The sequence below is a fragment of the Thunnus thynnus genome, chromosome 11 (assembly GCF_963924715.1).
Source record: "Thunnus thynnus chromosome 11, fThuThy2.1, whole genome shotgun sequence".
Lineage (NCBI taxonomy): Eukaryota > Metazoa > Chordata > Actinopteri > Scombriformes > Scombridae > Thunnus > Thunnus thynnus.
Window position 1 is genome coordinate 28344499 of NC_089527.1, and position 125369 is coordinate 28469867.

At 37.9% G+C, this 125369-nt stretch overlaps 3 protein-coding genes across 4 annotated transcripts; all 3 read left to right on the forward strand.

The window, feature by feature from the left end:
• Positions 1-16327: 16327 nt before the first annotated feature.
• LOC137193089 (C-type lectin domain family 4 member E-like) lies at positions 16328-25573 on the forward strand. The gene is made up of 6 exons (XM_067604280.1): positions 16328-16462; positions 16542-16643; positions 17568-17735; positions 22128-22270; positions 23943-24046; positions 24659-25573. Exons 1-6 carry the CDS (start codon positions 16411-16413, stop codon positions 24819-24821), a joined length of 732 nt encoding a protein of 243 aa, XP_067460381.1. The 5' UTR covers positions 16328-16410; the 3' UTR covers positions 24822-25573.
• Positions 25574-44305: 18732 nt separating this feature from the next.
• LOC137193091 (CD209 antigen-like protein C) lies at positions 44306-94466 on the forward strand. Of its 2 annotated transcripts, none has more exons than XM_067604282.1 (6): positions 44306-44490; positions 44576-44677; positions 48646-48792; positions 53658-53800; positions 58475-58584; positions 93565-94466. In XM_067604282.1, the coding sequence occupies exons 1-6, from the start codon at positions 44439-44441 to the stop codon at positions 93710-93712; spliced, it is 702 nt and encodes a 233-aa protein (XP_067460383.1). In that variant the 5' UTR covers positions 44306-44438; the 3' UTR covers positions 93713-94466. The 2 variants fall into 2 exon arrangements, with proteins under 2 accessions (XP_067460383.1, XP_067460382.1); XM_067604281.1 differs by lacking the exon at positions 93565-94466 and adding an exon at positions 59195-60110 and having other exon boundaries at positions 44313-44490.
• An 18388-nt stretch (positions 94467-112854) lies between these two features.
• LOC137192059 (CD209 antigen-like protein E) lies at positions 112855-119219 on the forward strand. The gene is made up of 6 exons (XM_067602597.1): positions 112855-112924; positions 113042-113143; positions 113834-114079; positions 115958-116100; positions 117663-117766; positions 118358-119219. The coding sequence occupies exons 1-6, from the start codon at positions 112855-112857 to the stop codon at positions 118518-118520; spliced, it is 828 nt and encodes a 275-aa protein (XP_067458698.1). The 3' UTR covers positions 118521-119219.
• The last annotated feature ends 6150 nt before the right edge of the window (positions 119220-125369 follow it).

Here is a 125369-nt window from a genome sequence, read left to right on the forward strand (position 1 = left end):
AGTGTGTTCCAGGCGTTACCCCTGAATTCCACCAGGCATGTGTGCGCCGCGTTCCGGCTCCGATGCAGAGAAGCATTTCAGAAGCGGCTCTCCGCTCTGCTGCACTGAAGATAGGTGTCTCATCTATACTTTACGGAGGCCGCGTCAAGCAGCACAGAGCAGATCGAGCTGGGCAGGAAGTCAGACACAGAAACAGCATTCAGCATCCGGTCAGTTTTCAAAATAAAACACCCCGTGCAGACTCCTGGTCGTATATCAACAATAAACGCAATTAAAACAGATGAATAAAGAAACCATTTAACTACATAGCCTACTTAACCATAGCAGAAGCACAAAAATCAAGGAAAATGACCAAATCAACGAAAGCTGAGCAAGTTAACAAAATTGGGCAGTTTAGTTGCCCTGCTACTGCAGTAATTACGGTAGCCTTAAGGGACTTTATCAGCTTTGACTAAGCTGCTGTAATTACTGTAGTAGGAGTGCAACTGACTTTTAACAGTGGAAGGCTTCCCCACAGCGAAGACGCTCCGCTTCTGACACGCTCCCGGTGGAATAGGGCGCTGTGCAGAGAATGGAGCAAAACCGTGTCGGAGCTGGAACGTGGCGCACATGCACCCGGTGGAATCCTGGGGTTACAGTAATGTTAATGTAACGTTAGCTTGATAGTTTGGAGAACTTGACTGCTTATGCATTCCCACCGTGTGTAGTTTGTCTACAATTACTGTAATTAACACCACACCAGTTAAAGTTGTGCTTCATGCTCTGTCAGATTTTTAAAAGGAAGTTTTTTATATTTGTGTGAGTGAGTGAAGGAATCAGGAGAGAGGAGACAGAATTGAGGAAGCAGGATGTAAAGTTAAAGGTGTTGAAAGAAAAATGAGGAGAAAATAAAGAACTGATTCAAGAAGGAAGAAGGTGCAACTGTTTCAAGATGTAAAGTAGTAGAAAAAGGAGAGAGAAAGAAAGAGAAACAAAAAAGCAGCCCAGGCGTCAGGTGATGGAGAGACTTGAACACATTCAAAGCAGGAGGCAGAAAAAACTAGTAAGGTCTAGATCAGGGGTCTCAAACTCAAATTACCTGGGGGTCGCTGGAGGCAGAGTCTGGGTGAGGCTGGGCCGCATCACGTATTCCACAAAAAAGGCGATGACTACCGGGTTGTTCATTACCCGCCGTGCTTTTGTTGTTGTAAACGTCGTCATAGAAACAAGTGAAACAAATGGCATCACAAAGAAATATCCTAATGTTTATTGTGCAAGGCATTTACTATGGAGTAAAATGTTTTGAGGAATATATCTCTTTCTGCAAATGATTCAGTACATTCCATTCACTCAAAAGATTTTTTCGAATAATTTGTCCGTGAATGTCACATCATTGCAGAGCAAACGTGGAGAACATGAAGCCGGGACAGTGGGACACCATTATCCCATGGTTTGCACCTCTATGGCTGCAAACCATGGGATGCAGCCATGGAGGTGTTATTCATTGGCTTTTATTTTCTGAAATATGCACAGACATTATTATCTGCCAGACTTATAAAGACGCAGATACACCTGGTTCTGTTTTTTTAATGTCACACACTGTGGAATCACATGAACGAGCCTCATTTGCTGTCACAGTGAGCCAAAAATGGATGTAAAGGTCTTTAAACCTCCGTTTGTACGTCAACAGTTGTGTCCATTCTGCTCATCAGACCTCAGTGAGAATTATGCACAGGCTCTCCAACAGCTAATCATTACACACGGCTGCTGTGGATATTTGAAACGACTTTATCCCTAATTCATCACATTTTTCTGCAAACCGTCACCACTGTAAAGTGTCAGTCATCATTATTAAACATCAGAAGAATGATAAATGATTTATTGATAGAGCTCGTGTTAAAACGGACTTTACAAAGTGCTTCAAAACAAAATGAAGTGATTGTTAACAGAGAGATGATGCTGAAATAAACAGAATGATGCTTTAATAAGGTTTAATAATTCACCTTTGAATTTTACTGAAAGCTGTGTAGCAAAATAAAGACATAATCTAGCGTGAGGTTATTCACATTCTCAGCGCACATTCTTCCTGTATAAATAGCATAGTTGTTGTGAAACAGCCATATACCCCTGTGATTGGCAGGTTCGTTCAGCTCCAGCTTGTGCAATAAAGGGACCTTCCACACACAACACAGTAAAGTGCCATTCATATAAAACTCGCTGGCCGCACTAACATTAAATTTTCATATCAAGGTGGGGGCCACAAAATATCAGCCCGAGATTGAGATCCATGATCTAGATGAATGACTGTTCTGGTAAATATTTTTAAAAACACAATCTGTTATCCAAACTAAAGGACATCCTAACAAACAAAAGTCAAAGTACAAGATTAAACCCTGCTATAAAAGGACTCACAGATCTTTAATACAGGTAACGTTACTAACACCACACAACAGCTCTATTAACATGATGTTTTCCTAAGCTGTTAAAAGGTTGTTGACCTCAGTAACTGTTGTAAACACAGCACTAAAACTAACAGATAGTTTCAGTTATTAGTCAACAAAATGCTGATTCATTGTTCATCAGACTGATTCATCTATCAGTCAAACTGTTGTCTTGATTTGGCTTTAGGTTTGAGCAAATTAATTCCCCATAAGTCAGTTTTGTTATTTTGTTATATTTCAAAAACTGATCTGTATTCAGGACCATATACACCGTGTGAGAATCCAGATTTGTTTTTAAGATCAAGACTGATCGGTCCATCTATCCATCCATAAAGCCTCCATTTATTTATGTGTTGTAAATAAATATTGTTAATATTTAAAAATTAGGTAAATAAATATTGTTGATGTTTATTTACCTAATTTTTGTGCACTTGTTTCATTTCAAGGAGGGAAGTAATGGCTTCAATAAAATTCATAAATTGAATTATTCATATGTTGACACTGTTTGCTGTCAACTGTTTGTTCATCTGAATTCTGCGTTCTGCATTTGCAAACAAAGTGAAAAAAGTAAATTGACAGGTGACTTTTGTGCCTGGACAAGTGAAAGGTAAATTTACTTGTCCGATGGACAAGTGCCTCAGGAGGTTAATGTCAAGCCCTGCCTCATGAAATGACTAAAAAGCAGAGGCTTCAGAATTTCTTCATGTGAAATTTTCAGAATTCTCAATTTTCATGAAAAAGGTAATGCAGTCAAGGCTGACTCACCTTGGTATTTTCATGGCCAGAGGGAGTAGAAAGAACCCATTATCATAAACTATCATGTACATTATAGGTAGGTTGGTTTCAGAGGCTGGTGACAGTTGTGGCTAATCACATTCACATTCACCCTTTTTGTCCAATTTAAAAGCAGGGCTCTCCCTGACATGATGCAGTGTTTTCTAGGAGATAACCTCAACTCATACTCTTACCCAGGAAGATTTTCATCGGACTGTCTAATGTTTCTACAAAAAGCCGCGTATGCCATCATTTGAAATATACTATATCTGCATAAAAGTCTACACATAAGGGCTTTACGTTGAATTTCTGGATATTGAAAATAAGATGGTCAACATGATGCACCATTTGACTTAAAATCACAATCACCCACACACTATCCACACTTGCAGTTACAAATCCTACTGTAACGCATATAAATAAAACTAAAATTAAAAACATCATTACTATACTGTAGATTGTATTATCTTGTTTTCTTTTCTTTGATTATTATTATTTTTTACATTTAGTTCTTTTTATTTAGATGCAGCTGTTTTCACATGCAAAAAGAAATACTGGGAACAATAAAATTGCCTTTTCAATTCTACTTTCCATTAATTGGCAATTATCATAATGATCTTTTGCAATCCACAAAATGCGGATTTTATTTTTTCGGTTATATCATTATAAATTTTAACCATCAGTGCTATGTGAACAATTATCATTTTATTTCACTTCATCATGCTGGTCAAAGCAGCCCCATGTCTATTTGCCCAGATTTTGCCCAACTCATTTAAATGAAGAGTATAAAGAATAAACCAAGGATCACTATAATTAGTCTCTGATGCTATTTCACTTGTGCTCGCGTCATCCGCCTGCTGCTCTGACTCCAGGGCGGCTGCTGTGTCTTCTTTCCTTTCCTCTCCAGCACAGCTAGCCTCTCCCACTCCACTTATCTTCAAGCTGGGTCTCTCCTCCTCCCTGACACAGCTACTTCCATCTCCAGACTCAGCTGCTTCTGTCAGGACATGTTGTGTTAGATTTTAAACAAGCTAATAATTGGATGTTAAAGTCAAAGCTAGGTGGTAGCTTCAATAACTTCGTTGTCTGCCTTAACCAAACTACCTATAAGCCTAATCATACTAAATCAGACATGGCGAGTCCAGCCACATCTGAATCCTAAAGTTGAAGAGACCTCTTTGAGAACCTGGACTCAGTGTTGGGGTATATGACTGAAGAGTTGGTGCCTGGCTTTGCAACTCAGATGAAAGAGAAGCTGCACGACTACAGGAAGGGGACAAAACCCTTTGACAGCAACTTGAACAGGCTTTAGCCAGAGCAGAAGCGCTGCAGGCTCAATGTTGAGGGTGCTAGTGAGCCTCCAGAAGAAGAAGGGAAAGCTGAGTTGAAGGGAAAGAGCGAAAGGCTAGAACAATCCCTCCAAGAATGTAATCATGAGCTCGCCACAACAATAGATCGACTTGACAGGCCTGATAACCTCCTTAAGTGGGCAGTAGAGGAAATAAAAGAACTGAAAGCTAAGGTCGGAGTCTATGCCAAATTTAGAGAAGCTGACCAAAAGTACATACGAGACATACAATAGCAACTACAGATAGCCAGGGACAGAGCTAAGGTGTCCCATCAGCAACCTGAAACCAAAGAGGAAGAATTGGTAGATGTTAAAGGAGAACTACAACATTCTTTTGAATCAGGTCAAAGCCAACAAGAGCCTTTAAATGAAGCTTTCCATGAGGAAAGGAAAGAGGTAAGACCCCCTAGGGGCGTTCAAGGAGGCTTGTCCTCACCACTGCTCAGTGGTGCATGAAGCCACCTGTGTGGCCCATAGAGCAAGCGCACTAGTGACTTAGGCCGGCCGGGCCGGCTACTTCTGGTTTAGCCCTCTGGCTAACTTGAATGGGGATAAAATAATTCAATCGTGTAGCTCTTCTAGACTTTCAAAATGTGATTGGACCGAACGGATCAAATTATGAGAGTGAAACCAGTCATTTCACAGGGGTTGTGACGCTCAAAAAATGTATCCACTGATTTACAAACGTCTCTCTCACAATGTTAGTCGATGGAAAAAATCTTTTTGGGCCAGTGTGCATCATGTGATGTTGCAGTTACCCGGTTTGGCCACTATGTCAAATTTACTTCAAAGCCCAGCACTCTTCCTGTATCCAGATCTCTTTATACATCCATGGGAGCTACCAGCTTGAGTTTGCCCTGTGTGTTTCCTCCTGTGTTCTCAGCCTGCTTTTCCCTCCACTCTTCCCTCCTCACCTGCCTGAATCATCTTCATTAGTCCTGCCCTTTTCCCAGAATTTTCCCAGCCTATCAGCTTCTTTTACGTTCTTCTGTTTCATCTCCTCAGTCCCCTCACTCGAGTTTCTCTGCCCATCTGCCCACCTGCACCTCATCTCCTCATTATTTCAGTTAGTATTTCAGTCCTGTGTTTCAGTTCAGTCTTGTTGGATCCTTTGTTCTGTTAAGTTCTGCTCTGTTCAGTCTGGTTTTGTTCTGCTGTATTAAAGAGACTTCTTTCAGTGTATTCTGGCTGTTTTGTCCTGCATTTGGGTCCACCTGCTCCGTTACTCCTGACAGCTATTTGCGTTAAAATGATACTGGAAGCTGTAATTACTAAAAATGTACATTTTAAAAGTTTTAAAATGGTATTTGAGATAAGTGACTGAATAAACATAAATTTGACCTGTCTTTTGATTTATTTCAGACCACAGTGTGCGCAGTTCAGCTGAAGATATCATAAACAACCTGACTGAGCATCTCCAGGACAGTAATAACAACCTTTCTCCCATGTCTGAAGAGAGAGACCTGCTGTTTGCCAACCTCACTGAAATAACTAAAGAGATGGAAAAGCTTCAGAGTTTGTCTGTACACAGTGAGTGACATCTGTGGCTATACAGTACTGCCCAGCACTGTTCCTGTATCCAGATCTCTTTATACATCCATGGGAGCTACCAGCTTGAGTTTGCCCTGTGTGTTTCCTCCTGTATTCTCAGCCTGCTTTTCCCTCCACTCTTCCCTCCTCACCTGCCTGCATCATCTTCATTAGTCCTGTCCTTTTCCCAGTGTTTTCCCAGCCTATCAGCTTCTTTTCCGTTCTTCTGTTTCATCTCCTCATTCCCCTCACCCATCTGCCCATCTGCACCTCATCTCCTCGTTATTTCAGTTAGTATTTCAGTCCTGTGTTTCAGTTCAGTCTTGTTGGATCCTTTGTTCTGTAAAGTTCTGCTCTGTTCAGTCTGGTTTTGTTTTGTTCCATTTTGCTGTGCCTGCACACCTGTATCCTTCTTAAAGAGACTTCTTTCAGTTCGGTCTGGCTGTTTTGTCCTGCATTTGGGTCCACCTGCTCCACTACTCCTGACAGCTATTTGCTTTAAAATGATACTGGAAGCTGTAATTACTGAAAATGTTCATTTTAAAAGTTTTAAAATGGTATTTGAGATAAGTGACTACATATACATAAATGTGACATGTCTTTTGATTTCAGACTCCGTTATCATAAACAACCTGATTGAGCGTCTCCAGGACAGTAATAACAAGCTTTCTTCCGTGTCTGAAGAGAGAGACCTGCTGCTTGCCAACCTCACTGAAATAACTAAAGAGATGGAAAAGCTTCAGAGTTTGTCTGTACAGAGTGAGTGACATCTGTGGCTATACAGTACTGCACACACATTGTAGAAGAGCACCTACAGAGAACACTATGCTGAAAATAGAAGATGATGTGGGAATCTGTCTAATCTTTTAATTATACAAATGATCTTCAATCAACAATCAATGTTGTAACTTGTTGATTGTAACTGTAAAAAACTTTGTGGATTCGTTCTTGTATTTACTCATCTTCAAACATTTTAAAATTTTTGTCATCAGGAAATTCCAAACACCGTCAACATTTAGCATGTTAGCATTCTAACCAATAATATCATGCTAACATGCTAAATGTGACTTTTGTAACACGCTACAGTAAGTTTAGCATGTTACAATGCAAAATGTGGTAACACTTGCTATGACGCCTATGATTATAATACATTATAAACATACTTGTAATGCAGTGTGATCTGCTTATAGCATTGTATAATTATAGTTCTAAGCACTCATAAATATTCATAATGCTTTATAAGAATAATCATAACACATTATGATGTATTCTATAATGACTTATAAGGCCAAGTATCATAATACTTCATAATTGCTGATCACTCACTGACCTTTTTTTTCATAGTGATCACAGTGTATTATAATTCTCATAGTTGTAATGCATTATAAAATGATTATAATGTCTCAATAATCACTGTTATGATGCATTAAAATGTGATTGTAAGTTACTCTAAGTGGTTATTGTTTGCTTGTTAAGTCAAGTAAAGAAAATATCATTAAATCTATGCAAAAACACTCAGGACCCTATTTTAACGATCTAAGCGCACGGTCTGAAGGTTTTAATTGCTGAAAGTATGGAAACCTGATCACTGTAATCTCAAAAATGTTAAAGATTATTTGTTAAATATTGTCCAAAAATTAAAACATTAATTTTAATCATATAAAAAATCATCATACACAGTTGTCAGGACTTGATCAGCTCTCCGAGGTGCTGATCCTGCTGCTGGCAGCAGCTAAGAGCTGTGCACCATTCTTTCCTTCTTTAGATTAATCATTGTTTTCACTTAATTTATTTCCCCATGTGTTCCTCATGTCCTCATGTATTGATGGGCAGGAAATCCATGTCTGATTCGTTGTTGAAATCCGTTTGCTGGGTCTGACACACACCGTCAACCTGACAGGTTTGTTTAAATACCTCTGTGTATTGCCACGATATGGTCAAATAATTAGACAATTTCGTCCGTCATTACTGCAATTAATTAATTCTGATAAATATTAGGACTAAACATTATGACATGTATTTTTTAAAATATGTTAATGTACACAACAATATTCTTTCACAATATAATCCTTTCTGTGATCTTTGCATGTTTGTGTGCTGCTGTGTGTCTGTGTGTGTATGCGCGTTGTTCACCTGCCTATGTAGGCATATTACTGTCTTGATAATGCGCCTTAAAAATAACAGTGAAATACTGTACCATCAACCTCAGACCAGGTTTTTGTTGCTCAATAACGAAATCGATTTCCGCTGCCTCAATATAGCAATGCACCAACAATGCGCCCGACCACACCTCATTTTAAGACCAACACGCCCATGGGCACTGAGATGGGCACAAGTGGTAGTGCTATTTAAACTACGTGGGTGCTTAAACTAGCAAAGACTTTGTACCGGGTGTAAGATAGGGCCCAAAATGTTGTAAAATTAATTTGTTCAAAGAGTCATAACACACAATGAAGTGAGTACTCCCATTTGACAACGAACAACTGAATGATGGACATTTACAATTCACTAATGTAAGTGAGAAATACTGCCTACACTCATAATTTGAAAATTAGCTATATTGGCTCAAAAAAACAAGTAACTTTAACTTTAACTAAAATATATTACATAGAATAATATTGCTGTATTGTTTGTTTATATTTCATAAGTATTATATTTAGACTTGGTCCTCAAAATGAGTTGAAGTGAATGAGGAGCCTGACACCTGGGAGGAATGGTGGTGTTGACGGCGGATGACGGGGACAGTAGTGGACACTAGCTTATTAGTAGATGACTTTGGACAGAGGTAAGACTGCTGATTTTTGACAAGTTCTACTAAAGTGAAGTGTTAACACCAGTGCTATTTTTTTTAAGGAGTCACTTTTGTTGATCAAACGTTTACATAAAAGTAAAGTATACAGCTACAGGTAAAGTATCATTGTTTCAGGTATTGTCTATCATTTGAGTCAATTTAGTGAGTTCTTTGGGGAAACATTACATTAGTCAAATGTAAATGTCCATCATTCAGTTGTTCATCATCAAAAAGTTGTGTCACATTGGAGTACTCAATTTCTGTTATGACACTTTAAACAAATAAATGAATTTTACAATGTTTTGTGTTCTTGCATAGATTTAATATTTTTCACTCAAAGCAAACAATGACCACTTATAATGACTTATAACCAGCGTGTAATGTATTATATCTGCCCATACCTCGAGAATTTCATTACTTCACTTAAAACACCCAATGACCACCTAGAGTAACTTATAATCACATTTTAATGCATTATAACAATGATTATATTTTTTTACAACTATGAGAATTATAAAACACTATGACCCTTGCAAAAAATGTCAGCGTGTGACCAGCAATGAAGTATTATGATACTTGGCCTTATAAGTCATTATAAAATGCTTTATAATGTGTTATGATTATTGTTATAAAGCATTATGAATATTTGAGTGCTTATAACATAATTATACAGCTATAAGCAGATTATAATGCATTATAAATATGTTTATAATACATTATAAACATGGGTGTCAAAGAAGTGTTACTCAAATAGTTATGTGTATCACATGTAATTAACTTTGTTCAACCCTGAAAATTGCCACTAAAATGATCTTGAAACAAATGTTTCCACATCACTCTGAGGTAATTCGTCACTTGACCAGGATTAGCTTCCGAACTACTTGTGATGTCATAAATCATGCTGGTAAACTCAGATTTAAGGTGAGCACAGAGAGACTTTCCCCTTCAGATGATGAATGTGAAAACAAACTGCACATACATCATTCAGAACAGTAAAGCACAGACAGTACAGTTAGTACAGTAGACGTCTAGAAAAGTTTTACTTTTTAACCAAATATACAAAAGATCTGACTTCAAAGTGAACATAAAGTGGCTTGTATATCATTAGTTATATCATAAGTTCAAGCACCTTATTTGATCCGAGTCATCAGGACATAAGTAGTGAAGTATCCCACTTCAGTATCTCGGAGTTAACTACTTATTTAACTATTTGTGTTTTAAGACAGCATCCCCAAATGTTAAGGTGGCTTTCAGGTTGTCATATTTTTGGTCTGTAGCCAAAAATCACATAACAAATGATGCTGATTGAAAACTAGTTTTTATGGAAGATCAATATGCTGTGTATCAATATGTTGTGTACAATAAGAAAACTATGATTATAGTGGGAAGGTTAACATTTTTTCTTACATTTAATAGATATAATCTAAGGAAATAGCTAAGATATTTTTATTTTATTAAAAACAAAGAATTACTGATTTACAATATACTTTTATTGAAGAAGGATGCTTTCTCTTCCACTGGTCCAACGTTACTCAGAAGTACTTCAGACAATCTCTGGTTGTCTTATTCAAAACAAAGCACTCACAAGTCCAGTTTTAGAGACCTGCACCTGACTTGACCTGTTAATGTAACATGAAACCTGACCTATAATCAACAGACTACACACTCAGTTAACAACACTTTATTTGTTACTTTCACATGACCAAAAAACAAGTCAGGTTAGCCTTAACTAGGATAAACAGATGTTTGCTTAATAACACAAAGATCACTGGTTTAACTGTAGGCTGATTTAAAGTTTTATAAAAGGATTAAAGGATTGATGATTTTTTGAGCTACCTGGTGCAAGACTCTGACTCAAATGTAATGGTAGTGGTGGTATTACATGAATTTTTGTTTATTCAAATTTTACTTTCATCTGGTGGTGTGAAAGCTGAGCTTTGTGAGATCCTTGTATGGTGATTTAAAGCATGTTGTGATTGGAGACACAAAGCTTTTGCCACTCGCTTTGGAAGAACTGCTGAGAATGGTTTCAAAGCATTTTATACATTCAAAAGGAAGGCATCTGCTGGCCAAACCTTGGTATTGAGCTCATGATCAAACTGTGAATCAAACTAGCTGTCAAAGAAAGTGAGCGCAGTTATTTTTGAGATTTTTATGAACCCATATGTGTTTATTTCTGTGGTGTCATCCAGTATTAGTATCCCACCTCAAAATCTGACATGGAGACACAGAAAGAATGAGCTAAAATCAACAGTTTGTTCCATTATCTTCAAATAAAAACTGATGTCATCAAAATAATTTGAAAGATGCAATAATCACAAAAATTGTATTCATACCACAGAACTGCAGCTAAAAATCAGCACCAGAAATGCTCCATAGTTGGTAGAATATCAACAAGTCAACTCTAGTCACATGTTATGTTGTTTTAACCCTCATACTCTGGAAACAGACAGACTTGATTCTTGTCTAATTTCTAATGTTGTGTGTTACAGAGAAAACTTGTCCTGCAGGATGGAGGATGTTCAGACGTTCCTGTTATCTCCTCTCCAGTGAGTCTGGTCCCTGGTCAAGAGGCAGACAGGACTGCCGAGAGAAAGGAGCAGATCTGGTGGTTATAGACAGCACTGAAGAACAGGTACAGACTGTTTGTTTCTATGCTTGTAAAGAAACTATGCCTAATTGCAATCTTCCTGTACCTTTAAAAAAGCTAAAATACTTATTTATTTATTTTTATGGATCATTGGTGTTCAACACCTTGACAACAATAATTCAAATGATTTGAATGAACTTGTGCTGCTCTGTAGCATGTTTTGCTGGTACTCTTAAGTTTGCACATTTGCCTTAAAATCAAAGTATTTCATTGCATCTTTAGCAAGCTAGCTAACATTCTTTTAACCTTTCACTATGTTTTAATCAAACTCCAGAAGCAGTCACTTATACACTGCAAGTATTTAATCAGTACAAATCTGTGTATCAGTTTAAGAAAAAACATGATGATGTCTGGCAACAGGACTTCTGTATACAGTAATTTATGCACAATTTAATGACATTTCTTATTCCCTGATTCTTGAGAAAGATGAAGTTTATAAATAAAAATAGTTATTAATAAGTATTCAAATAGTGCTAACACTAGCAGTCACTACGTAAATGTGCTTGTAAATGAGGACAAATACAGGTCAGTCTGGGGGAATCAGTTCCCACCAGGGGTGCAACAGATCACAAAACTCACAGTTCAGATCGTATCATGGTTTTGAGTCACGGATCGGATCATTTTTCGGGAAAGGAGAAAAAAGAAAAAGGAGACAAATATAACTTTGCTTTCCATTTATTCTGTAAAAGACTTAAAGCAAGGAACTTTTGCCAGTGGTCTTCTGTGAAAATATTCAAAATCTCCAATGTTTAAATAAAACCTTAAAATATATCAAATATTCAGTACGAAATTGTTAAATTAAAATGCAATATGAGGCATGATACCTTTTTCTTTTAAACATGGTAGTGAATGAAAAAATAGCCTGTGTCCACATCATCAAAACTTGATGATAACTTACAAACATGAGCACACGTCTTGTTTTGCAGTTTAGCTTGTTGAATGAGCCACCAAACAAACATTCACCAGGGAAAAGTGCACCGTTAATGTCAGTCAGCAGCTAGATCACTAATTAGCTGCTCAGCTGCAGCACATTAAACATCATGTTAACATAGCTGCAGATGTCACTACGGACCCACTAGATGCTGGTTTGGTTGTTGCTCTTCAAAATCCTGTTAGTGACACGCTGTCTGTCCATGACTTGTAGCTACATCAGTTTGTTTACTTTGTCTCCAATGAGACATTACATTTTGCAGTTTATCCGCGGTTCACATTCATGCTGAACTGTGGGAGGCGATTCATACAGATCACAGATCAACTACGTTCCGTTACACCACTAGCTTCTACTAAGCTTTGTGCTGTCAATATTTTTTTTGTTTTGTTTTTTTTTCTTTAGTTTATCTATTTGTACAAATAACAAGACACAACAACCCATAATGCATTAAAGGATTAAAGAAGGACTGTGCAAGTGAGATTCTGAAAAAACAAAAGGGCACCTCAAAAAAGTTTTTTTAAATAAATCTAAAATTTAAGTTTATCAAACAAGAAAAAAATATGATGATAATGATTATATTATTATTATATTTCAATAATAATAATGTAATCCTATGTAAACTGCATATTGTTGTTCAAAAAACAATATAAATAATATGGCTTTTTTCCCTTTTTTGAAAACAGACATTCTTGTCTACCTTCACTGAGGTAGAAACTTGGATTGGTTTGACTGACAGAGACGAAGAGGGAACCTGGAAATGGATTGATGGAACACCACTGACTTTAAGGTTTGGCTTCAGTTGGTTGTTTATTGACAACATACACAAACACTGCTGTATATTAGAGGTTGGTGATATGTATTAAATCTTCTATCACAGACAATGTGAGGTGACTGGCAGTTCCAGGTTGGTCTGAAGCTTTTCTGGTTAAATCATCAGTGCAAAATGATAATTATGAGAAAAAATCAAACCAAACTACCGTTTAATGGTGCATCTGAGACGGAGTTTCTGGTCCACAGTCAAGTTTTACACTTCACCAACTGTACAGTACTGTAACTGATGACCAGAACACTATGGGGGTGTTTATTTATACAGGAGGCTCCTTTGTTGCTATTTGATGACTGCAAATTTATATTTAGGAAAAATACTACAGTGAACCTGCAGCCCTGTTCAATTTGCTACTTTATAGCTCAAAACTATACTAAGGCACATCATGCAAGATAGAATAAATTCCATTCTGTGATGTTTGTGAAGAAATATTATTTACAACCCTACTTTTTGCCAGGAAGAATAAGTACAATGAATAGAATGAGACACATTCAGTTTTCTTATGTTCCAGTGAAGGACTGTGTTCATGTCAGAGATTAAGTGTCACGATTCTCTTGTTCACTGACCTGTAGGTACTGGAGGTCAAATCAGCCTGATAATGGAAATGGAGATCCGCAGTGGGGTGAAGAGGACTGTGTACATATCAGGGCTGAGGGGAAAACTGGAGACAACTGGAATGATCTGTCATGTGATACTTCTCTGCAGTGGATCTGTGAGAAAAATGCTGGTGTATAATATGTAAAAATGCTTTTTCAAAGCAAACTATGATTTTGCAAAAGGCAAATTAGTTTGTATGTGTGTGAATTTGAAACTTTTCTCTGCTGTGCTGATGACCTTTTGCTTCTGCTCTGCCTTTTTAAAGAGATTTCTATAAATTAGATGTTTACAGCTTTTGCCAGAAGAGCTTCATTAACCAATTTCCAATGTTTCAAACAACTAAAAGAAGCAAACAGATAAAACAAATCAAACCTCTGCAAAATGCAAGATTCATAAAAACCTTTATTTTGATTAATGTCTTAGCTAAAGATTTCATGATAGTTGAAAGTTGCAAAAAACCTGACTGAGACCATTTCTTATGACATCCCTCATATCATAATTAAACAATGTAATATAGATTTTGTGTAATTATGTCTTACTATATCATCAAATGACACTTTTCTGAAAATAATTTTTAAATGAAGTCTATTCAGCAGCTGACAGATCTCTTTAGCAGAGGCCATCAGTGTTTGTGAATTTTACTTGATAATTAGTGGTTTCACTCAGGAAACACTTGCTGTTGTGAGAAAATTATCAAATTATTTTAGAAGAATTGTAAACCAAAACTATTCAACAGATGAGTCAATATAAAGTCAGTCAATTACAACATATAAGCACTGTACTGGAGTCAGACGTTTGTCATGATGTCCTTTGTAATGCTGGTAGCTGATACTGGTTGTGGCTTTTTGTGTAATTATGAAAACAATTAAAATCTTTTTAATTAATTTGTTTTCAGTGTCTTTATTTTTATTCTATCATCATTAATTGTGCAGAAAAACTCTGTTCTACTGGGATGTGAGAGGTCAGCTACAGATGGGGATTTCATTCATTCAAAACTGAACTTGGTTAAAAGATGATCTGTCTTTTCACCACACTCTCATGCTGTATTCAACAGGCACTAAGTGAAGAAAACAACTCTAACAATGAAACAGAACATCCTGTATCTCAATCTAGACAATCTACTGGATGAGATCTGAGACTGTCTTCACCAGAAAAATAAAAGCACTGGTTGTTTGTACAAGTGACTTGAGGAAGAGTTCAGGTGGACAGGTGGGTCAGCAAACCATGTGGCTTTGACATGAGAGATGGCTGTTCTTTTGTTTACTTAACTAAAACTACTTGGTTGGAGTTGAGGAAGGATTGTCTTCATGGTTCAAAGGAACCAACGTTGACTGTTAGACAGAACCGTTGTACACCTACCATCCATCACAACCTCCACCTCCAAGCATTAAGGTTCCCCAGAACTGTCTTTTGTGTCTATAGACCAGATGCATGGGGACTTAATTGTAGAATGTAATATTGAGCTTTATGACACAAAGTAGATCATATTGTATATTATGTATCCTGCTGGACTTCAGTCTAAAGCAATATGACATCTTTAATGTGTATTGTGTATATAATTAGACTTTTGTGTTGTGGTTCCTACACCTGCTGTATACACCAATACATATGATCTGTGTTGTGGGCTTGAAACAAAAGATGGTGCAGGTGTGATGTCACTATCACTAATCCTAACTATCTCACTCCTTATGCCTTGGCATAGGCACCCCATTAGATGGCCATCTATCATTAGACTGCTGTAATTCCTTATAAATTGGTCTTAGTCAGTCTTCCATATCCCGCATGCCACTTATTTAAAATGCTGCTGCTCCTCCGTCACTCCTGTGTTGGCCTTTCTTCACTAGTTTCCTGTTCAGCATAGAATTAATGACAACATCTCACTGTTTCTCCTTATATTTCTGACTTTTAAACCTTCCAACTGCTCTGGGTCTTTGAAGTCTTCTGATTTAAACCCATAAGTGCCGCCATAAACACTGTTACACTGTGATATTAGTATGTTATATGGGCTGCTAGGTGATACTGCTACATCAGTGTTGCTTGTTCTTACACAGCTGATTTTTTACATTGGTGACAGTGGTGTCATGGACACAAATACCACAAGGCTTTGCCTTAACTTATCTACTTCCTCAAAAAATCCCCTGTTGCCACTGTTCTGTGGAACAAATGTATTAGAGAGCAGTTTACAGACATGTAAAACATAAACATTCTGTGTAAGAATGACAAAAAAACAACAGCCATTATTGGTATTATGAAAAACAATATGAATATTTTCTCTACGCGCAAGAAATGAAAATCTCCTTCCAATGAGCTTACTACCAAACAGCATCCATATGTTGATTTCTGTTTAAAAAGTAAAACAAGACAAGAGACTCATAGAGTTTTTGACAGTTCCTGTTTCAAGTTATTACCACAGATTGTATCTATTTTTAGTATATTTGTGTGAGAAACTGAACCCAACAAGAGTTTCATCATATGCTATACATGCGTTGTAGCTTGTGCTTCAGAGCTGACCCTTTAGAAAATAGTTGGCATCCTTAAGAGCGATGGAGGCAATTTATGCAAATGTTGACTCAATAACTTCAACAAAACAGACAGGTAAAAATGTTGCACAAAGATCTAAATTATCATCTGTTCTTTTGTTGTATCATTGACTATTCACTGTTTCTCTGTTCAGGTCTGGGGAGCTCACAGAGGAGATTTCATGGAGCTCTTCTTGTCTTTCTGGGGCTGCTGAGTGTTTTCCTGCTGGCTGGACTCATCGGCCTCGGTGTCCACTGTGAGTCTGTTTCACATTCAGAAGTTTAAGTCAGACTGAATTTAGGAGGAACATTCTACAGCAAGATGTCTATTTTTCTTTTCCATTTATGTTGTACTGCTCTGCTTATTCTCAGCCAAACTCTGCAGGTAGAGGTCTGGATGAACATGAGCATCACCTCAACTTTCTCCTTGGTGCCATATTTTAAACCATGTTTGAATGCTGGTGTAGGTCATATGTGTCATGTCTTTGATCTCTGGACACCTGCATGGACTTGTTTCAATGATGTTTCATAAAACTACATTAATAACAGGGAAAATATTCTCCCATGTATCTGTATGTAAACGCCATTTTGCAGGTGAAAAAAAAAAAACCTTTAAGGTTACTATGTGGGACAATACTTCAAATCTAAAAACATTCAGTTTGCTTGTAAAATTGTACTGGCACGGATACATGTCACGCTTTATTTTTATTTTTTTACTAGGGCTAAATGTTGGTGAACCTGTTGTGAGAAAACATCAGGGTGGCATAGTATTTACAACATGTGCTGTATGTGCTGGGCTGCTCAGTGTCAAACACCAGGACTGCTTTTATGTCGTAGTCAAGGCTGGATGAAATCTGGAAAAAACTTGCTTAGATGCTTAGAATAACTTCTTGAGATCTGGATCCTTTGCTCTGTAAAGTTCTGCTCTGTTCAGACTGGTTTTGTTTTGTTCCATTTTGCTGTGCCTGCACACCTTTATTACAGAGACTTTCTTCTGTTCATTCTGGCTGTTTTGTCCTACATTTGGGTTCACCTGCTCCACTACTCCTGACAGCTATTTGCTTTAAAATGATACTGGAAGCTGTAATTACTAAAAATGTACATTTTAAAAGTTTTAAAATGGTATTTGAGATAAGTGACTGAATAAACATAAATTTGACCTGTCTTTTGATTTATTTCAGACCACAGTGTGCGCAGTTCAGCTGAAGATGTCATAGACAACCTGACTGAGCGTCTCCAGGACAGTAATAACAACCTTTCTTCCGTGTCTGAAGAGAGAGACCTGCTGCTTGCCAACCTCACTGAAATAGCTAAAGAGATGGAAAAGCTTCAGAGTTTGTCAGTACAGAGTGAGTGACATCTGTGGCTATACAGTACTGCACACACATTGTAGAAGAGCACCTACAGAGAACACTATGCTGAAAATTGACTGAAAGATTGATTGATTTATTTATTGACTGGGACAGTGTGCAATTTGAAACATTAAAGATGCACTGCACCAGAGTTAGCTTGAAGCTAATTTGCATCTGTAGTCCCCGACAAAAAACATACAACAGCACAACAATAAACAGTAGAAAGCAAAAAAAAAAAAAAACCCCACACAGAACACACCATACAAAATACAAAGCTACACACAACAGCACATCACATACACCCACAATGTCAATTAGAAATTAATAATATAAACTTGTCAAATTAAAAGCAAGACTACCTGCGCTAATGAGAAGACCATAGATGGAGTTCAGAGTCAGTGGTCACACAGCTGATTGGTCTTTAGTATATTTTTTAATTTGGCCTTGAATGTATTGATTGAACTACAGTTCTTCATATCATCAGGTAGGGCATTCCACTGAGTTGTGGCTTTCACAGAGAAAGCTGACTGCCCAAATGCAGTGTGATGAAATGGTATGGTACAATCTTGTGTAGAGGATATTCTGGAGGATCTAATAGAATTTACTGAGCAAGTGGACACAAAGTCACATAGTAGAGGAGGGGCCAAACAATTTAAAATTTTTATAAACTAGGCACAAATTTGAGAATAATCTAAAATTCTCAAAGCCCAGTAAATTGTATTTCTCCAGTACCCTACAGTGATGGAAATGCATTGGCTTTTTGTCCAGAGTTTTTAGAGTTTGTTTGTATAAGGACTGAAGAGGTCTTATGGCTGTTTCTCCAGCCTGCCCCCAACATGTGATGCAGTAAGACATATGGGAAACGATCATAGCATGCATAAATATCTTGGCTGCGTTTAAAATTTGCTAAATTGTACTTTATGGTTTAAACCATAACATGTTTCTTAAAGTTTAAATTTGGATCCAGTGTCACACCAAGATATTTAAAATCAGTAACTATGTAAATTTTTTCACCTTTGATGAAAATATCAGTGTTAGGAAGTTGTACCATAGTCTTAGAGAAAAACATGCCCTTTGTCTTGTTTACATTTAGACTCAGACATGATTGATCAAGCAAATATGTGATCCTTTCCAATGCAATTGTTAGCTTAGCAGCAGCTAACTCAGCTGTTTTTGCATGTGTGTACACAACTGTGTCATCTGCATACATTTGTAGTTCTGCATCATGACACTGTTGAGGGAGATCATTAATATACAGGCTAAATAATAGAGGACCTAACACTGACTCTTGTGGTACACCCATTGTGCACTTCATGTTACTGGACAGTGAGTCACCAACTTAAACACATTGTCTCCTGTTAGATAAATATGAAGACACCCATGCCAGTGCTCTAGATGAGAAGTTAAATTTAGAGAGTTTTGATATTAAAACATCATGATTGACAGTGTTGAATGCTTTACGCACATCTAAAAATACAGCACCAACTACTCCCCCTTTGTCAAGTCTTGATTTAATTTGCTCTATTAAGTGCAAGGTAGCATTTTCGGTGGAATGATTTGCTCTAAAGCCAAATTGCATACCATGTAGACCAAAATTGCTTCTCTTAGCTCTTGGATAACTTTGTTCCTTAAACCTTTATAAATCAGCATGTCAGTGTCTCTTGTAGTTTTAATTGCCTGTCCTTAATTGCCTGAAATCTGTCCTCTTAATTATACAAATTATCTTCAATCAAGAAGTTTGTTGTAACTTTATGTGGAAACGTTCTTGTATTTACTCATCTTCAAACATTTTAAAATATTTTTTGTCATCAGGAAATTCCAAACACAATCAACATTTAACATGTTAGCATTCTAACCAATAATAGCATGCTAACATGCTAAATGTGACATTAGTAACACGCTACAGTAAGTTTAGCATGTTACAATGCAAAATGTGCCAAAATCACTTTACTTAAAGCAAGCAACCACCTATAGTGACTCATAACCAGCTTGTAATGTATTATATCTACCTATTCCTCAGGAATTTCATTACTCCACTTAAAGCACCCAGTGACCACTTAGAGTAGTTTACAATCACATTATAATGCATTACAAGATGATTATAATGTATTCCAACTATGAGAATTATAAAACACTGTGACCCTTGCAAAAAAATGTCAGCGTGTGACCAGCAATGAAGTATTATGATACTTAACCTTATAGATTATAATAAATTGCTTTATGTTATGATTATTAATATAAAGCTTTATGACATTTATGAGTGCTTACACCTATAATTATACACTGCTATAAGCAGAGTATAATGCATTTTAAGTATGTTTATGATGCATTATAGACATTGGTGTCAAAGAAGTGTTACCCAAATAGTTATGTATATCACATATAATCAACTTTGTTCAACCCTGAAAATTGCCACTAAAATTGCCTTAAACTCAGATTTAAGGTGAGAAGCACAAACATCCAAATGATGCAACAATAAGCACAACATATTTTTGTTTGGAGGCAGATTTTAATGTTAATACATAAACTAGTTACATTTACAGTGACTTTTAGAAAAGTTTCACTTTTCAACCAAATATCAAAACAAAAGATCTTAGCCTGGACACTTTTAACCTTCACACATATTCAACCAATATTGTATTTAATGCTGATGTTTTGCACAAAGTACCACGTAAAATAAAAATCTATATCACTCCTTTGAGTATTTTCTGCACTTTGATCAAATGATGGTGTTTTTTTCTCTGACACTCAACCCACATTTACCTTTATTTTACCCAGCTACATTTAGCTATTTAAAAAAAAAAAAACAATCTATGAAGTTTTCGATCATGCTCCATGGTAGGTGTATATGCAGTGAAAAATAATCTGTACTAGTGTGCTGCACTTCCGGCCAACCCAAATGAGGGTTCAAGCTGACTTAAAAGTGAATTCGCATAAACTGGCTTGTATATCATTAGTTATATCATACGTTCAAGCACCTTATTTGATCCATGTCATCAGGACATAGTTCAATTAAACAACAACAACTAAACAGTTAATGTTAAGCAATGTTGTGTAACTTTCAAAGTGCTTAGTAAGTATCCTACTTCAGTATCACGGAATTAACTTCTTACTTAACTATTTGTGTTTTAAGACAGCATCCCCAAATGTTAAGGCACCTTTCAGGTTGTCATATTTTTGGTCTGTAGCCAAAAATCATAACAAATGATCCTGATTGAAAACTAGTTTTTATGGAAGATCAATATGTTGTGTATCAATATGTTGTGTACAATAATAAAACTATGATTGTAGTGGGAAGGTTAACATTTTTTCTTGCGTTTAATATATGTGAAGAAATAGCTAAGATATTTTTATTTTATTAAAAACAAAGAATTACTGATCTAGTGTATACTTTTATTGAAGAAGGATGCTTTCTCTTCCACTGGTCCAACGTTACTTCAGACAATCTCTGGTTGTCTTATTCAAAACAAAGCACTCACAAGTCCAGTTTTAGAGACCTGCACCTGACTTGACCTGTTAATGTAACATGAAACCTGATCTATAATCAACAGACTACACACTCAGTTAACAACACTTTATTTGTTACTTTCACATGACCAAAAAACAAGTCAGGTTAGCCTTAACTAGGATAAACAGATGTTTGCTTAATAGCACAAAGATCCCTGGTTTAACTGTAGGCTGATTTAAAGTTTTATAAAAGGATTAAAGGATTGATGATTTTTTGAGCTACCTGGTGCAAGACTCTGACTCAAATGTAATGTTAGTGGTGGTATTACATGAATTTTTGTTGATTCAAATTTTACTTTCATCTGGTGGTGTGAAAGCTGAGCTTTGTGAGATCCCTGTATGATGATTTAAAACATGTTGTGATTGGAGACACAAAGCTTTTGCCACTCGCTTTGGAAGAACTGCTGAGAATGGTTTCAAAGCATTTTATACATTCAAAGGGAGGCATCTGCTGGCCAAACCTTGGTATTGAGCTCATGATCCAACAGTGAGTCAAACTAGCTGTCAGAGAAAGTGAGCGGGAGATTTTGAGATTTGAGATTTTGATAAACCTTTATGTGTTTATTTCTGTGGTGTCATCCAGTATTAGTATCCCGTCTCAAAATCTGACATGGAGACACAGAAAGAATGTGCTGAAATCAACAGTTTGATCCATTATCTTCAAATAAAAACTGATGTCATCAAAATAATTTGAAAGATGCAATAATCACAAAAATTGTATTCATACATTCAACTGCAGCTAAAAATCCGCACCAGAAATGCTCCATAGTTGGTAGAATATCAATAAGTCAACTCTAGTCACATGTTATGTTGTTTTAACCCTCATACTTTGGAAACAGACAGACTTGATTCTTGTCTAATTTCTAATGTTGTGTGTTACAGAGAAAACTTGTCCTGCAGGATGGAGGATGTTCAGATGTTCCTGTTATTTCCTCTCCAGTGAGTCTGGTTCCTGGTCAAGAGGTAGACAGGACTGCAGAGAGAAAGGAGCAGATCTGGTGGTTATAGACAGCACTGAAGAACAGGTACAGAGTGTTTGTTTGTATGCTTGCAAAGAAGCTATGCCTAATTGCAATCTTCCTGTACCTTGAAAAAAGCTAAAATACTTACTTATTAATTAAGTAATTAATTGATTTATATGGATCATTGGTGTTCAACACCTTGACAACAATAATTCAAATGATTTGAATGAACTTGTGCTGCTCTGTAGCATGTTTTGCTGGTATTCTTAAGTTTGCACATTTGCCTTAAAATCAAAGTATTTCATTGCATCTTTAGCAAGCTAGCTAACATTCTTTTAACCTTTCACTATGTTTTAATCAAACTCCAGAAGCAATCACTCATACACTGCAAGTATTTAATCAGTACAAATCTGTGTATCAGTTTAAGAAAAAACATGATGATGTCTGGCAACAGGACTTCTGTATACAGTAATTTATGCACAATTTAATGACATTTCTTATTCCCTGATTCTTGAGAAAGATGAAGTTTATAAATAAAAATAGTTATTAATAAGAATTCAAATAGTGCTAACACTAGCAGTCACTACATAAATGTGCTTGTAAATGAGGACAAATACAGGTCAGTCTGGGGGAATCAGTTCCCACCAGGGGTGCAACAGATCACAAAACTCACAGTTCAGATCGTATCATGGTTTTGAGTCACGGATCGGATCATTTTTCGGGAAAGGAGAAAAAAGAAAAAGGAGACAAATATAACTTTGCTTTCCATTTATTCTGTAAAAGACTTAAAGCAAGGAACTTTTGCCAGTGGTCTTCTGTGAAAATATTCAAAATCTCCAATATTTAAATAAAACCTTAAAATATATCAAATATTCAGTACGAAATTGTTAAATTAAAATGCAATATGAGGCATGATACCTTTTTCTTTTAATCATGGTAGTGAATGAAAAAATAGCCTGTGTCCACATCATCAAAACTTGATGATAACTTACAAACATGAGCACACGTCTTGTTTTGCAGTTTAGCTTGTTGAATGAGCCACCAAACAAACATTCACCAGGGAAAAGTGCACCGCTAATGTCAGTCAGCAGCTAGATCACTAATTAGCTGCTCAGCTGCAGCACATTAAACATCATGTTAACATAGCTGCAGATGTCACTAAGGACCCACTAGATGCTGGTTTGGTTGTTGTTCTTCAAAATCCTGTTAGTGGCACGCTGTCTGTCCATGACTTGTAGCTACATCAGTTTGTTGACTTTGTCTCCAATGAGACATTACATTTTGCAGTTTATCCGCGGTTCACATTCATGCTGAACTGTGGGAGGCGATTCATACAGATCACAGATCAACTACGTTCCATTACACCACTAGCTTCTACTAAGCTTTGTGCTGTCAATATTTTTTTTGTTTTGTTTTGTTTTCATTTAGTTTATCTATTTGTACAAATAACAAGACACAACAACCCATAATGCATTAAAGGATTAAAGAAGGACTGTACAAGTGAGATTTTGAAAAAAACAAAAGGGCACCTCAAAAAAGTTTTTTTAAATGAATCTAAAATTTAAGTTTATCAAACAAGAAAAAAATATGATAATGATTATATTATTATATTTCAATAATAATAATGTTAAATGGATTCTTATCAAATATGTTCAGAGTAATCCTATGTAAACTGCATATTGTTGTTCAAACAACAATATAAATAATATGACTTTTTTCCCTTTTTTGAAAACAGACATTCTTGTCTACCTTCACTGAGGTAGAAACTTGGATTGGTTTGACTGACAGAGACGAAGAGGGAACCTGGAAATGGATTGATGGAACACCACTGACTTTAAGGTTTGGCTTCAGTTGGTTGTTTATTGACAACATACACAATCACTGCTGTATATTAGAGGTTGGTGATATGTATTAAATCTTCTATCACAGACAATGTGAGGTGACTGGCAGTTCCAGGTTGGTCTGAAGCTTTTCTGGTTAAATCATCAGTGCAAAATGATAATCATGAGAAAAAAATCAAACCAAACTACCATTTCATGGTGTATCTGAGACGGAGTTTCTGGTCCACAGTCAAGTTTTACACTTCACCAACTGTACAGTACTGTAACTGATGACCAGAACACTATGGGGGTGTTTATTTATACAGGAGGCTCCTTTGTTGCTATTTGATGACTGCAAATTTATATTTAGGAAAAATACTACAGTGAACCTGCAGCCCTGTTCAATTTGCTACTTTATAGCTCAAAACTATACTAAGGCACATCATGCAAGATAGAATAAATTCCATTCTGTGATGTTTGTGAAGAAATATTATTTACAACCCTACTTCTTGCCAGGAAGAATAAGTACAATGAATAGTATGAGACACATTCAGTTTTCTTATGTTCCAGTGAAGGACTGTGTTCATGTCAGAGATTAAGTGTCACGATTCTCTTGTTCACTGACATGTAGTTACTGGGCAACAAATCAGCCTGATAATGGAAATGGAGTTCCGAAGGTCGGTGAAGAGGACTGTGTACATATCAGGTCTGGCAAGGAAACTGAATACAACTGGAATGATCTGTCGTGTGATGCTTCTCTGCGGTGGATCTGTGAGAAAAATGCTGGTGTATAATATGTAAAAATGCTTTTTCAAAGCAAACTATGATTTTGCAAAAGGCAAATCAGTTTGTATGTGTGTGAATTTAAAACTTTTCTCTGCTGTGCTGATGACCTTTTGCTTCTGCTCTGCCTTTTTAAAGAGATTTCTATAAATTAGATGTTTACAGCTTTTGCCAGAAGAGCTTCATTAACCAATTTCCAATGTTTCAAACAACTAAAAGAAGCAGACAGATAAAACAAATCAAACCTCTGCAAAATGCAACAGATTCATAAAAACCTTTATTTTGATTAATGTCTTAGCTAAAGATTTCATGATAGTTGAAAGTTGCAAAAAGCCTGATTGAGACCATTTATTATGACATCCCTCATATCATAATTAAACAATGTAATATGGATTTTGTGTAATTATGTCTTATTATATCATCAAATGACGCTTTCCTGAAAATTTTTAAATGAAGTGTGTTCAGCAGCTGATAGATCTCTTTAGCAGAGGTCATCAGTGTTTGTGAATTTTTCTTGATAATTAGTGGTTTCACTCAGGAAACACTTGCTGTTGTGAGAAAATTATCAAATTATTTTAGATGAATTGTAAATTAAAACTATTCAACAGTTGAGTCAATATAAAGTCAGTCAATTACAACATATAAGCACTGTACTGGAGTCAGATGTTTGTCATGATGTCCTTTGTAATGCTGGTAGCTGATACTGGTTGTGGCTTTTTATGTAATTATGAAAACAATTAAAATCTTTTTAAAAATTGAATTGAAAAGAAGTTAATGATATGATTTAAAGGTAGATTTGAGGATTGCTGTGGCTCTATAATGAAACCCTTGAGTTGAATCACCCACAACAATTAAAATCTTTTTAAACAATTAATTTTTTTCAGTGTTTGTTTCTTTTATCATTAATTGTGCAGAAAAACCCTGTTCTACTGGGATGTGAGAGGTCAGCTACAGATGGGGATTTCATTCATTCAAAACTGAACTTGGTTAAAAGATGATCTGTCTTTTCACCACACTCTCATGCTGTATTCAACAGGCACTAAGTGAAGAAAACAACTCTAACAATAAAACAGAACGTCCTGTATCTCAATCTAGACAATCTACTGGATGAGATCTGAGACTGTCTTCACCAGAAAAATAAAAGCACTGGTTGTTTGTACAAGTGACTTGAGGAAGAGTTCAGGTGGACAGGTGGGTCAGCAAACCATGTGGCTTTGACATGAGGGACAGCTGTTCTTTTGTTTACTTAACTAAAACTACTTGGTTGGAGTTGAGGAAGGATTGTCTTCATGGTTCAAAGGAACCAACGTTGACTGTTAGACAGGACCGTTTGTACACCTACCATCCATCACAACCTCCACCTCCAAGCATTAAGGTTCCCCAGAACTGTCTTTTGTGTCTATAGACCAGCTGCATGTGGACTTAATTGTCGAATGTAATATTGGGCTTTATGACACAATGTAGATCATATTGTATATTATGTATCCTGCTGGACTTCAGTCTAAAGCAATATGACATCTTTAATGTGTATTGTGTATATAATTAGACTTTTGTGTTGTGGTTCCTACACCTGCTGTAGGAACCAATACATATGATCTGTGTTGTTGGCTTGAAACAAAAGATGGTGCAGGTGTGATGTCATCAGGGTAGAGTAAATATGTTTCATTCAGTATTTTTCAGAATTTTGGACCCTATTTTCAAGTGTAATTCCATAGGTCTATATTCAGTTTTCCTTTCAATTTTCTCAAAAAAAAACCCAAAAACTAACAGTCCCTGTTCTAAAAGTAGGGATCAATTTATTAAAATAAATCTCAGGTGAGCTCTGATATCACAGTGAAATATCTAGCCATGACTTCAGGACTTGAATGGAAAATAATACAAGAAGTTTATGATATGATTTAAAGGTAGGTTTGAGGATTGCTGTGACTCTATAATGAAAGCCTTGAGTTGGATCACCCAAATCAACAAACTGAAAGGAGCTCCAGAATCTCAGGTGCTTTGAAAACCTTACAGCAGATAGTTGGTTTAAACAGTATACAGGTTATTATATATTCATTTTTTATAGTTGTTAAATCTATCATATGTCAGTTTTAAATATGAATTTTTGTCCCAGATTTAATTTTTAAAAAGTAAAATCCATTTCAAATCAGAAAATGTCATGATATAAGTTAAATCATATTCAAAGTAAACTTTGTGCAGTCAGGCTCTTTATGTGGTTGCACACGTGTGCATATGAAAGAGAAAAGAGATAGAGAGCAAGTGCACATACACAACTGTTTATTTTTTTCGTCTGACAAAATAAAGCCTGTCAAGTTAAAACCATATCTACACACTTGGGGGAAAGAGTCCTCGCTGGAGAAGTATGAGGGTAAAGTCACTCTAGGAGGATCTGCAGCAGTGGCTCCGTTGTGTGTGTCTGTGTGCAGGCCTGGTCAACTGCCTTATTTTTTTTCCTACCCGCATTCTGACCTGCCCCTACTCTGCCTCTGATTGGCTCTGATGCTGATATTCTTACCCTAACCATCTCACTCCTTATGCCTTGGCATAGGCACCCCATTAGATGGCCATCTATCATTAGACTGCTGTAATTCCTTATAAGTTGGTCTTAGTCAGTCTTCCATATCCCGCATGCCACTTATTTAAAATGCTGCTGCTCCTCCGTCACTCCTGTGTTGGCCTTTCTTCACTAGTTTCCTGTTCAGCATAGAATTAATGACAACATCTCACTGTTTCTCCTTATATTTCTGACTTTTAAACCTTCCAACTGCTCTGGGTCTTTGAAGTCTTCTGATTTAAACCCATAAGTGCCACCATAAACACTGTTTTTTCCATTACACTGTGATATTAGTATGTTATATGGGCTGCTAGGTGATACTGCTACATCAGTGTTGCTTGTTCTTACACAGCTGATTTTTTACATTGATGACAGTGGTGTCATGGACACAAGTACCACAAGGCTTTGCTTTAACTTATCTACTTCCTCAATGATACCCCTGTTGCCACTGTTCTGTGGAACAAATGTATTAGAGAGCAGTTTACAGACATGTAAAATATGAACATTCTGTGTAAGAATGACAAAAAACATAAGCAGCCATTATTGGTATTATGAAAAACAATATGAATATTTTCTCTACGAGCGACAAATGAAAATCTCCTTCCAATGAGCTTACTACCAAACAGCATCCATATGTTTATTTCTGTTTAAAAAGTAAAACAAGACAAGAGACTTATGAAGTAAAATTTTACTCAAAACAATTTTTGTCTCCTGTAATTCTTGTGACTCAACAATCAGCAAATCTAGAGCTTATGCTTATGCAAATGTTGATTCAAGAACTTCAACAAAACAGACAGGTAAAAATGTTGCACAAAGATCTCAATTATCATCTGTTCTTTTTACTGTATCATTGACTGTATTGACTGTTTCTCTGTTCAGGTCTGGGGAGCTCACAGGGGAGATTTCATGGAGCCCTTCTTGTCTTTCTGGGGCTGCTGAGTGTTTTCCTGCTGGCTGGACTCATCGGCCTCAGTGTCCACTGTGAGTCTGTTTCACATTCAGAAGTTTAAGTCAGACTGAATTTAGGAGGAACATTCTACAGCAAGATGCCTATTTTTCTTTTTCATTTATGTTGTACTGCTCTGCTTATTCTCAGCCAAACTCTGCAGGTAGAGGTCTGGATGAACACGAGCATCACCTCAACTTTCTCCTTGGTGCCATATTTTAAACCATGTTTGAATGCTGGTGTAGGTCATATGTGTCATGTCTTTGATCTCTGGACACCTGCATGGACTTGTTTCAATGATGTTTCATAAAACTACATTAATAACAGGGAAAATATTCTCCCATGTATCTGTATGTAAACGCCATTTTGCAGGTGAAAAAAAATACCTTTAAGGTTACTATGTGGGACAATACTTCAAATCTAAAAACATTAAGTTTGCCTGTAAAATAGTAACGGTACGGATACGTGTCACACTTCTTTGGTTTTTTTTACTAAGGTTAAATGCCCCCCTCTTTCTTTCTCTCTCAACCCAACTGGTCAAAGCAGATGGCCGCCCACAAAGAACCGAGTTCTGCTTGAGATTTCTACCCATTAAAGGGGAGTTTTTCCTTGCCGCTGACACCAAATGCTTAATCACGGGGGTTGTTGGGTCTCTGTAAATTAAAGAGTACAGTCTAGACCTGCTCTATGTGAAAAGTGCCCTGAGATGACTTTTGTTGTGATTTGGCGCCATATAAATAAAAATTGATTGATTGATAAAATTGAAATGTTATTGAACCTGTTGTGAGAAAACATCAGGGTGGCATAATATTTACAACATGCGCTGTATGTGCTGGGCTGCTCAGTGTCAAACACCAGGACTGCTTTTATGTCGCAGTCAAAGCTGGATGAAAATCTGAAAAAAAACTTGCTTTGAATAACTTCTAGAGATCTGGGAACGCGGTGATATTTTTTCTACTACAGTGGTTTGTTGTGGACAGAAATCCTTAGCTATTGTCATGGTTCTGTCCCAGTCTGGCTCTATGTCCTTACACCAGTCCACCAGGTGCCCTCAGACTTTTTCCCTGTTTGTTGAACTGGACTGAGTGGCAGTAAGCCCTGGAAGTTGATATTGAAGTTTGCTTTCACTAGTTGTTCTCTTAAGGAAATGTGACTGAGGACTGTTGCTTGCTACACACTGACCCTCGTAGATACTATGTGCAAAAGTGAACTGAAAGTCAGAGCAACAGTTGCCTTTTTGTTGTTACATGCAGGCCACTCCACTTGACAAACTTATTATTTCATGTTTATGTCAACAGCAATGTATGTTTGAGTTGTTTAAAGACTCTAAGGTTATCAGTCTTATGTTGAGGTGTGTTTGCCGTTTCTGCTCAGTGTGACTTGTGTATTTAACTTATATTCATGTGTATGCTGGGTTTTTGGTTTTCAGTTTGCCCTGTGTTTTTCCTCCTGTATTCTCAGCCTGCTTTTCCTTCCACTCTTCCCTCCTCACCTGCCTGAACCATCTTCTTTAGCCCTGCTCTTTTCCCAGTGTTTTCCCAGCCTATCAGCCTCTTTTCCGTTCTTCTGTCTCATCTCCTCATTCCCCTCATCTGCTCACCTGCATCTCATCTCCTCATTATTTCAGTTAGTATTTCAGTCCTGTGTTTCAATTCAGTCTTGTTGGATCCTTTGTTCTGTAAAGTTCTGCTCTGTTTAGTCCGGTTTCTTTTTGCTCCATTTTGCTGTGCCTGCTCACCTTTTACTACAGAGACTTTCTTCAGTTCATTCTCGTTGTTTTGTCCTGCATTTGAGTCCACCTGCTCCGCTACTCCTGACAGCTATTTGCTTTAAAATGATACTGGAAGCTGTAATTAATGAATGTACATTTTAAGTGACTAAATAAACATAAATGTGACATGTCTTTTGATTTATTTCAGACTACTATGTGTGCAGTTAAGCTGAAGATATCTCCATTATCACAGACAACCTGACTGAGCGTCTCCAGGACAGTAGTAACAACCTTTCTTCCATGTCTGAAAAGAGAGACCTGCTGCTTGCCAACCTCACTGAAATAACTATAGAGATGGAAAAGCTTCAGAGTTTGTCTGTACAGAGTGAGTGACATCTGTGGCTATACAGTACTGCACACACATTGTAGAAGAGCACTATGCTGAAAATAGAAGATGATGTGGCAATCTGTCCTATTAATTATATAAATTATCTTCAATCAACAAGTTTGTTGTAACTTGTTGATTGTAACTGTAAAAAAACTTTGTGGATTCGTTCTTGTATTTACTCAACTTCAAACATTTTAAAATATTTTTTGTCATCAGGAAATTCCAAACACCGTCAACATTTAGCATGTTAGCATTCTAACCAATAATATCATGCTAATATGCTAAATGTGACTTTTGTAACACGCTACAGTAAGTTTAGCATGTTACAATGCAAAATGTGCCAAAATCACTTTACTTAGAGCAAACAACCACTTCTAGTGACTCATAACCAGCTTGTAATGTATTATCTCTACCTATTCCTCAAGAATTTCATTACTCCACTTAAAGCACCCAATGACCGGTTAGAGTAGCTTATAATCACATTATAATGCATTACAAAAATGATGACTATTTATGAGTACTTATAACTATAATTATACAGTGCTATAAGCAGATTATAATGCATTATGAATATGTTTATAATGCATTACAGACATTGGTGTCAAAGAAGTGTTACCCAAAAGGTTATGTGTATCACACGTAATCAACTTTGTTCAACCCTGAAAATTGCCACTAAAATGATCTTGAAACAAAAGTTTCCACATCACTCTCAGGTAACTGCACACTTGACCAGGATTGGCTTCTAAACTACTTGTGATGTCACAGATCATGCTGGCAGGTTTCTCACCTTTAACTCAGATTTAAGGTGAGAAGCACAAACATCCAAATGAAGCAACAATAAGCAAAACACATTTTTGATTGGAGAGGGATTTTAATGTTAATAAATAAACTAGTTACATTTACAGTAGACTTTTAGAAAAGTTTTACTTCTCAACCAAATATACAAAAGATCTTAGCCTGGACACTTTTAACATTCACACACATGCAGCTGATATCATATTTAATGCTGATGTTTTGCACAAAGTACCACATAAAATAATCATTAATATCACTCCTTCAAGCTGATGTAAAAGTGAATGCACATAAACGCTGATGTTTGTCCAAGTGCTCATTTTTCTGATAAGTTTGTTTTTAATTATTTATTTGACTATATAAAAAGGGGTTGTGACAGCCACACTCAAACCTCTGTCAGGCAGTGGAACAGCTGAGTGGGTGTGTCCCACGGGCTGTCATCTCGCCTCCCAACCATAGACGGTAAAAAAACATGGATGTAGTCATCATGACGTCACCGATTGGTTTGTGGACTGCCGGTTTGAAACCTTGTGTTTAGCGATTTGACACTGAGTGGTCACTTGTGGTATTGCAGCAAAAAAAAATCCCCTGCAGCCTAAAACGTATTTTCCCCATAGACCACCATTGTAAAAGAGGCAACTGTAAAACTGTTAGCAGGACACTTTGAACTGCAAACAAGGTCAATTATGTATCTTTCTATTATGAATTTTTGATCCATGGAGGTTTTTCATTTGTAAAAATTTTCTTGAGCCAAGGAAAGCCATATAAAAATCGGTGACATCGTCACAATGTAAAGTCTATATTCAGTGGGCTGCACAACATGGAAGGGTGCCATTTTTGGTCCGGTAGCTCTTATAATACATCCATGCTTGCTCCTGACTCTACTACACAGACTCGAGCTCCAAATTACTTCACACAAGCAAGATGGCAGCTCCCTGAAATGAGATATTTTGGCTTCACTTTTGCATAGAAGTAGGAAGCGGAGACACATCATAATGCAGCTTCTTTGCACTATTTTTGCTTAAGACTATTTTTATACTGCCCTCCTTGTTCTGATGGGTGTCATGTGAAATAATAAGTAACTACTAATTTGTGGTAGTACTGGCAGTACTTGTAGACTGTGAGGAATCATTAGATGAAGCATTAGTCTGGGTTTGATGACACAATTTTATCCTGCTCTTGGTTAAGGCTGTTTGGATTCATCCTCCATTGTATAAATTATGCACATTAGGGGTTCATGCACTGAAAACAGTTTTTGAAACCAGATATTGACAAAGAGAAGGACATAAGCTGTGTCTACTCTTTAATGTCTCTTGTTTAACATGTTTTACAGAGAAAACTTGTCCAGCAGGATGACGTATGTTCAGTTTTACTTGTTATCTCATCTCCACTAAATCTGGTTCTTGGGAAAAAGGCAGAAAAGACTGCAGAGCCAGAGGAGCAGATCTGGTGGTCATAGACAGTTATGAAGAACAGGTACTCTGCGTGTGTATGTGTGTGTGTGTTTGTGTATGTGTGTGCTGATAATGTTGACTGTCTACCCTGTACTGTACATAAGACATGTATGTCCTGGAAGAGGGTTCCCTCCTTTGCTGCTCTTTATTTAGTTTTCTCATGTGTTTTTTTGTCATCCATCAGTGTTTAGCCTCCTAACCCTCCCTATTGCTTTATGCACAAATTCCAAAAGAAAAAGGTTTTTCAAGTTTTTTTTTTAAATGAATCCTTATCATAATTGTTCATATTAATCCCTGTAAATTACCTTTATAATATGGTTGAAACTAAATATAAATACAGTGGCTTTCTTTCCTTCACATTGAACAGGAATTCCTCACTAATATTACAAAGCAAGAAAGTTGGATTGGTTTGAGTGACAGAGAAAAAGAGGGAACCTGGAAATGGACAGAAGGAACTCCACTGACTCAGGCGTAAGGCAGAAATTTTATTCACACCTACTCCAAGGTTGTTTTTGTTTGTTTGCTTATTTTGTTTGTTTTATTGGTTTGTTTGTTTGTATTATTATTACTTTAGTATAAAAGGTGTTACTACATCATTATTTTTATATTATCTGTCACTATGATAATTATTATTCATTATTATCTATATTATTTCATATTTATTATCAATGATGCAACAACAATCATGATGCTTGTCATTGTCATTTTCACTTATCATTCTCATTGTTATAGAAATAGTTATCATGAATGCTGTTACACATGCCATTATTGACATCAGGAGAAGGATGATGTATATTAATATTATTATATAGACAGCTATTATTAATATTAGTACACATGTTTATAGAATGATGATTATGATGTTGATTACTGTGGATAATTTATGTAATAATGGTCTATCAATTTTTGCATAGATTATTATCAGGATGAAAAGATGATGATACTACTATTATTATGATTATTATTGTCATGATTATTATACATATTAATGGGATGATGATGACAACAATATTATTTATCTATGCTTTTTATAGAATTTGATGGTTATTATTATTATTATTATTATTATTATTATTATTATTATTATTATTATTATTGGCATTCATATTAATTTTGATATCATTTTAAGAATTAAGAAACATGTAGTATTTGGTAACAGGCCGGATTTCAGTTCAGTTACTGAACTCTGTTCATTTCTACCGTTTTACAAGTGTGAGAATACACAGACACCTTCAGGTTCAGACCATACACAGACATACAATTAACAATTACACTGAACCTCCTCACTCAACAACCTACTCTATTCACCTACTTCTTCTCTTTTCTTTCTATTCTCACTCTCTTGCGTTAAATTATTTTTTATTTATCATTATTATTTGTTATTTTATTTTTATTAACTTGTTTGCATACTCATTTATCTATCTTTTGTTATGTTTTATTCTGTTATGTTTGAGCCAACCATATCAGAGGACCTGATCCCCACTAAGCCCTTCTCCAAGTAGAAAGTTGCTCCTCAGACCCAGTTAAACAGACCCCTCCTGTAGATGTGGGGCTGTTCTAAAGGGTATCTGACCTACAACAGGCCAGCCACCTCTTACAGGAGTGGTGGCAGCCTAAAGACAAAGAAAGCAGGGAGGAGGAGAAGCGGAAAAGAGCTAAAAAATTAAGAATAAAAAAAGAATAAAACAAGCAAATAAACAAAATTGAAAAGAAAAGAGACAAAGGAAGGGAAAATAAATAAATACATCAAAAATTATGTCCTGACCTGACCTGCCCCAGATCCACCAGATGGTGCCTGCCCTCTAAGATTGTGGCTGTGTTATTTTTTTTATTTTTCTCTCTCTTCATTGGGGTTAATACAGTCTCCTCCTTTTTCTTCTCTCTCCCCTTTTTATCTTTCACACAGAAAAACCACCCACTCACACAAACACACACCTACCTACACCTACCTAAGTCTAGTTCTCCCACTTGTCTTCTGCTGTCATATGTGTCTTCATGTTGGTCACTTGTATTGCACTATGAACAAAAAAAAATCTAAGCAGACACAAATAAGCTGATTTTGAGCAGAAAAAAACAGTTTTACACACAATATGTGTACTGTTTGAGCATCATATGCCAATATAAACCTATGTGTACAGTGTATAAAAATTAGTTCCACGGTAAAACCGCGTTTGTTTTGTTATGTATTTTGGCTAGTTGGGAAGTGGAAAATACAACAAACAGAAAACATATTAATTAACCTTTTAAAGTTGTTATGGCAAACTTGGCCAGCGGTTGCCTATTTACACTCTCAGCATACATTGAGCAGTAGAATTCATTTGGAGTTGTGTTTCTGACAAATGTTACTGTCAGACTCGGGGAAGCAGGAGTGGACCCAAACGCAGAAGCCGGAATGCAGATATGATGAAAAACTCCTTTAATTGTGGATGGTCATGGACAGGCAAACAGAGCTGAACAGAACTTGCAGAAGAAAACACAAAACGATCCAACAAAGACTGAACAGAAAACCAGAACTTAAAAAAACTGAACTAACAAGGAGATGAGGTGCAGGTGGGGAGATGGGTGGAGAACTCGAGAGGGGAATGAACATACAGGGAGCTGATTGGCTGAGGACACACAGGGAGCGGGGCAGGGCTGACGAGGCTAACACAGGGCAGGTGTGGGGAAGACAGCAGGGCAGGGCTAACGAGTCCAAATGCAGGGCAGGTGTGGAGGAGTACATGAACACACAAGGGAAACAGAACAAAAACCCAGAAAACAAACTCAATGCCATCTACACTAACCCAGCCAAAACCAACCACAAACACTAACCCAAGCACACAACCCAACAAACTAATGATGCAGTCCTCTAAAACCCACCACCCAAATCATACAAGGAAACCCTTATGAACCGAGGGACTAAATAGACGTGCAAAACCAGGAGACCCCACAGAACACAACATAAGACCAAAAAAACACCCAAAGTCCAGGCAAGATGTGACAGTTACTCCCAAAAAAAAAAAATCAAAGTGTTTGACTTGTTTCCTGCTGTGTTATTGTCCACAGGACAACATTGGGTGTCAGCATGGAAGGTTACAAAGTTTTACAAACCTATATTGTCTCAAAATAATCACAGTGTGTTGGCACATAACCAAAAACTACAGAAGCTGTGTTTATGACTGTGTTGAGATTGACAGTCATGATTCTCATTCTCATTAACTTAGGTACTGGGCGACAAACCAGCCTGATAGTGGAGGTGAAGATATGCAGTGGGGAGAAGAAGACTGTGTGACAGTCATACCTCGGTTGCCAACTACATACAGCTGGAACGATCTTTCATGTGATGCTCCTAGGCAGTGGATCTGTGAGAAAATCCTTAGCATTTAGCGCAAAATGAGTTTTGAAATAAATCATATGTTATAAATATACTTTTACAATTTAAACTACTAGTGCAGTTCCCGTTCAAAACGTGCCTATTGGGAACGGGCTGATTGCTTATTGTTTCTCGAGAACCACATATATATATATATATATATATATATATATATATATATATATATATATATATATATATGTATCAAGTGACAAATGTATCAATAAAAATGATAAGGAACTAATAAATTAAATGGTTTAAATCCATACAGAAACTCCAGTGAAACTAAACTGAGGCTGAACCGTAGAAGCAGCTTAATTCTGCTGCCAATCAAACATGTCTGTGCTCCTATTGGCTAGTTTTGCTGCCTCTGCTTCTGTTTTTTTCTCCTGTGTGCGCTTGTTCTTCTCTCTCAGGCAGTTTAACTGAGTAGGTCACGTGCCTTTGTCCCCTTCAGCAAGAGCTCAGAAGCCCCGCCCTGCTGTGATATGAAGGTGTTTATATCAAATAGCCCCTGCTGCACTCATACATGGAGCTGAGCAGCTCACTTTTCATTTGTTTATTCCAAGTTTATTAATATTAAACATGTCGTGTGTCCAAATTGCACCATGTAATCATTGTTTGCTTTGTATTGCTCTTTATGCACAGTAAACCTATTCACAGTGAACTCTGCCAGCTTCAAATGTATTTTTTGAGTCTTTCTCTTATAAGTTTTTAGTTAAATGCTAAGTTGTGGGTGACCTGAAGATTTAAGCCCAACTGAAGATTTCCCACGACATAACCATATAATGTAACATTAAAAAGGAAGTGGTTCATTTGAAACATCAGCAGCGATCTCTCCCTCAGTGTGTATAAAGTTTTGGCTTTTGGCCTCGCGGTTGACAAGCTGTGTATGTATGCATGTGTGTGTGTGTTTGTGCAGATAGTGGTCTGACCAAAGTTCCTGTTGTTTCTGTGGCTGAAGATGACAAGTCGATATAAGGAGTCTAGATGAGGTGCTGACGAGTCATGTCTCCACAAATTAGACTGTTGTTTGTCATATCAATGTCTGTCTCCATTACAATGTCCTGATGTCAACTCCATTTTTGCAAATATTAACAGGCTATGTTTGCATGATTTATTTGTTTCATTGGGTATTATACAGTAGTTTATTGCACTGCATATAGCTTTCTAAAAGGTTAATGTGTTGTTGTAATAATTATAATTGTTCTTACTGTATTAAGCTTTTTTATCTTGATTGACCGTGTTGTTGTAGTTTGTAGTTTTACTAGTTGTACTTTCTGTTTCCTCCCTTAGCTTGTTTTTAAAAGGCTTTCTCATATCATACACCCATGTTGGGCCTTGGCTACAAGTTTGGCTATCAGCAATAATTAATGATTATCAAAGATAATTATTGATTATTAAAATTAATAGAAATTATTAATAAGAATGAATAATAACAGGGCACCACCCTGGAGTCAGGGAAAAAGAAGCCAATTCAGTCTCAAAATTTACTAAGCTATCAATTTTTAACTCTGATCAATAATTAACTTGATAACTATAACCAAAATTACCATAATAATAGCTAGTTAAAGTAGAAGGATTTTGGAGTTCTTTGGCAAAAGGTTGGCAAAACTCATTCTTGTGCAAAATTAAACAGACAGCATGTATATCCAAAAGCATTTATTTAACAAAAAGGTAAAAGAGAAAAACACACAATATTAATCTAGTTTAATTTACCTATATACAAGTGTATGTGTGTGTGTGTGTGTCTATGTGTGTGTGTGTGTGTGTGGGGGGGGGGGGGGGGGGGGGGGGGGGGGGGCAATGGCAAGATGGCTAAAGTCACTTGGTGACTGAGCACATGGCATGGAGACAACATGACCGACAGAGACAACTGCAGAGATAAAAGGCCAGACCATGTGGTGTCTTGAACCACATGTGCTGTCTAAAGCAAAGTGCAAAGCTAGGTTTTAAACCTCTTAACTGTGGTTCTCTGTTTAAGGCCAATTGGTGTAGGCTAAAGGTGCCAGGTTAGGAAGTGGTTAGTTGCATGCGAGGCCTAGTTACTGGATGTAACGTGTGTTAAGCATGCTAACATTAACTTAGCAGTGTGGCTTTGCAATAACCTGACCATCACAACAAGGACATCACAACAATAGTTCAATGAATAACCTTAGCCAAATAAATACATGTACAGTAAATTGATTGAGTTAAACATTCTTACTTAGCCATGCTATGCTTCACTATATGTTGCTAGGTTATGCCCAGTTGTTACCAAGTCCATGGAGAAAGAGACCTGGGTCCATGGGGTTTCCCACTTAGGTGAGGACAACCACAGACTGTTTCTTTAGGACTCCTGTTGTTTCTTAGAGTCTTGAAACATGTGGTCGGCCAGTGAGACCCAACACCCACCATATAATAACAGCTACATGAGTCTCACGTTTTACCTGTAAGACTCGTGTTTTAATGCTGTTATTTATTGTTTGTGATGTGAAAACATCAGAGAAATAAAAAGTTTGTGTCCTGGTATTAGCACTGTCTCTGCTGCTGGCTGCTGACAGTGCTGTCAGCTGGAGTGTCAATCAGACTGGATGGTGCGTGTCTGTTTAAACAGGAGTTTAGCTGACTTCACTGCATTTAACATCGGAGCTGAGAGCATCAGAGCTCAGAGCAGGAAACACAGTCACTCTGCGTCACGCTACTGCTGTCCTCTGATTCCATCATCAGCCAATGAAGAACCTCCGATACTCAGTCGGCCGACCAGTGGTGTAACTTCATCACTCACTCACTCACTCACTCAACCGTGGTTATAGGGCTGGTCTGTGGCTGGTCCAGCCAAACGCTGTGACAAAGAGACAGTGTCATCTTCTACAGTACATGTACAGCAGCCAGTGCTACACAGCTATCCTTTTAGAAAATACCGTAGTTGCTTTTCAACAATGGAAGAAATCTATGTTGATACCAAACATTCAACAATTCAGACAGGTAAGAATATTCAGTCAGTGAGACTTTTCTCTGTTCAGGTCCGAAGACTTCAGAGAGGAGATTTCATGGAGCTGTTCTTGTCTTGGGGCTTCTTGGGGCTGCTGAGTGTTTTCCTGCTGGCTGGACTCATCGGCCTCGACGTCCAATGTGAGTCTGGTTAACATTCAGAAGTTTAAGTCAGACTGAACTCATGATTATAGGAGCATAATTCTACTCTGAAAGATGATGTCCTGACTTTGTTCTGGTTTGTGTTGGTCTTAATTACTGTTTAAATTTGTTAAAGTGTCATAAAAATACAACATTGCTGTTTGTTTGGACAGCAGCATATGGAGATGCATATGTAGAAGGAGGCAATTACTCCTTAGGTGTGCTGCTTACTGGGAGAAGCACAGTTTTTTGATTGCCATTTAGAGGCTAATCTTTAAGCCTTTTTAAGTTTTCATGCAAGTTATTGGTGTAAGTGTGTGTATAGCAAAGGCTGTATTGGTACATGGTGGTAAATAAATACATGAAAACTAGTTTTTACGGAAGATCAATATGTTGCATACAATAAGAAAATTATGATTGTAGTGGGAAGGTTAACATTTTTTCTTACATTTAATATATGTTATCATTAAGGAAATAGCTAAGATATTTTTATTTTATTTAAAACAAGGAATTAGTGATTTACAGTATACTTTTATTGAAGAAGGATGCTTTCTCTTCCACTGGTCCAACGTTACTCAGAAGTACTTCAGACAATCTCTGGTTGTCTTATTCAAAATAAAGCACTCACAAGTCCAATGTAATGTAAGTGGTGGTATTGTGTGAATTTTTGTAGATTAAAACTTTACTTTCATCTGGTGGTGTGAAAGCTGAGCTTTGTGAGATCCTAAGGCTTTGTAGTATGGTTTAAAGCATGTTGTGACTGGAGACACAAAGTAACTGTGCTGAGAATGGTTTCAAAGCATTTTATACATTCAAAGGGAGGCATCTGCTGGCCAAAACCTTGGTATTGATCTCATGATCAAACAATGAGCCAATCTAGCTGTCAAAGAAAGTGAGTGGCATATTTGAGATTTTGATAAACCCATATGTCTTTATTTCTGTGGTGTCATCCAGTAATAATATCCTGCCTCAAAATCTGACATGAGGACACAGAAAGAATGAGCTGAAATCAACACATAAAGTTTGTTCCATTATCTTCAAATAAAAACTGATGCCATCAAAATAATTTGAAAGATGCGATAATCACAAAAATTGTATTCATACCACAGAACTGCAGCTAAAAATCAGCACCAGAAATGCTCCATAGTTGGCAGAATATCAACAAGTCAACTCTAGTCACATGTTATGTAATTCACAGTAGGAGTCATGCACTAAAATATGGTGAACCAATTCTTTGGTTTTATTTTTTATAATCATCTTTATTTAATTTCATGCTTTCCACCATGAGGCTTTGCTTACAATCTATTACCAACATAGATATACAATAAGACCTTGATGTGGAACATAATATAGGCCTATCCTATCCTAGGATGGTGCCTCGTCCTAACACCTTCAACGTAAGACGCCCATACACACATACACACACACACACACACACACACACACACACACACACACACACAAATACATGCATAACCCTTATTCTATGTCCTGTGTTCTCTACTGGAGTCCCCCCTCCCCCTCCCAGTCATGCCATAAATTCTTTTTAATCTCATAGGGCTTCATCTGTGTACTTCCAAATTTCATTGAATTGCTTCAAAGCACAAAATTGGTTCTGTGCTTTCTGTGCTAATTCTGTTCTTAATATGCATCTTTTTAACCCTCATACTTTGGAAACAGACAGACTTGATTCTTGTCTAATTTCTAATGTTGTGTGTTACAGAGAAAACATCCTCCCTTGAGTTTTAGTGCCTAAAACTTTTACACAGTACTGTAACTGATGACCAGAACACTATGGGGGTGTTTATTTATACAGGAGGCTCCTTTGTTGCTATTTGATGACTGCAAATTTACATTTAGGAAAAATACTACAGTGAACCTGCAGCCCTGTTCAATTCGCTGCTCTATAGCTCAAAACTATACTAAGGCACATCATGCAAGATATAAGAAATTCCATAAATGTGATGTTTGTGAAGAAATATTATTTGTGTGAAGGACTGTGTTCATGTCAGAGATTAAGTATCACGATTCTCGTGTTCACTGACCTGTAGGTACTGGGAGACAAATCAGCCTGATAATAAAGGTGGAGATCCAAAGTGGGGTGAAGAGGACTGTGCACATATGAGGTCTGGCAAGAAAACTAATCTAAACTGGAATGATCGGTCATGTGATGCTTCTCTGCGGTGGATCTGTGAGAAAAATGCTGGTGTATAATATGTAAAAATGCTTTTTCAAAGCAAACTATGATTTTGCAAAAGGCAAATCAGTTTGTATGTGTGTGAATTTAAAACTTTTCTCTGCTGTGCTGATGACCTTTTGCTTCTGTTCTGCCTTTTTAAAGAGATTTCTATAAATTAGATGTTTACAGCTTTTGCCAGAAGAGCTTCATTAACCAATTTCCAATGTTTCAAACAACTAAAAAAAACCTTTATTTTGATTAATGTCTTAGCTAAAGATTTCATGATAGTTGAAAGTTGCAAAAAACCTGATTGAGACCATTTCTTATGACATTCCTCATATCATAATTAAACAATGTAATATGGATTTTGTGTAATTATGTCTTACTATATCATCAAATGACACTTTCCTGAAAATAATTTTTAAATGAAGTCTGTTCAGCAGCTGACAGATCTCTTTAGCAGAGGCCATCAGTGTTTGTGAATTTTACTTGATAATTAGTAGTTTCACTCAGGAAACACTTGCTGTTGTGAGAAAATTATCAAATTATTTTAGATGAAATGTAAACCAAAACTATTCAACAGATGAGTCAATATAAAGTCAGTCAATTACAACATATAAGCACTGTACTGGAGTCAGACGTTTGTCATGATGTCCTTTGTAATGCTGGTAGCTGATACTGGTTGTGGCTTTTTATGTAATTATGAAAATAATTAAAATCTTTTTAAAAATTGAATTGAAAAGAAGTTAATGATATGATTTAAAGGTAGATTTGAGGATTGCTGTGACTCTATAATGATACCCTTGAATTGGATCACCCAAATCAACAAACTGAATCTCAGGTGCTTTGAAAACCTTACAGCAGATAGTTGGTTTAAACAGTATACAGGTTATTATATATTCATTTTTAATAGTTGTTAAATCTAACATATGTCAATTTTAAATATTAATTTTTGTCCCAGATTAATTTTTAAAAATAAGTTAAATCATATTCAAAGTAAGGAGTCAGGCTCTTTATGTGGTTGCACACGTGTGCATATGAAAGAGAAAAGAGATAGAGAGCAAGTGCACACACACAACTGTTTATTTTGTCCGTCCAACAAAATAAAACCTACCAAATATAAAACCATATCTACACACTTGGGGGAAAGAGTCCTCGCTGGAGAAGTATGAGGGTAAAGTCACTCTAGGAGGATCTGCAGCAGTGGCTCCGTTGTGTGGGTCTGTGTGCAGGCCTGGTCAACTGCCTTATTTTTTTACCTACCCGCATTCTGACCCGTCCCTACTGTGCCTCTGATTGGCTCTGATGCTGATATTCTTCCCCTAATCCTAACTATCTCACTCCTTATGCCTTGGCATAGGCACCCCATTAGATGGCCATCTAATGGGGGGCGCCAACATAATGAGCCAATTTCACTAAGCGCCAGATCGTAGCCTCTGCTCTGTCAGTACTACACTTCCAGCCGTTCGTTCATACCTAAGCTTATTTGCTAGTTACCTGTTGCTTGTACTCAGTCTGAACTTTATTCCCTTTTCCCTGCAGGTCTGTCTGCTCTGCCCTCTGGCCCCTGTCTCCTGGACCTCCCCTGTCTCCTGGACCTCGCCTCATCTTGTCTGCTCCATTCTCCCAACCTGGACCCACAAAGCTCCATACTCCACCTTCGAGATCCGCGCCTGGCTCTGCTGTGAACCATTCCCTGGGTCTCACCTGGCTAACTTAACCCTGCCATTCTGAAAATAAAACATTGTTTCACTCCAACCGTGTCTCTGGCCTGTCTGTGTTCACACTATGGTTCACCTGCTTAGCAACCATGTGACAGATTATATTTATGTATTTCTTATTTTACCCGTCCGTCAGTGCATTTCTCTCAGTTTCACCAGCCTTCTTGACACTACTGCAACCTCTACAACCTGCTGGCAGGTGAGTGCACAACCAGGATCACTTTATAGCTTATAGACATTTATGTTCATTTATGTTCATGCTGCTGTTATTATTTGAAAGTATGAAACTATTTCAAATTATTATACCTAATGTTGTGTATTGCTGTGATGCTGCTTTACTTTATTAAAATATAACTTTCATGTTTTCTGCATTTAAATGAGGGATAAGGAATATTCAGTGTGAATATGGAGTGATCTAATTTCCATCCATCTGCGTTTGTGAATGAATGTTTTGATTGTAGGGAATGGTCTCACCTCGGCCCCAGGCTTCATGGAGATAACCAGTGAATGGGCTTTCCTGGGCTACAGACTCTCCACCTGTAACACCTAACAAGCTCGGATGCTGCCATTACTTCTAGAAATCTAGAGAAAGTTAGCAGCATCTTTGTTTCTTGTCATTTAGACTGCTGTAATTCCTTATAAGTTGGTCTTAGTCAGTCTTCCATATCCTGAGTGCAATTTATTTAAAATGCTGCTGCTCCTCTGTCACTCCTGTGTTGGCCTTTCTTCACTAGTTTCCTGTTGACAACATCTCACTGTTTCTCCTTATATTTCTGACTTTTAAACCTTCCAACTGCTCTGGGTCTTTGAAGTCTTCTGATTTAAACCCATAAGTGCCGCCATAAACACTGTTTTTTCCATTACACTGTGATATTAGTATGTTGTATGGGCTGCTAGGTGATACTGCTACATCAGTGTTGCTTGTTCTTACACAGCTGATTTTTTACATTGGTGACAGTGGTGTCATGGACACAAGTACCACAAGGCGTTGCCTTAACTCATCTACTTCCTCAATAATACCCCTGTTGCCACTGTTATGTGGAACAAATGTATTAGAGAGCAGTTTACAGACATGTAAAACATAAACATTCTGTGTAAGAATGACAAAAAACAACAGCCATTATTTGTATTATGAAAAACAATATGAATATTTTCTCTCCGCGCAAGAAATGAAAATCTCCTTCCAATGAGCTTACTACCGAACAACATCCATATGTTGATTTCTGTCTAAAAAGTAAAACAAGAGACTCATTAAGTTTTTGTTCCTGTTTCGAGTAATGATCACACATTGTATCTATTTTTAGCATATTTGTGTGAGAAACTGAACCCAACAAGAGTTTCATCATATGCTATACATGCGTTGTAGCTTGTGCTTCAGAGCTGACCCTTTAGAAAATAGTTGGCATCCTTAAGAGCGATGGAGGAAATTTATGCAAATGTTGACTCAATAACTTCAACAAAACAGACAGGTAAAAATGTTGCACAAAGATCTCAATTATCATCTGTTCTTTTTACTGTTGTATCATTGACTGTATTGACTGTTTCTCTGTTCAGGTCCGAGGAGCTCACAGAGGAGATTTCATGGAGCTCTTCTTGTCTTTCTGGGGCTGCTGAGTGTTTTCCTGCTGGCTGGATTCATCGGCCTCGGTGTCCACTGTGAGTCTGGTTAACATTCAGAAGTTTAAGTCAGACTGAACTCATGATTATAGGAGCATTATTCTACTCTGAAAGATGATGTCCTGACTTTGTTCTGGTTTGATTGGTCTTAATTACTGTTTAAATTTGTTAAAGTGTCATAAAAATACAACATTGACTACAATATTTACAATTTACAATTTTTAAATAGATGAGATAAAAAGATTTTCCTGAGGAATGTGACTTTTTTTCAAATATTTTAACAACAATTCACATCTTAGAGAGAAGGAACAATTCTTTTCTCTCCAAGATGTGAATTGAGTGATTGTACAATTTGTATTTTGTCATTGTTTCATCATTGTACATATTGCCATAAATGTTTGTTGGCAAACTAATGAATGAATGAATGCTCCATAGTACTGTGGTAATAATAGAAAATGACCTACTGTGTGTCCGAGTTGCACCAGAGATAGAGAGAGAGATATTTAATAGACTGATTTAAAATCATGAGCGTCAGCTGTCGTCATGGGGCAAAATTAGGAAACAATTTGACTTGTGTTGATATTGTGTAATATTACATGATGTGAATTTATAAGGTATTTGCTGTTTCACAGACATGTCATGACATTTCAAAGACATGCCTCATTCAGGGTTGACAGGCTTGTCTGGGACAAGTGGGTTGAGTGGAAGAGAAATTTAGTTGCTCCACTGGACAAGTTAAAGTCATTTAAAAAACGTGTCTCCACGTTATGTGCAGTGTTTCCACTACCATTGCCTTATCCCCCGCACCTCCCGAAAGAAGCAAATATAAACAAATGTAACGTATACTAGCAGCTAAATGCACGTAAATGCCGTTTAGCCACCTCTCAAATTCAGAAATAGCGTTTACGCAAACTTTAATGACTTTACAACTGTTAGCTCAGACTGGCTTCCTACCGCAGCTTGTTACTGTTAACATTGACCAACAAAGCACCATGAGCTCCTGCTACGCAGGTGTTCAAAACAAACGAACCCTCCGCGTTGAAGCTAGCAGGCAGACTGGAGCCGCTTTCATGAGACAGACGAATGAATCAGAGTTCAGAAGATCATATATGACATTAACATGTGCGGCATCAAATAATAATAGTTAAAGTTGTGCTTCATGCTCTGTCAGATTTTTGAAAGGAAGTTTTTTATATTTCCAGAGTGAGTGAAGGAATCAGGAGAGAGGAGAAAGAAGTGAGGAAGCAGGATGTAAAGGTAAAGGTGTTGAAAGAAAAACAAGGAGAAAGTAAAGAATTGATTCAAGAAGGAAGAAGGTGCAACTGTTTCAAGATGTAAAGAAAAAGTTTAAGGAGGAAAGAGAAACACATAAAAGCAGCCCAGGCGTCAGGTGATGGAGAGACATGAACACATTCAAAGCAGGAGGCAGAAAAAACTAGTAAGGTCTAGATGAATGACTGTTCTGGTAAATATTTTTAAAAACACAATCTGTTATCCAAAGTAAAGGACATCCTAACAAACAAAAGTCAAAGTACAAGATTAAACCCTGCTATGAAAGGACTCACAGATCTTTAATACAGGTAACGTTACTAACACCACACAACAGCTCTATTAACATGATGTTTTCCTAAGCTGTTAAAAGGTTGTTGACCTCAGTAACTGTTGTAAACACAGCACTAAAACTAACAGATAGTTTCAGTTATTAGTCAACAAAATGCTGATTCATTGTTCATCAGACTGATTCATCTATCAGTCAAACTGTTGTCTTTAGGTTTGAGCAAATGAATTCCCCATAAGTCAGTTTTGTTATTTTGTTATATTTCAAAAACTGATCTGTATTCAGGACCATATACACCGTGTGAGAATCCAGATTTGTTTTTAAGATCAAGACTGATCGGTCCATCTATCCATCCATAAAGCTAGCTAGCTAGCTGTATATTGTTGATATTTATTTACCTAATTTTTGTGCACTTGTTTCATTTCAAGGAGGGAAGTAATGGCTTCAGTAAAATTCATAAATTGAATTATTCATATGTTGACACTGTTTGCTGTCAACTGTTTGTTCATCTGAATTCTGCGTTCTGCATTTGCAAACAAAATGAAAAAAGTAAATTGACAGATGACTTTTGTGCCTGGACAAGTGAAAGGTAAATTTACTTGTCCGATGGACAAGTGCCTCAGGAGGTTAATGTCAAGCCCTGCCTCATTGAAATGACTAAAAAGCAGAGGCTTCAGAATTTGTCAAGACAGAGTGGGTCAAGGCAGGCAGGACTCAATTTTCATGAAAAAGATAATGCAGTCAAGGCTGACTCACCTTGGTATTTTCATGGCCAGAGGGAGTAGAAAGAACCCATTATCATAAACTATCATGTACATTATAGGTAGGTTGGTTTCAGAGGTTGGTGACAGTCGTGGCTAATCACATTCACATTCACCCTTTTTGTCCAATTTAAAAGCAGGACTCTCCCTGACATGATGCAGTGTTTTCTAGGAGATAACCTCAACTCATACTCTTACCCAGGATGATTTTCATCAGACTGTCTAATGTTTCTACAAAAAGCAGCGTATGCCATCATTTGAAATATACTATATCTGCATAAAAGTCTACACATAAGGGCTTTAAGTTGAATTTCTGTATATTGAAAATAAGATGGTCAACATGATGCACCGTTTGACTTAAAATCACAATCACCCACACACTATCCACATTTGCAGTTACAAATCCTACTGTAACGCATATAAATAAAACTAAAATTAAAAACATCTTTACTATACTGTAGATTGTATTATCTTGTTTATTATTATTATTATTATTATTATTTACATTTAGTTCTTTTTATTTAGATGCAGCTGTTTTCACATGCAAAAAGAAATACTGGGAATAATAAAATTGCCTTTTCAATTCTACTTTCCATTAATTGGCAATTAGATGTTAAACCACTATGTCAAGGAAAATTATGAAGATAAAAGATAACAAGCTTTTATGTGACTCACAAATACTATATAAAGTTTTCACAAATATGTACTTTTAAAAATTAGGCTAGCAGATTATTTATTATTTATTTTATTCAGAAATATGCATACTGTACTTTTTTGAATATATATATAATTGGCTATATATTATATATGTATATATATATATATATATACCGGGTCGGCTACTTCTGGTTTAACCCTCTGGCTAACTTGAATGGGGATAAAATAATTCAATCGTGCAGCTCTTCTAGACTTTCAAAATGTGATTGGACCGAACGGATCAAATTATGATAATGAAACCAGTCATTTCACAGGGGTTGTGACGCTCAAAAAATGTATCCACTGATTTACAAACGTCTCTCTCACAATGTTAGTCAATGGAAAAAATCTTTTTGGGCCAGTATGCATCATGTGATGTTGCAATTACCCGGTTTGGCCACTATGTCAAATTTACTTCAAAGCCCAGCACTCTTCTTGTATCCAGTTCTCTTTATACATCCATGGGAGCTACCAGCTTGAGTTTGCCCTGTGTGTTTCCTCCTGTATTCTCAGCCTGCTTTTCCCTCCACTCTTCCCTCCTCACCTGCCTGCATCATCTTCATTAGTCCTGCCCTTTTCCCAGAATTTTCCCAGCCTATCAGCTTCTTTTACGTTCTTCTGTTTCATCTCCTCAGTCCCCTCACTCGAGTTTCTCTGCCCATCTGCCCACCTGCACCTCATCTCCTCATTATTTCAGTTAGTATTTCAGTCCTGTGTTTCAGTTCAGTCTTGTTGGATCCTTTGTTCTGTAAAATTCTGCTCTGTTCAGTCTGGTTTTGTTCTGCTGTATTAAAGAGACTTCTTTCAGTTCGGTCTGGCTGTTTTGTCCTGCATTTGGGTCCACCTGCTCCGCCACTCCTGACAGCTATTTGCTTTAAAATGATACTGGAAGCTGTAATTACTGAAAATGTACATTTTAAAACTTTTAAAATGGTATTTGAGATATGTGACTAAATATACATAAATGTGACATGTCTTTTGGTTTATTTCAGATTCTGTTGTCATAAACAACCTGACTGAGCGTCTCCAGGACAGTAATAACAACCTTTCTTCCATGTCTGAAGAGAGAGACCTGCTGCTTGCCAACCTCACTGAAATAACTAAAGAGATGGAAAAGCTTCAGAGTTTGTCTGTACACAGTGAGTGACATCTGTGGCTATACAGTACTGCACACACATTGTAGAAGAACACTATGCTGAAAATAGAAGATGATATGGGAATCTGTCCTATTAATTATACAAATGATCTTCAATCAACAAGTTAGTTGTAACTTGTTGATTGTAACTGTAAAATAACTTTGTGGATTTGTTCTTGTATTTACTCATCTTCAAACATTTTAAAATATTTTTGTCATCAGGAAATTCCAAACACCGTCAACATTTAGCATGTTAGCATTCTAACCAATAATAACATGCTAACATGCTAAATGTGACTTTTGTAACACGCTACAGTAAGTTTAGCATGTTACAATGCAAAATGTGGTAACACTTGATATGGCGCCCATGATTATAATACATTATAAACATACTTGTAATGCAGTGTAATCTGGTTATAGCACTGTATAATTATTGTTCAAAGCACTCATAAATATTCATAATGCTTTATAAGAATAATCATAACACATTATGATGTATTCTATAATGACTTATAAGGCCAAGTATCATAATACTTCATAATTGCTGATCACTCACTGACCTTTTTTTTCATGGTGATCATAGTGTATTATAATTCTCATAGTTGTAATGCATTATAAAATGATTATAATGTCTCAGTAATCACTGTTATAACGCATTAAAATGTGATTGTGAGTTACTCTAAGAGGTCATTGTTTGCTTTAAGTCAAGTGAAAAAAATATCATTAAATCTATGCAAGAACACTCAGGACCCTATTTTAACGATCTAAGCGCACGGTCTGAAGCGCATGGTACAAGTGTATTTAGGGTCTGTCCAAATTCACTTTGGCTAGTTTAACAGCAGAAGAATGGCCGCAACGCCAGGCATATGGAGATAGATTTGTTTCATGATGATTTGTGTGAACAGATCGCCAATCTGTGTGTAAATGTGTAATCTGTAAATATAAACACCTTCCAGAAATGCAAAAAAGATTTGTAAACTCACAAATGTTTTGCAAATATAAAACGGATTTGCAAATACACAAACAAATTCAACAAATAAAAAAATCTGTGAATACATTAAATTAATTTGTAAATTCATGAAAAGCCTTAGTGAATATCTTCCTAACATTTACAACTTTTCAACAGGCATTTGTGAGCTCAGTTTTTATTTGTGAATCGAAAAAAAATTTGTGGATCTCAGTTTTACATGTGTGGATTTGCTTTTTACACACACAGAGTTTTGAAACAAATTTTCCGCTGGTCTGAATGAAAATCCACACGTATCACTCAGCCATTTTCGGATAGCGCGTGATCGCCTGCTGACGACGTCATTTCCGCATTTCAAAGTAAGAGCACGCAGTCTTTCTATGAGCTTTTTTTTTTTTTTTTTAATAATCAGCGATAAGTAACGTGCATTCATTGTGTGAAAGCGCACAATCCATTACGATCACACCTGCTCCTGGACCCTGCCTCCCTACAAGGTTTTAATTGCTGAAAGTATGGAAACCTGATCACTATAATCTCAAATGTTAAAGATTATTTGTTAAATATTGTCCAAAAATCAAATCATTAATTTTAATCATGTAAAAAATCATCATACACAGTTGTCAGGACTTGATCAGCTCTCCCAGGTGCTGATCCTGCTGCTGGCAGCAGCTAAGAGCTGTGCACCATTCTTTCCTTCTTAAGATTAATTGTTGTTTTCACTTAATTTATTTCCCCATGTGTTCCTCATGTCCTCATGTATTGATGAGCAGGAAATCCATGTCTGATCCGTTGTTGAAATCCGTTTGCTGGGTCTTGACACACACCGTCAACCTGACAGGTTTGTTTAAATACCTCCGTGTATTGCCACGATATGGTCAAATAATTAGACAATTTCGTCCATCATTACTGCAATTAATTAATTCTGATAAATATTAGCACTAAACATTATGACATGCATTTTTTTTAAATATGTTAATGTACACAATAATATTCTTTCACATTGTAATCCTTTAATCTTTGCATGTTTGGGCGCTGCTGTGTGTCTGTGTGTGTATGCGCGTTGTTCACCTGCCTATGTAGGCATATTACTGTCTTGATAATGCGCCTTAAAAATAACGGTGAAATACTGCACCATTGGCCTCAGACCAGGTTTTGTTGCTCAATAACGAAATCGATTTCTGCTGCTTCAAGATAGCAATGCACCAACAATGCGCCCGACCACACCTCATTTTAAGACCAACACGCCCATGGGCGCTGAGATGGGCACAAGTGGTAGTGCTATTTAAACTACGTGGGTGCTTAAACTAGCAAAGGCACTTGCGTCGTGCTTGGTGCCACTTTTCACCACTTTGCACCAGGTTTAGATAGGGCCCAAAATGTTGTAAATTTAATTTGTTCAACGAGTCATAACACACAATGAAGTCAGTACTCCCATTTGACAACGAACAACTGAATGATGGACATTTACAATTCACTAATGTAAGTGAGAAATACTGCTTACACTCATAATTTGAAAATGAGCTATATTGGCTCAAAAAAACAAGTAACTTTGACTCAGAAAAATATATCACATAGAATAATATTGCTGTATTGTTTGTTTATATTTCATAAGTATTATATTTAGACTTGGTCCTCAAAATGAGTTGAAGTGAATGAGGAGCCTGACACCTGGGAGGAATGGTGGTGTTGACAGCAGATGACAGGGACAGTAGTGGACAAATAAATTAATTTTACAATGTTTTGTGTTCTTGCATAGATTTAATGGTATTTTTCACTTAAAGCAAACAATGACCACTTATAGTGACTTATAACCAGCTTGTAATGTATTATATCTACCTATTCCTCAGGAATTTCATAACTTCACTTAAAACACCCAATGACCACTTAGAGTAACTTATAATCACATTTTAATGCATTATAAAATGATTATAATGTATTACAACTATGAGAATTATAAAACACTATGACCCTTGCAAAAAATGTCAGCGTGTGACCAGCAATGAAGTATTATGATACTTGGCGTTATAAGTCATTATAAAATGCTTTATAATGTGTTATGATTATTGTTATAAAGCATTATGAATATTTGAGTGCTTATAACATAATTATACAGCTATAAGCAGATTATAATGCATTATAAATATGTTTATAATGCATTATAAACATGGGTGTCAAAGAGGTGTTACTCAAATAGTTATGTGTATCACATGTAATTAACTTTGTTCAAGCCTGAAAATTGCCACTAAAATGATCCTGAAACAAATGTTTCCACATCACTCTGAGGTAATTCATCACTTGACCAGGATTAGCTTCCAAACTACTTGTGATGTCATAAATCATGCTGGTAAACTCAGATTTAAGGTGAGAAGTTGAGCACAGAGAGACTTTCCCTTCAGATGATGAATGTGAAAACAAACTGCACATACATCATTCAGCACAGTAAAGCAAAGACAGTACAGTTAGTACAGTAGACGTCTAGAAAAGTTTTACTTTTTAACCAAATATACAAAAGATCTGACTTCAAAGTGAACATAAAGTGGCTTGTATATCATTAGTTATATCATAAATTCAAGCACCTTATTTGATCCGAGTCATCAGGACATAAGTAGTGAAGTATCCTACTTCAGTATCTCGGAGTTAACTACTTACTTAACTATTTGTGTTTTAAGACAGCATCCCCAAATGTTAAGGTGCCTTACAGGTTGTCATATTTTTGGTCTGTAGCCAAAAATCACATACAAATGATGCTGACTGAAAACTAGTTTTTATGGAAGATCAATATGTTGTGTACAATAATAAAACTATGATTGTAGTGGGTAGTTTAATATATTTAAAGAAATAGATAAGATATTTTTATTTTATTTAAAACAAAGAATTACTGATCTAGTGTATACTTTTATTGAAGAAGGATGCTTCCTCTTCCACTGGTCCAACGTTACTCAGAAGTACTTCAGACAATCTCTGATTGTCTTATTCAAAACAAAGCACTCACAAGTCCAGTTTTAGAGACCTGCACCTGACTTGACCTGTTGATGTAACATGAAACCTGACCTATAATCAACAGACTACACACTCAGTTAACAACACTTTATTTGTTACTTTCACATGACCAAAAAACAAGTCAGGTTAGCCTTAACTAGGATAAACAGATGTTTGCTTAATAGCACAAAGATCCCTGGTTTAACTGTAGGCTGATTTAAAGTTTTATAAAAGGATTAAAGGATTGACGATTTTTTGAGCTACCTGGTGCAAGACTCTGACTCAAATGTAAAGTTAGTGGTGGTATTACATGAATTTTTGTTGATTCAAATTTTACTTTCATCTGGTGGTGTGAAAGCTGAGCTTTGTGAGATCCTTGTATGATGATTTAAAGCATGTTGTGATTGGAGACACAAAGCTGTTGCCACTCGCTTTGGAAAAACTGCTGAGAATGGTTTCAAAGCATTTTATACATTCAAAGGGAGGCATCTGCTGGCCAAACCTTGGTATTGAGCTCATGATCAAACAGTGAGTCAAACTAGCTGTCAAAGAAAGTGAGCGGGAGATTTTGAGATTTGAGATTTTGATAAACCTTTATGTGTTTATTTCTGTGGTGTCATCCAATATTAGTATCCCACCTCAAAATCTGACATGGAGACACAGAATGAATGAGCTGAAATCAACAGTTTGTTCCATTATCTTCAAATAAAAACTGATGTCATCAAAATAATTTGAAAGATGCAATAATCACAAAAATTGTGTTCATACATTCAACTGCAGCTAAAAATCAGCACCAGAAATGCTCCATAGTTGGTAGAATATCAACAAGTCAACTCTAGTCACATGTTATGTTGTTTTAACCCTCATACTTTGGAAACAGACAGACTTGATTCTTGTCTAATTTCTAATGTTGTGTGTTACAGAGTATACTTGTCCTGCAGGATGGAGGATGTTCAGACGTTCCTGTTATCTCCTCTCCAGTGAGTCTGGTTCCTGGTCAAGAGGTAGACAGGACTGCAGAGAGAAAGGAGCAGATCTGGTGGTTATAGACAGCACTGAAGAACAGGTACAGACTGTTTGTTTGTATGCTTTCAAAGAAACTGCCTAATTACAATCTTCCTGTGCCTTGAAAAATGCTAAAATACTTATTTATTTATTTTTATGGATCATTGGTGTTCAACACCTTGACAATAATAATTCAAATGATTTGAATGAACTTGTGCTGCTCTTTAGCATGTTTTGCTGGTATTCAATTCAATTCAGTTTTTATTTATATAGCGCCAAATCACAACAAAAGTCATCTCAGGGCACTTTTCACATAGAGCAGGTCAAGACCGTACTCTTTAATTTACAGAGACCCAACAATTCCCCCATGAGCAAGCACTTGGCAACAGCGGTAAGGAAAAACTCCCCTTTAACGGGTAGAAACCTCCAGCAGAACCTGGCTCTTGATGGGCGGCCATCTGCTTTGAGCGGTTGGGTTGCGAGAGAGAAAGAAAGAGGGAAAAGGGGGGGGGGGGGGGGGGGGGGCAGAATAACAACAATCACTACAACAACGACAACAGCATCAGCAGCAGCAACAGCCAGGGAAGGATGCCAACAGGACTGTGAAGGACCGCGAAGGCTCGGCCCAGAACCCAGGGTTAAAGTTAGTGACATGCATTGATGTTACATGAATGCATACAGATGGAGAGGAGGAGGAGGAGAGAGGAGCTCAGTGCATCATGGGAAGTCCCCCAGCAGTCTAGGCCTATAGCAGCATAACTAAGGGCTGGGGGGGGGGGGGGGGGGGGTTAATGGAATTAATGTACACTAATTAGACAACAACAGCAGAAAAATGCAATTTGTAAGTCATATAAAATAATATTTGCTGTTATTGTGACAGCCACCTCCTGATGTGACAGTGCTTCTTTTCATGCTCGACTTGGACACAGGAGATGTAGGGTTTTTATTGGGACGGAGGAGGGCTGATGTGGATCTTCTTTCCAGGCAGGGGATGAATCATTACAGTTAAATCCATTGCATGTCCATGCCTTTTACTGCTTTGATCAAAGGAGATGCATAAACTCTGGATTCAGCTAAGTCTGAACAAGTGTCTCCTAATCCAGCCATGACAAGGAATTCTACTCATTTTATCAAACTGCAGACATAACAAATGAAGAATTAATTTCTTAAACATTATGTATCACTGGGAGAAAATTACATTTCCCAAATAAAATAATTTACAAAATTTAAAAAAAAAAATGAAAAGGAACCCTGTTTCACTACTAAGAGATATTATTTAGTTAGTTCATTTCAGTCAGAACTGTCCACAAAAAACCCTCTTCTGCTAAACCCTCAACAAACCAAAGGTTATGCACATCATTTAAAACTGTGTGACCATCATAAAACAGTAATGAAAGCAGGTGTGTGGAAGGATGTCTTCTTTAGGGCCAAGCACAATAACTTCAGTTTTATCTGAGTTTAATAGTAGAAAATTGCAGGTCATCCAGGTCTTTATGTCCTTAAGGCATGCTTGGAGTTTGTTTAACTGATTGGTTTCATCAGGCTTCATTGATAAATATAATTGGGTATCATTTGCATAATAATGAAAATTTATGGAGTGTTTCCTAATAATATTACCTAAAGGAAGCATATACAAGGTGAATAGAATTGGTCCAAGTACAGAACCTTGTGGAACTCCGTGTCTAACTTTTGCCACGGAGGATTCATCATTAACATGTACAAACTGAAATCGGTCTGATAAATAAGACTTAAACCAGCTTAATGCAGTTCCTTTAATGCCAATTAAATGTTCCAGTCTCTGCAAAAGGATTTGATGGTCAATTGTGTCGAATGTGGCACTAAGATTTAACAGGACAAGTATAGAGACAAATCCTTTTTTCGATGCAGTTAGGAGATCATTTGTGACTTTCACCAGTGCTGTGTCTGTGCTATGATGCGCTCTAAATCCTGACTGAAAATCCTAAAATAAACTATTGTTATGTAGAAAGTCACATAACTGATTAGAGACTGCTTTCTCAAGGATCTTAGAGAGAAATGGAAGGTTAGATATAGGTCTATAATTGGCTAAAATGCCTGGATCAAGAGTAGGCTTCTTAAGAAGAGGTTTAATTACAGCTACTTTAAAGGACTGTGGTACATAGCCTGTTACTAAAGACAGATTGATCATATCTAGTAAAGAAGTGCTAACTAAGGGTAAGGCTTCCTTAAGCAACCTAGTTGGGATGGGGTCTAAGAGACAGATTGATGATTTAGCTGAACAAATCATTGAAGTTAGTTCAGAAAAGTCGACTGGAGAAAAACAGTCCAAATACATGTCAGGATTTACAGCTGTTTCTAAGGTGCCTGTGTTTGGGGAGAAAACCGTGCCTGTTGAGGGCAGGAGGTGGTTAATTTTGTCTCTAATAGAATTTTATCATTAAAGAAGCTCATAAAGTCATTACTACTAAGAGCTATAGGAATACATGGATACATAGAGTTATGACTCTTTGTCAGCCTGGCCAAAGTGCTGAAAAGGAACCTAGGGCTGTCTCCTCTATTAATGATGAGTGATAGGCAGCTCTGGCATTACAGAGGGCCTTCCTATATGTTTTAAGACTATCTTGCCAGACTAAGCGAGATTCTTCCACTTTGGTGGAACGCCAAATCCTTTCCAATTTTCGTGATGTTTGCTTTAATTTGCGGGTTTGGGAGTTATACCGTGGAGCTAACCTCTTATGTTTTATTATCTTCCTTTTTAAGGAGGCAATGGAGTCGAGTGTTATTCGTAATGAGCCTGCAGCACTATCAACAAGGTTATCAATTTGGGAGGGACTAAAGTTAACATAAGACTCCTCTGTAGAATTGAGACATGGCATTGAAAACAGTGCTGATGGAACTGCTTCCTTAAATTTTTCTACAACACTATCAGAGAGACATCTAGTGAGGACATTTTTGTCTAATGGTATGTAGTCCAGTAATAGGAATTCAAAAGTTATTAAAACATGATCTGATAAAATAGAATTTTGTGGAAAAATTAGTAAATGTTCAATTTCAATCCCATAAGAACAAGGTCTAGGTTGTGGTTAAGACAGTCAGTGAGATTATTTACACACTGAGAGAAGCCAATTGAGTCTAATAATGAGATAAATGCAGTACTGAGACTATCATTATCGACGTCCACATGAATATTAAAATCACCTACTATAATTACTTTATCTGTACTAAGGACTAAGTTTGATAAAAACTCTGAGAATTCAGATAGGAATTCAGAGTACGGGCCAGGAGGACGGTACACTATAAAAAAATAGAACTGGCTGTAAAGTTTTCCAGGTTGGGTGAGAGAGACTGAGAACAAGGCTTTTGAATGAGTTATAATTAAATTTAGGTCTAGGGTTGATGATTAGGCTTGAGTTGAAAATGGCTGCAACTCCACCTCCTCGGCCAGTGTCTCGAGGAATGTGAGTATTAATATGACTAGGGGGAGTGAATTAATTTAGGCTGACATGTTCTTCATGACAAAGCCAGGTTTCAGTAAGACTAAATAAATCAATATGATGATCTGAGATTAAATCGTTTACTAAAACAGCTTTAGATGACAGAGATCTAATGTTCAAGAGTCCACATTTAATTATCTTATTTTGTTGTACTATTGCAGTAGTGGTTTTAATTTTTACTAGATTTTTATGAATGACTCTTCTTTTGTTTACTTTGGATTTAATTGATTTAAGTGGTCGGGGGACAGACACAGTCTCCATGTGGTTTTGGGTGGGTAACTGCTCTAATGGAAGCACAGAGAAGCATCTAGGACTGCAGCTCTGCTTCCTGGTCTCAGCTCTGGGTTGTCATGGTTTTGGTCTACTAATAAACTCAGCCATAGTTCTAGATATGAGAGCAGCTCCATCCAAAGTGAGATGTATGCCGTCTCTCCTAATCAGACCAGGTCTTCCCCAAAAAGTCTGCCAATTATCTATCAAGCCCTTATTCTTAAATTTGCACATTTGCCTCCAAATCAAAGTATTTCATTTCATCTTTAGCAAGCTAGCTAACATTCTTTTAACCTTTCACGGTGTTTTAATCAAACTCCAGAAGCAGTCACTCATACACTGCAAGTATTTAATCAGTACAGATCTGTGTATCAGTTTAAGAAAAAACATGATGATGTCTGGCAACAGGAATTCTGTATACAGTAATTTATGCACAATTTAATGACATTTCTTATTCCCTGATTTCTTTCTTGAGAAAGATAAAGTTTATAAATAAAAAGAGTTATTAATAGGTATTCAAATAGTGCTAACACTAGCAGTCACTACATAAATGTGCTTGTAAATGAGGACAAATACAGGTCAGTTGCCACTAAGCTTTGCGGCTTCTTAAAGACCACAACAGTTGTGGCAGTATCAATACTTTTTTGTTTTATTTTTTTTCTTTAGTTTATTTATTTGTATAAATAACAAGACACAAAAACCCATAATACATTAAAGGAGTAAAGAAGGACTGTGCAGATGAGATTCTAAAAAAAAACAAAACAAAAGGGCACATCAAAAAAGTTTTTAAAAAAAATCTAAAATTTAAATTTATCAAAGAAGAAAAAAGTATGATTTTATTATTAGTGTATTTCAATAACAATAATAATAATAATAATAATAATAATAATAGCTAAATTCATTATTATCAAATATGTTCAGAGTAATCCTATGTAAACTGCATATTGTTGTTATAAATAATATGACTTTTTTCCCTTCTTTATTTAAAACAGACATTCTTGTCTACCTTCACTGAGGTAGAAACTTGGAGTTGGATTGGTTTGACTGACAAAGACAAAGAGGGAACCTGGAAATGGATTGATGGAACACCACTGACTTTAAGGTTTGGCTTCAGTTCGTTGTTTATTGACAACATACACAAACACTGCTGTATATTAGAGGTTGGTGATATGTATTAAATCTTTTATCACAGACAATGTGAGGTGACTGGCAGTTCCAGGTTGGTCTGAAGCTTTTCTGGTTAAATCATCAGTGCAAAATGATAATGATGAGAAAAAAATCAAACCAAACTACCATTTCATGGTGCATCTGAGAAGGTTTCTGGTCCACAGTCAAGTTTTACACTTCACCAACTGTACAGTACTGTGACTGATGACCAGAACACTATGGGGGTGTTTATTTATACAGGAGGCTCCTTTGTTGCTATTTGATGACTGCAAATTTATATTTAGGAAAAATACTACAGTGAACCTGCAGCCCCATTCAATTTGCTACTCTATAGCTCAAAACTATACTAAGGCACATCATGCAAGATAGAGGAAATTCCATTCTGTGATGTTTGTGAAGAAATATTGTTTACAACCCTACTTCTTGCCAGGAAGAATAAGTACAATGAATAGAATGAGACACATTCAGTTTTCTTATGTTCCAGTGAAGGACTGTGTTCATGTCCGAGATTAAGTATCACGATTCTCTTGTTCACTGACCTGTAGGTACTGGGCGATAGATCAGCCTGATAATGGAGGTGGAGATCCGCAGTGGGGTGAAGAGGACTGTGCACATATGAGGTCTGGCAAGAAAACTGGAGACAACTGGAATGATCGGTCATGTGGTGCTTCTCTGCGTTGGATCTGTGAGAAAAATGCTGGTGTATAATATGTAAAAATGCTTTTTCAAAGCAAACTATGATTTTGCAAAAGTCAAATCAGTTTGTATGTGTGTGAATTTAAAACTTTTCTCTGCTGTGCTGATGACCTTTTGCTTCTGTTCTGCCTTTTTAAAGAGATTTCTATAAATTAGATGTTTACAGCTTTTGCCAGAAGAGCTTCATTAACCAATTTTCAATGTTTCAAACAACTAAAAGAAGCAGACAGATAAAACAAAACCAAACCTCTGCAAAATGCAACAGATTCATAAAAACCTTTATTTTGGTTAATGTCTTAGCTAAAGATTTCATGATAGTTGAAAGTTGCAAAAAACCTGATTGAGACCATTTCTTATGACATCCCTCATATCATAATTAAACAATGTAATATAGATTTTGTGTAATTATGTCTTACTATATCATCAAATGACACTTTCCTGAAAATAATTTTTAAATGAAGTCTGTTCAGCAGCTGACAGATCTCTTTAGCAGAGGCCATCAGTGTTTGTGAATTTTACTTGATAATTAGTGGTTTCACTCAGGAAACACTTGCTGTTGTGAGAGAATTATCAAATTATTTTAGATGAAATGTAAACCAAAACTATTCAACAGATGAGTCAATATAAAGTCAGTCAATTACAACATATAAGCACTGTACTGGAGTCAGACATTTGTCATGATGTCCTTTGTAATGCTGGTAGCTGATACTGGTTGTGGCTTTTTATGCAATTATGAAAACAATTAAAATCTTTTTAAAAATTGAATATTTTTCAGTGTCTTTATGTTTCTTTTATCATCATTAATTGTGCAGAAAAACCCTGTTCTACTGTGATGTGAGAGGTCAGATACAGATGGGGATTTCATTCATTCAAAACTGAACTTGGTTAAAAGATGATCTGTCTTTTCACCACACTCTCATGCTGTATTCAACAGGCACTAAGTGAAGAAAACAACTCTAACAATGAAACAGAACATCCTGTATCTCAATCTAGACAATCTACTGGATGAGATCTGAGACTGTCTTCACCAGAAAAATAAAAGCAAAAAGGTTGTTTGTACAAGTGACTTGAGGTCTTTATACCTCCGTTTGTACGTCAACAGTTGTGTCCGTTCCGCTCATCAGACCTCAGTGAGAATTACGCACAGGCTCTCCAACAGCTGATCATTACGCACGGCTGCTGTGGATATTTGAAACGACTTTACCCCTAATTCATCACATTTTTCTGCAAACCGTCACCACTGTAAAGTGTCAGTCATCATTATTAAACATCAGAAGAATGATAAATGATTTATTGATAGAGCTCCTGTTGAAACGGACTTTACAAAGTGCTTCAAAACAAAATGAAGTGATCGTTAACAGAGAGATGATGCTGAAATAAACAGAATGATGCTTTAATAAGGTTTAATAATTCACCTTTGAATTTCACTGAGAGCTGTTCTCAGCGCACATTCTTCCTGTATAAATAGCATAGTTGTTGTGAAACAGCCATATACTCCTGTGATTGGCAGGTTCGTTCAGCTCCAGCTTGTGCAATAAAGGGACCTTCCACACACCACACAGTAAAGTGCCATTCATATAAAACTCGCGGGCCGCACTAACATTAAACTTTCATATCAAGGTGGGGGCCACAAAATATCCCGAGATTGAGACCCATGCGTTAGTAACACGCTACAGTAAGTTTAGCATGTTACAATGCAAAATGTGCCAAAATCACTTTACTTAGAGCAAACAACCACCTATAGTGACTTATAACCAGCTTGTAATGTATTATATCTACCTATTCCTCAGGAATTTCATTACTCCACTTAAAGCACTCAGTGACCAGTTAGAGTAGCTTATACTCACATTATAATGCATTACAAGATGATTATAATGTATTCCAACTATGAGAATTTAAAACACTATGACCCTTGCACAAAAAATGTCAGCATGTGACCAGTTATGAAGTATTATGATACTTATTATACTTACTTACTTATTTTTTATGTGTTATGATTATTGTTATAAAGCATTATGAATATTTATGAGTACTTATAACTATAATTATACAGTGCTATAAGCAGATTATAATGCATTATGAATATGTTTATAATGCATTATAGACATTGGTGTCAAAGAAGTGTTACCCAAAAGGTTATGTGTGTCACACGTAATCAACTTTGTTCAACCCTGAAAATTGCCACTAAAATGATCTTGAAACAAAAGTTTCCACATCACTCTCGGGTAACTGCACACTTGACCAGGATTGGCTTCTAAACTACTTGTGATGTCACAGATCATGCTGGCAGGTTTCTCACCTTTAACTCAGATTTAAGGTGAGAAGCACAAACATCCAAATGAAACAATAAGCAGAACACATTTTTGATTGGAGAGGGATTTTAATGTTAATAAATAAACTAGTTACATTTACAGTAGACTTTTAGAAAAGTTTTACTTCTCAACCAAATATACAAAAGATCTTAGCCTGGACACTTTTAACATTCACACACATGCAGCTGATATCATATTTAATGCTGATGTTTTGCACAAAGTACCACGTAAAATAATAATTTAATAATATCATAATAATAATCATAATAATAATTTAATAATATCACTCCTTCAAGCTGATGTAAAAGTGAATGCACATAAACGCTGATGTTTGTCCAAGTGCTCATTTTTCTGATAAGTTTGTTTTTAATTAGTTATTTGACTATATAAAAAGGGGTTGTGACAGCCACACTCAAACCTCTGTCAGGCAGTGGAACAGCTGAGTGGGCGTGTCCCACGGGCTGTCATCTCGCCTCCCAACCATAGACGGTAAAAAAATATGGATGTAGTCATCATGACGTCACCGATTGGTTTGTGGACTGCCGTTTTGAAACCTTGTGTTTAGCGATTTGACACTGAGTGGTCACTCGTGGTATTGCAGCAAAAAAAAATCCCCTGCAGCCTAAAAAGTATTTTCCCCATAGACCACCATTGTAAAAGAGGCAACTGTAAAACTGTTAGCAGGACACTTTGAACTGCAAACAAGGTCAATTATGTATCTTTCTATTATGAATTTTTGATCCATGGAGGTTTTTCATTTGTAAAAATTTACTTGAGCCAAGGAAAGCCATATAAAAATCGGTGACATCGTCACAATGTAAAGTCTATATTCAGTGGGCTGCACAACATGGAAGGGTGCCATTTTTGGTGCGGTAGCTCTTATAATACATCCATGCTTGCTCCTGACTCTACTACACAGACTCGAGCTCCAAATGACTTCACACAAGCAAGATGGCAGCTCCCTGAAATGAGATATTTTGGCTTCACTTTTGCATAGAAGTAGGAAGTGGAGACACATCATAATGCAGCTTCTTTGCACTATTTTTGCTTAAGACTATTTTTATACTGCCCTCCTTGTTCTGATGGGTGTCATGTGAAATAATAAGTAACTACTAATTTGTGGTAGTACTGGACTTGTATCTGTGAGGAATCATTAGATGAAGCATTAGTCTGGGTTTGATGACACAATTTTATCCTGCTCTTGGTTAAGGCTGTTTGGATTCATCCCCCATTGTATAAATTATGCACATTAGGGGTTCATGCACTGAAAACAGTTTTTGAAACCAGATATTGACAAGTAGAAGGACATAAGCTATGTCTACTCTTTAATGTCTCTTGTTTAACATGTTTTACAGAGAAAACTTGTCCCGCAGTATGACGTATGTTCAGTTTTACTTGTTATCTCATCTCCACTAAATCTGGTTCTTGGAAAAAGGCAGAAAAGACTGCAGAGCCAGAGGAGCAGATCTGGTGGTCATAGACAGTTATGAAGAACAGGTATTCTGCGTGTGTGTGTGTGTGTGTATGTGTGTGTGTGTGTGTGTGTGTGTGTGTGTGTGTGTGTTTGTGTGTGTGTGTGTGTGTGTGTGTGTGTGTTTGTGTGTGTGTATGTGTGTGTGTGTGTGCTGATAATGTTACTACATAAGATATGTATGTCCTGGAAGAGGGTTCCCTCCTTTGCTGCTCTTTATTTAGGTTTCTCATGTGTTTTTTTCTCATCCATCAGTGTTTAGCCTCCTAACCCTCCCAATTGCTTTATGCACAAATTCCAAAAGAAAAAGCTTGGGGGACTGGACTGGTTTGGGACAGCTTGGAGTCAGAGGACCTGATCCCCACTAAGCCCTTCTCCAAGTACAAAGTTGCTCCTCAGACCCAGTTAAACAGACCCCTCCTGTAGATGTGGGGCTGTTCTAAAGGGGATCTGACCTACAACAGGCCAGCCACCTCTTACAGGAGTGGTGGCATCCTAAAGACAAAGAAAGCAGGGAAGAGGAGAAGCGGAAAAGAGCTAAAAAAAAATTAAGAATAAAAAAAGAATAAAACAAGCAAATAAACAAAATTGAAAAGAAAGGAGACAAAGGAAGGGAAAATAAATAAAAATACATAAATACATCAAATATTCTGACCTGACCTGCTCCAGATCCACCAGATGGTGCCTGCCCTCTAAGATTGTAGCTGTGTTATTTTTTTTATTTTTCTCTTTCGGTCTTCCTTTGGTTAATACTGTCTCCTCCTTTTTGTTCTCTTCCCCCTTTTTATCTTTCACACAGAAAACCCATCCACTCACACAAACACACATACACACACACCTACCTACACACATGCATACTACAATAAGATAATCTAAGCCAAACATTATGCTTTGTTTTGTTTATTTGTTTGTTATATTGTTGTTGTTGTTGTTAATGTTTTGGGTTTTTTTTCTTTTGTTTTGGTTTGTTTAAGTTAGTTGGTAAGTAAGTTCTCCCTCTTGTCTTCTGCTGTCATATGTGTCTTCATGTTGGTCACTTGTGTTGCACTATAAACAAAAAAAAAATCTAAGCAGACACAAATAAGCTGATTTTGAGCAGAAAAAAAGCAGTTTTATACACAATATGTGTATGGATGGAAAAATCACCCAAACATCATAAGCCGATATAAACGTATGTGCACAGTGTACAAAAATGAGTTCCACATTCATTGTTTGTTTTGTTATGTATTTTGGCTACTTGGGAAGTAGAAAATACAATAAACAGAACACAACATATTAATTGACCTTTTAAAGTTGTTATGGCGAACTTGGCCAATGGTTGCCTATTTACACTCTCAGCATACATTGAACAGTAGAATTCATTTGGAGTTGTGTTTCTGACAAATGTTACTCCCAAAAAAAAATCAAAGTGTTTGACTTTTTTCCTGCTATGTTATTGTCCACAGGACAACACTGGGTGTCAGCATGGAAGGTTACAAGGTTTTACAAACCTATATTGTCTCAAAATAATCACAGTGTGTTGGCACATAACCAAAAACTACAGAAGCTGTGTTTATGACTGTGTTAAGATTGACAGTCATGATTCTCATTCTCGTTAACTACTGGGCGATGAAGCAGCCTGATAAAGGAGATTGAGATCCGAAATGGGGAGAAAAAGACTGTGCGACAATCAGAGCTTTGGTGACAACTACAGACAACTGGAACGATCTTTCGTGTGATGCTTCGATGCAGTCGATCTGTGAGGAAATCCTTAGCATTGACATAGAATGAGTTTTGAAATAAAAATTTTGTATAAAAATACTTTTAAAATATAAACTACTAGTGCAGTGCCCGTTCAAAACATGCCAGTTGGGAATGAGCCCATTGTTCATTATTTCTCTAGAAACACATGTATATGTATCAAGTGACAAATGTATCAATTAAAATGATAAGGAATTAATACCTTAAATGGTTTAAATCCAGACAGAAACTTCAGTGAGACTAAACTGAGGCTGAACTGTAGAGGCAGCTTAATTCTGCTGCCAATGAAACGTGTCTGTGCTCCTATTGGCTAGTTTCGCTGCCTCTGCTTCTGTTTTTTTCTTGTGTGTGTGCTTGTTCTTCTCTCTCAGGCAGTTTGACTGAGCAGGGCACATGCCTTTGTCCCCCTCAGCAAACTTTACTCAAAGTTTATTAATATTAAATATGTCACATGTCCAAATTGCACCAAATTCAACACTGCATGTCCTTGGATCCCCAGCAATACACCCGCCAAGTGTGAATTCGATTGAACAGTTCTCGAGATATGTGAAAGACATACATACAGACAGACAGACAGACAGATTCCTTGCTTTTTAGTCAGATGAACTGTAGTGCCCATTCAAAACGTATCTGAGACATCCAGCACTAAGTCTTAAATGTACATGCCAAGTTTCATGCACAGTACACAGTTCAATAGTAGATCTTAAGTCTCAACTTTTTCAAGTTATTATCACTACAGATGTAATCCCACCTCCGACCACAATGTGGGTTGCAATGGCAGAATAGCACTGTCTGTATTTCCACTCCTTGACTCCACGTGCAGAAGAAGAAGCAGAAGCAATGTTGTTTATGAGGTATATTTATATATTTCTAGAGAACCACTCATCCAAACAACCTCAGCAATACACCTGCCAAGTGTGAAGTTGATTGGATGAATGGTTGTCGAGACACACATAGATACAGACAAAGATTCCTTCCTTTATAGTTAGATAATTGTGCAAATGGCTTTTATTAATCAGTGTTCTTGTATCTTATTTATTTATTGGGACCATGTACAGTGTCAAACATAAATGTTTTTATTTGATGTACTGTACCAGAGGTTTTCATCTACAGTCCCTTCGGCAGGTCACAATTAAAACATATAACAGAACAATAACAAACAGGTGGATATTAACTTCCTTTTTACTGGGAAAAATAACTGCAGGAACAATTTTAGCAGGTGTGTGTCTGAGTGTTTGTGTGTGTTGTCATGGGCTGAAAACAACTGTTCATAAACAGAAAACTAAGCTGACTTCTCCAAACTATATTAAAGTTACCAAATGCACTACTGAATTTAAAAATCTCAACTGAAGCTGGTTCCTCCAAAACTAACTATACATATAAGTAAAAAAGGGAACAAAGAAGAGAGAAAAATCTGTAAATGAAAGATAGAACGTGCAGGGAGTTCAACTTGTGGTTTGATCTAAACCTCAAATTCAGCACTTGCTGGGGCAGCAAGTGCAGAAAACAGCAACCACATTACAACAAAATATCCTGGAACAGTACTCCCACATCTCAAGCCGTGGAAGAAATCTTTACTGAAGTGACTGTATGAAATAGATTCTTCCTCCATACCTTTATCTCACAGTATTTCTTCTGATTATCAGCACACAAAACTCAAAAATGTGAAAATACACTCACCTAGAACCACTAAGACATACTTTAATGGGTAAATGAATATGCTGGAAAAGAAAGTATCAAACATATCTGTATAATATTCTTGTAATATCATTTTTGAAATATAGAATAGAATAAAATATAACCATATAATGTAACATTTAAAAGGAAGTGGTTCATTTAAAACATCAGCAGCGATCTCTCCCTCAGTGTGTAGAAAGTTTAGGCTTTTGGCCTCGCGGTTGACAGACGTGTGTCGGTGCATGTGTGTGTGTGTTTGTGCAGATAGTGATCTGAACAAAGTTCCTGTTGTGTCTGTGGCTGAAGATGACAAGTTGATATAAGGAGTCAAGATGAGGTGCTGACGAGTCATGTCACCACAAATTAGACTGTTGTTTGTCATATCAATGTCTGTCTCCATTACAATGTCCTGATGTCAACTCCATTTTTGTAAATATTAACAGGCTATGTTTGCATGATTTATTTGTTTCATTGGGTATTATACAGTAGTTTATTGCACTGCATATAGCTTTCTAATGTTCATGTATTGTTGCAATAATTATAATTGTTCTTACTGTATAAAACTTTATCTTGACTGACTGTGTTGTTGTATTTTGTAGATTAGCTTGTTTTTAAAAGACTTCCTCATATAATACACCCACCATATAATAACAGTTACGAGTCTCACGTTTTACCTGCAAGACTCGTGTTTTAATGCTGTTTCATTGTTTCATTGTTCATTGTTTGTGATGTGAAAATATTACTTCCATCATCGGCCAATGAGGAAATTCCAACACTCAGTCGGCCAAACAATGGTGTAACTTCATCACTCACTCACTCACAGACAACCGTGGTTATATAGGGCTGGTCTGTGGCTGGTCCAGTCAAAAACTGTGACGGAAAGACAGTGTCATCTTCTACAGTACATGTACAGCAGCCAGTGCTACACAGCTGTCCTTTTCAACAATGGAAGAAATCTACGCCAATGCTGAAGATATGAAATATATTGATACCAAACATTCAACAATTCAGACAGGTAAGAATATTCAGTCAGACAGAGAGGCTGACAGACTGAGCTGTGAATAGTATGTTTTAATTGTATGATTGATTGGATTCACTGGTCTTTTCTCTGTTCAGGTCCGAAGACTTCAGAGAGGAGATTTCATGGAGCTGTTCTTGTCTTTCTGGGGCTGCTGAGTGTTTTCCTTCTGGCTGGACTCATCGGCCTCGGCGTCTACTGTGAGTCTGGTTAACATTCAGAAGTTTAAGTCAGACTGAACTCATGATTATAGGAGCTGATTATTCTACTCTGAAAGATGATGTCCTGACTTTGTTCTGGTTTGCGTTGGTCTTAATTACTGTTTAAATTTGTTAAAGTGTCATAAAAATACAACATTGACTACAATATACACATTTTTAAATAGATGAGATAAAAAGATTTTCCTGAGGAATGTGACTTTTTTCAAATATTTTAACAACAATTCACATCTTAGAGAGAAGGAACAATTCTTTTCTCTCCAAGATGTGAATTGAGCGATTGTACAATTTGTATTTTGTCATTGTTTTATCATTGTACATATTGCCATAAATGTTTGTTGGCAAACTAATGAATGACTGAATGCTCCATAGTACTGTGGTAATAATAGAAAATGACCAACTGTGTGTCAGAGTTGCACCAGAGATAGAGAGAGAGATATTTAATAGACTGATTTAAAATCATGAGCATCAGCTGTCGTCATGGGGCAAAATTAGGAAACAATTTGACTTGTGTTGATATTGTGTAATATTACATGATATGAATTTATAAGGTATTTGCTGTTTCGACAGGCTTGTCCAGGACAAGTGGGTTGAGTGGAAGAGAAATTTAGTTGCTCCACTGGACAAGTTAAAGTCATTTAAAAAGAAGCGTGTCTTCACGTTATGTGCAGTGTTTTCACTACCATTGCCTTATCCCCCGCACCTCCCGAAAGAAACAAATAAAAACAAATGTAACGTATACTAGCAGCTAAATGCACGTAAATGCCGTTTAGCCACCTCTCAAATTCAGAAAAAGCGTTTACGCAAACTTTAATGACTTAACAACTGTTAGCTCAGACTGGCTTCCTACTGCAGTTTGTTACTGTTAACATTGACCAACAAAGCACCATGAGCTCCTGCTACGCAGGTGTTCAAAACAAACAAACCCTCCGCGTTGAAGCTAGCAGGCAGACTGGAGCCGCTTTCATGAGACAGACGAATGAATCAGAGTTCAGAAGATCATATATGACATTAACATGTGCGGCATCAAATAATAATGTCAGACAAAAGACAACAAAGAAGTTAGAAAAGCTCTTCAATGAAACAGAAGTTTTTTAAATTGACATTGCTGACGCATTCCCACCGTGTGTAGTTTGTCCACAATTGCCGTAATTAACACCACACCAGTTAAAGTTGTGCTTCATGCTCTGTCAGATTTTTGAAAGGAAGTTTTTTTATATTTCCAGAGTTAGTGAAGGAATCAGGAGAGAGGAGAAAGAAGTGAGGAAGCAGGATGTAAAGTTAAAGGTGTTGAAAGAAAAACAAGGAGAAAGTAAAGAACTGATTCAAGAAGGAAGAAGGTGCAACTGTTTCAAGATGTAAAGAAAAAGTTTAAGGAGGAAAGAGAAACACATAAAAGCAGTCCAGGCGTCAGGTGATGGAGAGACATGAACACATTCAAAGCAGGAGGCAGAAAAAACTAGTAAGGTCTAGATGAATGACTGTTCTGGTAAATATTTTTAAAAACACAATCTGTTATCCAAACTAAAGGACATCCTAACAAACAAAAGTCAAAGTACAAGATTAAACCCTGCTATAAAAGGACTCACAGATCTTTAATACAGGTAACGTTACTAACACCACACAACAGCTCTATTAACATGATGTTTTCCTAAGCCATTAAAAGGTTGTTGACCTCAGTAACTGTTGTAAACACAGCACTAAAACTAACAGATAGTTTCAGTTATTAGTCAACAAAATGCTGATTCATTGTTCATCAGACTGATTCATCTATCAGTCAAACTGTTGTCTTTAGGTTTGAGCAAATTAATTCTTCATAAGTCAGTTTTGTTATTTTGTTATATTTCAAAAACTGATCTGTATTCAGGACCATATACACCGTGTGAGAATCCAGATTTGTTTTTAAGATCAAGACTGATCGGTCCATCTATCCATCCATAAAGCCTCCATTTATTTATGTGTTGTAAATAAATATTGTTAATATTTAAAAATTAGGTAAATAAATATTGTTGATATTTATTTACCTAATTTTTGTGCACTTGTTTCATTTCAAGGAGGGAAGTAATGGCTTCAATAAAATTCATAAATTGAATTATTCATATGTTGACACTGTTTGCTGTCAACTGTTTGTTCATCTGAATTCTGCGTTCTGCATTTGCAAACAAAATGAAAAAAGTAAATTGACAGGTGACTTTTGTGCAACTGAAAGGTAAATTTACTTGTCCGATGGACAAGTGCCTCAAGAGGTTAATGTCAAGCCCTGCCTCATTGAAATGACTAAAAAGCAGAGGCTTCAGAATTTGTCAAGACAGAGTGGGTCAAGGCAGGCAGGACTCAATTTTCATGAAAAAGGTAATGCAGTCAAGGCTGACTCACCTTGGTATTTTCATGGCCAGAGGGAGTAGAAAGAACCCATTATCATAAACTATCATGTACATTATAGGTAGGTTGGTTTCAGAGGTTGGTGACAGTCGTGGCTAATCACATTCACATTCACCCTTTTTGTCCAATTTAAAAGCAGGACTCTCCCTGACATGATGCAGTGTTTTCTAGGAGATAACCTCAACTCATACTCTTACCCAGGAAGATTTTCATCAGACTGTCTAATGTTTCTACAAAAAGCCGCGTATGCCATCATTTGAAATATACTATATCTGCATAAAAGTCTACACATAAGGGCTTTAAGTTGAATTTCTGGATATTGAAAATAAGATGGTCAACATTATGCACCGTTTGGCTTAAAATCACAATCATAGACGCACTATCCACATTTGCAGTTACAAATCCTACTGTAACTCATATAAATAAAACTAAAATTAAAAACATCATTACTATACTGCAGATTGTATTATCTTGTTTTTATTATTATTATTATTATTATTTACATTTAGTTCTTTTTATTTAGATGCAGCTGTTTTCACATGCAAAAAGAAATACTGGTAACAATAAAATTGCCTTTTCAATTCTACTTTCCATTAATTGGCAATTATCATAATGATCTTTTACTATCCACAAAATGCGGATTTTATTTTTTCGGTCATATCATTATAAATTTTAACCATCAGTGCTATGTGAACAATTATCATTCTATTTCACTTCATCATGCTGGTCAAAGCAGCCCCATGTCTATTTGTCCAGATTTTGCCCAACTCATTTAAATGAAGAGTATAAAGAATAAACCAAGGATCACTATAATTAGTCTCTGATGCTATTTCACTTGTGCTCACATCATCCGCCTGCTGCTCTGACTCCAGGGCGGCTGCTGTGTCTTCTTCCCTTTCCTCTCCAGCACAGCTAGCCTCTCCCACTCCACTTATCTTCAGGCTGGGTCTCTCCTCCTCCCTGACACAGCTACTTCCATCTCCAGACTCAGCTGCTTCTGTCAGGACATGTTGTGTTAGATTTTAAACAAGCTAATAATTGTATGTTAAAGTTAAAGCTAGGTGGTAGCTATTAGTGGCTGCGTTTGCCACATGTTTAAGCTAAGCTTTCTGTTAATACCCTTCATCCCTAATGCAGGTGGGGCTGGACTTGTTGCAGGTGCATTTTCCACTTCAATATCTTTTTTCAAATACCTCACCATAAAGTCCCTTTGCACCTCTGATCATTTTCTCTTTTTTGTTTATCTCCTTTTCTGAGCTAGATGTTAAACTTTTGACCTTACAATAGCGTGACACACCAAAACATTTTTTGCATTGTAGGGAGGGAAAGTAACATTGTTTTCAACCACTATGTAAAGGAAAATTATGAAGATAAAAGATAACAAGCTTTTATGTGACACAAATACTATATAAAGTTTTCACAAATATGTACTTTTAAAAATTAGGCCAGCAGATTATTTATTATTTATTTTATTCAGAAAAATGCATACTGTACTTTTATGAATATATATATATATAATTGGCTATATTATATATATATATATATATATATATATATGTGTGTGTGTGTGTGTGTGTGTGTGTGTGTGTGTGTGTGTGTGTGTGTGTGTGTATATGTACACACACACACACACACACACACATATATATATATATATATATATATATATATATATATATATATATATATATATATATATTATAGGCGATCGCCAGAAGAAATCGCACAGTCTATGTCTGCCTTACCCAAACTACCTATAAGCCTAATCATACTAAATCAGACATGGCGAGTCCAGCCACGTCTGAATCCTAAAGTTGAAGAGACTTCTTTGAGAACCTGGAATCAGTGTTGGGGTATATGACTGAAGAGTTGGTGCCTGGCTTTGCAACTCAGCTGAAAGAGAAGCTGCACGACTACAGGAAGGGGACAAAACCAGCAACTTGAACAGGCTTTAGCCAGAGCAGAAGCGCCGCAGGCTCAATGTAATGCACCAGATGAGGCTGCTAGTGAGCTTCCAGAAGAAGGAGGGAAAGCTGAGTTGAAGGGAAAGAGCGAAAGGCTAGAACAATCCCTCCAAGAATGTAATCATGAGCTTGCCACAACAATAGATCGACTTGACAGGCCTGATAACCTCCTTAAGTGGGCAGTAGAGGAAATAAAAGAACTGAAAGCTAAGGTCGGAGTCTATGCCAAATTTAGAGAAGCTGACCAAAAGTACATATGAGACATACGATAGCAACTACAGATAGCCAGGGACGGAGCTAAGGTGTCCCATCAGCAACCTGAAACCAAAGAGGAAGAATTGGTAGATGTTAAAGGAGAACTACAACATTCTTTTGAATCAGGTCAAAACCAACAAGAGCCTTTTAATGAAGCTTTCCATGAGGAAAGGAAAGAGGTAAGATCCCCTAGGGGCGTTCAAGGAGGCTTGTCCTCACCACTGCTCAGTGGTGCATGAAGCCACCTGTGTGGCCCATAGAGCAAGCGCACTAGTGACTTACGCCGGCCGGGCCGGCTACTTCTGGTTTAGCCCTCTGGCTAACTTGAATGGGGATAAAATAATTCAATCGTGTAGCTCTTCTAGACTTTTGAAATGCGATTGGACCGAACGGATCAAATTATGATAATGAAACCAGTCATTTCACAGGGGTTGTGACGCTCAAAAAATGTATCCACTGATTTACAAACGTCTCTCTCACAATGTTAGTCGATGGAAAAAATCTTTTTGGGCCAGTGTGCATCATGTGATGTTGCAGTTACCCGGTTTGGCCACTATGTCAAATTTACTTCAAAGCCCAGCACTCTTCCTGTATCCAGTTTGCCCAGTGTTTTCCCTCCTGTATTCTCAGCCTGCTTTTCCCTCCACTCTTCCCTTCTCACCTGCCTGAATCATCTTCATTAGTCCTGCCTTTTTCCCAGAATTTTCCCAGCCTATCAGCTTCTTTTCCGTTCTTCTGTTTCATCTCCTCATTCCCCTCACTCGAGTTTCTCTGCCCATCTGCCCACCTGCACCTCATCTCCTCATTATTTCAGTTAGTATTTCAGTCCTGTGTTTCAGTTCAGTCTTGTTGGATCCTTTGTTCTGTAAAGTTCTGCTCTGTTCAGTCTGGTTTTGTTTTGTTCCATTTTGCTGTGCCTGCACACCTGTATCCTTCTTAAAGAGACTTCTTTCAGTTCGGTCTGGCTGTTTTGTCCTGCATTTGGGTCCACCTGCTCCGCTACTCCTGACAGCTATTTGCTTTAAAATGATACTGGAAGCTGTAATTACTGAAAATGTACATTTTAAAAGTTTTAAAATGGTATTTGAGATAAGTGACTAAATATACATAAATGTGACATGTCTTTTGATTTATTTCAGACTCCGTTGTCATAAACAACCTGACTGAGGTTCTCCAGGACAGTAATAACAACCTTTCTTCCATGTCTGAAGAGAGAGACCTGCTGCTTGCCAACCTCACTGAAATAACTAAAGAGATGGAAAAGCTTCAGAGTTTGTCTGTACACAGTGAGTGACATCTGTGGCTATACAGTATTGCCCAGCACTGTTCCTGTATCCAGATCTCTTTATACATCCATGGGAGCTACCAGCTTGAGTTTGCCCTGTGTGTTTCCTCCTGTATTCTCAGCCTGCTTTTCCTTCCACTCTTCCCTTCTCACCTGCCTGCATCATCCTCATTAGCCCTGTCTTTTTCCCAGTGTTTTCCCAGCTTATCAGCTTCTTTTCCGTTCTTCTGTTTCATCTCTTAATTCCCCTCACCCATCTGCCCAGCTGCACCTCATCTCCTCATTAGTTCAGTTAGTATTTCAGTTCTGTGTTTCAGTTCAGTCTTGTTGGATCCTTTGTTCTGTTAAGTTCTGCTCTGTTCAGTCTGGTTTTGTTCTGCTGTATTAAAGAGACTTCTTTCAGTGTATTCTGGTTGTTTTGTCCTGTGTTTGGGTCCACCTTGTAACGGGTATAGGATGGACCCAATAGCAGCACAAATGACACTGGTATAAACTTAGCAGTCTTTATTTCACACGATGTCAAGGCAATATAAGCACGGTCGGAGAAACACAGTTCTAAGGAGTATGACTCCACCGGAAATTGAACCCCGATCGTCCACTCCCACAGCAGACAAAGACCAGGGAACAGGCAGGCAGAACTCAGAGTCAGGGACAGAAGGCTGGTGGGTTTACCGGGGCAGAGACGAGGAGCGATGGTCGAAGACAAGCTGATCAGAAACCAGGAAGGCAGTCCAGCGAAGAAAGCAAGATGACTTAGTATAGTAGTGTAGACAATCTGACAAGGAGGGAGTGGGCCGAGGCAGCTTATATACTGGCTAAATTGCAGATGATGAGCAGGTGGGAGCGCCAGGTGAAGGTGGTTGAACTAATGAGGGGTGTGGCAGAGCAGAGAGTGAGACTGAATGATTGGATAATTCCCACAGCAACAGGTGAGGGGGGAGAGCAGACTCTGACAGAACCCTCCCCTCAAGGGATGGCTCCCGACATCCCTAAAAAGGCACTATAAACAGGGCAGGAGAAGGGCCTACAACTCCTGGGAGTCGGACCAGTCCATTTCCTCAGCCGGGTGGGTGGAGGGGGTCTGGTGGAGGGATTCTCCATCATCTGTAGCTTCCCCCAAAGAACGGTCCCCCAGAGGCCGGTCTGGTGGAGGCAAAGTGCGGGCTCCCCGACGGGCAGGCATCTTAGCTGGCTGGTCAGGATGACACCGATGAAAATCAGCAATGAGGTTGGGGTCGACGATGAAACGAGCAGGAACCCAGGATCTCTCTTCTGGGCCATACCCCTCCCAGTCCACCAAGTACTGAAGGCCTCTCCCCCGCCGGCGGGAGCGCATCAGGCGATGCACCGTGTAGACCGGACCCCCGTCAACAATGCGTGGAGGAGGTGGTGGCGGTGCTGCAGGGGCCAAGGGACTGTCATGGACCGGCTTCACCTTGGAGACATGGAAGGTAGGATGGACGCGCATAGAGCACGGGAGCTTCAACCGTACTGCAACGGGGTTGATGACTTTCTGTATAGTGAAGGGTCCAATGTGTTTAGGTGCCATCTTCCTGGATTCCACATGGAGGGGCAGGTCTCGGGTGGAGAGCCACACTCGCTGACCCGCTTGGTAAGTAGGTGCAGGGGTGCGGCGGCGGTTGGCGGCGGCAGTGTAGTGGTCCACAGACCCAAGGAGGATGGAACGGGCCCGGAGCCAGGTTCTGCGGCAGCGGCGGATGAAGGCTTGGACGGATGGGCAGGAAACCTCCTTCTCCTGGGTGGGGAACAACGGTGGTTGATAGCCGTATGCACATTGGAAAGGAGAGAGGCGGGTAGCAGAGCAGATGAGGGAGTTGTGGGCATATTCTACCCACAACAGCTGTGAGGACCAGGAGGAGGGGTTCTGGGAGGCCATGCACCGCAGGGCCGTTTCCAACTCCTGGTTCATGCGCTCCGTTTGCCCATTGATCTGAGGGTGGAAGCCGCAGGACAGACTGGCGGTGGCACCCAGGAGACTGCAGAACTCTCTCCAAAAAACAGGCGAATTGAGGCCCACGGTCTGACACCACATCGACAGGGAGGCCATGAAGATGGAATATGTGGAGCAGGACCAACTGAGCAGTTCTCTTGGCTGAAGGGAGCTTGGGCAGAGGCACGAAGTGGGCCATTTTACTGAAGCGGTCCACAATGGTCAGGATGACAGTATGGCCTTCAGAAGAGGGAAGGCCTGTCACAAAGTCCATGGAGATGTGGGACCACGGGCGGTGGGGAACAGGAAGAGGCTGCAGAAGTCCTGCTGGGGCCCGGCGGGAGGTCTTGTGTTGATTACAGACTGGGCAGGCTTTGACGAAGTCCTGGGTGTCCTCTTTCAAGCTGGGCCACCAGAGGCGCTGGAGGAGGGCATGCTGTGTCTGTCGAGCACCAGGGTGGCAGGAGAGCTTGGAGGAGTGGGCCCACTGCAGCACCTCTGACCTCAAGGCTGGAGGGACGAACAAGCAGTTTGGCGGGCAGGAGCTGGGACCAGGCTGTCCCTCAGCCGCTGCTCTCACCCTCTCCTCGATGTCCCAGGTCACCGCGGTGATAAGACAGGACCCAGGGAGGATGGGCTCTGGCCTCTTTCCAGATTCCTCCACTCTCTGGAATTGCCGAGACAGGGCGTCGGGCTTGGCATTACGAGACCCAGGGCGGTAGGAGAGGGTAAAGTTGAACCGGGCAAAGAACAGGCACCAATGGGCTTGGCGGGAATTCAGTCTTTTAGCCGATCGGATGTACTCCAAGTTCTTGTGGTCAGTCTAGACCAGAAAAGGCTCTTTGGTACCCTCCAACCAATGCCGCCACTCTTCAAGAGCCATCTTCACCGCCAGCAGCTCCCTGTTGCCAATATCATAATTCCTCTCGGCGGGCGACAAACGCCGAGAGAAGGCGGCACATGGGTGGAGCTTCTGGTCAGTGGCAGAGCGCTGGGACAGGACAGCCCCTATCCCCACATCAGAGGCATCCACCTCCACAATGAACTGGCGATCAGGGTCGGGCATCTGAAGGATGGGTGCTGAGGTGAACCGTGTCTTGAGAGTTTGGAAGGCTTTGTCAGTGGAAGGTGACCACTGAAAAGGCACCTTGGAGGAGGTCAGGGTGGTAAGAGGAGCTGCCACGGAGCTGTAATTGCGGATGAAGCGGCGGTAGAAATTGGCAAAACCCAGGAAGCACTGAAGCTGTTTGCGGGACTCAGGAACAGGCCAGGAGGTGACGGCAGAGACTTTAGCTGGGTCCATCTGTACACTGTCTTTTGCAACTATGTACCCCAGGAAGGACACTGAGGAGGCATGGAACTCACACTTCTCAGCTTTAACAAACAGGGAGTTCTCAAGGAGGCACTGGAGGACGGCTTGGACATGGTGAATGTGTTCATCTCTGGACTGGGAGAAGATGAGAATGTCATCCAGGTAGACAAAGACGAACCGGTTGAGCATGTCTCGAAGAACGTCATTTACCAGGGCCTGGAAGACGGCGGGGGCATTGGTGAGGCCGAATGGCATGACGAGGTACTCGTAGTGCCCTGTCGGGGTGTTGAAGGCCGTCTTCCACTCGTCTCCCTCTCTGATGCGGACAAGGTGATAGGCGTTGCGCAGGTCGAGCTTGGTGAAAATGGTGGCCCCCTGGAGCAGTTCAAAGGCGGAGGAGATGAGTGGCAGCGGGTACCTGTTCTTGATAGTAATGTCATTTAGCCCTCGGTAGTCAATGCAGGGTCTCAGGGTCTTGTCCTTCTTCTCCACGAAGAAAAAACCCGCCCCGGCAGGAGAGGAAGAAGGACGGATGAGACCCGCAGCCAGAGAGTCATTGATATAAGTCTCCATGGCTTTTCTCTCAGGCTCAGACAAGGAGTACAGGCGCCCCTTGGGGGGTGAAGTCCAAGGCAAGAGGTCAATAGCGCAGTCATAGGGACGGTGCGGAGGCAGAGATGTGGCTTTGGCTTTACTGAAGACTAGGCAGAAGTCGTGGTACTCCGGCGGCACCCTGGAGAGATCGGGCGAGGAGCTGGGGCTGGGGGAGTGAAGTGGCAAGGAGGCTTGCTGCAGGCACCTGAGATGACAGGAGGGGCTCCACCCTTGAATGGCCCCCGTGACCCAGTCGATGTGAGGGTTGTGAAGACGGAGCCAAGGATACCCCAGGATGAGAGGCAGACGGAGTGAGCTCAGGATGTGAAACTGGATTGTTTCGTGGTGGTTGCCAGAGAGCAGCAGATGGACAGGGGAGGTTTGATGTGTGACGTTGCCCAAGATGTGTCCATCTAGGGCTCTAGCGGGAACCGGTTGTGGCAAAGGAACCCGCCCGAGCCCCAACTGAAGGGCCAGCTCCTCGTCAATAATGCAGGCATCAGCCCCAGAGTCAATGAAGGTAGCCATGGTGTGGGGACCGTCCGGAAGGAGGAGCCGGGCCTGGAGCAGAGCTCTTTGGGGACGGGGAGACACTAGGGAAGTTGGGCTCACCAGGATCTCCCCCATTACTGATGAGCCCTGGCTTTTCTTTGCTGGACATCTGGAGATGAAGTGCCCTGCTGCTCCACAGTAAAGGCAGAGATTGGCCTTACGGCGATGCTCCTTCTCCTCTGGGGTGAGGGAGGTGCGTCCCAGCTGCATAGGCTCAGGATCCCCTGTCTGCAGAGCTGAAGAGGAGGCAGAGTTGGCTGCGACGGCACCCCCATGGGAGCGGGACAGCAGAGGGTGATGGCCTTCCCCTTGACGCTTCTCTCGTCGCCGGGCCTGGATGCGGAGGTCGATGCGGGTGGCCAACTCAACCACCCCATCCAACGTGGTGGGCAGGTCATGGGAAACCAGTTCATCCTTGATGTAGTCGGCCAACCCGTTGAGGAATGCGTCGCAGAGGGCCGAGTTGTTCCACTTGCTTCGGCTGGCTCTGGTGCGAAAGTCTATGGAATAGTCTGCCACTGTTCTCTCGCCCTGTTTCAGTCCAATCAGACCTCCGATTGCCTCAGGACCACAGGTATCCAAGCCAAACACTTTGCGAAGCTCTGTGGCAAACAGGTCAAAGGAAGCACAGGCTGGTGACCGTCTCTCCCACTGTCCCCCATAACCGAGCTCTGCCCGTCAGATGGTTGATGACGAATGCAACCTTCGCTCCCTCAGTGGCGAAGGTGCGGGGCTGCAGAGCAAACAGGAGAGAGCAGTTGGTGAGGAAAGGGCCACAGGTCTCTCGGTCACCCTCGTAGCGCTCCGGGATTCCCACCCGGGGCTCAGGGGCATCCATGGGTGGCAAAGGGGCTGGAGCAAGTGCAGGAGCGGTAGCAGGCGGAGCAGGAGGAGAAGCAGCCCCAGAGGCTTGAGGGGCTTGGGTTAGCAGGGCTGTTAACTGCTGCAGCTGTCCAGCTAACATTGTTAGCGCCTGCTCGTGGGCTGCTGCTGCCTGTTTGGTTTCAGCCACAGCTGTTGTCATCATGGCCTCATGCTGTTGAAGGACACCTTCAATCCTTTCAAGGCAACTCAGCGGTGAGGGTTCGTGCGCTGGATCCATAATTGGTCAGATTGTACTGTAACGGGTATAGGATGGACCCAATAGCAGCACAAATGACACTGGTATAAACTTAGCAGTCTTTATTTCACACGATGTCAAGGCAATATAAGCACGGTCGGAGAAACACAGTTCTAAGGAGTATGACTCCACCGGAAATTGAACCCCGATCTTCCACTCCCACAGCAGACAAAGACCAGGGAACAGGCAGGCAGAACTCAGAGTCAGGGACAGAAGGCTGGTGGGTTTACCGGGGCAGAGACGAGGAGCGATGGTCGAAGACAAGCTGATCAGAAACCAGGAAGGCAGTCCAGTGAAGAAAGCAAGATGACTTAGTATAGTAGTGTAGACAATCTGACAAGGAGGGAGTGGGCCGACGCAGCTTATATACTGGCTAAATTGCAGATGATGAGCAGGTGGGAGCGCCAGGTGAAGGTGGTTGAACTAATGAGGGGTGTGGCAGAGCAGAGAGTGAGACTGAATGATTGGATAATTCCCACAGCAACAGGTGAGGGGGGAGAGCAGACTCTGACACACCTGCTCCGCTACTCCTGACAGCTATTTGCTTTAAAATGATACTGGAAGCTGTAATTACTGAAAATGTACATTTTAAAAGTTTTAAAATGGTATTTGAGATAAGTGACTAAATATACATAAATGTGACATGTCTTTTGATTTATTTTAGACTCCGTTGTCATAAACAACCTGACTGAGGTTCTCCAGGACAGTAATAACAACCTTTCTTCCGTGTCTGAAGAGAGAGACCTGCTGCTTGCCAACCTCACTGAAATAACTAAAGAGATGGAAAAGCTTCAGAGTTTGTCTGTACACAGTGAGTGACATCTGTGGCTATACAGTACTGCCCAGCACTGTTCCTGTATCCAGATCTCTTTATACATCCATGGGAGCTACCAGCTTGAGTTTGCCCTGTGTGTTTCCTCCTGTATTCTCAGCCTGCTTTTCCTTCCACTCTTCCCTTCTCACCTGCCTGCATCATCCTCATTAGCCCTGTCCTTTTCCCAGTGTTTTCCCAGCTTATCAGCTTCTTTTCCGTTCTTCTGTTTCATCTCTTAATTCCCCTCACCCATCTGCCCAGCTGCACCTCATCTCCTCATTAGTTCAGTTAGTATTTCAGTTCTGTGTTTCAGTTCAGTCTTGTTGGATCCTTTGTTCTGTTAAGTTCTGCTCTGTTCAGTCTGGTTTTGTTCTGCTGTATTAAAGAGACTTCTTTCAGGGTATTCTGGTTGTTTTGTCCTGCATTTGGGTCCACCTGCTCCGCTACTCCTGACAGCTATTTGCTTTAAAATGATACTGGAAGCTGTAATTACTGAAAATGTACATTTTAAAAGTTTTAAAATGGTATTTGAGATAAGTGACTGAATAAACAGAAATGTGACATGTCTTTTGATTTATTTCAGACTCCGTTGTCATAAACAACCTGACTGAGGTTCTCCAGGACAGTAATAACAACCTTTCTTCCGTGTCTGAAGAGAGAGACATGCTGCTTGCCAACCTCACTGAAATAACTAAAGAGATGGAAAAGCTTCAGAGTTTGTCTGTACACAGTGAGTGACATCTGTGGCTATACAGTACTGCCCAGCACTGTTCCTGTATCCAGATCTCTTTATACATCCATGGGAGCTACCAGCTTGAGTTTGCCCTGTGTGTTTCCTCCTGTATTCTCAGCCTGCTTTTCCTTCCACTCTTCCACTCTCCTCATTAGTTCAGTTAGTATTTCAGTTCTGTGTTTCAGTTCAGTCTTGTTGGATCCTTTGTTCTGTTAAGTTCTGCTCTGTTCAGTCTGGTTTTGTTCTGCTGTATTAAAGAGACTTCTTTCAGTGTATTCTGGTTGTTTTGTCCTGTGTTTGGGTCCACCTTGTAACGGGTATAGGATGGACCCAATAGCAGCACAAATGACACTGGTATAAACTTAGCAGTCTTTATTTCACACGATGTCAAGGCAATATAAGAACGGTCGGAGAAACACAGTTCTAAGGAGTATGACTCCACCGGAAATTGAACCCCGATCTTCCACTCCCACAGCAGACAAAGACCAGGGAACAGGCAGGCAGAACTCAGAGTCAGGGACAGAAGGCTGGTGGGTTTACCGGGGCAGAGACGAGGAGCGATGGTCGAAGACAAGCTGATCAGAAACCAGGAAGGCAGTCCAGTGAAGAAAGCAAGATGACTTAGTATAGTAGTGTAGACAATCTGACAAGGAGGGAGTGGGCCGACGCAGCTTATATACTGGCTAAATTGCAGATGATGAGCAGGTGGGAGCGCCAGGTGAAGGTGGTTGAACTAATGAGGGGTGTGGCAGAGCAGAGAGTGAGACTGAATGATTGGATAATTCCCACAGCAACAGGTGAGGGGGGAGAGCAGACTCTGACACACCTGCTCCGCTACTCCTGACAGCTATTTGCTTTAAAATGATACTGGAAGCTGTAATTACTGAAAATGTACATTTTAAAAGTTTTAAAATGGTATTTGAGATAAGTGACTAAATATACATAAATGTGACATGTCTTTTGATTTATTTTAGACTCCGTTGTCATAAACAACCTGACTGAGGTTCTCCAGGACAGTAATAACAACCTTTCTTCCGTGTCTGAAGAGAGAGACCTGCTGCTTGCCAACCTCACTGAAATAACTAAAGAGATGGAAAAGCTTCAGAGTTTGTCTGTACACAGTGAGTGACATCTGTGGCTATACAGTACTGCCCAGCACTGTTCCTGTATCCAGATCTCTTTATACATCCATGGGAGCTACCAGCTTGAGTTTGCCCTGTGTGTTTCCTCCTGTATTCTCAGCCTGCTTTTCCTTCCACTCTTCCCTTCTCACCTGCCTGCATCATCCTCATTAGCCCTGTCCTTTTCCCAGTGTTTTCCCAGCTTATCAGCTTCTTTTCCGTTCTTCTGTTTCATCTCTTAATTCCCCTCACCCATCTGCCCAGCTGCACCTCATCTCCTCATTAGTTCAGTTAGTATTTCAGTTCTGTGTTTCAGTTCAGTCTTGTTGGATCCTTTGTTCTGTTAAGTTCTGCTCTGTTCAGTCTGGTTTTGTTCTGCTGTATTAAAGAGACTTCTTTCAGGGTATTCTGGTTGTTTTGTCCTGCATTTGGGTCCACCTGCTCCGCTACTCCTGACAGCTATTTGCTTTAAAATGATACTGGAAGCTGTAATTACTGAAAATGTACATTTTAAAAGTTTTAAAATGGTATTTGAGATAAGTGACTGAATAAACAGAAATGTGACATGTCTTTTGATTTATTTTAGACTCCGTTGTCATAAACAACCTGACTGAGGTTCTCCAGGACAGTAATAACAACCTTTCTTCCGTGTCTGAAGAGAGAGACCTGCTGCTTGCCAACCTCACTGAAATAACTAAAGAGATGGAAAAGCTTCAGAGTTTGTCTGTACACAGTGAGTGACATCTGTGGCTATACAGTACTGCCCAGCACTGTTCCTGTATCCAGATCTCTTTATACATCCATGGGAGCTACCAGCTTGAGTTTGCCCTGTGTGTTTCCTCCTGTATTCTCAGCCTGCTTTTCCTTCCACTCTTCCACTCTCCTCATTAGTTCAGTTAGTATTTCAGTTCTGTGTTTCAGTTCAGTCTTGTTGGATCCTTTGTTCTGTTAAGTTCTGCTCTGTTCAGTCTGGTTTTGTTCTGCTGTATTAAAGAGACTTCTTTCAGTGTATTCTGGTTGTTTTGTCCTGTGTTTGGGTCCACCTTGTAACGGGTATAGGATGGACCCAATAGCAGCACAAATGACACTGGTATAAACTTAGCAGTCTTTATTTCACACGATGTCAAGGCAATATAAGAACGGTCGGAGAAACACAGTTCTAAGGAGTATGACTCCACCGGAAATTGAACCCCGATCTTCCACTCCCACAGCAGACAAAGACCAGGGAACAGGCAGGCAGAACTCAGAGTCAGGGACAGAAGGCTGGTGGGTTTACCGGGGCAGAGACGAGGAGCGATGGTCGAAGACAAGCTGATCAGAAACCAGGAAGGCAGTCCAGTGAAGAAAGCAAGATGACTTAGTATAGTAGTGTAGACAATCTGACAAGGAGGGAGTGGGCCGACGCAGCTTATATACTGGCTAAATTGCAGATGATGAGCAGGTGGGAGCGCCAGGTGAAGGTGGTTGAACTAATGAGGGGTGTGGCAGAGCAGAGAGTGAGACTGAATGATTGGATAATTCCCACAGCAACAGGTGAGGGGGGAGAGCAGACTCTGACACACCTGCTCCGCTACTCCTGACAGCTATTTGCTTTAAAATGATACTGGAAGCTGTAATTACTGAAAATGTACATTTTAAAAGTTTTAAAATGGTATTTGAGATAAGTGACTAAATATACATAAATGTGACATGTCTTTTGATTTATTTTAGACTCCGTTGTCATAAACAACCTGACTGAGGTTCTCCAGGACAGTAATAACAACCTTTCTTCCGTGTCTGAAGAGAGAGACCTGCTGCTTGCCAACCTCACTGAAATAACTAAAGAGATGGAAAAGCTTCAGAGTTTGTCTGTACACAGTGAGTGACATCTGTGGCTATACAGTACTGCCCAGCACTGTTCCTGTATCCAGATCTCTTTATACATCCATGGGAGCTACCAGCTTGAGTTTGCCCTGTGTGTTTCCTCCTGTATTCTCAGCCTGCTTTTCCTTCCACTCTTCCACTCTCCTCATTAGTTCAGTTAGTATTTCAGTTCTGTGTTTCAGTTCAGTCTTGTTGGATCCTTTGTTCTGTTAAGTTCTGCTCTGTTCAGTCTGGTTTTGTTCTGCTGTATTAAAGAGACTTCTTTCAGTGTATTCTGGTTGTTTTGTCCTGTGTTTGGGTCCACCTTGTAACGGGTATAGGATGGACCCAATAGCAGCACAAATGACACTGGTATAAACTTAGCAGTCTTTATTTCACACGATGTCAAGGCAATATAAGAACGGTCGGAGAAACACAGTTCTAAGGAGTATGACTCCACCGGAAATTGAACCCCGATCTTCCACTCCCACAGCAGACAAAGACCAGGGAACAGGCAGGCAGAACTCAGAGTCAGGGACAGAAGGCTGGTGGGTTTACCGGGGCAGAGACGAGGAGCGATGGTCGAAGACAAGCTGATCAGAAACCAGGAAGGCAGTCCAGTGAAGAAAGCAAGATGACTTAGTATAGTAGTGTAGACAATCTGACAAGGAGGGAGTGGGCCGACGCAGCTTATATACTGGCTAAATTGCAGATGATGAGCAGGTGGGAGCGCCAGGTGAAGGTGGTTGAACTAATGAGGGGTGTGGCAGAGCAGAGAGTGAGACTGAATGATTGGATAATTCCCACAGCAACAGGTGAGGGGGGAGAGCAGACTCTGACACACCTGCTCCGCTACTCCTGACAGCTATTTGCTTTAAAATGATACTGGAAGCTGTAATTACTGAAAATGTACATTTTAAAAGTTTTAAAATGGTATTTGAGATAAGTGACTAAATATACATAAATGTGACATGTCTTTTGATTTATTTTAGACTCCGTTGTCATAAACAACCTGACTGAGCGTCTCCAGGACAGTAATAACAACCTTTCTTCCGTGTCTGAAGAGAGAGACCTGCTGCTTGCCAACCTCACTGAAATAACTAAAGAGATGGACAAGCTTCAGAGTTTGTCTGTACACAGTGAGTGACATCTGTGGCTATACAGTACTGCCCAGCACTGTTCCTGTATCCAGATCTCTTTATACATCCATGGGAGCTACCAGCTTGAGTTTGCCCTGTGTGTTTCCTCCTGTATTCTCAGCCTGCTTTTCCTTCCACTCTTCCCTTCTCACCTGCCTGCATCATCCTCATTAGCCCTGTCCTTTTCCCAGTGTTTTCCCAGCTTATCAGCTTCTTTTCCGTTCTTCTGTTTCATCTCTTAATTCCCCTCACCCATCTGCCCAGCTGCACCTCATCTCCTCATTAGTTCAGTTAGTATTTCAGTTCTGTGTTTCAGTTCAGTCTTGTTGGATCCTTTGTTCTGTTAAGTTCTGCTCTGTTCAGTCTGGTTTTGTTCTGCTGTATTAAAGAGACTTCTTTCAGGGTATTCTGGTTGTTTTGTCCTGCATTTGGGTCCACCTGCTCCGCTACTCCTGACAGCTATTTGCTTTAAAATGATACTGGAAGCTGTAATTACTGAAAATGTACATTTTAAAAGTTTTAAAATGGTATTTGAGATAAGTGACTGAATAAACAGAAATGTGACATGTCTTTTGATTTATTTCAGACTCCGTTGTCATAAACAACCTGACTGAGGTTCTCCAGGACAGTAATAACAACCTTTCTTCCGTGTCTGAAGAGAGAGACATGCTGCTTGCCAACCTCACTGAAATAACTAAAGAGATGGAAAAGCTTCAGAGTTTGTCTGTACACAGTGAGTGACATCTGTGGCTATACAGTACTGCCCAGCACTGTTCCTGTATCCAGATCTCTTTATACATCCATGGGAGCTACCAGCTTGAGTTTGCCCTGTGTGTTTCCTCCTGTATTCTCAGCCTGCTTTTCCTTCCACTCTTCCACTCTCCTCATTAGTTCAGTTAGTATTTCAGTTCTGTGTTTCAGTTCAGTCTTGTTGGATCCTTTGTTCTGTTAAGTTCTGCTCTGTTCAGTCTGGTTTTGTTCTGCTGTATTAAAGAGACTTCTTTCAGTGTATTCTGGTTGTTTTGTCCTGTGTTTGGGTCCACCTTGTAACGGGTATAGGATGGACCCAATAGCAGCACAAATGACACTGGTATAAACTTAGCAGTCTTTATTTCACACGATGTCAAGGCAATATAAGAACGGTCGGAGAAACACAGTTCTAAGGAGTATGACTCCACCGGAAATTGAACCCCGATCTTCCACTCCCACAGCAGACAAAGACCAGGGAACAGGCAGGCAGAACTCAGAGTCAGGGACAGAAGGCTGGTGGGTTTACCGGGGCAGAGACGAGGAGCGATGGTCGAAGACAAGCTGATCAGAAACCAGGAAGGCAGTCCAGTGAAGAAAGCAAGATGACTTAGTATAGTAGTGTAGACAATCTGACAAGGAGGGAGTGGGCCGACGCAGCTTATATACTGGCTAAATTGCAGATGATGAGCAGGTGGGAGCGCCAGGTGAAGGTGGTTGAACTAATGAGGGGTGTGGCAGAGCAGAGAGTGAGACTGAATGATTGGATAATTCCCACAGCAACAGGTGAGGGGGGAGAGCAGACTCTGACACACCTGCTCCGCTACTCCTGACAGCTATTTGCTTTAAAATGATACTGGAAGCTGTAATTACTGAAAATGTACATTTTAAAAGTTTTAAAATGGTATTTGAGATAAGTGACTAAATATACATAAATGTGACATGTCTTTTGATTTATTTTAGACTCCGTTGTCATAAACAACCTGACTGAGGTTCTCCAGGACAGTAATAACAACCTTTCTTCCGTGTCTGAAGAGAGAGACCTGCTGCTTGCCAACCTCACTGAAATAACTAAAGAGATGGAAAAGCTTCAGAGTTTGTCTGTACACAGTGAGTGACATCTGTGGCTATACAGTACTGCCCAGCACTGTTCCTGTATCCAGATCTCTTTATACATCCATGGGAGCTACCAGCTTGAGTTTGCCCTGTGTGTTTCCTCCTGTATTCTCAGCCTGCTTTTCCTTCCACTCTTCCACTCTCCTCATTAGTTCAGTTAGTATTTCAGTTCTGTGTTTCAGTTCAGTCTTGTTGGATCCTTTGTTCTGTTAAGTTCTGCTCTGTTCAGTCTGGTTTTGTTCTGCTGTATTAAAGAGACTTCTTTCAGTGTATTCTGGTTGTTTTGTCCTGTGTTTGGGTCCACCTTGTAACGGGTATAGGATGGACCCAATAGCAGCACAAATGACACTGGTATAAACTTAGCAGTCTTTATTTCACACGATGTCAAGGCAATATAAGCACGGTCGGAGAAACACAGTTCTAAGGAGTATGACTCCACCGGAAATTGAACCCCGATCTTCCACTCCCACAGCAGACAAAGACCAGGGAACAGGCAGGCAGAACTCAGAGTCAGGGACAGAAGGCTGGTGGGTTTACCGGGGCAGAGACGAGGAGCGATGGTCGAAGACAAGCTGATCAGAAACCAGGAAGGCAGTCCAGTGAAGAAAGCAAGATGACTTAGTATAGTAGTGTAGACAATCTGACAAGGAGGGAGTGGGCCGACGCAGCTTATATACTGGCTAAATTGCAGATGATGAGCAGGTGGGAGCGCCAGGTGAAGGTGGTTGAACTAATGAGGGGTGTGGCAGAGCAGAGAGTGAGACTGAATGATTGGATAATTCCCACAGCAACAGGTGAGGGGGGAGAGCAGACTCTGACACACCTGCTCCGCTACTCCTGACAGCTATTTGCTTTAAAATGATACTGGAAGCTGTAATTACTGAAAATGTACATTTTAAAAGTTTTAAAATGGTATTTGAGATAAGTGACTAAATATACATAAATGTGACATGTCTTTTGATTTATTTTAGACTCCGTTGTCATAAACAACCTGACTGAGCGTCTCCAGGACAGTAATAACAACCTTTCTTCCGTGTCTGAAGAGAGAGACCTGCTGCTTGCCAACCTCACTGAAATAACTAAAGAGATGGACAAGCTTCAGAGTTTGTCTGTACACAGTGAGTGACATCTGTGGCTATACAGTACTGCACACACATTGTAGAAGAGCACCTACAGAGAACACTATGCTGAAAATAGAAGATGATGGGAATCTGTCCTATTAATTATACAAATGATCTTCAATCAACAAGTTTGTTGTAACTTGTTGATTGTAACTGTAAAATAACTTTGTGGATTCGTTCTTGTATTTACTCATCTTCAAACATTTTAAAATTTTTGTCATCAGGAAATTCCAAACACCGTCAACATTTAGCATGTTAGCGTTCTAACCAATAATATCATGCTAACATGCTAAATGTGACTTTTGTAACACGCTACAGTAAGTTTAGCATGTTACAATGCAAAATGTGGTAACACTTGATATGACGCCCATGATTATAATACATTATAAACATACTTGTAATGCAGTGTAATCTGCTTATAGCATTGTATAATTATAGTTCTAAGCACTCATAAATATTCATAATGCTCTATAACAATAATCATAACACATTATGATGTATTCTATAATGACTTATAAGGCCAAGTATCATAATACTTCATAATTGCTGATCACTCACTGACCTTTTTTTTTCATAGTGATCATAGTGTATTATAATTCTCATAGTTGTAATGCATTATAAAATGATTATAATGTCTCAATAATCACTGTTAAAAAAAAAATCAAATAATTAATTTTAATCATGTAAAAAATAATCATACACAGTTGTCAGGACTTGATCAGCTCTCCGAGGTGCTGATCCTGCTGCTGGCAGGCTTCTTTAGATTAATCTAAAGAAGCCTGCCTACACTCATAATTTGAAAATTAGGTATATTGGCTCAAAAAAAAACAAGTAACTTTGACTCAGAAAAATCTATTACATAGAATAATATTGCTGTTTTGTTTATATTTCATAAGTATTATATTTAGACTTGGTCCTCAAAATGAGTTGAAGTGAATGAGGAGCCTGACACCTGGGAGGAATGGTGGTGTTGACAGCAGATGACAGGGACAGTAGTGGACAAATAAATTAATTTTACAATGTTTTGTGTTCTTGCATAGATTTAATGGTATTTTTCACTTAAAGCAAACAATGACCACTTATAATGACTTATAACCAGCGTGTAATGTATTATATCTGCCCATACCTCGAGAATTTCATTACTTCACTTAAAACACCCAATGACCACTTAGAGTAACTTATAATCACATTTTAATGCATTATAACAGTGATTTTAATGTATTACAACTATGAGAATTATAAAACACTATGACCCTTGCAAAAAATGTCAGCGTGTGACCAGCAATGAAGTATTATGATACTTGGCCTTATAAGTCATTATAAAATGCTTTATTATGTGTTATGATTATTGTTATAAAGCATTATGAATATTTGAGTGCTTATAACATAATTGTACAGCTATAAGCAGATTATAATGCATTATAAATATGTTTATAATACATTATAAACATGGGTGTCAAAGAAGTGTTACTCAAATAGTTATGTGTATCACATGTAATTAACTTTGTTCAAGCCTGAAAATTGCCACTAAAATGATCCTGAAACAAATGTTTCCACATCACTCTGAGGTAATTCATCACTTGACCAGGATTAGCTTCCAAACTACTTGTGATGTCACAAATCATGCTGGTAAACTCAGATTTAAGGTGAGAAGTTGAGCACAGAGAGACTTTCCCTTCAGATGATGAATGTGAAAACAAACTGCACATACATCATTCAGCACAGTAAAGCAAAGACAGTACAGTTAGTACAGTAGACGTCTAGAAAAGTTTTACTTTTTAACCAAATATACAAAAGATCTGACTTCAAAGTGAACATAAAGTGGCTTGTATATCATTAGTTATATCATAAATTCAAGCACCTTATTTGATCCGAGTCATCAGGACATAAGTAGTGAAGTATCCTACTTCAGTATCTCGGAGTTAACTACTTACTTAACTATTTGTGTTTTAAGACAGCATCCCCAAATGTTAAGGTGCCTTACAGGTTGTCATATTTTTGGTCTGTAGCCAAAAATCACATACAAATGATGCTGACTGAAAACTAGTTTTTATGGAAGATCAATATGTTGTGTACAATAACAAAACTATGATTGTAGTGGGAAGGTTAACATTTTTTCTTACATTTAATAGATGTTATAATCTAAGGAAATATTTAAGATATTTTTATTTAATTAAAAACAAAAAATTACTGATCTAGTGTATACTTTTATTGAAGAAGGATGTTTTCTCTTCCACTGGTCCAACGTTACTCAGAAGTACTTCAGACAATCTCTGATTGTCTTATTCAAAACAAAGCACTCACAAGTCCAGTTTTAGAGACCTGCACCTGACTTGACCTGTTAATGTAACATGAAACCTGACCTATAATCAACAGACTACACACTCAGTTAACAACACTTTATTTGTTACTTTCACATGACCAAAAAACAAGTCAGGTTAGTCTTAACTAGGATAAACAGATGTTTGCTTAATAGCACAAAGTTCATTGGTTTAACTGTAGGCTGATTTAAAGTTTTATAAAAGGATTAAAGCACTGATGATTTTTTGAGCTACCTGGTGCAAGACTCTGACTCAAATGTAATGTTAGTGGTGGTATTACATGAATTTTTGTTGATTCAAATTTTACTTTCATCTGGTGGTGTGAAAGCTGAGCTTTGTGAGATCCTTGTATGATGATTTAAAGCAGGTTGTGATTGGAGACACAAAGCTTTTGCCACTCGCTTTGGAAGAACTGCTGAGAATGGTTTCAAAGCATTTTATACATTCAAAGGGAGGCATCTGCTGGCCAAACCTTGGTATTGAGCTCATGATCCAACAGTGAGTCAAACTAGCTGTCAGAGAAAGTGAGCGGGAGATTTTGAGATTTGAGATTTTGATAAACCTTTATGTGTTTATTTCTGTGGTGTCATCCAGTATTAGTATCCCATCTCAAAATCTGACATGGAGACACAGAAAGAATGAGCTGAAATCAACAGTTTGTTCTATTATCTTCAAATAAAAACTGATGTCATCAAAATAATTTGAAAAATGCAATAATCACAAAAATTGTATGCATACCACAAAACTGCAGCTAAAAATCAGCACCAGAAATGCTCCATAGTTGGTAGAATATCAACAAGTCAACTCTAGTCACATGTTATGTTGTTTTAACCCTCATACTTTGGAAACAGACAGACTTGATTCTTGTCTAATTTCTAATGTTGTGTGTTACAGAGAAAACTTGTCCTGCAGGATGGAGGATGTTCAGATGTTCCTGTTATTTCCTCTCCAATGAGTCTGGTTCCTGGTCAAGAGGTAGACAGGACTGCAGAGAGAAAGGAGCAGATCTGGTGGTTATAGACAGCACTGAAGAACAGGTACAGACTGTTTGTTTGTATGCTTGCAAAGAAACTGTACCTAATTGCAATCTTCCTGTACCTTGAAAAAAGCTAAAATACTTATTTATTTATTTTTATGGATCATTGGTGTTCAACACCTTGACAACAATAATTCAAATGATTTGAATGAACTTGTGCTGCTCTGTAGCATGTTTTGCTGGTATTCTTAAGTTTGCACATTTGCCTTAAAATCAAAGTATTTCATTTCATCTTTAGCAAGCTAGCTAACATTCTTTTAACCTTTCACTATGTTTTAATCAAACTCCAGAAGCAGTCACTCATACACTGCAAGTATTTAATGAGTACAGATCTGTGTATCAGTTTAAGAAAAAACATGATGATGTCTGGCAACAGGAATTCTGTATACAGTAATTTATGCACATATGACATTTCTTATTCCCTGATTCTTGAGAAAGATGAAGTTTATAAATAAAAATAGTTATTAATAAGTATTCAAATAGTGCTAACGTTAGCAGTCACTACATAAATGTGCTTGTAAATGAGGACAAATACAGGTCAGTCTGGGGGAATCAGTTCCCACCAGGGGTGCAACAGATCACAAAACTCACAGTTCAGATCGTATCATGGTTTTGAGTCACGGATCGGATCATTTTTCGGAAAAAGAAGAAAAAAAGAAAAAGGAGACAAATATAACTTTGCTTTCCATTTATTCTGTAAAAGACTTAAAGCAAGGAACTTTTGCCAGTGGTCTTCTGTGAAAATATTCAAAATCTCCAATGTTTAAATAAAACCTTAAAATATATCAAATATTCAGTACGAAATTGTTAAATTAAAATGCAATATGAGGCATGATACCTTTTTCTTTTAAACATGGTAGTGAATGAAAAAATAGCCTGTGTCCACATCATCAAAACTTGATGATAACTTACAAACATGAGCACACGTCTTGTTTTGCAGTTTAGCTTGTTGAATGAGCCGCCAAACAAACATTCACCAGGGAAAAGTGCACCGCTAATGTCAGTCAGCAGCTAGATCACTAATTAGCTGCTCAGCTGCAGCACATTAAACATCATGTTAACATAGCTGCAGATGTCACTAAGGACCCACTAGATGCTGGTTTGGTTGTTGTTCTTCAAAATCCTGTTAGTGGCACGCTGTCTGTCCATGACTTGTAGCTACATCAGTTTGTTGACTTTGTCTCCAATGAGACATTACATTTTGCAGTTTATCCGCGGTTCACATTCATGCTGAACTGTGGGAGGCGATTCATACAGATCACAGATCAACTACGTTCTGTTACACCACTAGCTTCTACTAAGCTTTGTGCTGTCAATATTTTTTTTGTTTTGTTTTGTTTTTTTTTCTTTAGTTTATCTATTTGTACAAATAACAAGACATAACAACCCATAATGCATTAAAGGATCAAAGAAGGACTGTACAAGTGAGATTCTGAAAAAACAAAAGGGCACCTCAAAAAAGTTTTTTTAAATAAATCTAAAATGTAAGTTTATCAAACAAGAAAAAATTATGATAATGATTATATTATTATTATATTTCAATAATAATAATAGTTAAATGGATTCTTATCAAATATGTTCAGAGTAATCCTATGTAAACTGCATATTGTTGTTCAAACAACAATATAAATAATAAGGCTTTTTTCCCTTTTTTGAAAACAGACATTCTTGTCAAACCTCACTGAGGTAGAAACTTGGATTGGTTTGACTGACAGAGACGAAGAGGGAACCTGGAAATGGATTGATGAAACACCACTGACTTTAAGGTTTGGCTTCAGTTGGTTGTTTATTGACAACATACACAATCACTGCTGTATATTAGAGGTTGGTGATATGTATTAAATCTTCTATCACAGACAATGTGAGGTGACTGGCAGTTCCAGGTTGGTCTGAAGCTTTTCTGGTTAAATCATCAGTGCAAAATGATAATCATGAGAAAAAAATCAAACCAAACTACCATTTCATGGTGCATCTGAGACGGAGTTTCTGGTCCACAGTCAAGTTTTACACTTCACCAACTGTACAGTACTGTAACTGATGACCAGAACACTATGGGGGTGTTTATTTATACAGGAGGCTCCTTTGTTGCTATTTGATGACTGCAAATTTATATTTAGGAAAAATACTACAGTGAACCTGCAGCCCCGTTCAATTTGCTACTGTATAGCTCAAAACTATACTAAGGCACATCATGCAAGATAGAATAAATTCCATTCTGTGATGTTTGTGAAGAAATATTATTTACAACCCTACTTCTTGCCAGGAAGAATAAGTACAATGAATAGAATGAGACACATTCAGTTTTCTTATGTTCCAGTGAAGGACTGTGTTCATGTCAGAGATTAAGTGTCACGATTCTCTTGTTCACTGACCTGTAGTTACTGGGAGAGAAATCAGCCTGATAATGGAAATGGAGATCCGCAGTGGGGTGAAGAGGACTGTGTACATATCAGGTCTGGCAACTGGAATGATCTGTCATGTGATGCTTCTCTGCCGTGGATCTGTGAGAAAAATGCTGGTGTATAATATGTAAAAATGCTTTTTCAAAGCAAACTATGATTTTGCAAAAGGCAAATCAGTTTGTATGTGTGTGAATTTAAAACTTTTCTCTGCTGTGCTGATGACCTTTTGCTTCTGTTCTGCCTTTTTAAAGAGATTTCTATAAATTAGATGTTTACAGCTTTTGCCAGAAGAGCTTCATTAACCAATTTCCAATGTTTCAAACTAAAAGAAGCAGACAGATAAAAGAAAACCAAACCTCTGCAAAATGCAACAGATTCATAAAAACCTTTATTTTGATTAATGTCTTAGCTAAAGATTTCATGATAGTTGAAAGTTGCAAAAAACCTGATTGAGACCATTTCTTATGACATCCCTCATATCATAATTAAACAATGTAATATAGATTTTGTGTAATTATGTCTTATATCATCTAATGACACTTCCCTGAAAGTAATTTTTAAATGAAGTGTGTTCAGCAGCTGACAGATCTCTTTAGCAGAGGCCATCAGTGTTTGTGAATTTTACTTGATAATTAGTGGTTTCACTCAGGAAACACTTGCTGTTGTGAGAAAATTATCAAATTATTTTAGATGAAATGTAAAGCAAAACTATTCAACAGATGAGTCAATATAAAGTCAGTCAATTACAACATATGAGCACTGTACTGGAGTCAGACGTTTGTCATGATGTCCTTTGTAATGCTGGTAGCTGATACTGGTTGTGGCTTTTTATGTAATTATGAAAACAATTAAAATCTTTTTAAATAATTAATTTGTTTTCAGTGTCTTTATGTTTCTTTTATCATCATTAATTGTGCAGAAAATCTCTGTTCTACTGGGATGTGAGAGGTCAGCTACAGATGGGATTTCATTCATTCAAAACTGAACTTGGTTAAATGATGATCTGTCTTTTCACCACACTCTCATGCTGTATTCAACAGGCACTAAGTGAAGAAAACAACTCTAACAATGAAACAGAACATCCTGTATCTCAATCTAGACAATCTACTGGATGAGATCTGAGACTGTCTTCACCAGAAAAATAAAAGCACTGCTTGTTTGTACAAGTGACTTGAGGAAGAGTTCAGGTGGACGGGTGGGTCAGCAAACCATGTGGCTTTGACATGAGAGACAGCTGTTCTTTTGTTTACTTAACTAAAACTACTTGCTTGGAGTTGAGGAAGGATTGTCTTCATGGTTCAAAGGAACCAACGTTGACTGTTAGACAGGACCGTTTGTACACCTACCATCCATCACAACCTCCACCTCCAAGCATTAAGGTTCCCCAGAACTGTCTTTTGTGTCTATAGACCAGCTACATGTGGACTTAATTGTCGAATATAATATTGGGCTTTATGACAAAATGTAGATCATATTGTATATTATGTATCCTGCTGGACTTCAGTCTAAACCAATATGACATCTTTAATGTGTATTGTCTATATAATTAGACTTTTGTGTTGTGGTTCCTACACCTGCTGTATACACCAATACATATGATCTGTGTTGCGGGCTTGAAACAAAAGATGGTGCAGGTGTGATGTCATCGGGGTAGAGTAAATATGTTTCATTCAGTATTTTTCAGAATTTTGGACCCTATTTTCAAGTGTAATTCCATAGGTCTATATTCAGTTTTCCTTTCAATTTTCTCAAAAAAATAAAATAGCTTACTAACCTGTTCTAAAAATAGGGATCACTTTATTAAAATAAATCTCAGGTGAGCTCTGATGTCACGGTGAAATATCTAGCCATGACTTCAGGACTTGAATGGAAAATAATACAAGAAGAGGTTTATGATGTGCTAGGGAAGGCCCTGCCCATGCAAGAAAAAGCACACCACCAAGTTTCTAGCAGCCAGCTGTCTTTCCGTTACTTATCTCAATCAGGCTTTGAACTCATTAGCTACGTCCCCGGGGTCGTCTTTTTTCCCTCAACTCTGGGCGTGCTCCACCCCCCGGCCAACTCTTGTAGTCTGCTCCGTTATGGTCAGGATGCCTGGAAGCTTGGCGTCTTCAACATGCTGTCCCAGTGAGCATTTTACTGTTGAAACAACATTTAAAGAATGGCTATGGTCACAGGTGAAAAGACGTTCAAAACAGGTTCTAATTGAAAGATTTTCACCAACTATTTGAAGATGTTAATTGACAGTTCATATTTAGACTATATTTCACCGGGATCTGCAATACTGGCTTTCAACTGAGAAATTTGGAAGTGGTTTCTTAGCTAGGCACCACAATGACAATAGGCTATTATTTGCACATTGTAGAGGATGAAAATTTCACACTGCAAATCACAGTGAAATAGTCTAGCAAAGGGCGGTTCCCACATAGGGTCTCAAACCCCAGTCCCCCCAAACACTGACAAGGGCTCTGACCACTCAGCCAAAGCTCAGCTCTACCAGACACACAGACCTGCAGCTCTTAATACACCTGTGACACAGACAGTTTTTTTCTTCCCAAAAACAAATAATTTTTAAAATATTTGTACAAAATAACTATTCGTAAAAACCCACTATATAACCCATTAAACCCACTAGTGCTTTTCCGAATACTGTTTTCAGATTCAGCTCCAGCCCCTACCATATAGTTCCATATTTATGACATTTTATGTAAAACATAAAATGGGTTGAATTTATGTCTTTGTGTAGACCACATTTCTCCTACCAATGCAATATGACTTTGGAGAAATACCTTCACACTAATCAGTATCGTCTCTCTTTCAAGCTAACATTACAACTGAACAGATTATCAAAATGATTTAACTGTGCTCATATACACTGTTAAAATGTTCTCATATAGTATTGTGAAATCCTTTAACATAAACTAGTGAAAAGCTTTCACACATAATAGTAAAATGTGCTCATATACACAGCGGAAAATTTTCCTCTCGCATACACATATGAAACAAAATTCATCCACATACTATACTGAAAACCTCACAAACATACGAGTGAAATACTTTTACTCACACAACTGAAAAACTCTCATAAAAACTAGTGAAACCTTCTACATAGACTACTGAAACACTTTCACACATACTACTAAAATGTGCTCATATACTAACTGGAATGCTCACGTATAATATTATGAAATATAACAGTTCAGTGGTGAATACGAGTATTATAGTTAAAAAGGAAGGCCTTCCTGTCATCTGAAGGAAACAGAAAGACTCCACACTAGGATGTGCATGTGCTCTTGCTGAATTTTGAGTACTTCAATCACAATGTATGTCCGTCTGATCCTTTTTGTTTTTCAAGTCCAAACTTTATAGGCTTTATAGACTGCTCCAGGATCATACATGAACTCTATCTGCATTTCTTGCTGTGTCCAGAGATGATTATCATGTCAGTAACCTACTAGAATCATTGTATAGATGTTCTGGCAACTTGCTGCATGAACATGAGGCCAGACATTGATCCACTGATGTGACCAACAATTAGATACCCCCAACAACCTTTACTGGCCATCCAGGTCAGCCACGATACACCATAACTGCCAAACAGATTTCTCTCTGTGTGTCCATTGGTATGACATGGCAGAGAATTGCATCATGCTTTGGAATCAGTCAAAGAACCCTATACAGACATAGACAAACTCTGGGAGTTGAACCATTAAGATTTGCAGTATTATCAAATCAAGACCTGGACAGCGTTGTGACTAATATACTACAGAACGCTCCAAATGCAAGTGAAGCATACGTACTTGGACGCCTGAGATCATGTGGCTTAAGGGTTCAGCATTGGTGGGTCAGCTAGAGCTTGCGTCAAATGGATCCCATTGGGTGGTCATTTAGACATCATCATGCTATACACTGAAGGGTCTATAGTGTTCAGGCCCCCAACGAATTATGGTAAGTTGACTTATAACTGTTTTGTATTATCTATGAGGGAAACCAGTGGTGGAAAATAACTTGAGTAATAAATAAATTAATTTACTAAAGTACTGAACTTAAGTCCAATTTTGAGTTACTTGTACTTTACTTGAGTATTTCCATTTAATGCTTCTTTATACTTCCACTCCACTTCATTTCAGAGGGAAATATTGTACTTTCTACTCCACTACATTTATTTGACAGCTTTAGTCACTTTTCAGATGAAGATTTGTCACAATGGATAATATAACAAGCTTTTTTAAAATCCAACACACTGTTAAGAGATGAAACCAGTGGTTTCCAACCTTTTTGACTTTTGACGTCTTACAAAAAGCAGTGTGTAGTCAGGGTCACATTTCAGATGTCTATGAGTTGGTAACAGTTCCACCAAATAGTGATTTTTCCCTCTAAACTTCTCACATGCTTTCATTTCAATAAATGTTTATATGATCCAATATTTCATCGAAAATCCAAGATTAGAGAAAAAGTCTGAAAACAGATGTGTGTATCAGAACTTTGTTTTTTCTTCTCTCCTCTCCCATTAATCATCTCACGACCCCTCAGATTTATCTGGTGACCCTTTGGAGGGGCCCGACCCCTAGGTTGGGAACCACTGGACTAAACTAGCTAACTGTATGTAAAGTAGTTGAAACTAGCTCCACCTCCAGCAGCTGCAACAGTAACATGCTGCTTACACATTGATGCTTCAATACTAATGATGTCATATATAATAATATATCAGTCACTCAGTCAGTCAGTCTTTAACTACATCAAGCTCATAATACTTTTACTAAAGTTGGATTTTTCATGCAGGATTTTTACTTTTATTTTTACCTTGCTGTATTGGTACTTTCACTTAAGTAAAGGACCTGAATACTTCTTCCACCACCGAGGTAAACAACACTTTGATATAGTTGGTAAGCTTTAAGTATATATTTTCTTTAATGTAGTGTATATCTCCCAACAGGCATTTGATGTCAACCACAAGCTGGTTCGGTGGCGGATGGTTTTTCATGGCTGTGTTGACTATTATATACTTATGGTGCTTATTTAACAACAGAGCCTCAAGTGTCTTTTAATTGTTTTTAGGAGGAGTAAAGAACTTTGGTTTGCCCTTAAGGGTCAAATGTGATCACAGTATGGAAAATATACAGGTTGCTCATTTTATGTTGGAATGAAGGGGATTGAACAGTCATTGAGTTATCACACAACCAAAGGACTGAGAGATTATGGGCAGAACTCAATAGAGTTGTATGAAGACACTTTATAAACATTTTTAACTTCATGGAGAAACAGGATATACTGGATTCATTGAATGTACTACATCTGCTTTGTCTGCATAATGTTTATTTACCAAGAATAGAAAGGGCAGTTACAGAATTCATAATCCAGTGGAACAACCACAGCCAAAATTATCATTCCCTCTTATATTACAAATCATATCGCAATTGCAGTAACAAATAGTAAATAGTGCAGTAATAAATAATTTGATATATCTAATAAATCAAGTATGGCAAGTTTCACAAGAGCAAAATACTAACCGTCACCCCTTATCGACCCTCCTCTGGCTGTGAACCATCCCCACGCTGCCTAACGTTATATATTTCCTCTTGTTTGCCTGCAAAGATTTGAAAGAGCACCGAATTATAAAACTACTGCTACTTTTTTTGCCGTTGCTTTCATATCTTGGCGGATAAAGAGAGGAAATATATAACGTTTAGCAGCAGGAAGGGTTGGTTCACAGTCCCTGACAAAGGGGAAATAATGGGTAACGGTCTGTTAATACATAAGATTGGAAATGATTGCCGTTCTATAAATATATCAAGCTAAGCTATAGAGTAAGTAAGGCCTGGCCCTGAATATCAAAATATTCAGATAATCATTTTTCTGATTGGTATTTGGACATGCAAGTATTCAGATAGAGTTAAGTGTAACCTGATATAATAATAATGTAGGACAGAAATATAAAAGATCATTTCAAACTCCCGACTATTTATAATTACCTTCTCCTCGTGCGTGATGTTCATGTGCTGAAGAACTGCTGCGCTTGATAACATGGTACACATTCTCTCCTGACTGGAGCTGCAGCTGGCAGTGGCACGCTGCTACACTGGCGGGATGGGAAGAGCGATGCTACGTGACTGTCCAGCGTGTCCACACCTGGAGTTGCAACAGTCGGTTGCTGCCTGATTGTTAAGTAACGCCCTGCCTCTTGCAGGCTGTTGAGCAGACATCAGTGTGACTAACAAACAACAAACATGCGCTCTCTTTTCTCAATCACCTTCCAGTTCAACTGAAATGCCTTCTGTTTTAACTGAAATCCTCTTATACAACAGACTGAAATGGCATCATACAATTTTTTCTTCAATAGTGAATGTGAAAGCTTTTCAATGGTTTATATAAAAGGATTTCACAATACCTTATGAGAGCATTTCAACTGCGTATATGAGCCCACTGTACTAGTATGTGTGGAAGCTTTTCAATAGTTTTCATGAGAGTGTTTCAGTTGTGTATGTAAAAGCATTGCACTTGTATGTGTTTGTGGTTTTTGGTATAGTATGTGAATGAGTCTGGTTTCATATGTGTATGTGAGAGGAAAAGTACATGTATATGCAAGTAATTCTGAATAGTGTCCCTAACGGCCCCTCATAAAAATACGTTCAGTAACAAATTACGTTGTGGTAAAAACATAATCTGTAAATTTAGGGTCTTTAATCCTCTATAATTGTAATTTGGTGTGTTTTACTATAACAATCCTGTTTCAAGGAAGACAGCAGAGAGCTGTCACAGACACCACATTCAACATGTGGTACCTAACACCTCCACCTTGGTGACTTCCTCAGTAGTTAAAAGACAGAGACACTGAAACCAACAAGCATTTCATCTTTAACAAAACATCCATTTGAGTGATGGAGCAAATCTATGTCAATGTTAAACGTATGAAACCTGTTGATTCAAGACCTTCAGCAAATCAGACAAGTAAGAATGTTCAGTCAGACAGAGAGGCTGACATGCTGAGCTGTGAGTAGTATGTTTTAATCTGTCATTAATCCTGTTGTATGATTGATTGGATTCACTGGTCTTTGCTCTGTTCAGGTCCGAGGAGCTCAGAGAGGAGATTTTATAGAGCTGTTGTTCTCTGTCTGGGGCTGCTGAGTGTTTTCCTGCTGGCTGGACTCATCGGCCTCGGTGTCCACTGTGAGTCTGGTTAACATTCAGAAATCAGTGATCATGTAGGACTATTATCAAAAAATGCTTTACCAGGATGTTTATTTGAGTTTATATTTTGTGTTGTCTTGGTTCCATTCTCTTATTTTCTTTTTGTATTATCGTTTTTTTCTCAATGTAGCTCTTCCATTTTATTTACAAAGATATGTATATATGAAGAAAAAAAACCGTTTCCATATTTTGTGAATATGATTTTGTGAAAGTGAAGTGTAAAACTTAATTTTTCACACAGGTCACAATGACGGGCCAAAATGAGGAAATATTTTGACTTGAGTGGATAAAGTAACTATTTTTTTATTTTTATATTTAATGTTGTAGAAACATGTCCCTTATTATTATTTAAGTTTTTTTTTACTTTTATTTTTTTGACAAATTATATTCACTAATGTGAACATACATCATCTCATGAGTGGCATTCTCAAAAGGCATGGCATATTAAGTATATAATGAGGATGTTACATATGAAATAGTAAGATCCCTTTATAGGAGGAGCAGTGACTGGCATTTAAGCAATTTCAATATGAATCCAAAAAAGGGCCCATAGATAGAAAGAAATTTATTCCAAACCACCCATTAGTCTACTGATCATGCACTGACTTTTTATTTATTTGCTATTTTAGATCTTTTATAAAACATAAGACTGCCTCTTGATTGATTTCAGACCATTACTCAGTGCAGCATTCAGCTGAAGAACTCTCCACTGTAAAAGCCAACCTGACTAAAGAGAGAGACCTGCTGAACACCAGCATCATTGAAATGACTAAAGAGAGAGACCTGCTGAACACCAGCATCATTGAAATGACTAAAGAGAGAGACCTGCTGAATGCCAGCATCATTGAAATGACTAAAGAGAGAGACCTGCTGAACGCCAGCATCATTGAAAAGACTAAAGAGCGGAACAGGCTGAGTAAGTGTGGACACTGCACACATATATTCTTTAATACAGAAGTACTCTGGTGAAAACATAAATAGAAATAGATTATGTGGTTAGGTGCTTCTCTGTACTCACAGTTCTGTAAGATGTATCTGCAGTCAGCAGATGTGTCTCTACCACATATCTCTGTGTGTAACGTAGACCCTTCTCAAAGCAAACATGAGTTTCTGTTAAGACGAGAGTGAGAAAACACACACACACACACACACACACACACACACACACACACACACACCTCCAGTTTACCACCGTAACACTAAAGGATTTCTTCAAACTGGCATCTGATTTACAGCTTGAGAGGAGTTTTAGTCGAGTATTTTAATATGATGTTTTTATACATTCAAATATTTAGTAAAGTCTTACAGAGTCTAAATAAATCCATTTCCTCCTAATTGTCACTTGTAAGTGTCAAACCTGCAAGCACATATTTGCACATGACATTTGTGAAGACTTACTGACTTGTGACAGTTATTTCTTTACATTAAAATCTTAATCTTTATGGTCATATTTTTCTTGTTTAAAAACTTGCTTATTTTGAGGACTTGGTCCTCAAAATGAATGGAAGTGAATGAGGAGCCTGACACCTGGGAGGAATAGTGGTGTTGGTGGCAGATAACAGGAACATTAGTGGACACTATCTTATTTGTAAATGACTTTAGACAGAGGTAAGACTGCTGATTTTTTACTGAAATATTGCTTTTAAATATTGAGACTTACCAAGTTTTAACTCCAGTGCAGGGTTTGCACCTATTTTTTTTAAGGAGTCACTTTTGTTGATCAAATATTTACATAAAAGTAAAGTATACAGCTACAGGTAAGGTAGAATTGTTTCAGGTATTATCTATAATTATAAAATGCTTTATAATGCTTTATAATGTGTTATGATTATCGTTATAAAGCATTATGAATATTTATGAGTGCTTATAACCATAATTATACAGTAGGGCTGTAGTCTGCTGGTCGACTAGTCGATTAGTTGGTCGATATGCTCTCGTCCGACTAAATTCTCATTGGTCGAATAATCTCTGTGTTATTTTCATAAGGAGAAAAGTGCTACATCAATAGCTTTCCAGGAGTAATCCATTATTTCCTGTGGCGGGAGGGACAGACTAACAAATTACCTGTGAAAACGTTGTTGTTTTCACAACTTCGAACTCGCCCAACCTAATGGAGACTGCTAGGTCTAACTGTACTGTTTCTCCATAATGACACAACGAGAACCCCCGCCAGGCCAAAAAAAATATTTTTTAATACTTGGTATCCCGATAGCGTTTGGGAGTCTCTGTGCAGCGCTGTTCCGGTACGTGAGTCAATCTCTGTCGTTGCCTGGGAAACCTCTGGTCGCGTGGTTCCGTTAAGGAGTATGTTTGCAGAGAAGGGGCAGAGAAGGGGCAGAGAAGTGACGGTGGATGTGAGCGGGGCAGAGAAAAAGGTTAGTAGTAAGTTGTCAGTACAGTACAGACTACAGTGTGTCAGTTCATAAATGCCAAAAAGTCTGTGTTGTTTCTCCAAATGCTGGAAAAGTGAAGGAGTTTAGCTCCAAAGTTAGCAACAATGGGTTAGCTTAACCTGACGACACAAAACAGAGAAATACAGAACAGAGAAACGTGTGGCTGCCGAGTTTACTGTGCACTCTGTCCCATTACCTCCCCCCTTCCCCCAGCACCAGAAATGCTCCATAGTTGGTAGAATATCAACAAGTCAATTCTAGTCACATGTTATGTAATTCACAGTAGGAGTCATGCACTAAAATATGGTGAACCAATTATGTGCTTAATATGTATCTTTTTAACTCTCATACTTTGGAAACAGACAGACTTGATTCTTGTCTAATTTCTAATGTTGTGTGTTACAGACAGAACTTGTCCTGCAGGATGGAGGATGGAGGATGTTCCTGTTATTTCCTCTCAAGTGAGTCTGGTTCCTGGTTCACAGGCAGACAGGACTGCAGAGAGAAAGGAGCAGATCTGGTGGTTATAGACAGCACTGAAGAACAGGTACAGACTGTTTGTTTGAATGTTTGCAAAGAAACTGTACCTAATTACAATCTTCCTGTACCTTGAAAAAAGCTAAAACACTTACTTATTGATTAATTAATTTATTTATTTTCATGGATCATTGGTGTTCAACACCTTGACAACAATAATTCAAATGATTTGAATGAACTTGTGCTGCTCTTCAGCATGTTTTGCTGGTATTCTTAAGTTTGCACATTTGCCTTAAAATCAAAGTATTTCATTCCATCTTTAGCAAGCTAGCTAACATTCTTTTAACCTTTCACGGTGTTTTAATCAAACTCCAGAAGCAGTCACTCATACACTGTAAGTATTTAATCAGTACAGATCTGTGTATCAGTTTAAGAAAAAATTTGATGATATCTGGCAACAGGAATTCTGTATACAGTAATTTATGCACAATTTAATGACATTTCTTATTTCCTGATTTCCTTCTTGAGAAAGATGAAGTTTATAAATAAAAATAGTTATTAATAAGTATTCAAATAGTGCTAACACTAGCAGTCACTACATAAATGTGCTTGTAAATGAGGACAAATACAGGTCAGTCTGGGGGAATCAGTTCCCACCAGGGGTGCAACAGATCACAAAACTCACAGTTCAGATCGTATCATGGTTTTGCGTCATGGATCGGATCATTTTTCGGAAAAAGAGAAAAAAAGAAAAAGGAGACAAATATAACTTTGCTTTCCATTTATTCTGTAAAAGACTTAAAGCAAGGAACTTTTGCCAGTGGTCTTCTGTGAAAATATTCAAAATCTCCAATGTTTAAATAAAACCTTAAAATATATCAAATATTCAGTACGAAATTGTTAAATTAAAATGCAATATGAGGCATGATACCTTTTTCTTTTAAACATGGTAGTGAATGAAAAAATAGCCTGTGTCCACATCATCAAAACTTGATGATAACTTACAAACATGAGCACACGTCTTGTTTTGCAGTTTAGCTTGTTGAATGAGCCGCCAAACAAACATTCACCAGGGAAAAGTGCACCGTTAATGTCAGTCAGCAGCTAGATCACTAATTAGCTGCTCAGCTGCAGCACATTAAACATCATGTTAACATAGCTGCAGATGTCACTACGGACCCACTAGATGCTGGTTTGGTCGTTGCTCTTCAAAATCCTGTTAGTGACACGCTGTCTGTCCATGACTTGTAGCTACATCAGTTTGTTTACTTTGTCTCCAATGAGACATTACATTTTGCAGTTTATCCGCGGTTCACATTCATGCTGAACTGTGGGAGGCGATTCATACAGATCACAGATCAACTACGTTCCGTTACACCACTAGCTTCTACTAAGCTTTGTGCTGTCAATATTTTTTTTGTTTTGTTTTGTTTTTTTTTCTTTAGTTTATCTATTTGTACAAATAACAAGACACAACAACCCATAATGCATTAAAGGATTAAAGAAGGACTGTACAAGTGAGATTTTGAAAAAACAAAAGGGCACCTCAAAAAAGTTTTTTTAAATGAATCTAAAATTTAAGTTTATCAAACAAGAAAAAAATATGATGATAATGATTATATTATTATTATATTTCAATAATAATAATAGTTAAATGGATTTTTATCAAATATGTTCAGAGTAATCCTATGTAAACTGCATATTGTTGTTCAAACAACAATATAAATAATATGACTTTTTTCCCTTTTTTGAAAACAGACATTCTTGTCTACCTTCACTGAGGTACATAGTTGGATTGGTTTGACTGACAGAGACAAAGAGGGAACCTGGAAATGGATTGATGGAACACCACTGACTTTAAGGTTTGGCTTCAGTTCGTTGTTTATTGACAACATACACAAACACTGCTGTATATTAGAGGTTGGTGATATGTATTAGATCTTCTATCACAGACAATGTGAGGTGACTGGCAGTTCCAGGTTGGTCTGAAGCTTTTCTGGTTAAATCATCAGTGCAAAATGATAATCATGAGAAAAAAATCAAACCAAACTACCATTTCATGGTGCATCTGAGACGGAGTTTCTGGTCCACAGTCAAGTTTTACACTTCACCAACTGTACAGTACTGTAACTGATGACCAGAACACTATGGGGGTGTTTATTTATACAGGAGGCTCCTTTGTTGCTATTTGATGACTGCAAATTTATATTTAGGAAAAATACTACAGTGAACCTGCAGCCCCGTTCAATTTGCTACTTTATAGCTCAAAACTATACTAAGGCACATCATGCAAGATAGAATAAATTCCATTCTGTGATGTTTGTGAAGAAATATTATTTACAACCCTACTTCTTGCCAGGAAGAATAAGTACAATGAATAGAATGAGACACATTCAAATTTCTTATGTTCCAGTGAAGGATTGTGTTCATGTCAGAGATTAAGTGTCACGATTCTCTTGTTCACTGACCTGTAGTTACTGGGAGAGAAATCAGCCTGATAATGGAAATGGAGTTCCGAAGGTCGGTGAAGAGGACTGTGTACATATCAGGTAGGGCAAGGAAACTGAATACAACTGGAATGATCTGTCGTGTGATGCTTCTCTGTGGTGGATCTGTGAGAAAAATGCTGGTGTATAATATGTAAAAATGCTTTTTCAAAGCAAACTATGATTTTGCAAAAGGCAAATCAGTTTGTATGTGTGTGAATTTAAAACTTTTCTCTGCTGTGCTGATGACCTTTTGATTCTGCTCTGCCTTTCTAAAGAGATTTCTATAAATTAGATGTTTACGGCTTTTGCCAGAAGAGCTTCATTAACCAATTTCCAATGTTTCAAACAACTAAAAGAAGCAGACAGATAAAACAAATCAAACCTCTGCAAAATGCAACAGATTCATAAAAACCTTTATTTTGATTAATGTCTTAGCTAAAGATTTCATGATAGTTGAAAGTTGCAAAAAGCCTGATTGAGACCATTTCTTATGACATCCCTCATATCATAATTAAACAATGTAATATAGATTTTGTGTAATTATGTCTTATTATATCATCAAATGACGCTTTCCTGAAAATTTTTAAATGAAGTGTGTTCAGCAGCTGACAGATCTCTTCAGCAGAGGCCATCAGTGTTTGTGAATTTTTCTTGATAATTAGTGGTTTCACTCAGGAAACACTTGCTGTTGTGAGAAAATTATCAAATTATTTTAGATGAATTGTAAACCAAAACTATTCAACAGATGAGTCAATATAAAGTCAGTCAATTACAACATATAAGCACTGTACTGGAGTCAGACGTTTGTCATGATGTCCTTTGTAATGCTGGTAGCTGATACTGGTTGTGGCTTTTTATACATTTATGAAAATAATTAAAATCTTTTTAAAAATTGAATTGAAAAGAAGTTAATGATATGATTTAAAGGTAGATTTGAGGATTGCTGTGGCTCTATAATGAAACCCTTGAGTTGGATCACCCACAACAATTAAAATCTTTTTAAACAATTAATTTTTTTCAGTGTTTGTTTCTTTTATCATTAATTGTGCAGAAAAACCCTGTTCTACTGGGATGTGAGAGGTCAGCTACAGATGGGGATTTCATTCATTCAAAACTGAACTTGGTTAAAAGATGATCTGTCTTTTCACCACACTCTCATGCTGTATTCAATAGGCACTAAGTGAAGAAAACAACTCTAACAATGAAACAGAACATCCTGTATCTCAATCTAGACAATCTACTGGATGAGATCTGAGACTGTCTTCACCAGAAAAATAAAAGCACTGGTTGTTTGTACAAGTGACTTGAGGAAGAGTTCAGGTGGACGGGTGGGTCAGCAAACCATGTGGCTTTGACATGAGAGACGGCTGTTCTTTTGTTTACTTAACTAAAACTACTTGGTTGGAGTTGAGGAAGGATTATCTTCATGGTTCAAAGGAACCAACGTTGACTGTTAGACAGGACCGTTTGTACACTTACCATCCATCACAACCTCCACCTCCAAGCATTAAGGTTCCCCAGAACTGTCTTTTGTGTCTATAGACCAGCTGCATGTGGACTTAATTGTAGAATGTAATATTGGGCTTTATGACACAATGTAGATCATATTGTATATTATGTATCCTGCTGGACTTCAGTCTAAACCAATATGACATCTTTAATGTGTATTGTTTATATAATTAGAGTTTTGCGTTGTGGTTCCTACACCTGCTGTAGGAACCAATACAATACACCAATACATATGATCTGTGTTGTGGGCTTGAAACAAAAGATGGTGCAGGTGTGATGTCATCGGGGTAGAGTAAATATGTTTCATTCAGTATTTTTCAGAATTTTGGACCCTATTTTCAAGTGTAATTCCATAGGTCTATATTCAGTTTTCCTTTCAATTTTCTTAAAAAAATAAAATAGCCAACTAACCTGTTCTAAAAATAGGGATCAATTTATTAAAAATCAATCTCAGGTGAGCTCTGATGTCACGGTGAAATATCTAGCTTTGACTTCAGGACTTGAATGGAAAATAATACAAGAAGAGGTTTATGATGTGCTAGTGAAGGCCCTGCCCATGCAAGCACACCACCATCTTCAACGTGCTGTCCCAGTGAGCATTTTACTGTTGAAACGATATTTAAAAAATGGCTATGGTCACAGGTGAAAAGACGTTCAAAACAGGTTCTAAGTGGAAGATTTTCACCAACTATTTGAAGATGTTGATTGAAAGTTCATATTTAGACTATATTTCACCGGGATCTGCAGTACTGGCTTTCAACTGAGAAATTTGGAAGTGGTTTCTTAGCTAGGCTCCAAAATGACAATAGGCTATTATTTGCACATTGTAGAGGATGAAAATTTCACCACTGCAAATCACAGTGAAATAGTCTAGCAAAGGACGGTTCCCACATAGGGTTTTCTTCCCAAAAACAAATAATTTTTAAAATATTTGTACAAAATAACTATTCCTAAAAACCCACTATATAACCCATTAAACCCACTAGTGCTTTTCCGAATACTGTTTTCAGATTCAGCTCCAGCCCCTACCATATAGTTCCATATTTATGGCATTTTATGTAAACCTTTAAATGGGTTGAAATTATATCATTGTGTAGACCACATTTCTCCTACCAGTGCAATATTACTTTGGAGAAATACCTTCACACTAATCAGTATCGTCTCTTTCAAACTAACATTACAACTGAACAAATTATCAAAATGATTTAACTGTGCTCATATACACAGTTAAAATGCTCTCATATAGTATTGTGAAATCCTATAACATAAACTAGTGAAAAGCTTTCACACATAATAGTAAAATGTGCTCATATACACAGCGGAAAATTTTCCTCTCACATACACATATGAAACAAAATTCATCCACATACTATACTGAAAACCTCACAAACATACGAGTGAAATACTTTTACTCACACAACTGAAAAACTCTCATAAAAACTAGTGAAACCTTCTACATAGACTACTGAAACACTTTCACACATACAACTAAAATGTGCTCATATACTAGCTGGAATGCTCACATATAATATTGTGAAATATAACAGTTCAGTGGTGAATACGAGTATTACAGTTAAGAAGGAAGGCCTTCCTGTCATCTGAAGGAAACAGAAAGACTCCACACTAGGATGTGCATGTGCTCTTGCTGAATTTTGAGTACTTCAACCACAATGTATGTCTGTCTGATCCTTTTTGTTTTTCAAGTCTAAACTTTATAGGCTTTATAGACTGCTCCAGGATCATACATGAACTCTATCTGCATTTCTTGCTGTGTCCAGAGATGATTATCATGTCAGTAACCTACTAGAATCATTGTATAGATGTTTTGGCAACTTGATGCAGACATTGATCCACTGATGTCACCAACAATTAGATACCCCCAACAACCTTGACTGGCCATCCAGGTCAGCCCCGATACACCATAACTGCCAAACAGATTTCTCTCTGTGTGTCCATTGGTATGACATGGCAGAGAATTGCATCATGCTTTGGAATCAGTCAAAGAACCCTATACAGACATAGACAAACTCTGGGAGTTGAACCATTAAGATATGCAGTATTATCAAATCAAGACCTGGACAGCGTTGTGACTAATATACTACAGAACACTCCAAATGCAAGTGAAGCATACGTACTTGGAAACCTGAGATCATGTGGCTTAAGGGTTCAGCATTGGCGGCTCAGCTAGAGCTTGCGTCAAATGGATCCCATTGGGCGGTCATTTAGACATCATCATGCTATACACTGAAGGGTCTATAGTGTTCAGGCCCCCAACGAATTATGGTAAGTTGATGTAACTGTTTTGTATTATCTATGAGGGAAACCAGTGGTGGAAAATAACTTGAGTAATAAATAATTAATTTACTAAAGTACTGAACTTAAGTCCAATTTTGAGTTACTTGTACTTTACTTGAGTATTTCCATTTAATGCTTCTTTATACTTCCACTCCACTTCATTTCAGAGAGAAATATTGTACTTTCTACTCCACTACATTTATTTGACAGCTTTAGTCACTTTTCAGATGAAGATTTGTCACAATGGATAATATAACAAGCTTTTAAAATCCAACACACTGTAAAAGATTAAACCAGTGGTTTCCAACCTTTTTGACTTTTGACGTCTTACAAAAAGCAGTGTGTAGTCGGGGTCGCATTTCAGATGTCTATGAGTTGGTAACAGTTCCACCAACTAGTGATTTTTCCCTCTAAACTTCTCACATGCTTTCATTTCAATAAATGTTTATATGATCCAATATTTCACCAGAAATCCAAGATTAGAGAAAAAGTCTGAAAACAGATTTGTGTATCAGAACTTTGTTTTTTCTTCTCTCCTCTCCCATTAATCATCTCATGACCCCTCAGATTTATCTGTTGACCCTTTGGAGGGGCCCGACCCCTAGGTTGAGAACCACTGGACTAAACTAGCTAACTGTATATAAAGTAGTTGAAACTAGCTCCACCTCCAGCAGCTGCAACAGTAACATGCTGCTCTAACACTGATGCTTCAGTATTAATGATGTCATATATAATAATATATCAGTCACTCAGTCAGTCAGTCTTTAACTACATCAGGCTCATAATACTTTTACTAAAGTTGGATTTTTCATGCAGGATTTTTACTTTTATTTTTACCTTGCTGTATTGGTACTTTTACTTAAGTAAAGGACCTGAATACTTCTTCCACCACCGAGGTAAACAACACTTTGATATAGTTGGTAAGTTTTAAGTATATATTTTCTTTAATGTAGTGTATATCTCCCAACAGGCATTTGACGTCAACCACAAGCTGGTTCGGTGGTGGATGGTTTTTCATGGCTGTGTTGACTATTACATACTTATGGTGCTTATTTAACAACAGAGCCTCAAGTGTCTTTTAATTGTTTTTAGGAGGAGTAAAGAACTTTAGTTTGCCCTTAAGGGTCAAATGTGATCACAGTATGGAAAATATACAGGTTGCTCGTTTTATGTTGGAATGAAGGGGATTGAACAGTCATTGAGTTATCACACAACCAAAGGACTGAGAGATTATGGGCAGAACTCAATAGAGTTGTATCAAGACACTTTATAAACATTTTTAACTTCATGGAGAAACAGGATATACTGGATTCATTGAATAAACTACATCTGTTTTGTCTGCATAATGTTTATTTACCAAGAATAGAAAGGGCAGTTACAGAATTCATAATCCAGTGGAACAACCACAGCCAAAATTATCATTCCCTCTTATATTACAAATCATATTGCAATTGCAGTAACAAATAGTAAATAGTGCAGTAATAAATAATTTGATATATCTAATAAATCAAGTATGGCAAGTTTCACAAGAGCAAAATACTAACCGTCACCCCTTATCGACCCTCCTCTGGCTGTGAACCATGCCCACGCTGCCTAACGTTATATATTTCCTCTTGTTTGCCTGCAAAGATTTGAAAGAGCACCGAATTATAAAACTACTGCTACTTTTTTTGCCGTTGCTTTCATATCTTATATCCAGATAATGAGAGGGAATATATAACGTTAAGCAGTAGGAGGGGTCGGTTCACAGTCCCTGCCAAAGGGGAAATAATGGGTAACGGTCTGTTAATACATAAGATTGGAAATGATTGCCATTCTATAAATATATCAAGCTAAGCTATAGAGTAAGTTAGGCCTGGCCCTGAATATCAAAATATTCAGATAATCATTTTTCAGATTGGTATTTGGACATGCAAGTATTCAGATAGAGTTAAGTGTAACCTGATATAATAATAATGTAGGACAGAAATATAAAAGATCATTTCAAACTCCCGACTATTTATAATTACCTTCTCCTCGTGCGTGATGTTCATGTGCTGAAGAACTGCTGCGCTTGATAACATGGTGCACATTCTCTCCTGACTGGAGCTGCAGCTGGCAGTGGCACGCTGCTACACTGGCGGGATGGGAAGAGCGATGCTACGTGACTGTCTAGCGTGTCCACACCTGGAGTTGCAACAGTCGGTTGCTGCCTGATTGTTAAGTAACACCCTGCCTCTTGCAGGCTGTTGAGCAGACATCAGTGTGACTAACAAACAAAAAACATGCGCTCTCTTTTCTCAATCACCTTCCGGTTCAACTGAAATGCCTTCTGTTTTAACTGAAATCCTCTTATACAACAGACTGAAATGGCATCATACAATTTTTTCTTCAATAGTGAATGTGAAAGCTTTTCAATGGTTTATATAAAAGGATTTCACAATACCTTATGAGAGCATTTCAACTGCGTATATGAGCACACTTTACTAGTATGTGTGGAAGCTTTTCAATAGTTTTCATGAGAGTGTTTCAGTTGTGTATGTAAAAGCATTGCACTTGTATGTGTTTGTGGTTTTTGGTATAGTATGTGAATGAGTCTGGTTTCATATGTGTATGTGAGAGGAAAAGTACATGTATATGCAAGTAATTCTGAATAGTGTCCCTAACGGCCCCTCATAAAAATACGTTCAGTAACAAATTACGTCATGGTAAAAACATAATCTGTAAATTTAGGGTCTTTAATCCTCTATAATTGTAATTTGGTGTGTTTTACCATAACAATCCTGTTTCAAGGAAGACAGCAGAGAGCTGTCACAGACACCACATTCAACATGTGGTACCTAACACCTCCACCTTGGTGACTTCCTCAGTAGTTAAAAGACAGAGACACTGAAACCAACAAGCATTTCATCTTTAACATAACATCCATTTGAGTGATGGAGCAAATCTATGTCAATGTTAAACGTATGAAACCTGTTGATTCAAGACCTTCAACAAATCAGACAGGTAAGAATGTTCAGTCAGACAGAGAGGCTGACATGCTGAGCTGTGAGTAGTATGTTTTAATCTGTCATTAATCCTGTTGTATGATTGATTGGATTCACTGGTCTTTGCTCTGTTCAGGTCCGAGGAGCTCAGAGAGGAGATTTTATAGAGCTGTTGTTCTCTGTCTGGGGCTGCTGAGTGTTTTCCTGCTGGCTGGACTCATCGGCCTCGGTGTCCACTGTGAGTCTGGTTAACATTCAGAAATCAGTGATCATGTAGGACTATTATCAAAAAATGCTCATGTTTTACCAGGATGTTTATTTGAGTTTATATGTTGGGTTGTCTTGGTTCCATTCTCTTATTTTCTTTATGTATTATCATTTTTTTCTCAATGTAGCTCTTCCATTTTATTTACAAAGACAAAAACGTTTCCATATTTTGTGAATATGATTTTGTGAAAGTGAAGTGTAAAACTTAATTTTTCACACAGGTCACAATGACGGGCCAAAATGAGGAAATATTTTGACTTGAGTGGATAAAGTAACTATTTTTGTAGTTTTGTATTTAATGTTGTAGAAACATGTCCCTTATTATTATTTAAGTTTTTTTTTACTTTTATTTTTTTGACAAATTATATTCACTAATGTGAACATACATCATCTCAGGAGTGGCATTATCAAAAGGCATGGCATATTAAGTATATAATGAGGATGTTACATATGAAATAGTAAGATCCCTTTATAGGAGGAGCAGTGACTGGCATTTAAGCAATTTCAATATGAATCCAAAAAAGGGCCCATAGATAGAAAGAAATTTATTCCAAACCACCCATTAGTCTACTGATCATGCACTGACTTTTTATTTATTTGCTATTTTAGATCTTTTATAAAACATAAGACCTAAGACATAAGGCCTCTTGATTGATTTCAGACCATTACTCAGTGCAGCATTCAGCTGAAGAACTCTCCACTCTAAAAGCCAACCTGACTAAAGAGAAAGACCTGCTGAACGCCAGCATCATTGAAATGACTAGAGAGAGAGACCTGCTGAACGCCAGCATCATTGAAAAGACTAAAGAGAGAGACCTGCTGAACACCAGCATCATTGAAAAGACTAAAGAGAGAGACCTGCTGAACGCCAGCATCATTGAAAAGACTAAAGAGCGGAACAGGCTGAGTAAGTGTGGACACCGCGCACATACATTCTTTAATACAGAAGTACTCTGGTGAAAACATAAATAGAAATAGATTATGTGGTTAGGTGCTTCTCTGTACTCTCAGTTCTGTAAAATGTATCTGCAGTCAGCAGATGTGTCTCTACCACATATCTCTGTGCATAACGACCCTTCTCGAAGCAAACATGAGTTTCTGTTAAGACGAGAGTGAAAACACACTCACACGCACACACACACACCATTATCTGCCATTACCACCAGTTTACCACCGTAACACTAAAGGATTTCTTCAAACTGGCATCTGATTTACAGCTTGAGAGGAGTTTTAGTCGAGTATTTTAATATGATGTTTTTATACATTCAAATATTATAATAAGTCTTACTTAGTCTAAATAAATCCATTTCCTCCTAATTGTCACTTGTAAGTGTCAAACCTGCAAGCACACATTTGCACATGACATTTGTGAAGACTTACTGACTTGTGACAGTTATTTCTTTACATTAAAATCTTAATCTTTATGGTCATATTTTTCTTGTTTAAAAACTTGCTTATTTTGAGGACTTGGTCCTCAAAATGAATGGAAGTGAATGAGGAGCCTGACACCTGGGAGGAATAGTGGTGTTGGTGGCAGATAACAGGGACATTAGTGGACACTAGCTTATTTGTAGATGACTTTAGACAGAGGTAAGACTGCTGATTTTTTACTAACATGAAATATTGCTTTTAAATATTGAGACTTACCAAGTTTTAACTCCAGTGCAGGGTTTGCACCTATTTTTTTTAAGGAGTCACTTTTGTTGATCAAACGTTTACATAAAAGTAAAGTATACAGCTACAGGTAAGGTAGAATTGTTTCAGGTAGTATCTATAATTATAAAATGCTTTATAATGCTTTATAATGTGTTATGATTATCGTTATAAAGCATTATGAATATTTATGAGTGCTTATAACCATAATTATACAGTAGGGCTGTAGTCTGCTGGTCGACTAGTCGATTAGTTGGTCGATATGCTCTCGTCCGACAAAATTCTCATTGGTCGAATAATCTCTGTGTTATTTTCATAAGGAGAAAAGTGCTACATCAATAGCTTTCCAGGAGTAATCCATTATTTCCTGTGGCGGGAGGGACAGACTAACAAATTACCTGTGAAAACGTTGTTGTTTTCACAACTTCGAACTCGCCCAACCTAATGGAGACTGCTAGGTCTAACTGTACTGTTTCTCCATAATGACACAACGAGAACCCCCGCCAAGCCAAAAAAAATATTTTTTAATACTTGGTATCCCGATAGCGTTTGGGAGTCTCTGTGCAGCACTGTTCCGGTACGTGAGTCAATCTCTGTCGTTGCCTGGGAAACCTCTGGTCGCGTGGTTCCGTTAAGGAGTATGTTTGCAGAGAAGGGGCAGAGAAGGGGCAGAGAAGTGACGGTGGATGTGAGCGGGGCAGAGGAAAAGGTTAGTAGTAAGTTGTCAGTACAGTACAGACTACAGTGTGTCAGTTCATAAATGCCAAAAAGTCTGTGTTGTTTCTCCAAATGCTGGAAAAGTGAAGGAGTTTAGCTCCAAAGTTAGCAACAATGGGTTAGCCTAACCTGACGACACAAAACAGAGAAATACAGAACAGAGAAATGTGTCACTGCCGAGTTTACTGTGTACTCTGTCCCATTACCTCCCCCCTTCCCCCAGCACCAGAAATGCTCCATAGTTGGTAGAATATCAACAAGTCAATTCTAGTCACATGTTATGTAATTCACAGTAGGAGTCATGCACTAAAATATGGTGAACCAATTATGTGCTTAATATGTATCTTTTTAACTCTCATACTTTGGAAACAGACAGACTTGATTCTTGTCTAATTTCTAATGTTGTGTGTTACAGAGAAAACTTGTCCTGCAGGATGGAGGATGTTCAGATGTTCCTGTTATTTCCTCTCCAGTGAGTCTGGTTCCTGGTCAAGAGGCAGACAGGACTGCAGAGAGAAAGGAGCAGATCTGGTGGTTATAGACAGCACTGAAGAACAGGTTCAGAGTGTTTGTTTCTATGTTTGCAAAGAAACTATGCCTAATTGCAATCTTCCTGTACCTTGAAAAAAAGCTAAAACACTTACTTATTGATTAATTTATTTATTTATTTTTATGGATCATTGGTGTTCAACACCTTGACAACAATAATTCAAATGATTTGAATGAACTTGTGCTGCTCTGTAGCATGTTTTGCTGGTATTCTTAAGTTTGCACATTTGCCTTAAAATCAAAGTATTTCATTTCATCTTTCAGTTTCAGTTTAAGAAAAAACATGATGATGTCTGGCAACAGGAATTCTGTATACAGTAATTTATGCACAATTTAATGACATTTCTTATTCCCTGATTTCTTTCTTGAGAAAGACAGACTAAGGCTAAGACTAAAGACTAACACTAGCAGTCACTACATAAATGTGCTTGTAAATGAGGACAAATACAGGTCAGTCTGGGGGAATCAGTTCCCACCAGGGGTGCAACAGATCACAAAACTCACAGTTCAGATCGTATCATGGTTTTGAGTCACGGATCGGATCATTTTTCGGAAAAAGAGAAAAAAAGAAAAAGGAGACAAATATAACTTTGCTTTCCATTTATTCTGTAAAAGACTTAAAGCAAGGAACTTTTGCCAGTGGTCTTCTGTGAAAATATTCAAAATCTCCAATGTTTAAATAAAACCTTAAAATATATCAAATATTCAGTACGAAATTGTTAAATTGAAATGCAATATGAGGCATGATACCTTTTTCTTTTAAACATGGTAGTGAATGAAAAAATAGCCTGTGTCCACATCATCAAAACTTGATGATAACTTACAAACATGAGCACACGTCTTGTTTTGCAGTTTAGCTTGTTGAATGAGCCACCAAACAAACATTCACCAGGGAAAAGTGCACCGCTAATGTCAGTCAGCAGCTAGATGACTTATTAGCTGCTCAGCTGCAGCACATTAAACATCATGTTAACATAGCTGCAGATGTCACTACGGACCCACTAGATGCTGGTTTGGTCGTTGTTCTTCAAAATCCCGTTAGTGACACGCTGTCTGTCCATGACTTGTAGCTACATCAGTTTGTTTACTTTGTCTCCAATGAGACATTACATTTTGCAGTTTATCCGCGGTTCACATTCATGCTGAACTGTGGGAGGCGATTCATACAGATCACAGATCAACTACGTTCCGTTACACCACTAGCTTCTACTAAGCTTTGTGCTGTCAATATTTTTTTTGTTTTGTTTTTTTTTCTTTAGTTTATCTATTTGTACAAATAACAAGACACAACAACCCATAATGCATTAAAGGATCAAAGAAGGACTGTGCAAGTGAGATTCTGAAAAAACAAAAGGGCACCTCAAAAAAGTTTTTTAAATAAATCTAAAATTTAAGTTTATCAAACAAGAAAAAAATATGATAATGATTATATCATTATTATTATATTTCAATAATAATAATAGTTAAATGGATTTTTATCAAATATGTTCAGAGTAATCCTATGTAAACTGCATATTGTTGTTCAAAAAACAATATAAATAATATGACTTTTTTCCCTTTTTTGAAAACAGACATTCTTGTCTACCTTCACTGAGGTAGAAACTTGGATTGGTTTGACTGACAGAGACGAAGAGGGAACCTGGAAATGGATTGATGGAACACCACTGACTTTAAGGTTTGGCTTCAGTTGGTTGTTTATTGACAACATACACAAACACTGCTGTATATTAGAGGTTGGTGATATGTATTAGATCTTCTATCACAGACAATGTGAGGTGACTGGCAGTTCCAGGTTGGTCTGAAGCTTTTCTGGTTAAATCGTCAGTGCAAAATGATAATTATGAGAAAAAATCAAACCAAACTACCGTTTAATGGTGCATCTGAGACGGAGTTTCTGGTCCACAGTCAAGTTTTACACTTCACCAACTGTACAGTACTGTAACTGATGACCAGAACACTATGGGGGTGTTTATTTATACAGGAGGCTCCTTTGTTGCTATTTGATGACTGCAAATTTATATTTAGGAAAAATACTACAGTGAACCTGCAGCCCTGCTCAAAACTATACTAAGGCACATCATGCAAGATAGAATAAATTCCATTCTGTGATGTTTGTGAAGAAATATTATTTACAACCCTACTTCTTGCCAGGAAGAATAAGTACAATGAATAGAATGAGACACATTCAGTTTTCTTATGTTCCAGTGAAGGACTGTGTTCATGTCAGAGATTAAGTGTCACGATTCTCTTGTTCACTGACCTGTAGGTACTGGAGGTCAAATCAGCCTGATAATGGAAATGGAGATCCGCAGTGGGGTGAAGAGGACTGTGTACATATCAGGGCTGAGGGGAAAACTGGAGACAACTGGAATGATCTGTCATGTGATACTTCTCTGCAGTGGATCTGTGAGAAAAATGCTGGTGTATAATATGTAAAAATGCTTTTTCAAAGCAAACTATGATTTTGCAAAAGGCAAATTAGTTTGTATGTGTGTGAATTTGAAACTTTTCTCTGCTGTGCTGATGACCTTTTGCTTCTGCTCTGCCTTTTTAAAGAGATTTCTATAAATTAGATGTTTACAGCTTTTGCCAGAAGAGCTTCATTAACCAATTTCCAATGTTTCAAACAACTAAAAGAAGCAGACAGATAAAACAAAACCAAACCTCTGCAAAATGCAACAGATTCATAAAAACCTTTATTTTTATTAATGTCTTAGCTAAAGATTTCATGATAATTGAAAGTTGCAAAAAACCTGATTGAGACCATTTCTTATGACATCCCTCATATCATAATTAAACAATGTAATATAGATTTTGTGTAATTATGTCTTACTATATCATCAAATGACACTTTTCTGAAAATAATTTTTAAATGAAGTCTGTTCAGCAGCTGACAGATCTCTTTAGCAGAGGCCATCAGTGTTTGTGAATTTTACTTGATAATTAGTGGTTTCACTCAGGAAACACTTGCTGTTGTGAGAAAATTATCAAATTATTTTAGAAGAATTGTAAACCAAAACTATTCAACAGATGAGTCAATATAAAGTCAGTCAATTACAACATATGAGCACTGTACTGGAGTCAGACGTTTGTCATGATGTCCTTTGTAATGCTGGTAGCTGATACTGGTTGTGGCTTTTTGTGTAATTATGAAAACAATTAAAATCTTTTTAATTAATTTGTTTTCAGTGTCTTTATTTTTATTCTATCATCATTAATTGTCTATCATCATTGATACAACCACAGATTGTATCTATTTTTAGTATATTTGTGTGAGAAACTGAACCCAACAAGAGTTTCATCATATGCTATACATGCGTTGTAGCTTGTGCTTCAGAGCTGACCCTTTAGAAAATAGTTGGCATCCTTAAGAGCGATGGAGGCAATTTATGCAAATGTTGACTCAAGAACTTCAACAAAACAGACAGGTAAAAATGTTGCACAAAGATCTAAATTATCATCTGTTCTTTTGTTGTATCATTGACTATTCACTGTTTCTCTGTTCAGGTCTGGGGAGCTCACAGAGGAGATTTCATGGAGCTCTTCTTGTCTTTCTGGGGCTGCTGAGTGTTTTCCTGCTGGCTGGACTCATCGGCCTCGGTGTCCACTGTGAGTCTGTTTCACATTCAGAAGTTTAAGTCAGACTGAATTTAGGAGGAACATTCTACAGCAAGATGTCTATTTTTCTTTTCCATTTATGTTGTACTGCTCTGCTTATTCTCAGCCAAACTCTGCAGGTAGAGGTCTGGATGAACATGAGCATCACCTCAACTTTCTCCTTGGTGCCATATTTTAAACCATGTTTGAATGCTGGTGTAGGTCATATCTGTCATGTCTTTGATCTCTGGACACCTGCATGGACTTGTTTCAATGATGTTTCATAAAACTACATTAATAACAGGGAAAATATTCTCCCATGTATCTGAATGTAAACGCCATTTTGCAGGTGAAAAAAAATACCTTTAAGGTTACTATGTGGGACAATACTTCAAATCTAAAAACATTCAGTTTGCTTGTAAAATTGTACTGGCACGGATACATGTCACGCTTTATTTTTATTTTTTTACTAGAGCTAAATGTTAGTGAACCTGTTGTGAGAAAACATCAGGGTGGCATAGTATTTACAACATGTGCTGTATGTGCCGGGCTGCTCAGTGTCAAACACCAGGACTGCTTTTATGTCGTAGTCAAGGCTGGATGAAATCTGGAAAAAACTTGCTTAGAATAACTTCTTGAGATCTGGATCCTTTGCTCTGTAAAGTTCTGCTCTGTTCAATCTGTTTTTGTTTTGTTCCATTTTGCTGTGCCTGCACACCTTTATTACAGAGACTTTCTTCTGTTCATTCTGGCTGTTTTGTCCTACATTTGGGTTCACCTGCTCCACTACTCCTGATAGCTATTTGCTTTAAAATGATACTGGAAGCTATAATTACTAAAAATGTACATTTTAAAAGTTTTAAAATGGTATTTGAGATAAGTGACTGAATAAACATAAATTTGACCTGTCTTTTGATTTATTTCAGACCACAGTGTGCGCAGTTCAGCTGAAGATGTCATAGACAACCTGACTGAGCGTCTCCAGGACAGTAATAACAACCTTTCTTCCGTGTCTGAAGAGAGAGACCTGCTGCTTGCCAACCTCACTGAAATAACTAAAGAGATGGAAAAGCTTCAGAGTTTGTCAGTACAGAGTGAGTGACATCTGTGGCTATACAGTACTGTGCACACATTGTAGAAGAGCACCTGCAGAGAATGCTATGCTGAAAATTGACTGAAAGATTGATTGATTTATTTATTGACTGGGACAGTGTGCAATTTGAAACATTAAAGATGCACTGCACCAGAGTTAGCTTGAAGCTAATTTGCATCTGTAGTCCCCGACAAAAAACATACAACAGCACAACAATAAACAGTAGAAAGCAAAAAAAAAAAAAACCCCACACAAAACACACCATACAAAAGACAAAGCTACACACAACAGCACATCACATACACCCACAATGTCAATTAGAAATTAATAATATAAACTTGTCAAATTAAAAGCAAGACTACCTGCGCTAATGAGAAGACCATAGATGGAGTTCAGAGTCAGTGGTCACACAGCTGATTGGTCTTTAGTATATTTTTTAATTTGGCCTTGAATGTATTGATTGAACTACAGTTCTTCATATCATCAGGTAGGGCATTCCACTGAGTTGTGGCTTTCACAGAGAAAGCTGACTGCCCAAATGCAGTGTGATGAAATGGTATGGTACAATCTTGTATAGAGGATATTCTGGAGGATCTAATAGAATTTACTGAGCAAGTGGACACAAAGTCACATAGTGGAGGAGGGGCCAAACAATTTAAAATTTTTATAAACTAGGCACAAATTTGAGAATAATCTAAAATTCTCAAAGCCCAGTAAATTGTATTTCTCCAGTGCCCTACAGTGATGGAAATGCATTGGCTTTTTGTCCAGAGTTTTTAGAGTTTGTTTGTATAAGGACTGAAGAGGTCTTATGGCTGTTTCTCCAGCCAGCCCCCAACATGTGATGCAGTAAGACATATGGGAAACGATCATAGCATGCATAAATATCTTGGCTGTGTCCAAAGAGAGGCAGTTTCTAATATGTTTAAAATTTGCTAAGTTGTACTTTATGGTTTAAACCATAACATGTTTCTTAAAGTTTAAATTTGGATCCAGTGTCACACCAAGATATTTAAAATCAGTAACTATGTCAATTTTTTCACCTTTGATGAAAATATCAGTGTTAGGAGGTTGTACCATAGTCTTAGAGAAAAACATGCCCTTTGTCTTGTTTACATTTAGACTCAGACATGATTGATTAAGCCAATGTGTGATCCTTTCCAATGCAATTGTTAGCTTAGCAGCAGCTAACTCAGCTGTTTTTGCATGTGTGTACACAACAGTGTCATCTGCATACATTTGTAGTTCTGCATCATGACACTGTTGAGGGAGATCATTAATATACAGGCTAAATAATAGAGGACCTAACACTGACTCTTGTGGTACGCCCATTGTGCGCTTCATGTTACTGGACAATGTGTCACCAACTTAAACACATGTCTCCTGTTAGATAAATATGAAGACACCCATGCCAGTGCTCTAGATGAGAAGTTAAATTTAGAGAGTTTTGATATTAAAACATCATGATTGACAGTGTTGAATGCTTTACGCACATCTAAAAATACAGCACCAACTACTCCCCCTTTGTCAAGTCTTGATTTAATTTGCTCTATTAAGTGCAAGGTAGCATTTTCGGTGGAATGATTTGCTCTAAAGCCAAATTGCATACAATGTAGACCAAAATTGCTTCTCTTAGCTCTTGGATAACTTTGTTCCTTAAACCTTTATAAATCAGCATGTCAGTGTCTCTTGTAGTTTTAATTGCCTGTCCTTAATTGCCTGAAATCTGTCCTCTTAATTATACAAATTATCTTCAATCAAGAAGTTTGTTGTAACTTTATGTGGAAACGTTCTTGTATTTACTCATCTTCAAACATTTGAAAATATTTTTTGTCATCAGGAAATTCCAAACACCATCAACATTTAACATGTTAGCATTCTAACCAATAATAGCATGCTAACATGCTAAATGTGACATTAGTAACACGCTACAGTAAGTTTAGCATGTTACAATGCAAAATGTGCCAAAATCACTTTACTTAAAGCAAGCAACCACCTATAGTGACTCATAACCAGCTTGTAATGTATTATATCTACCTATTCCTCAGGAATTTCATTACTCCACTTAAAGCACCCAGTGACCACTTAGAGTAGTTTACAATCACATTATAATGCATTACAAGATGATTATAATGTATTCCAACTATGAGAATTATAAAACACTGTGACCCTTGCAAAAAAATGTCAGCGTGTGACCAGCAATGAAGTATTATGATACTTAACCTTATAGATTATAATAAATTGCTTTATGTTATGATTATTAATATAAAGCTTTATGACATTTATGAGTGCTTATAACTATAATTATACAGTGCTATAAGCAGAGTATAATGCATTTTAAGTATGTTTATGATGCATTATAGACATTGGTGTCAAAGAAGTGTTACCCAAATAGTTATGTCTATCACATATAATCAACTTTGTTCAACCCTGAAAATTGCCACTAAAATTGCCTTGAACTCAGATTTAAGGTGAGAAGCACAAACATCCAAATGATGCAACAATAAGCACAACATATTTTTGTTTGGAGGCAGATTTTAATGTTAATACATAAACTAGTTACATTTACAGTGACTTTTAGAAAAGTTTCACTTTTCAACCAAATATCAAAACAAAAGACCTTAGCTTGGACACTTTTAACCTTCACACATATTCAACCGATATTGTATTTAATGCTGATGTTTTGCACAAAGTACCACGTAAAATAAAAATCTATATCACTCCTTTGAGTATTTTCTATGAAGTTTTTGATCATGCTCCATGGTAGATGTATATGCAGTGAAAAATAATCTGTACTAGTGTGCTGCACTTCCGGCCAACCCAAATGAGGGTTCAAGCTGACTTAAAAGTGAATTCACATAAACTGGCTTGTATATCATTAGTTATATCATACGTTCAAGCACCTTATTTGATCCATGTCATCAGGACATAGTTCAATTAAACAACAACAACTAAACAGTTAATGTTAAGCAATGTTGTGTAACTTTCAAAGTGCATAGTAAGTATCCTACATCAGTATCACGGAATTAACTTCTTACTTAACTATTTGTGTTTTAAGACAGCATCATCAAATGTTAAGGCACCTTTCAGGTTGTCATATTTTTGGTCTGTAGCCAAAAATCATAACAAATGATCCTGATTGAAAACTAGTTTTTATGGAAGATCAATATGTTGTGTATCAATATGTTGTGTACAATAATAAAACTATGATTGTAGTGGGAAGGTTAACATTTTTTCTTACGTTTAATATATGTGAAGAAATAGCTAAGATATTTTTATTTTATTAAAAACAAAGAATTACTGATCTAGTGTATACTTTTATTGAAGAAGGATGCTTTCTCTTCCACTGGTCCAACGTTACTCAGAAGTACTTCAGACAATCTCTGGTTGTCTTATTCAAAACAAAGCACTCACAAGTCCAGTTTTAGAGACCTGCACCTGACTTGACCTGTTAATGTAACATGAAACCTGATCTATAATCAACAGACTACACGCTCAGTCAACAACACTTTATTTGTTACTTTCACATGACCAAAAAACAAGTCAGGTTAGCCTTAACTAGGATAAACAGATGTTTGCTTAATAGCACAAAGATCACTGGTTTAACTGTAGGCTGATTTAAAGTTTTATAAAAGGATTAAAGGATTGATGATTTTTTGAGCTACCTGGTGCAAGACTGACTCAAATGTAATGTTAGTGGTGGTATTACATGAATTTTTGTAGATTCAAATTTTACTTTCATCTGGGGGTATGAAAGCTGAGCTTTGTGAGATCCTTGTATGGTGATTTAAAGCATGTTGTGATTGGAGACACAAAGCTTTTGCCACTCGCTTTGGAAAAACTGCTGAGAATGGTTTCAAAGCATTTTATACATTCAAAGGGAGGCATCTGCTGGCCAAACCTTGGTATTGAGCTCATGATCAAACTGTGAATCAAACTAGCTGTCAAAGAAAGTGAGCGCAGTTATTTTTGAGATTTTTATAAACCCATATGTGTTTATTTCTGTGGTGTCATCCAGTATTAGTATCCCGCCTCAAAATCTGACATGGAGACACAGAAAGAATGAGCTGAAATCAACAGTTTGTTCCATTATCTTCAAATAAAAACTGATGTCATCAAAATAATTTGAAAGATGCAATAATCACAAAAATTGCATTCATACATTCAACTGCAGCTAAAAATCAGCACCAGAAATGCTCCATAGTTGGTAGAATATCAACAAGTCAACTCTAGTCACATGTTATGTTGTTTTAACCCTCATACTTTGGAAACAGACAGACTTGATTCTTGTCTAATTTCTAATGTTGTGTGTTACAGAGAAAACTTGTCCTGCAGGATGGAGGATGGAGGATGTTCCTGTTATTTCCTCTCCAGTGAGTCTGGTTTCTGGTCAAGAGGTAGACAGGACTGCAGAGAGAAAGGAGCAGATCAGGTGGTTATAGACAGCACTGAAGAACAGGTACAGAGTGTTTGTTTGTATGCTTGCAAAGAAGCTATGCCTAATTGCAATCTTCCTGTACCTTGAAAAAAGCTAAAATACTTACTTATTAATTAAGTAATTAATTGATTTATATGGATCATTGGTGTT

What these genes read in the sequence shown, in the direction of transcription:
- LOC137193089 (XM_067604280.1), top strand. Translation starts at nt 16,411, where the DNA reads ATGGAGGCAATTTATGCAAATGTTGACTCAATAACTTCAACAAAACAG. An exon ending in TCAGAGTTTGTCAGTACAGA is followed by an intron (nt 17,736 to 22,127) that starts GTGAGTGACATC and finishes TGTGTGTTACAG; the next exon opens with AGAAAACTTGTCCTGCAGGA. An exon ending in GGAACACCACTGACTTTAAG is followed by an intron (nt 24,047 to 24,658) that starts GTTTGGCTTCAG and finishes ACTGACATGTAG; the next exon opens with TTACTGGGCAACAAATCAGC.
- LOC137193091 (XM_067604281.1), top strand. Translation starts at nt 44,439, where the DNA reads ATGGAGGAAATTTATGCAAATGTTGACTCAATAACTTCAACAAAACAG. An exon ending in TCAGAGTTTGTCTGTACACA is followed by an intron (nt 48,793 to 53,657) that starts GTGAGTGACATC and finishes TGTGTGTTACAG; the next exon opens with AGTATACTTGTCCTGCAGGA. An exon ending in TAGACAGCACTGAAGAACAG is followed by an intron (nt 53,801 to 58,474) that starts GTACAGACTGTT and finishes TATTTAAAACAG; the next exon opens with ACATTCTTGTCTACCTTCAC.
- LOC137192059 (XM_067602597.1), top strand. Translation starts at nt 112,855, where the DNA reads ATGGAGCAAATCTATGTCAATGTTAAACGTATGAAACCTGTTGATTCA. An exon ending in ACCTTCAACAAATCAGACAG is followed by an intron (nt 112,925 to 113,041) that starts GTAAGAATGTTC and finishes TGCTCTGTTCAG; the next exon opens with GTCCGAGGAGCTCAGAGAGG. An exon ending in GGAACACCACTGACTTTAAG is followed by an intron (nt 117,767 to 118,357) that starts GTTTGGCTTCAG and finishes ACTGACCTGTAG; the next exon opens with GTACTGGAGGTCAAATCAGC.